General features: G+C 34.0%; 2 protein-coding genes, 2 long non-coding RNA genes and 1 pseudogene across 4 annotated transcripts; all 5 read right to left on the reverse strand.

The window, feature by feature from the left end:
• Nucleotides 1-11,928: 11,928 nt before the first annotated feature.
• Nucleotides 11,929-13,560, reverse strand: LOC124920806. The gene is made up of 3 exons (XR_007097643.1): nt 13,471-13,560; nt 13,171-13,318; nt 11,929-12,786 (listed from the first exon to the last, which is right to left on the reverse strand). It is a non-coding gene; the product is annotated as an uncharacterized LOC124920806 (long non-coding RNA).
• Nucleotides 13,561-14,014: 454 nt separating this feature from the next.
• LOC124920814 lies at nt 14,015-16,238 on the reverse strand. The gene is made up of 6 exons (XR_007097644.1): nt 16,104-16,238; nt 15,682-15,906; nt 15,542-15,586; nt 14,885-15,334; nt 14,347-14,478; nt 14,015-14,158 (listed from the first exon to the last, which is right to left on the reverse strand). It is a non-coding gene; the product is annotated as an uncharacterized LOC124920814 (long non-coding RNA).
• A 5,882-nt stretch (nt 16,239-22,120) lies between these two features.
• LOC124937855 (ABC transporter F family member 4-like) lies at nt 22,121-25,155 on the reverse strand. The gene is made up of 7 exons (XM_047478219.1): nt 24,713-25,155; nt 24,271-24,613; nt 23,848-24,126; nt 23,269-23,358; nt 23,001-23,222; nt 22,626-22,937; nt 22,121-22,369 (listed from the first exon to the last, which is right to left on the reverse strand). Exons 1-7 carry the CDS (start codon nt 25,153-25,155, stop codon nt 22,121-22,123), a joined length of 1,938 nt encoding a protein of 645 aa, XP_047334175.1.
• Nucleotides 25,156-40,752: 15,597 nt separating this feature from the next.
• Nucleotides 40,753-77,215, reverse strand: LOC124937949. Its single transcript, XM_047478324.1, has 10 exons — nt 77,030-77,215; nt 76,627-76,780; nt 67,509-67,637; nt 67,367-67,391; nt 67,089-67,284; nt 66,823-66,998; nt 66,381-66,723; nt 65,962-66,237; nt 64,961-65,533; nt 40,753-41,202 (listed from the first exon to the last, which is right to left on the reverse strand). The coding sequence occupies exons 1-10, from the start codon at nt 77,213-77,215 to the stop codon at nt 40,753-40,755; spliced, it is 2,508 nt and encodes an 835-aa protein (XP_047334280.1).
• A 28,766-nt stretch (nt 77,216-105,981) lies between these two features.
• Nucleotides 105,982-112,479, reverse strand: LOC124938037 (annotated as a pseudogene).
• Between the last annotated feature and the right edge of the window lie 31,700 nt (nt 112,480-144,179).

Below are 144,179 nucleotides of genomic sequence, written 5' to 3' on the forward strand. Positions count from 1 at the left end.
ATCGTCTTCAAAATGGATATGTTCATTTCTTTCATTCCCAATTTAGCTGAAGAACACTCTATATGTTTGGTACGTTTGAAATATTGTGTCATACGTTTTAAATGCTATCAAAATGGGTATATTTACTGAACGACCCACGACTCACGCACAACGACCCACGACCCACGACCCACGACCCACGCACCACGCACCACGCAAAATGGATATGTTTACTGATTTTTCAGGTTGATCTCAAAATAGAAAAAGATGCCAACATTCAGTCATCCTACTTAATTCAAAAAATTCAAGATACAACGGTTGCAAATAAATTTGACATGTTACATAAAAGATTTAAAATATCAACATCTAACCGAATTCAAAATTGTGTCACAAGATTGTAACACTGCAACAAGATATTGTGAAAAAGTTCGATTTCATACAATAAGATACAAGAGAACAACAACACTCAACTTGAAGACTAAAATCAATGCAGTCACAATTTTTTGGCAAATCTAGCAACAAAATTGAATCAAGAAACATACATGTCATCAAAATCAAGAAAAACTAAAATGAGCGTCATCATTGACTTCAGCCCGAAAAGAGAACGTAGATGGAGATGAAATATTTTGCCGACCAGATGTAAATCTAACAAACAGCAACCAACAATAACACAATAACAGAAGACATAATTTAAATTAGTAGGCACACAAACAACAATAATCTTATTTTAAAGAATCCTAGAATTGATCAAGACAGGTTTGATGGAACTAATTCGATAGGGGTTAGGAGGGCGTACCAGTTTTTCGGAAATTTCACAATCGAAGATAGTGACAAGTTGAATTATGCTATATATTTTTTACGGGCCGAGTTAGAATATGGGTGACTAATTGTTTGATGGACCACACAGTTTCGACATGGAGGGATGTATTCACAATGAAGTTCTATTAGCGTTCCAACCAATAACTCTATACAACAAATTTTGGGCAACTCAAAAAAAGTAAAGTTCTTATTTTGATTGATATCGTTTATAGACGAAGGAAACACACACCAATTGGGTTGGGTTTTGACCTACGAGAAAATAATCCGTTAGTAGTTACCATTGCAAATGAAGGTACTTTATATAGGATCGTGCAGAGGAAAATTAATTTACACTCAAGGTATGGACATTCAAATTAGGAGGCTGCAACATAGTTTAGGGGTTGATTGAATGACAAAGTTTAAACAAGTAAGGTAGAATTATCCAAAGCAATGAATGAATACAAAGATCAATGGTTTAAAAATACGTTTGTACGGGATTAAGGATAAGATAACTTTCAATTTGATGTGTGTCGAGTCAGTGAGCAAAAAGCCAATAAAAAGGATTGGGTTGTTTCGTGGGACAAACATACCACATAAAAATTAAGAAATCGTCTTCAAACAGAACAAACTGACCATAGAAGGACAACTAGACTTGTCCATTCAAAAGGTAATTGAAAAGTACCTCAATGTTTTCAAAGAACCAAGCCAGCTGCCTGCCTCCAATTCTAAAAACTAGTCATTCTATTAATCTCAAACGATTCCACCAAATCTGAGACTATACCTTTATCCCTTTATTTGTTTATCATGTTATCTTAGTTAAGAAAAATGATGGAATATGGATGTTTTGTGTAGACTACATGCAACTAAATGAAATCAGAATCAATGATAAGTACCATATACATGTAGTGGACGTGTTACTGTATCAACTTTATGAAACAACATTTTTCATCAACCTCGACTTATGTGTGAATTATCATCAAATAAGGGTCAGAGAAGAGGACATTCACAACACTGTTTTCAGAACTCATTCTAGATTATATGAATTCAGAGCGATGACATTCGAATTATCAAATGTATTTGCAACATTCTAAGTATTAATAATTGAAATATTTCGAGAATGGCTAAGAAAATATTTTATTAGTATTTTTTATGATATTATTTTATAAAGTTATATTATGGAATTACATCTAAGGTATTTTGATGAAATTATGAAAATTCTAAAAAAATTAGTCTATCGGTAAAATGATCAAAATGCTTATTTGGATTAATGAAGTAGGAATATCTAGGTTATTTCTTGGGTAGGTCATTATCGAAGATTCTTATGCAACTTTGGAACTATTAACAAACCATTACATGGATTTACACATGAATGATATGTTTAAATGGACTGAAAACGCAGAGAAGATATTTAAAACTTTGAAAGAGGCTCTAACTACCACTCCGATATTAGTATTACCTGATTTTTCGGTTATCTCAGAATTGAAACAGATGGCTACATTGGCGCGGTATTGATGTAGAAAGAAATACCCATCGCATATCTGAGAAAATCACTATCTAAGAGACATTTATGTTTTTATACATATGAGAATAAATTGTTGGCAGTATCTAAGTGAAGATATTACCTTTATGTTAGGCATTTTTATTATCAAGATAAAATGTTCTGATGAAGAAAAATATTACTACAGTCCTTCAACAAACATGGTTATCAAAATTATTGGAATTTAATTATATCATAATGTACAATAGGGGAAAGACAAATGTTGTGACCTAGGAAGGTACATAAAGTCAGCAAGGCATAAACACGAGAGATTCAACCTCATAAGAGATTATAAAAGTTGTTAGCAGTTGATAGATAGTTAGATAATCAACAGTCTATATATGAGTAGTATAAATAGATAGACAAATATAATGTAATAATTTATGTTTTCTTTTTTTGGAAAATGACTTATTGTCATTTACTAAATCCCAAAGAGATACAAGAGTTCAATCCAGACAAGACAACCCTTGTCCTAATAAAGAAGCTTTTATTAATAATTTTTATGATATTATTATATACAGTTCTAATATGGAACTACATAACAAGGTATATTGAGGATGTTTTGAACATTCTATAAAATAGTCAATTGGTAAAGCGATCAAAATGCTTATTTGAATTAAAGAAGCAAGAATATCTAGGTCATTTTTTGGGCATCAAAACATTAAGAGGCTTTCTTGGGCAGGGTATTATCGAATATTCGTATGCAACTTTGGAACTCTCAACAAACCATTACATAAATTTACTCAAAAATGGTATGTTTAAATGAACTGAAGACGCAAAGAAGACATTTAAACTTTAAAAGAGGCTCAAATTACCACTCCGATATTAGTATTACCTGATTCTCGATTGATCTCAAAATAGAAACAAATGCCAGCATTAGCGCGGTATTGATGTAGAAAGGAATACCCATAGCATATCTGAGCAACTCACTAGTTAAGAGACATTTATGTTTTTCTATATATGAGAAAAATAAAAAGCTCTGATGAAGAAAAATATCACAACAAACATGGTTATCAAAGTTAGGGATTCAATTATACCATAATGTACAATAGGGGAAAGACAAATTTTATGACCCAGGAAGGTACATGAAGTCAACAATGCATATACACAAAAGATTCAGCCTCATAGAAGATTATAAAAGTTGTTAGTAGTGTAAAGATTATAGAAATAGTTACTAATTGTTTATGAGTGTCAATACATGAATAGTATAAATAGATAAGGCAAATATGATGTAATAATTTCTGAATTTTTGTTTGTTTTGGGAAATGACTTATTGTTATTTAATAAACCCAAAAAGGAAAAGAGATACAAGGGTTCAATCAAGACAAGGCATCTTTTGCCTTGAGATAAAAGAGTCATCAACAAAACAAAGATATATCCAAATGACAACAAAAACAATAACAAACTGTAATAATTTTTGATTTCTTCCTAATGGAATGGGGCTCAGCACCTCCGTTCTTCTGCTCCCCATTTCTGATTCAATCTGTCTCGTCTCTATTCCTTATCTTCTATTATAATTCTCTCTCCTTGCATGTCAATAGAATTTGTTTACATTTAACATTTTTTAGAACGAAGAGTCAAGCAGAACAATTCGATACACATGGTAGACTGGTTCTAATAGTAGTGTCATCCAAACATCTTCCAGCTGTAAGTAGAAAGCTTAGACTAGCCATTATTATTTCATAATTGTCTTGAAGATTCTCATTTTTCAAGTTCTGCTCAGGTTGCTTTCGTTAGCGTGGTACCTTAACCATTACAGACGATCTGACTAGCACTTTCTTTAGCATTCACACTTGCATTTAGATAATTGCTACCCCAATGGGACAAACTCCAACAGCTATATTGAAGATATAATTTGTATGACAACAGTAACAACATTATTTTGTACAATCGTATCTATTTTAACATTTAGATAAAAGTTCTTCCACACTAGTTTTTTTCTTATCTACCTTAATGTCAGGGGATTCTCATTACCATAAGTATTGTCTATACCAAGATTATTGTTAGAATGCATAGAAATCATACCTTGATTGACATCATTTATCCTGGATCTCGAATCCTTTATAATTCTGTTATTACGAGAAACATTAATGATTTTCAGATCGCCCTCGCGACAAAATCGGCCACTAGAATCGTCCAGGGAAGAGAGAAACTTCATTGTCAGGAGCCGTTATTGAAAAGAGATTACGCATATATAAAATTTTGTCAAACATTTTTTTCAATAATTTTATATTCAACATTTTTCTATGTCCAAAATTTCAATTTATAAAGGCAACATAATGAGTGAAACCGCCTCATTTGTTTTTGTCACCGCAATGACAACAAAATAAGCTTATATGATTTTCTTATAAAAGAGTAGACCAAATAATTAAGAGAATATGCAGAAAAATGAAATATTTCTATAATTTCAAACTAAAACTATATTTCTATTTCTCAAATTTCCAACACCCCAAAAATATTTCTAATTCCCAAACCAATACAATTCACGAAAATATAAATCACTATAAAACTAACATTAATAAATGATATTAGTCTCATTATTTTTGTACTTTTGTGTTTCTATCCACGCCGAACAACAAAATATATTAATTATATTATTTTTATGACAAAAGAAACTAAACAAGAAAATATGCATAAATAAAGTATCCTCAACCTTAATAATTTAATCATTTAATACTTAATATTTTGTAAGTCCAAATTCACAATTTAAGTGATATTGCCTTATAATAAACAAAGATAATAAGTATAAATGAATTATTCTGAAATACAGTGAGTTAAATTATTTGATATTTAATATATTTCACAAAATTAAAGTCTCAATATTATAGAACCACTTAATTAAGTGATGTTGTCTCATAATTTTCAAAATATTTTTTTGTGTTTAATATCGGACAGCAAAATAGGGCTTAACAAATTAATTATGAAAAAAGTAGATAAATTATTTTGAGAATATGAATAAATGAAAATAAAGTATTCTCAAACATAATGTTTCTTAAATTGCAAGTTTAATTATATTTCTCAAGTCATAAATCGAAAGCAACGAAAATCTCATACAACTAACATTAGTAAAATGCCCCCAATTCCTTTTGAACTTTTCTTTGTGGTTTTATCCATAAGGGTCAACTAGTCTTAGAATATGCATAAATGAAATGAAGTATTCTCAAACATAATTTTATTTAATTTAAAACTTGATTATATTTCTAAAGTAAAAAATCGAAAGCCACGAAAATCTCATAACTAGACAATTAACATTAGTAAAATGCCCCAATTCCTTTTCAACTTTTCTTTGTGGTTTATCCATAAGGGTCAACTAGTTTGAGAATATGCATAAATGAAATGAAGTATTCTCAAACATAGTTTTTCTTAAATTGCAAGTTTAATTATATTTCTCGAGTCACAAATAGAAAGCCACGAAAATCTCATGACTAACATTAGTAGAATGCCCCCAATTTCTTTTGAACTTTTTCTTTGTGGTTTTATCTATAAGGGTCAACAAGTCTGGGAATATGCATAAATGAAATGAAGTTTCTCAAACATAGTATTCCTTTAATTGAAACTTGATTATATTTCTCAAGTCACCAATCGAAAGCCACGAAAATCTCATAACTAGACAATTAACAATAGTAAAATGTCCCAATTTTTTTTGAACTTTTCTTTGTGGTTTTATCCATAAGGGTCAACTAGTCTAAGAATATGCCTAAATGAAATGAAGTATTCTCAAACATAATTTTCTTTAATTTAAAACTTGATTATATTTCTCAAGTAAAAAATCGAAAGCCACGAAAATCTCATAACTAGACAATTAACATTAGTAAAATGCCCCAATTCCTTTTAACTTTTCTTTGTGGTTTTATCCATAAAGGTCAACTAGTTTGAGAATATGCATAAATGAAATGAAGTATTCTCAAACATAGTTTTTCTTAAATTACAAGTTTAATTATATTTCTCGAGTCACAAATAGAAAGCCACGAAAATCTCATAACTAGACAACTAACATTAGTAGAATGCCCCCAATTTCTTTTGAACTTTTTCTTTGTGGTTTTATCTATAAGGGTCAACTAGTCTGAGAATATGCATAAATGAAATGAAGTTTCTCAAACATAGTATTCCTTTAATTGAAAACTTGATTATATTTCTCAAGTCACCAATTGAAAGCCACGAAAATCTCATAACTAGACAATTAACATTAGTAAAATGTCCCAATTTCTTTTGAACTTTTCTTTATGGTTTTATCCATAAGGGTCAACTATTATGAGAATATGCATAAATGAAATGAAGTATTCTCAAACATGATGTTTCTTTAATTACAAAATTGATTATATTTCTCAAATCACAAGTAAAAAGCCATGAAAATATCATAACTAGACAACTAACATTAGTAAAATGCCCCAATTCCTTTTGAACTTTTCTTTGTAGTTTTATCTATAAAGGTCAACAAAATAGACTTGTCAAATTATTTTTAAAAGACTTAAACAACTAGGTAAAAGAATATAAAGAAATGAAGTATTCTCAAACACAATTTTCAATCATTTGATATTCATCAAAAAATCAAATACTATCGAGTCAACTTTTAAAGTTATATCACCCCATGTTTTTTGAAATGATGTTTTTGTGTCTGTACTCGCAAAGGACAACAAAATATATTTATAAAATTAATTTTCAAAAAGATAGACTAACTAGTCAAGAAAATAGGTAGAAATGAAGTATTCTCTAACATAATACACTTCTACCATTTGAAACTGAATACTTCTCTAAAGTTCAAAATCAAAAGGTATGAAAATACCAATCACCATAAACCAACATTATTAAGTTATATTGTTTTCATTCTTTTTGAAGTTTTTTTTTTATTCTATGAGGACAACAAAATATTTTTAACAAATTATTTTAAAGATTAAAACAACTAAGAACAAGAATATGCAGAAATGATGTATTCTCAACCATAGTATTATAATTCTATAAAACAAAATCAAAATACTATAGAGCCAACCTTAATTAAGTGATATCACCCCATTCCCCATATTATTCGAAATATTCTTTGTGTTTGTAATTGCAACAAAAAACAACCAATTAAGTATATAATATTACTTTTGAAAAGAATAGATCAACTATTCAAGAGAATATGCAGAAATTAAGTATTCTCTAACATAATACTTCTGTAATTTGAAACCTAATACCTCTAAGTCCAAAATTTCAAGCCATACAAATATCAATCACTATAAAACCAACATTCATAAGTGCGGTTTCATTCTATTTGAGATTTTGTGTTTCTATACATGCGGGGTAACAAAATAGGTTTATAAAATTATTTTTAAGACTAAACAACTAAGAGAATAGACAAAAATAAAGTATTCTCAATAGCAGTGTTTTAATAATTTGATACCAAATAATTATTATTTTATCATTATATACTAATACTTTATTAAGTCATTTACCAAAAAAAAATCTATACCTTCTCAAAATCACCACCAATCATATTTGTTAAATAACCTGAATCCAAACAAGGCCTAAGCAATTAATAAATTAAATATTTTCTAAAATGGCTAAGAAATGGTTTTATTAGTATTTTTTAAGATATTCTTATACATAGTTCTAATATGGAAGAACAACCAACGCATATTGAAGATGTTTTAAACATTCTAAAAAACAGTCTATTGGTAAGCGATCAAATGCTTATTAGGATTAAAGAAGTAGGAATATATAGGTCATTTCTTAGGCATCAAAGTTTTCATGGGCATGGTATTATCAAAGATTCGTATGCAACTCAAGAAGTGTATATCTAAATGGACTGAAAATGCAAAGAAGGCATTTAAAACTTTAAAAGAGGCTCTAACCACCACTCCAATTTTATTAAAACTTTAAAAGAGGCTCTAATCACCACTCCAATTTTATTATTACCTGATTTTTCAGGTTGATCTCAAAATAGAAACAAATGCCAATATTTAGTCAATGTGCATCAAGAAACAACAATTGAAAATTAAATTGACATGTTACATACAAAATTCAAGAACATCAACATCTAACCGAATCCAAAATTTTGTCACAAGACCGTAGCACTACAACAAGATAATGTGAAATTCAACTTGAAAACATCAATGTAGTCACCATTTTTGGCAAAATCTAACAAAAAAAATTGAATCAAGAAACATATATGTCAACAAAATCAAGGAAGAACTCAAAGGAGCGTCATCATCGACTTCAGCACGAAAAGAGAACGTAGATGGAGATGAAATATTTTGCCGATCAGATGTAAATATAACAAACAAACAACTATAACAAAAGATAGAAGTTTAAATTAGTAGGACTACAAACAACATGAAGCTTATTTTAAAAAATCCTATAATTGATCAAGACAAATTTGATAGAACTAATTCGATAGGGTTAGGAGGGCGAACCAATTTTTCGATAATTTCACAATCGAAGATAGTGACAAGGTGAATTATGCTATATATTTTTTACGGGCCGAGCTGGAACATGGGTTACTAATTATTTGATGGACCACATGGTTTCAACGTGGTGGGATGTATTCACGAATGAAGTTCTATTAACGTTTCAACCAATAACTCTATACTAAAAATTTTAGGGCAACTCAAAAAAAGGAAAGATCTTATTTTGATTGATAGTGGGAGTACTCATTCGTTTATAGACGAAGGAAATGCATGCCAATTGGGTTGGGTTTTAACCTACGAGAAAATAATCCGTTAGTATTTACCATTGCAGATGAAGGTTCTTTATATAGGATCGTGCAAAGGAAAATTAATTTACACTCGAGGTATGGACACTCAAATTGCTGCAACATAGTTTAGGGTTGATTGGATGAGAAAGATTAAACAAGTAAGTTGGAAGTATCCAAAATAATGAATGAAGACAAGGATCAATGATTTAAAAATATGTTTGTACGGGATTAAGGATAAGAGAACTTTCAATTTGATGAGTGTGAGTCAGTGAGCTAAAAACTATTAAGAAAGGATTGGGTTGTTTCGTAGGACAATTATACCACATAGAAATTAAGCAATCTTCATAAAATAGAACAACCCGATCATAAAAGGATAACCAGACTTGTCCATTCAAAAGTTAATTGAAAAGTACCTCATTGTTTTCATAGAACCAAACCAGTTGCCTGCCTGTCTCAAATTCAAAAAACTTTTCAATTCAAAAAACTGATCATTCTAATAATCTCAAACGATTCCACCAAATCTGAGACTATACATTTATCCCTATTCAAAAAAGGCTTCAGTAGCAGAGATGAAGAGAGTTGGGTTTATAAGAAACAACACAAGTTTATTTGTTTATCCGATTATCCTTGTTAAGAATAAGGATGGAACATGGATATTTTGTGTAGAGTACATACAACAAAATGAAATCACAATCAAGGATAAGTACCTTATATCTGTAGTGGACGAGTTAGTGGATGAGCTCTATGAAGCAACGATTTTCATCAACCTCGACATATGTGCGGATTATCATCAAATAAGGGTCAGAGAAGAGGACATCCACAAGATTATTTTCAGAACTCATTCTAAACTGTATGAAATCAAGAGTAATGACATTAGGATTATCAAATTTAACTGCAACATTCTAAGTATTAATAATTGAAATATTTTTGAGTATGGCCAAGGAAAGGTATTATTAGTATATTTTTTTATGATATTCTTATATACAATTCTAATATGGAACTACATCTAAGGTATTTTGAGAAAGTTATGAAAATTCTTAAAAAACAGTATAATGGTAAGCGATCAAAATGCTTATTTGGATTAAAGAAGTAGGAATATCTAGGTCATTTCTTGGGCATCAAAGCATTAAGAGGCTTTTATGGGCAGGGTATTATCAAAGATTCGTATGCAACTCAATAGCAGCAACTGCATGGGATGACATTCGGGTATGCAAGACACATATATGAGAATCAAAACCAACTTACAACTTCTGTAGTTTTATCGTAAAATTGAAATAGCACTACCTACTCCACAATAACAATAGTACATACTTTTGATTAAAATTCAAACAACAGAATTTAAACATATTTGAGTTTTTTATTTAATATGCAATTAAAATTGTGACATGGAAAATAAAAATCATTCAAACAACAGAAATTTAAACATATTTGAGTTTTTTATTTTTAAAATTAACAAGATCATCTCTGGATTGCTTGTTATTGTAATCCACAATCTCCCTAATGATAAATTGCCACTGCAACTCTCCCATTCAGGATTAATCCCAGAATAACCATTAAATACATAATTAATCTTTGTGTTTGTATCCGTAGAAAACAAAGTAGGCTTATCAAATTACTTTTGAAAAAGAGCAGAGAAAATAAAATGATTTTATTAATCTTAATATATTTCTCTAGTCCAAAATCACAAGCCATTAAAATTCATCCATTTAAAGTCAACATTAATAAAGTGATTTTTTTTTAAAACTTCTCATAGTGCTTGTATCTTCACCGAGCAAGAAAATAGGCTTATCAAGTTACTTTAGATAATAAGTTAAATAACCATGAAACTTGTAGAATTTAGAGTACCCTTAAATGTCTTTAGGATAGAATTTTAAGAAATTATTGTTTTGAATTTAATGCATCTTATTTAAATAACATGTGCGGCTAATTTCATATAACTTATTGTCCATAGTTTCTTGTGTCTTCTTATAATACAGATCTTGAACTTTATTAGATATTATATGTTTAACAAATTAGGTAAGATTGATTATTTGTTAGAAAAAATGGAGAAGTAAAAAATATTGATTAGATATTAAGTTTTTCCCTTTCCAAGAGATGAATATTGCAGTATGAACTTAGTGTAGTACTTAAAATTCAAACAAATTATAACTATGTAGAATGACCGCTATCCTGTAAAAGAATGAGGCTTCTATAATGTTATAACCTAGAAGAGACGTGATCTAATTCTACGGACGTGTTCTTACAAGAAAACTCTAAAAAAGCAACTAAAAAAAGGTTGGTCTCATCAACAATTCAAAATAATGGATTTCAAGTCATTCTTCCCGGTTCTTAGCAATAACTAAAGTGTACTTGATGAAATATTCATTTTCTCCAAAGTTATACCAGCATCTTGAGGAAACATTTATGGTAGGAATATGTATATCAGGATCAGCATCTGGCTATCTCCTCATAGAACGGGATATTATCTTCTTAAACTTATATAAACTCTATAAAAGAGGAAACAAACAAGAACAGAGAGTTGAAAGACGGGCGAAAAGAGTTGCCTCTATAAGTGATGACAGTCTCGAAATGAAGCCAAGCAAAACATTGGGCCTTGTGAACGAGAGTGATGTGATGATGTCTTCGTCGATGATCAGTATTTCGAGCTTGATTGTGAACGGTTTGAGATTCGAGGATTTGCTTTAGGCCAGGCAGAGCTGTTGGGGAGAGGAAACATGGAACCTTTTACACGATGACATGCGATGGCGGAATTGAGTTGGTGGTGAAGAGGGTGAAGGATTGGACAATCAAAGGTAACGACTTTAGACAAAGAATGAAGAGATTGTGAGAGGTTAGACATCCAAATGTGTTGTCAGGCATGGAGCAAGAGTCTGAGACTTGACAGCCTCTAGTGGAGATGTTCATTAGAAGAGAGCTTCATCGAGAAAGGAGCTTTAGTGGTAGAGATAAAGAGGGTTGTGTTTATAAGAAACAGTACAAGTTTATTTGCTTCTCCGGTTATCCTAGTTAAGAAAAAAAGATGGAACATGGATGTTTGTGTAGACTACATACAACTAAATGAAATCACAATCAAGGATAACTAGATAAGTACCCTATACCTGTACTAGTGGAAGAGTTACTAAATGAGCTTCATGAAACAATGATTTTCATCAATCGCGACTTATGTATGTATTATCATCAAATAATGGTAAGAGAAGATGACATTCACAAGACTTTTTTCAGAATGAGTGTATTAATTCAGAGTAATGACATTCGGATTATCAAATTCAATTGCAACATTCTAAGTATTAATAATTGAAATATTTTTGAGAATGGCCAAGGAAAGATATTATTAGTATTTTTTATGATATTCTTATATACAGTTCTAATATGAAACTACATCTAAGATATTTTGAGTAAGTTATGAAAATTCTAAAAAAAACAGTCTAGTGATAAATTGATCAAAATGCTTATTTGGATTAAAGAAACAGAATATCTAGGTCATTTCTTGGGCATCAAAGCATTAAGAGGCTATCTTGGGCAGGGTATTATCGAAGATTCGTATGCAGCTTGGAACTATTAACAAACCATTACATGGTTTAACTCAAGAATGGTATATTTAAATGGAATAAAGATGCAGAGAAGACATTTAAAACTTTGAAAAAGGCTCTAACCACCACTCCGGTAGTAGTATTACCCGATTTTTCAATTGATCTCAAAGTAGAAATAGATGCCAGCATTGGCGCAGTACTGATGTAAAAAATAATACTCATCGCGTATCTGAGCAAATCACTGGCTAAGACACATTATGATTCTCTACCTACGAGAAGAAACAATATTAATGGCATTATCTAAGTAAAACTTTCTCAAATGAAGCAGAACATTATACTACAATTTGGGGATATTGATGCAGAAACTAATTTTTATACCAAATGAAAAAAAAATCTCGATCATATCCAAAAAATAATATCAGTTTGCCCCAAAAAAAACCCTTAAACCAAATAATGTTTTGAGGTGCAATGGGGCGAACCTTCATCCATTTTCCGTCAAGAAAGAGTTTCATTGATCAACTAATTAAATAAACATGATTATTGATTGACTCGAATACATTGATTGATCAAACAGGGTAAGAAAGTTTGGGAAATTAGGTTTGTCTGAGCCATTAATTATTAGAAATGATATGAGATGAGAAGAACTGGCCGACCTGAGGATGATGTGGAAGGAACGGTCGTCGGTTGGTGGATTTCACTCTCCGATCACACTTCTCCTCTTAACTGGCGTAGAGCTCCGACCGACCGAGAAGAGAGATGCGGAGGATTCGGTGGTGGAGGAGTGTATTGATACTTTTAAATCTGAATGGTAACATAATAAAGAAAACAAAAAGTTGAACATAAAGACTGGTTTTAATAAAGAAACCACTTTCAGTAGTGAGAATACAAAAGCAAGACATAAATCTATCTGAAAATTGACTAGTAAAGGTATGAACCTGAATTGGAGTATGAACCTGAATTGGACTTTTTTCGTGTAATCTTCATACTGGGTGGCAGATGTATCTTTCTCCATTGTAGCCCTTTTGCTTAGCTGATAGTACATCAACCCATACTACAACTATGAATAGTGCACTCATAGGTTCTCATGGCGCAGCAGCAGAATATGAATATGAAAAAAAGATACATTTGTCATTTTGGTAAAAAATCATAAACAAAATATTCTCAAATGAAGCAGAACATTATACTACAATTTGGGGATATTGATGCAGAAACTAATTCTTATACCAAATGAAAAAAATCTCGATCATATCCAAAAAATAGAATCAGCTTGCCCCCAAAAAAACCCTTAAACCAAATAATGTTTTGAGGTGCAATGGGGCGAACCTTCATCCATTTTCCGTCAAGAAAGAGTTTCATTGATCAACTAATTAAATAAACATGATTATTGATTGACCCGAATACATTGATTGATCAAACAGGGTAAGAAAGTTTGGGAAATTAGGGTTTGTCTGAGCCATTAATTATTATAAATGAAATGAGAAGAACTGACCGATCTGAGGATGATGTGGAAGGAACGGTCGTTGGGTAGTGGATTTCACTCTCCGATCACACTTCTCCTCTTAAATGGCGTAGAGCTCCGACCGACCGAGAAGAGAGACGCGGAGAATTCGGTGGTGGAGGAGTGTATTGATACTTTTAATTCTAAATGGTAACATAATAAAGAAAACAAAAAGTTGAACATAAAGACTAGTTTTGATAAAGAAACCACTTTCAGTAGTGAGAATACAAAAGCAAGGCATAAATCTATCTGAAAATTGACTAGTAAAGGTATGAACCTGAATTGGGGTATGAACCTGAATTGGGGTATGAACCTGAATTGGGGTATGAACCTGAATTGGACTTTTTTTTGTGTAATCTTCATACTTGGGTGGCAGATGTATCTTTCTCCATTGTTTCCCTTTTGCTTGGCTGATTGTACATCAACCCAGACTGCAACTATGAACAGTGCACTCATAGGTTCTCTTAGCGCAGCAGCAGAATATGAATATGAAAAAGATACATTTGTCATTTTGGTAAAAAATCAGAAATAAAACATTCTCAAATGAAGCAAAACATTATACTACAATTTGGGGATATTGACGCAGAAACTAATTCTTATACCAAATGAAAAATCTCGATCATATCCAAAAAATAATATCAGCTTGCCCCAAAAAAAACCCTTAAACCAAATAATGTTTTGAGGTGCAATGGGACGAACCTTCATCCATTTTCCGTCAAGAAAGAGTTTCATTGATCAACTAATTAAAGAAACATGATTATTGATTGACTCGAATACATTGATTGATTAAACAGGGTAAGAAAGTTTGGGAAATTAGGGTTTGTCTGAGCCATTAATTATTAGAAATGATATGAGAAGAACTGACCGACCTGAGGATGATGTGGAAGGAATGGTCGTCGGGTGGTGGATTTCACTCTCCGATCACACTTCTCCTCTTAACTGGCGCAGAACTCCGACCGACCGAGAAGAGAGACGCGGAGTAAAGAGAGATGGGCTTGCTTTTCCGATCGATCTTAATGACTCGAATTTTAACGACCTGATCCGCGCCTGGAAACAAGTCTGTTGGAGGTTGGAATGTTGACATCGGAGGTAGGTGTCGGCACGCTGGAAATCCAGGCGGCTCCTGCACGGCGAAGACGGAGTTTGTCTCTGTGAAGACCTTCCAACTGTTTTTACCTTCACCGGTATTAGGATCGAGTCTAGAAGAGTGCGATTCAACATAGTTTTTGTCCGTGGTGGTGGTGGTGGAACGATCTTATGTTATAATTAACCTTGCCAATGAATTCGGATGATCATCGCCTCTCTCTAATTCCGTAAAACTATTGAAAATTAGGAAGATCAATTACAAGTTTCAGGCATCTAACAAACAAGAAAGGCACATTATCATAAACAGATAAATGTACGATTCTCTCAAGTCTCAATCCAATGCAGATGCAATCAAATATCTCTAGAAGGCATCGGGATGACAATGCACAATGAACAGCGAAAGTTATGAGGAAAAATAAACAGAGAAGAGGAATTGATACCTTATAGAAATCATCACCAACGTTGATCAAACCGGAAGATCAGATCTGCATTATTATCGCATGATTCAATGGAGATAACAATCATCACAAAAAGGAGATAACAATCATCACAAAAAGGAGATAACAAAAGATGCAAAAACCTAGAGAAAATGGAAGTACGAAAAGAGAATACAATTCTTTCTCCTTCTTCTTCCTCTCTCTGTGTTGACGCGGAGAAAAGAGAGACGCGGTGGTGGTGGATCCGATCGATCATCCCTTGCTTGCTTTTCCTCTAATTGGTTTGGCGTAAACCTGGCGCAGCAGAAAAGAGAGATGGGCAGAGGGGGTGTATTTATACTTTTAATTATCCGCCACCGCCGCGTCACCTGTCCGATTAATTAATTAATTCACTTTATTTAAAGTCCCATTACTTTATATTAAGTAAGATACAGCATGTCTCACAATTCAATGTACCAAAATACCATAAATAAACAGCATAACATCATAAAAGTCGATTATAGGGCTGTTGACTGCAAAACTTACGCCCAAAGCTGAAACAGATGAAGGAGAGATTTCTACATACATACACACACTTAGTCTGAAATAGAATCTGATGGTTGCAGAAGCTGATGAAAACGGCGATTGAGATTACCACGTCGGCGTCAAGCCGCAGTCATCGCTTGATCTTACAAAGGGATACAGTTCCGGCGGCCTGCTTCTCCTATGGAGATAGTTCGGAAAATATTTGTCTATTTCTTTTACAAAATATATAACAAAACTGGCCCTTAAACTACACACATTTGCCTGTTTTCCATCCTAAACTTTCTTCTCTGTTTTCCATCCATTTAAAATTTTTAACCCTAAACTAGTCCTAGTCCATGTACTTTCTTTTGAGTGATGTGTATTTTTCTTTTCTTTTTCTTAATAGGCCTTTTTCTTTTAGGTTGGTATGGGTTGGATTGTTAAAAAACTAACCTAAATAAAATTAAATATCATTTAACTTCACTCTAATCTATCATGTCACTTAAATTATTAACTAAAATAATAAAATATTTTATATTTTAAATTATTATTTTTTATTTTACTTATATATATCAATACTCTTTAAATCTTTTTATAAAAAATAATCATCACATTCTCATAATCATTCTTTTTTTTTCTACGTCTTTACTTTCAAATAAACCCATTTGAACAAACTCATAATTTTATTTTATCGCAATCTTAATATATTTAAAAAATATTTTATCGAATCAAGTAAAAGATATTGTGGATTATTTAAACCTTTACTAAATAAAGGTGGGCCTGTAAAACTTAAGGGGTGAGTTTATATAAAAGTGATCCAGGGCTTACAAGCCCGTATTTTATTCAATAGAATCCAATGGCCACGATCTATTCAGTTTATCCAACGGCCCAAAATTCACCACCATCGATTTATAAGGGCAAACCCTAGCCATCTTCATCTCTAGTGCTAATAATAAGATTATTGGATCGTACAGCCTCTAGATAGATAGATGAATCATACATATTGTCTGAAAATTGGTTGATTTCATATATATATATATATATATATGTAAGTGACAAATAACAGTTTCACATGATTTCATTCGCTAAATTATGCCCATATTTGTTAGATTCTTTCTTTCTCTGTTTTTTTTAATTCACATTATCAATCCTAAATTGTATACAAAAACAGTCAACTGGTAGAAGAATAAATAAATATTTAGACATTCCAATTTTAATTAATTATTTGTTTAATATTCAGCCATAAGTCCAACAATCATCCCCCCAATCAATTAGTTTTTTTTAACATTTAGACATAGTAAAATAATATAATATAAATAATTAAATTAAAGAAACTAAGAAAACCTATCTGTCAATGTGACTGAAAGAAAAAATAAAATATTTAATTATATCTCATAAGATTTTTTCGTAGTACAGAAATATTATTTGACATAAAATATTTAATGAAATAATGGGCAGAGGTGTATTTCCCCTAATGTTTAATGAACACCGATATTTTTCGTATTTATTCTATAATATGTTTATTAAAATAAAAATATTCTTTAATTATTTATTTAAATCACACAACAAATTTTTGAGAGTTTATACTAGTATGAAGAAATACATAATGTACATTCATCATTTAATTTAATTGACAAGTGATATTGTTTCTAATCGTTATGAAATTTTGTGTTTCTATCCATACGAACAACAGTATAATCTTATATGAAAAGAGAATATATATATAAATGAATTTTAATGGCATTATCTAAGTACAGAAATTACCTTTATAATAAGATAAAAAGTTTGAAGTTTCTGATGGAGAAAAATATCACTACAGTCCTACAACAAACATGGTTATCAGAGTTATTTGGATTCAACTATACCATAATGTACAATAGGGGAATGATAAATGTTGTGACCCGAGAATGTACATGAAGTAGTATAAATAGATAGGAAAATATGATGTAATAATTTCTAATTTCTTTCTAATGGAATGGAGCTCAGCCCCTCCGTTCTTATTCTCAATCTATCTCGTCTATATTTATTCTCTTCGATCATAATTCTCATGGCAGCCAAATGTGGGGGTAACGAATTTAGACAAAGAATGAAGAGATTGTGAGAGATTAGGCATCCAAATGTGTTTTCAGCCATGGAGCAAGAGTCTGGGACTTGAGCAGTAGGCTGAACATGGCAGCCTCCATTGGAGATGTTCATTAGAAGAGAGCTTCACCGAGAAAGGGGCCTTAGTAGTAGAGATAAAGAGTGTTGTGTTTATAAGAAACAATAAAGTTTATTTGCTTCTCCGGTTATCCTAGTTAAGAAAAAAAGGTGGAACATGGATGTTTTGTGTAGACTACATACAACTAAATGAAATCACAATCAAGGATAACTAGATAAGTACCCTATACATGTACTAGTGGACGATTTACTAAATGAGCTTCATGAAACAATGATTTTCATCAACCGCGACTTATGTGCGTATTATCATCAAATAATGGTAAGAGAAGATGACATTCACAAGACATTTTTCAGAATGAGTGTATGAATTCAGAATAATGACATTCAGATTATCAAATTCAACTACAACATTCTAAGTATTAATAATTGAAATATTTTTTAGAATGGCCAAGGAAAGGTATTATTAGTTTGTTTTTTATGATATTCTTATATACAGGTCTAATATGAAACTACATCTAAGGTATTTTGAGAAAATTATGAAAATTCTAAAAAAAACAGTCTATTGATAAATTGATCAAAATGCTTATTTGGATTAAAGAAGCATGAATATTTAGGTCATTTCTTGGGCATCAAAGCATTAAGAGGCTATCTTGGGTAGGGTATTATCGAAGATTCGTATGCATCTTGGAACTATTAACAAACCATTACATGGTTTTACTCAAGAATGGTATGTTTAAATGGACTGAAGATGCAGAGAAGACATTTAAAACTTTGAAAAAGGCTCTAACCACCACTCCGATAGTAGTATTACCTGATTTTTCGATTGATCTCAAAGTAGAAAAAGATGCCAGCATTGGCGCAGTATTGATGTAGAAAAGAATACCCATCGCATATCTGAGCAAATAACTGGCTAAGACACATTATGATTCTCTACCTACGAGAAGAAACAGTATTAATGGCATTATCTAAGTAAAGAAATTACCTTTATGGTAAGCATTTTCATTACCAGGATAAAAAGTTTGAAGTTTCTGATGGAGAAAAATATCACTACAGTCTTGCAACAAACATGGTTATCAGAGTTATTTGGATTCAACTATACCATAATGTACAATAGGGGAATGACAAACGTTGTGACCCAGGAAGGTACATGAAGTAGTATAAATAGATAGGCAAATATGATGTAATAATTTCTAATTTCTTCCTAATGGAATGGGGCTCAGCCCCTCCGTTCTTATTCTCAATCTATCTCGTCTATATTTATTCTCTTCTGTCATAATTCTCCCTCCTTGCTAATACTGGTTACTATTAAAGATTTTGTTTAGTTTGTGCCCTCTTTGTAGACCGGGACACAACAACAGACTTAGTAGAATATACAAGAACAATCACATCAATTTGGCCAAGTGAAGTACAAGGATCGTACAGAGAGATGAAGAAATACAAAAGTTTATTATACAAGTAATAAGACAATATCATCAAATATAAAAACAGGACCAAATAAGGGAAGCTGTGAGAATAAATTTTAACCATTCTTACTAACAGCGGCGGCTGCATAGGAAGACATTCGGATATGATTTAATATGCAATCAAGATTGTAACATGGAAAATAAAAATCATTCAAACAACAAAAAAATAAAACGTATCTGTGATTTTTTATTTTAAAATTAACAAAGATCATCTCTGTATTGCTTGTTATTGGGATCCACAATGATTGAATCAGATTCTATAAATGTTGCAGAAGAGGGAAACTTGTGAAGAAAAAATCGAAGGAGACACTAACGATTGAATCAGATTCTATAAATTGAAGGAGACACTAACGATAACGATAGAATCAGATTCTAAAAATTGAAGGAGACACTAACGATAATGATTGAATCAAATCCTATAAATTTAATTGAAAGAAGAAAAAGACGGATCGCCTTACTTGTCGAGAATCGCCGAAAAGTGCAATTGGTCATTCAAGGACGATAGAAGAAAAAATGGAATCAAACACCACATGCCTGTTGAATCAAGTCTTCTAACTCAAAATCGCCATCGGAGTCCAACTGCGAGAAAAGAAAAATTAATATGAAAGATACAAACAACGGCTTCCTTGTATTTATAGTTTTAAAATATAGAACACGTAGCGTAGGATTCACGTGCCGGTTATTCGAGGAGGAGGCGGTGAATCATTTTATTTATCCTAATATTTTTTATTTTAACCCCCTTAATAGTTAAAACTTAACTTTTACCGTTTAAAGGGAATATTTTATTCATAAATTTATATTAAACTTTTAACCTATATTTTCTTTTCTTGATAAAACTATTAAAATCATACATTAGTTTCACTTCATGACACATCTCCAAATGTTATATGTTATTTTATTTTTGTATTAAGGGTATGCGGTTCGGTTTTGTCGGTTTATTAACCAAAATACATATCTAAATCGTTATCGTCGGTTTATTAAATTTCAACCGTCGATTTGATCGGTTTTATTTGAACGGTTAGAAGATCGGTTCTGTCGGTTTAATCCATTGACGAATTTGTTAAAAAAAATTTAAAGAATATATAAATATTAAGAATAAGGTCCGGAAACATAATTTAATAATTTCTAACATAATTTCGAAAACACGAATGTATTCTAATAAGATATTTTTTTATTAAACATCACACTCTTAGTGTGAGTCAACAATTTTTAAAATTAAATTTCTTCACTACTAATAATAGTTAATATCATTCATAATCTAATAACAATTCTTTACGTTTATGGTATTATCTTATTATTATTAATTGTAGTAGTATGTCGGTTTAATGTTATTAACTATGAGCAGGTTCTTGAATTCCCAACTAATGAAATCCAAAGAGAAGAGGTTCCTGAATTCCCTATATTTGAGCAGGATGTCTTACAAAGTCAAAATGACATACACCATGCAGATGAAGAACAACAAGTCCCATGTTTGCATCCGGGTGAATTGGTTGCTAGTACCCCTCCTTTTGTACCCTAACCACCCATCACTTCCCCTATGAGGAAAACATCCAGTCATATTGAGTTGCTTGATTCATTTGAACTAGTCTAGGTTGAAAAACATGCTCAATTAACCCTTGAAAGCGGATTGGAAGTGGGTACGTTTTTTGAGGACAAAAAAGAACTTCAATTGAGGGTGCATAGATATGCGATGGCTAATCATTTTGAATTCAAAGTCGAAAAGTCAATAAAAGATCTTTGGTTTGTGAAATATGTGAATGAGAACTGCAAGTGGAGATTGCGTGCTTCGAAAGGAAAATTCCAGAAGATGTTTGAGATTCGAAAATTAGTAAATGAACACGCATGCTCAATTTTGACGAGGCAAGAGAATGTGAGGCAAGCACAATCATGGGCTTGGGCGTGGGCTTGGACGTGGGGCGTGGTGCTGGGCGTGGGCTTGGGCGTGGTGTTTTATTTTTGAACAATATTGATTGTATTGGAATGCTTCTTTACAATTTATATTTCATAACAAATATTTCATAACAAAATGTAATTTTATTCATAACAAAAATTTATATCTATTCAATTTAGATTAGGGGTCTACAATTTGGTGGAATAACCTTACTGCCCATTTCTTTCTCCTAAAAGTCATTTGTTTGGTGACCACATTTTATACATCCAATGAGGTAGTAAGATATTCCAAATGCATAATAGTAAAAACACCATAGTCCCCACTTTTAGTTGTCTTTGGGACTGTTGGGTGTGGTATTATGGAATATGGCATCTTCTCCAAGTTGAACCGCAGAATCCTGGCCTTTTCCACCAAGGTGAATCCAAATTCAAGCAAGTATGACATCATTTCACACATTGGTTTCATGAAGTCGTCATATACATCCTTTGGGAAGATTTTTTGTTCGCAGTCATATACGTATATACACCAATCTTGTAGATGAATCTAGCACAGGACCCAATGCTTCTACTTCAGGTTCATAGGTACATATATAATATCAACAAGATTCCAATGATACAAATGTCTTTCTTCATCACCAATTACATATTCCATGAAATCGTCGAACTTGAAGCCTGCAGGATTCGGGACAAACATATGATGGCGCTTCGCGAAATTTTGAGAGAGATGAGAGTCAGTAATTGAGAAATTCTTTGGATATGTCTTAGGGAACTCCGCAACCCTTCGTTTCATCAGGTAACAAATTGCATCTATCTCCTGCGAAAAAACTATTGATTAAGCAAGAGCAAGGGTGGTGCATTGTGCGTGGGGAGAGTGCGTGGGGTTGGGCGTGAGAGTGGTGCGTTGTGTGTGGGGTGCAAGGGTGGTGCGTGGGGTTGGGCGTGGGGTTAGGCGTGGACTTGTGTGTGGGGGTGGTGCGTTGTGCGTGGGGAGAGTGCGTGGGGCGCAAGGGTGGTGCGTGGGGCGCAAGTCCAAAGATACTTACACAAAAATAATGAATAAAAATACTTACCATATCGTGTAACCATTTTTGAGGCGTGAGAAATCTGTTAAATAAAGAACAATCTGTTTCGCAAGTACTCAAATTCTTGAAGTCTTTATCCTTACTCTTCAACCATTTCTTCAATTCCTTCATCTTTTCCTCGTCATATTGTAACATAGGATTAACCGTAACCGGATCATTAAGTTTAAACCCTTTCCCACTAGGGTCGGTGTAGTCCTCCAATTTTTTCGACTTCTTTCTCCGAAATGATTTTCCTCTAAATTGTGAAGGAGACATTTCTTTCACATTATCCTCCTTATTCTCCACAATCTCCTCCTTCTTCTTCTCCACAATCTCCTTATTCTTCTTCTCCACAATCATCTCCTTCTTCACAATCTCCTCCACCTCTGTAGTCTTCTCCTCCTCCACCTCTGCAGTCTTCTCCTCCACCCCTGCAATATTCTCCTCCTCCACCTCTGCAATCTTCTCCTCCTCCTTATTCTCTTCAGTCTTCTTCTCAGTCTTCTCATCCTCCTTCTCAATAATCTCTGTAGTCTTCTCCTCAATTTTCTCAATAATCTCCTCCTTCTTATTCTCCTCAGTCTTATCCTTAGTCTTCTCCTCCTCCTCCTCAATATTCTAATCAAATTGCAATTTGCGTGGGGCGTGGGGCTTGGGGTGTGGGCTCCTCATCCTCATCATCTTCCTCCTTTTTCTTCTCTTCCTCCTCTTCTTCCTCCTCCTCCTCCTCTTCCTCCTCTTCCTGCACAATAAAAAATCAGATTAATATACATTTAGGCTAGGTCGTGGGTGGTGTGTGGGGATAGTGTGTAGTGCGTGTGTGGTGCGTGGGTGGTGCATTGTGCGTAGGGATAGTGTGTGGGTGGTGCATTGTGCGTGGGGAGAGTGTCTGGGGTTGGGCGTGGAAGTGGTGCGTTGTGCGTGGGAATAGTGCGTGGGTGGTGTGTTGTGCGTTGGCGTTGTGCCTGGGTGGTGCGTTGTGCATGGGCGTTGTGTGTGGGTGGTGCGTTGTGCATGGGGATAGTGTGTGGGTGGTGCATTGTGCGTGGGGAGAGTGTCTGGGGTTGGGCGTGGAAGTGGTGCGTTGTGCGTGGGAATAGTGCGTGGGTGGTGTGTTGTGCGTTGGCGTTGTGCCTGGGTGGTGCGTTGTGCATGGGCGTTGTGTATGGGTGGTGCGTTGTGCGTGGGTGGTTTTTTGTGCGTGGGGGTGATGCGTGGTACGCAAATCTACCTTCCTCTTGGCCATTTCATCCTTCCTCTTCTTCATGGCCAACTCCTTCTTCTTGGCCAACTCGTCATCCTTCCTCTTCTTGGACAACTTCATCAGCCTCTCCTTCCTCTCATCCTTCTTTCTCTTAATCTCATAAACCTCATCATGCTTCCTCTTTTTCATCTCCTCATCCTGTTTCCTCTCCTCATCATTCTTCCTCTTGTTCATCACCTCATCATTCTTCCTCTTCGTCTCCTTCTCAGTATCAAGTGCAACCTCATTATTCTTTCTCTTCGTCCTCTTCTCAGTATCAAGTGCATCAGTACCTTCCTCTTCTTTTTATTCTCCTCCACCATTCTTTTGTTCATTTATTTCCCCCAATAATGTGATTATAAGTTGTTGATTCTCCTTAATGAGCTTGATTTCAGTTTTAATCTCATTTACATTCTTTGTCAGTTCATCAAGTTTAGCATCAGTATGGGCTTGAGACACTCGATTGGGTGCACAAGATGTAAAATTGTCTTTATCAGTTTGAGGAGTCGTCGCAGAAGGGACTTGCTGAGAGTTGTCTTGGCTAGTTTCATCGTTAACTTCAGGGAGCTGGGGACTAATAAGTCTCTTCTTCTTGGCTGACAGTTTGGGAGTCCTTTCATCTTTTTCATCTTCTTCACAACCTTCAATCTTTCTCCTTCTCCCATCCAATTCAAAGAATTCATTATAAACGTTGCCTCTCATATCTTCAAAGCTAGAGTACTTCCGCTTCTCCTCCTCAGACTCATCAATTTTGCTTAGAACATTGCACTTCTAGAGGGTTGTGAATACCTCCTGTAGAGGATAATTCTTGTAGGATGTATAGAGCACTATCCTTGGATTTGTAGGATCTTACTGTGTCCTTTTAGCAAATTTGGGGACGAATGTATTGATAAGCTCAAAGGTCCACACTTGGAAGGCTAGTGTGAACCCATGTAAAGTATAAGCGACATCACAAACGCTTTTCTTGTCCCAAGTTTTCTTCTTGGCGAGATATAACACACGGAGGTGTTTCATATCTTTGTCAATACCCTGCAGGGTTTCTCTGAATGACACATTTCCCCATGGAAATTGGAGGAACATCTCCATGTCCTCCACCATTCGAAAGATTCTGAAACTTACATTCCTCCTATTATCAGATGCGAACAGATACTGGTAAATGAGGAATATGAGCCCCATCTTCCATGAATCCTCCATATCAGAGCATTCAACGAAAATGGCTTCAAGCTCTTTCAATCTAACATTCATTTTACCCTTAAAATATTTGCGGATGAGGGGTGGACATTCTTCAACCTCCATGTTTTCCACCAAATGAAAACTACCAAAGTTAAGGTAAAACTGGTTGATATACTTCAAGTGATGATTTTGTTTCATTTAGGGATTCTGCTAGCTTTCTGTACTCAATGACCATGTCATTTAGTGCAGCTACCAGTTGTTCCCTTGAAAATCTTTCAGAAGAGGAATCAAATACCTCAGTTTCCTGAGTCTGTTCTTCATCTTCTCTTTCCATGAAGCAAGCCACTTCTTCGTCATTACTATCACTGGATGAGAAGTAAGAGTCATGGATGCTTCGTCTGTTCTTTCCATCTCCTGCTATAAGAGCCTTCAGCTCCTTTTCATCATCCTTCTTATCTACACGCTTAGGTTTCCTGCATTCCGATTGGTAATGACCTGCAATACCACAATTATAACATTTTACATTAGCCTTTGATTTCTTATTATCATTGGAATTTGAAGAGCTTGAGTTAGGGTTGCTCTTCTTCATGAAGTCGTCAAACTTCTTCACGAAGAGAGACATGACATCGCTGCTCAGTTGTTGTGCTTCCATCTTCACAACAGTAGCTACAAGTGGCTCTTCAGTAGTCACCAGAGCTTTGGCAATGATAATGGATGTGGATTGATCTTCCTCAATCCTACAGTTCAGCTCGAACTCATAGGCCTTGAGATCAGCAAACAGGTCGAAGAGAGAGATCTTTTTGAGATCTTTGGATTCCCTCATAACTATCGTCTTTATGTCTCATTCCCTCGGAAGAGCACGCATGACCTTAATTGCAAGCTCCCTGTTGCTATAGGTCTTGCCAAGGATAAATAAGGAGGAGGCAATCTTGCTGAATCTGGTGTCGAACTCGTTCATTGTTTCACTAGGGCGCATCTTGAAACTGTAACACTGTTGAGTGGCAACCATGATCTTGTTTTCCTTGATTTGCTCGTTGCCCTCACATAGTTGGGTGAGTCTGTCCCAGACCTCTTTAGCAGTATCACACTTGATAATGTAGTTGAACATGCTGTCATCGAGAGATCTGTACAGAACATCAAGAGCCATGTTGTTGAGGTTGTTCTACCTCTTTTCTTCACTGTCCATTTGGATTTCTCCTTATCAATCTTGATAGGACCCTCTATGATTACATTCCACATGTCGTCATGAAGAGAAGAAAGATAAGCACGAACTCTCTTCTTCCATACGATATAGTTTTCTCGAGAGAAGGTTGGAATGGCGGTTGCACTGGCATCTTTGGTTATGGTCGACATTCTTCAGGAAAAGCTTGAGAATAGAAACAAAGCTCTGATACCAATTGATAGGATCGACTTTATCAATAGAGACGGGGGTCTGGCGATTGATGAAGGCTTAGGAAAAACGGTTTGAAAGAAATCTTTTTAAGGATATAATTCACTTTCTATTTTACGCAAACCCTTGTAAACACTTGAAACTGAATCAAATGCGGAAATGTTTACTTAGGTTTGAAGCTTAGGATTAAGAATGAGAAGATGACAGAAAGAAACAACAACGGTTTGTTTATGGATGTTCGGAGCAAACTCTTCTACGTCACCCCTTCTTCTAACCACCGGAAGGATTCACTATAATATTCTTTGAATCAAATACAGTTTGCACAAATAACTCACTATTGAACAGAACAGACTCTGTTCAACTTACAATATGATGAATATCACTCAACTAAAACGATGCTTTGATTCTAACTCTCTCTTGACTAACACACAGTAAATCAGGAAAACAGCTAACAATTTGAATATTCAAAAGCTTGATTTCTCAGTAATTTCAGAGATTCTTCTTAGAATGTGAGCAAGAGAGATCGAGAGATTGTCCGTTGTCCTTTAGATTCTTTAAATAAGGAACAGGTACTAACGGTTGAATCTTCATGATGACACGTGGCGAGCTTCCATTGGAACGCCTCCATTATACACAACAGACTCTGAATACAAGGATCGTGGCCGTACACAATAGGTAGTGTGCCGGATATTCTTCAGAGATATACCTGCAAAACAAATAATCTGAAGAATATTCGTTTACGTGGCATTGGTTGATTGGTTGCAGTTGGCTGTTGTACTGATCTTCACTAGAAAGTGGAGCAGGAGTAGCGTACAGCTAGAGCACGTGGGTAGGCGGGTGCTAGCTTCAAGCAACTACTTAAGCATGGCATTAGACGTATTTCAATTAGACGACAACGTCTAATGAAATCAGACGTCCCCATCTAATAACAGGATCCATTAGACTACCTGGTCTAATGAGATTAGACTATACGTCTAATTACAATCACTTCAGACTAATCTGAAGGAGTTAGACTGCACGTCTAACTTTCACCAGTTAGATTGCACGTCTAACTTTCTCTTTCCATTAGACTGCACGTCTAATTATGAGTCCACTTCAGAATAGTCTGAAGGAGTTAGACTGCACGTCTAACTTTCACTAGTTAGACTGCACGTCTAACACCGCTCAGTTAGACTACACGTCTAACTTCGTTCTCCATTAGAATGCACGTCTAACTCCACGAGTTAGACTGCACGTCTAATTTCACTAGTTAGACTGCACGTCCAACACCGCTTAGTTAGACTACACGTCTAAATTCGCTAGTTAAACTGCACGTCTAATTTTCTTCAGTTAGACTGCACGTCTAACTTCGTGCATCTAAAGTCAAATCAGACTAATGAACCTCATTAGGACCAAGTCAAATGTAATCTGATTTCGATACACCTGCATAAAAAATAATTAGATGCATAGATATCCATTCATCATCAAAATTCCAATAGTCAAACTATTTCAACACTTAGTCAAAATAATTTGACCCAACAGAATTCACGTCTCGATAAAAAAAAATTAGAAATAAAGATGATCACATTACACTTCGAAATGCATTGATTGATCATTTGTGGGAGGAATACTCCAATTTCAACATTTGAAAAATTATCTCATTTTTATTTGTACGATTTTTTTTATTCAATATCAGATGTATTTTTTAGCTTGTGTATTGTAATTTTAGATTTTTAATGAATTTTTATTTATAAAATTTTTATGTATAATTTACTATTATATAATTAATTTACAATTAAATTTAAAATAATACTATGTTGTAATTTGTAACATTGTAAAATATATGAGTGATATTAAAAAGTTATAAAAGTTGATGTAAGGAAAAATATTATAAAAATATTCTTTTGGGTTTGTGAATGAGTTTTTCGGTTAGAAAATAATTAATGTTTGATGTGACATTTTGAACAAAATGGGTTTGAAAATGGAGTTTTCGGTTGGAGATGGTCTAAAAATTAAATAATCCGACCAAAAATATAACCAATTCCCCTATGATGACACACTCTTATTTTAAATAACGTTTTACTTAATTATTTTAATGTCTTCGTGGATGACTATATATATCATCTGACATATTCTCTTATTTTAGCAGGTTTTGGATATTTGTACTATTGTACGATTATGCTTTCTTACTTATTACGAATATGCCTTGAGTCTTTAATATTTCATTTTATCTTTATTGTTCATTTGTTTCTAATCTTAATCTTCTATTCTTCTTTATTCTCATCTACATTCTTCTATCTAGTTACATTTACTTATCTCTAATTATCAAAACACTACAATTGCTATCAAATTATCAAAATAATTCACTTGGTATGAGATCATCTCTTTCTTAATGACAAATACAAGATCAATGAATTCAAAAGAGGGTGGGGATAAAATTCTAGAGCGGCTGGAGGCAAACAAAGAAATGACCAAGAATTGAAGAAATGGATCAAGGCTATGGAAAATGAGCAGTTGAAAAACTCGTCGAATCTTAGTGAAATCTCTAAAAACATGGTGAATTTGAATGAAACAATGTAGCTCTTTCTAAAACAGCGGTCAAAGGAATGTTCTAATGTCCAATAACACAGATACCAAGTGAAGGTGTGCTCAAAAGTTCAAGAAATGAGATGCCAAGGGGATCGCAACCTACTTCTTCAGGGATTCTGTCAACGCCACTATTACATGATACATTTTCGGGATAGTCTAACCGAACTCAAGATGGTTCTATACCAAAATAACCCAAGATGGAGTTTCCTCATTTTGATGATATTAATATCAAGCAAGGTTACTAGATTTTTTTTATCCCCTCTTTTAGTCTAGTGGCAATAAGAGGTGTATACTAACTCTAAGTTCCTGGGTTCAAGCTCATTAGGCGGCATGTTCTGCGTTTATTTAAATGATTAAGTGTGTTTGCGGGCTATATACTTAATCCGTTGTCCCATTTTTCATTCCCAAAAAAAGGTTACTAGATTTTTTTAGAATTACAAGGTGAATGGAATATGTTGCTTACTATTTGAAAAGCACGGTGGAATTTAACCAAGTAAGTCAGAAAGGAGAACTCAAAAATTATATTCTGAATTGTCAGGAATGGAGAGACAACTCTTCGAGATATATAACGTCTCAAGATTAACAATATTATATTCAAAATTTCATTGGGGATTGAGAGAATAATTGAAAGTTGTGACGTCTTTACTTCAACAAACTACATTGGATCAAACAATGAAGCTAACTAGAATACATGAATAAAATATTGAAGAGGCCAACAAGTAGATGAAAGGAAATTATACATAGACAATGCAGTTAAGATCTATGACTACGAACCAAAAGAATATATTGGAAAACCTGCTTGGTAGAATGAAAAGAATGAATTAGTCCAGGTAAACACTCAATCGAATAAATGGACTGTGTATCAAGCACATAGGAAAATGCTTATGTTTCAAGTGTAGAGAAAAATTTACAAAAGAACATAGGTGTAAAGTGACGCAATTCTGTATTGTGGAAGGTATTGATGAAGAAATGAAAGAAATATTCGCAAAAATAGAGGAAATTGAACCCGAGGAAACTCATAAGGGAAGATATTTGTACAATCAAATGCCAAAAGATTCGTTCGTGACTTTAGTAGAATCAACAAACTATTGACAAAAATGTTACAAAATTGAGAGTTTTCATGGTCTGAAGAAGCTCTACAATCTTTTCAAAAATCTGAAAACAACGTTGATGACAACTCCGGTCCTTGCTCTTCCTGATTTTTCGTTACTATTGGTGGCCGAGACCGATGCTGGCTATGCTGGTATTGGAGCAATATTATCTCAATTGGGGGAGACCAATAACTTTTCTGATCATGACTCTTTTTAAGCCTCATCTAGACCGGTTAACGTATGAAAAAGAAATGCTAACAATTATCATGGCCGTGGGAAATAGAGACCTTACTTATATGACAATCACTATATCATCCAAACGGATTATCAAAATCTCAAGTTTTATTTGAATAAAGAATCACAACGGTCCTAAAAAAAATGATTAACGAAATTATTAGGCTTCAATTACACTATTGAATATCGAAGATGAAGTACCAACAATTTAGATTCACCAAAAATGGCAGCCAAATATTATAGACCTTTCAACATAATTCAGAAAATCAGTAAAGTTGCATAGAAGTTGGAACTTTCCACAACAAGTCAGCTTCACCCTGTTTTTCATATATCACTATTAAGGCCGAAAATTGGACCGACAATCATTGTTCAAACGGCTTCTCCTCTGACAACTCGATACTCTTAGGGCCAACAAAATTTTTAGAAAGACGAGTAATGTGATAAGAGGGAATATGATAGTCTAAGTTCTAGTTCATTGGTTACACTATTTCTTAATATACAATTCAAAATTAATATCAACAATGACAATTTGACCAAGCAGTAGGTGCCAGATTTAGGCTACAGTCTGAAAGGGCGTGAATTTAAAGGAAAATAAAGAAAATGTTTATTTGTATCTCCTGTTCCAATTTTTCTTAAAATTGACATTTTTTTTTCAAGATAACTAAAAATAACAGATTTTGCACCAATGAAGGTAGGTGGATGAATCAAGAAAATACAAAAACAAGATATAAAGACTTAAGAAGGAAAGGAATGTAAGTTGATCTTTGCAAAGATTTCAAACAATATTTCTTATTTTACAATTGAAATCTTATCATTAATGACAGTTTGGCTAAGCAGTCTAAGACGCCAGATTTAGGCTTTGGTCCGAAAGGGTGTGGGTTCAAATCCCACAGCAACTAAAAGGGTTTCATATTTTATTCATATATAAATTTTATTAATATCATTTCAAAACAAATCATGAAGAAAGAGAATGATATATCCATACTCCAAAAGAGGTGAAATTAATAATTCAACAAATTAATTCCTCGAAACCTAGTTATAATTAACAAGACTACGAAACATTGTAATTGTACCATATACTAGCTAGTTGCTACTACAATTTTATCAAAAAAGTATACTAAATTCCAAATAGATGATTTACAGTTTGAATGTATGAACTATGGAAATTAAATAATCCGACCAAAAATATAAGCAATTCCCATATGCAACAAACCCTCCTCCTCCCTTTCGTTTCTCTCCACTCTTGTCCGATCTTCTTTCCATGTTTGCATCATAGCGCGGTTATAAGTAACAAGACTACGACACATTGTAATTGTACCATATACTAGCTAGTTTCTACTACCATTTTATCAAAAAAGCATACTAAATTCCAAATAGATGATCTACAGTTTGAATGTATGAATTATGGAAATCAAATAATCCGACCAAAAATATAACCAATTCCCCTATGCAACAAACCCTCCTCCTCCCTTTCATTTCTCTCCACTCTTGTCCGATCTTCTTTCCATGTCTACATCATAGTGCGCAAATCCAAAGTCTAGACCAAAATGTTAAATTATAAGGCACTGTTTGATCTACGGTGCCAAATAATATTCTTTAATTAGGTTCTTTGGGTAAGGGTATAAATATAAAACGAATTTTTAGGTAGATAATTCATTTACAAGTCTGAATTTTTTCCATCGGTAACGTTCATAACACCCAGTCATTGGTTAAATTTTGGGGTTCAGAATTGGTTCTCTCCCATCAAAGAATATCGGCTTCCCTTTGGTGCCAAATTCAGTTGCAAGGATATTTGGAATACTATCATTGAGAAAATAAGAAATAGGTTGCCACTTTGGAGAACAAACTTCTTTCGAAAGGTGGTATGTTGGTCCGCATTAAGAACTCGCTCGCCACAATCCCAACATTCATTATGTCACTCTTCCCTATCCCCACATTGGTGACTAGCAAAATCAACACAATCATTAGGAATTTCTTCTAGCGCAACTCTAACTCATCTAAAATCACACATTTGGTGAGACGGGACACAACGAAGCTTGACGTATTGACGACAAACTCAGAATCAAGGACTTCTCCCTTTTCAACACTTTATTTATTTTTAAATGATGGTGGAGATTTTTCAATAAAAACACAAGTCTCTGGAAGAAAGCAATCATCGCCAAATATGGACTTTGAGATAACAAATGAATGTCTCTTTATGGGTAGAAGTCTATGGGGCCGTATTTGTAAAACATTGGAGAAGCTCTCCCTTCTCATTTTTACGGTTGGTAATGGTAAAAATATTGATTTTATGAATGATATGTGGCACCCCAATGGAAAATTGTTAGACTCTTATCAGAATCTTTTAAGACCTCTAGTAAAAAAGAGGCTAAAGTGACAAATTGTTTGAAGAATTCCTTTAAATAGACGACTTTTCACCAAAGAGGATGGGAGACGAGATCTCCTCATAAATGCTTTTACCAATATTTCGATTGACCTAAACACTATTGACAAGTTTTCTTTGTCCGACTCTCCCGATTTTAAAACTAGCTACATTTATCATGCGTCTCTCCAAAAAACTCCATCCAAATTTTTTTGGAAAGGGTGTGAAAATAAACAAATTCTATCAAAAATCTCGTTTTTTGGTTGGGAAACTATCAATGGAGCAGTCTTTACTAGGGATGGCAACATATATCATACCCACCGGATAATGAAGTACCCATCCCTGATATCGGATAGTAAACTATCAACTTTAATATATATATATATATATATATATATTAATATTTCGGATATCGGGTATTGAGTTTGGGTTTCACACACTCCCCACCCCCGACTCTGAACCCGATTGGGTAATCATTTTCATTCTTCATCCCGACCCGACCCTGATATTAAATACCTGAACCCGAACCCGACCATCGGGTACCCATGGGTATCGGATATATAGGTACCCCATGCCATCCCTAGTCTTGACATCCAACAAACTGGAAAACAAAATCATCTCGCTAGAAGATGCAATATTTTTTTGAAGAGTGAAGAATCCATTGATCACATTCTTCTTTATTGTAACCTTGACAAGAGCATGTGGGCTCTTTTGCAGAACCTCTTTCAATTTCAATGGGATACACTATTAAAAGTCGTTGACTTTTGGGTCAAATTGATTGAATTGTGTTAAACAAAATCGCAGACGACTGAAAATTAATTCCCCTAATCAAATGGTGGATAATATAGAAAGAAAGAAATAGAAGAGTTTTTGAAGAAAAAAATTATGGATATGAGCGTTTAAAAAGATTTATGTTACACGCGTTCGCCTCAATCCGAAAAAGAGGGGCTTGTACGGGATTATAATTTTTCGATCTTATTGGCATTTAAATTTTTTATGTTGTTTTCTTATTTATTGTTTTATTTTTTCATTCCCTTTAGTAGCGTTTGAACGCATATTGCGCTCTTTATAATAAAAGTTGACCTTTTAAAAAATAAATAAATATATTTTGTCTATCAATACTACCCCTTCAGTATTGGTTCTCCCCAAAATAACTAGTACAGTGAGGGCGACAACACACGATGTTAACATTTCTCAAAAGAGGACGGACGATAAATTTGAAGATATTATGAGTTTTATAAATACCGCCCAAGCATGACTTGAAATGGTGATTCCATAATCTCAATCAACCCAAATTTTTTTATATGAAATAAGATAATCTAATGGAATATGAAAGGTTTGAATAACCCTTGGAAAAAAAGTTTCTTTGTTTTCGCTTTCATTAACTCTTATAATGGACATTTAGACTAAATCTTTGTTGTTTGAAACACCGATCTCTTTCTAGTAGAAGAAACTAGTTTTGGAAAATTTTCAATATCTATTAAGTTCAAGTGCATTAGTAAAAGGAATATCTGAGCATTCGGTGTTGTTTATGTCCTGGTTGACTATAACAAAAAGCCTACTTTTATTCGGGAGCCATATGATTTACAAAATAAATGGCCCATACCTTTGTATTTTTTGGCGATTTCAACCTAGATAGGACGCCAAGAGAAAAAAACTCAAAGAGTTTCACAAGGGAGATTTATTTATTCAACATATTCATTGACGACTCGCTTCTTATTGACTTTCTTCTTGAGGGTGCCAAATTTACAAAATAAAAGTGAGAGAAAAAATGAAAATATGTCACGCATCGATAGATTTTTTACCACTCATAATGGGAGAACCTTTACACCAAACAAACCAATATGCTTGAACGAGACGTCTTTCCGACCACAAACCCCTTTTCCTAAACTCCGGACAAACCTCCCAGCCAAAACCACCTTTTAGATTTGGAAACGTTATTCTCTCGTGTTAATATTGAGTTGATGGGTCATGCCCAATTTAAATAAAGTGTCCAAGCCTTAAGATTTTTAGGGAATTTGGGACAAGTTACTCATATAAATAGATAAGTAATTCACACAAGTGAGAGATGATATAAGTGTGAGTGATATGAAAAGAACAAGTGCGTGTAATTGAAATATTTGATTGTGATAGTGGAATCGAGTTCCTAACAGAGCTCGACGGTGACGTAGACCAATTTTTGGGTCGAACTTCGATATCAAATATTGTGTTGTTATATTCTTTTTATGATTAATTATTGTTAAATAACCCAGTATTTTGATTGATCAAGGGAGAATTTTCCTGCAATGGTATCTGAGCTCGGTTTGAGCAAGATTCAGGTCAATCTTGAGGGATTTTAGAAAAGTCTTTAACGCTGGCTAATGATATGGAGGAGAAAGTTGACAAGGTTCAACAAATAACAAGCAAGACATCAACACAAAAATTTGCACATTGAGAATTCCAGTGGCAGTCAATCTCAAGCATGAAGACTGCGATTGACAAGTTTGATGGCAATGAAGATTTTTGCATTTGGCAGCGAAAAATTAGGGCTCTCTTGGCACAACAACATCTTTTGCACGCCCTAGAAGAACCAGTCTTATGGCCACCAGAGATTAATAAATATCAAAAGAGTGAAATGATATAGACATCAATTGACATGATCATTTTTCATCTCTCAAATTATGTGATCTGATTGATAGAAAATGAGAAGAGTCTGTCATCAATGTAGAGGCACTTAAATGAGTTGTTCCAATATAAGTCTTTGAACAATAAGATTTACTTGAAGGAGAGGTTGTTCAGTTATAAGATGATGTCAGAAAAAACTCTTACTCAAAATCTTGATGAGTTCTTGAAACTCAATATCGAGTTGGTAAACTCAAACGATAACGAAGCAATGAACAATGAAAACTAGACAATAATCATCCTCAACTCTCTTCCAGAATCTTACAAGGAAGTTTGTAATGCAATCAAGTATGGACGAACGAGTATCACTCTTGAAGATGTGATTTCAACATTGAAATCGAGAGAGTTGGAATTAAGGATAGACAAGAAAGCGAGCTCGAATGGCGAGAATTACATGGTCAAAGGGAAAAACTTTTACAAAAGGTAACATCGCACCAACAATAAATTGAAAGAGAATAAAAGTAAAATATCGCAATCAGAATCCACAGAAACAAGAAAGTTTATCATTGTGGTAAGGTTGGTCATCTTCGAAACCACTACTATATTTGGCTGAAAGATATTAAGAAAAAGCAAGTGAAGACTAAAGAATTTGCGAATTATGGTGATGGATATGATAGTAGAGAGGTCATATTGGCGTCAATGGAAGATGCTAGGAGGGACCGGGTTCTTGATTCTAGTTGTATTTTCTACATGACATACATAAAATATTGGATTTCTAATTTTCAGAATCTAAGTGGTTGCAATGTGCCAATGGAAAATAACAATGCATGTTAAATAGATGGTATTGGATATGTTAGCATAAAAATGTTCGATGATGTTGTGAGGGTCCTGAAACAAGTCAGGTTCGTGCCTCATTTGTCACAAAACCTTGTCTCTTTCGAGGTTCTTGGTGATTTAGGGTACACAAATCAAATAGTATCTGTGAAGATGAAGATCATAAAGGAAAACGGGTAGTGATTCAAGACATCAAGAAAGAAGCTTTGTATCAATTTATTGGTGAGACCGTGTTGAGGCAATCTGCACAGGTTATTTCAGATGAAGATAAGAAGGCCATGATGTGGCATTGAAAGCTCGGTCACATCATCGAAAAGGGTTTGCGGGTTCTTAGTGACAAAAAGATATTAGGCTCAGATAGAGTCAAAAGTCTAAACTTTTGCGAGCATTGCGTGTTAGGCAAGCATCATCGGCAAAAAATTAAGACCGAGGTTCACAAGTCCAAAGGCGTGTTGGAGTATGTCCATTCAAACCTATGGGGTACTGAGAAAACATCTACGCATGGAGGTAACTCGTACTTCTTGTCAATCGTAGATGATTATTCTCGTAAAATATGAATTTATCTTCTAAAACACAAAAGTGATGATTTTTGAGAAGTTCAAAGCATGACAAACTTTGGTTGAGAATCTGACAGATAAAAAGTTAAAGACTTTGAGAATAAATAATGGGTTAAAGTTTTGTCATGAAGTGTTCGATAGTCACTGTCGTCGTGAGATAAAGGTTCGGAGACATAGAACAATTCAAATCACACTACAACAAAATAGAGTTTTTGAGCGCATGAATCAAACTTTGATGGATAAGTCTCGGTGCATGTTTTTCGGGGTAGGTTTGTCCAAGTCCTCCTGGGGTGAAGCTGTAATGACAACAACACATTTGATGAATCGATGTCCATTGATAGTAATTGAGTTCAAAACTCTTAAAAAAATATGGATTGTTAAGCCTCCAGATCTGTCTCATCTTAGACCATTTGGATGCACAACATTTGCTCATAAAAAAGATCAAGTCAGAGACAAAAGTTTTAAGTGTACCCTTAAGGAGTGAAATGTGGTTGAGATAGTCTAATGGTTTTGATACCATAATTAGGAGAGACATACTATTCAATGAAGATGAGTTTGCGTGTCTCTCTTACAATTACTCTAGTATTAATCATGGTGACACGGGTATAAGCAAGTAATGGACAAATGCATATTCAATTTTATTAATATTTCAGCAAGTTAGTGGTACTGGTCAAATGGAGAGTAATACATGAGATCATTGTCAAGTGGAGCCATTGGTTTCAGATTAAGACATTGAAATAGTTGCTGATAATGTGGAGTTTACTTGTACAAATGTTGAACATGTTGTGGCACAAGACGAGAAGTTACAAATTAGTTGTAAGCTAGTTATCAATTCACAAGAGACATGGAAAATAGACAACCAAAACCCACCCAGAGATATGGATTCTCAATTTATACCAATATGTTGACATGTGCGTTTATGACAACAGTTGAATTAGAGAAAACTGAGTCGGAAGATTTCAAAAAGGCTTTGAGTTCTAGTGACAGATCCAAGTGGATAGAAGTTATGAAGGAAAAAATGAATTCTCTTTTATAAGAATTCAACTTGGGATATTGTTCCGAGACATGTCAAATAATCTGTGATCAAGTGAACATAGATATATAAGATAAAGGAAGGTATTTTGATTCAAAATAGGTTCAAGTACAAAACAAGATTAGTTGCTAAGGGCTTCTCTCAAAAAGGAGTAGACTATAATGAGATCTTCTCACTATTTGTGTCAAGTACAAAATCATTTGAATCATGCTCTCGCTAGTAACTCAGTTCGATTTTGAGCTAGAACATATGGATGTTAAAAGTGTGTTTCTTCATGGAAATCTAAAAGAAACCATCTTCATGGAGCAGTCATAAGGGTTCAAAGTTCAGCAAGATAAAAATATGGTGTGTTTGCTTAGGAAGTCATTGTATGAACTCAAATAATCACCAAGGCAGTGGTACTTATGGATGATGAGCAACTATAATACTTGTTTATACTTCAGAGGGAAATATACTTGAAGTTGATTATCTTCTACTGTATGCTACTAATCAACAAAGAAACTTCGAGTGTGAAAAAGTTGAAGATTGTTCTATGTTCCAAGTTACTTATATAAATAGATAAGTAATTCACACTAGTGAGAGATATGATATAAGTGTGAGTGATATGAAAAGAACAAGTGTGTGTAATTGAAACGTTTGATTGTGATAATGGAATCGAATTCCTAACAAAGGTCTACGGAGACGTAGACCAATTTTTGGGTCGAACTCCGATATCAAATCTTTTGTTGTTGTATTCTCTTTGTGATTGCTTGTTGTTAAATAACTCAGTTCTTTGATTGATCAAGGGAGAATTTCCCTACATCTAGGATCATAATTTCATGTCGGATGTATGAAAGTGGTGAGTGGATCACACGCCGGTTGTGGAAAGACTATCGTTTATCCTTTTTTTAAACTTAAAAATCTCAATTTTTTTATTAAAGAATGAAGGTGAGTAAACGTTCTAACATTACTAATGTTTCCCAATCAGTCTGTCTATTGAAAGTTAAACTTTGAACGCAATTTTACATTTGAACGCATCTTGCATTCTTTTTAATAAAAGTTACATTTTTTCAAAAAAAAACTAATGTTTCCCAATCAATTGATAAAATCGACAGGTTAGAGGAAGAACGAGATCAACCTTCAAACCTCTAATATATTCTCCCTAATGGAAAAACTCAATTTTCTTTATAAATGAGAATAAAATAACGCAAGACAAAAGTCATTGTGTAAGTGGTTTAAAGAGATGGATTTTCAATTAATATGATCATATTATTGTGTTAATATAAATTTGTATTTACATATAAACTCTATTAATAGCATTTCAAAACAAATCATGAAGAAAGAGAATAATATATCCAACTCTAATAGGTGAAATTAATAATTTAACAAATCAATTTCTCAAAACCCAGTGATAAGTAACAAGACTACACATTGTAATTGTACCCTATACTAGTTAGTTACTACTACCATTTCATCAAAATAATACTAAATTCCAAATAGATGATCTACAGTTTGAATGTATGAATTATGGAAATCAAATGTATGTATGAATTATGGAAATCAAATAATCCCACCAAAAGTATAACCAATTCCACTATGCAACAAACCCTCTTCCTCCTCCCTTTTGTTTATCTCCACTCTTGTCTGATCTCCTTTCCATGTCTGCATCATAGTGCGCAAATGCAGCATCCACAGTCTACACCAAAATGGTAAATAATAAGTTCATGTTTGATCTACGATGTCAAATAATCTTCTTTAATCAGGTTATTTGGGTATGGGTATAAATATATACCCAATTTTTTTTGGTAGATAATCCTTTGACGAGTAGTAACTGTAAATTGGATTATTTGAAATTAATTCAGGCTTCACGATTTGACAATATTACATATATTTTTTTCATCAAACAAGATTACTATCCAAATAATCTTAACTAATAACCCTATATATCAAATAAGGTCCAAGAAAAAATATGCTAATTCAATTCAAAAACAAAACATAACCCAAAAAGATATTTTGTTTAGAAAAAATGCTTATAATACACTAATCAAGTAAGTGTAATAAGCAAAAGCCAAACAGTCTTGTGATTGAAAAACACAAAGTATCAAATTTCAGAAAAACAAAGTTATAATAATTTCTCCTGTTAATAATAATAATCCATAAACCTCCACAATTGCTAAAATGCTAAACTACAACCATAGTTAGTAGCTTTAAATCTTTGCCTCCTCCTTAGTTCTATCAATTCATCCTAAAACACTATCAAATATTCCATTTTTCAAATAATCTTAGTAACCCTAATTAATACCTATAACAATTCTCAAACAAAGATTATACACTAATAAATAATCAAGGGTGGGTAGTAGTATGTATAATATAACACCTGTGCTTATCTGAATTTGGGTCTTTTCGCCATCCCGCCTCCATGATGATGATTATTAGTATTACTCCTCCGTGTCCTCTCCTCTTCTTCACTATCAAACTCCTCCTCCGCCCCTTTCTCTCTATCGGCTTTACTCGCTTCTTCCTCCGATCCCTCGTCGGAGTCCTCTTCCTCTTTGTCGTCAGACTCCACCAACAACAATTCCTCATCTTCGGATTCCGACTGCCCCTCATCCGATACAAATCCGTGGTGGGAGGACTCCTGGGAGTTGTCCGAATTCGAAACTAAATCCTCCATGTTAAGAAACTCCCACCGGCCGTCCTCTATAAACATGTTATGAAACTCCCACCAGCCGTCCTCTATAAACGTTCGTTCGGTTAACAAAGTTTTGGAAGTCGGTGTTGATTCTAATCTTACTGCTCCACAGGTTCTTCACGAGTTCAATCACTTGGACGAAGAACTGAAAGTCTTTGGTCTTCTTGTTTCCCACCATTATGTGGTTGTGCAGATGGAAGTGAAGTAGAGCAACCATCTTCTTTTCCATCGCAGGGTGATGAAAAGCGTGTTTCACATTCGCGTACATGATATCGACGACGCCTTTATCTGATCTCGATGACGATGATGTCGAGTAACGAAACCCGTTCGCATGCGCCTCGAGACTAACGTCACCCATAGACCCGATAGCATTATCGGTTTAAATTTTCCCTTCCCGATTCCACCCGTAAAAAGTGGGGCGAATCCATAGACCCGATAGCATTATCGGTTTAAATTTTCCTAGCTGAAGCTTCTCCTGAGTGACTAACGTCGCCCTCTCGGCCTTCTCCAATTCTCTACAAGTCACCTGCCTGCGTAAAGTTTCAATCTTCTGTACCAAGTCACTTAAATGCCTCGGATCCTTACATCTGAAATATGCATCCCTAACGTCAATATTACTACTCTCGGGTGAACTGAAAGGAGTTCCAGGGACGTTGAACATAATCCTGATGTAGCAGTTATGATTCAATATCTGCTGGCTGGAAACGCTCTTCACCAACCCGACATGAAACGGGACTATGCTGCCTAGAATCGGTAACAGGATCGCTTCGTTCTTCTGGTCGATCTGAATCGTGAAATCCCTCGGAGGAGGCGGAATATCGTTCACGTTCTTGTAAGAAACCAACTCACCCAAGCCAAACCTGACTCCTGGCAGTTTCCTCGTTCTTCTGACGCACAAGTTTGGCTTGATGATGCCTTCGTAATTTCTCTTTCGACATCTTCGTAATGCCTACCCGAGAGTCGCCTTCGAAGGTAACGATGATTGGGATACGAAACACACAATTACATTCATATGAGAAATGATCAAATCGATAAAAACTAAGGATAAGAAGATCGAGAAAACAAATAGATGAATCATTACCAGTTGAGTAGTTTCGAGGAGGCCTCGTGAAAGAGTTTCAAATTCGTCAGAGAAACGATCTTGCTGTAGATCCAATTTACTGATCACCCGCGAAAAGAAGAAGATGAAAAGGGAAATTTGATCAAATGACTCTAAAAAATAACCTTAATAATTTAAATTTTTATATTTAACCTTTTTTTAAATTTGGACAATTTTACCCTTTTCATTATTTTTTTTTAAAATCTTTTCCCTCCCTAATTTTACATTTCCCAATCCCACCAACCCACTTTCTCTCTACTCCTTTCCCCTTCTCCCCCGCGACCCAATGCCACTTCCATCGGCATCACCTGCCACCACCCGCACTCATTCTCATCTCATCGACTCACCAAGCAACGCCGGTCACCTGCAACGCCGGAGGACGACGAGATCGAGCAGCATCGCCGTGTAGACCTGACCAGCAGCATCGTCTTCAAAATGGGTATGTTAATTTCTTTCATTTCCATTTAGCTGAAGAACACTCTATATGTTTGGTACGTTTGAAATATTGTGTCATACGTTTGAAATGCTATCAAAATGGGTATGTTTACTGAACGACCCACGACCCACGACTCACGCACAACGACGAAGGAAACACACACCAATTGGGTTGGGTTTTGACCTATGAGAAAATAATCCGTTAGTAGATACCATTGCAAATGAAGGTACTTTATATAGGATCGTGCAGAGGAAAATTAATTTACACTCAGGTATGGACATTCAAATTAGAAGGCTGCAACATAGTTTAGGGTTGATTGAATGACAAAATTTAAACAAATAAGCTAGAATTATCCAAAGCAATGAATGAAGACAAAGATCAATGGTTTAAAAATACGTTTGTACGGGATTAAGGATAAGATAACTTTCAATTTGATGTGTGTCGAGTCAGTGAGCAAAAAGCCAATAAAAAGGATTGGGTTGTTTCGTGGGACAAATATACCACATAAAAATTAAGAAATCGTCTTCAAACAGAACAAACTGATCATAGAAGGACAACTAGACTTGTCCATTCAAAAGGTAATTGAAAAGTACCTCAATGTTTTCAAAGAACCAAGCCAGCTACCTGCCTCCAATTCTAAAAACTGGTCATTCTATTAATCTCAAACGATTCCACCAAATCTGAAACTATACCTTTATCCCTTTATTTGTTTATCCTGTTATCTTAGTTAAGAAAAATGATGGAATATGGATGTTTTGTGTAGACTACATGCAACTAAATGAAATCAGAATCAAGGATAAGTACCATATACATGTAGTGGACGTGTTACTGTATCAGCTTTATGAAACAACATTTTTCATCAACCTCGACTTATGTGTGAATTATCATCAAATAAGGGTCAGAGAAGAGGACATTCACAACAGTGTTTTCAGAACTCATTCTAGATTATATGAATTCAGAGCGATGACATTCGAATTATCAAATGTACCTGCAACATTCTAAGTATTAATAATTGAAATATTTTCGAGAATAGCTAAGAAATATATTTTATTAGTATTTTTTTATGATATTATTTTATACAGTTATATTATGGAATTACATCTAAGGTATTTTGATGAAGTTATGAAAATTCTAAAAAATTTAGTCTATTGGTAAAATGATCAAAATGCTTATTTGGATTAATGAAGTAGGAATATCTAGGTTATTTCTTAGGCAGGTCATTATCGAAGATTCTAATGCAACTTTGGAACTATTAACAAACCATTACATGGATTTACACAAAAATGATATGTTTAAATGGACTGGAGACGCAGAGAAGATATTTAAAACTTTGAAAGAGGCTCTAACTACCACTTCGATATTAGTATTACCTGATTTTTCGGTTGATCTCAAAATAGAAACAGATGTCTGCATTGGCGCGATATTGATGTAGAAAGAAATACTCATCGCATATCTGAGAAAATCACTATCTAAGAGAAATTTATGTTTTTATACATATGAGAATAAACTGTTGGCAGTATCTAAGTGAAGATATTACCTTTATGTTAGGCATTTTCATTATCAAGATAAAATGTTCTGATGAAGAAAAATATTGATACAGTCCTTCAACAAACATGGTTATCAAAGTTATTGGAATTTAATTATATCATAATGTACAATAGGGGAAAGACAAATGTTGTGACCTAGGAAGGTACATAAAGTTAGCAATGCATAAACACGAGAGATTCAACCTCATAAGAGATTATAAAAGTTGTTAGTACTGTAAAAGATTATAGAAGTAGTACTAGTTAAAGTTGTTAGCAGTTGATAGATAGTTAGATAATCAACAATCTATATATGAGTAGTATAAATAGATAGACAAATATAATGTAATAATTTATGTTTTCTTTTTTTGGAAAATGACTTATTTTCATTTACTAAAACCACAAAGAGATACAAGAGTTCAATCCAGACAAGACAACCCTTGCCCTAATAAAGAAGCTTTTATTGGTAATTTTAATGATATTCTTATATACAGTTCTAATATGGAACTACATAACAAGGTATATTGAGGATGTTTTGAGCATTCTATAAAATAGTCAATTGGTAAAGCGATCAAAATGCTTATTTGAATTAAAGAAGCATGAATATCTAGGTCATTTTTTGGGCATCAAAGCATTAAGAGGCTTTCTTGGGCAGGGTATTATCGAAGATTCGTATGCAACTTTGGAACTCTTAACAAACCATTACGTAAATTTACTCAAAAATGGTATGTTTAAATGAACTGAAGACGCAGAGAAGACATTTAAACTTTAAAAGAGGCTCAAATTACCACTCCGATATTAATATTACCTGATTTTTGATTGATCTCAAAATAGAAACAAATGCCAACATTAGCGCGGTATTGATGTAGAAAGGAATACCCATAGCATATCTGAGCAACTCACTAGCTAAGAGACATTTATGTTTTTCTATATATGAGAAAAATAAAAAGTTCTGATGAAGAAAAATATCACAACAAACATGGTTATCAAAGTTAGGGATTCAATTATACCATAATGTACAATAGGGGAAAGACAAATTTTGTGACCCGGAAAGGTACATGAAGTCAACAATGCATATACACAAAAGATTCAGTCTCATAGAAGATTATAAAAGTTGTTAGTAGTGTAAAAAATTATAGAAGTAGTTACTAATTGTTTATGAGTGTCCATACATGAATAGTATAAATAGATGCACAATGAATAGCGAAAGTTATAAATATCTCTAGAAGGCATCGGGATGACAATGCACAATAAATAGCGAAAGTTATGAGGAAAAATATACAGAGAAGAGGAATTGATACCTTATAGAAATCATCACCGACGTTGACCGGAAGATCAGATCTGCATTATTATCGCACGATTCATTGGAGATAACAAAAGATGCAAAACCTAGAGAAAATGGAAGTACGAAAACAGAGTTAAAACGCTTTTCAAAGTTTTCTGCTGCCTAGAACGCGAATACAATTCTTTCTCCTTCTTCTTCCTCTCTCTCTTTGTGTTTCTCTCTCCTCAGCGTTAGTTTGTTAGTAAGATACAACATATAGGATGAAGTTCAGCATGTCTCACAATTCAATGTACCAAAATAACATAAATAAACAGCATAACATCATAAAAGTCGATTATAGGGCTGTTGACTGCAAAACTTACGCCCAAAGCTGAAACAGATGAAGGAGAGATTTCTACATACTACATACACACACTTAGTCTGAAATAGAATCTGATGGTTGCAGAAGCTGATGAAAATGACGATTGAGATTACCACGTCGGCGTCAAGCCGCAGTGATCGCTTGATCTTACAAAGGGATACAGTTCCGGCGGCCTGATTCTCCTATGGAGATAGTTCGGAAAAAATTCGTCTATTTCTTTTACAAAATATATAACAAAACTGGCCCTTAAACTATACACATTTGCCTGTTTTCCATCCTAAACTTTCTTCTCTGTTTTCCATCAATTTTAAATTTTTAACCCTAAACTAGTCCATGTACTTTCTTTTGAGTTATATTTTTTTTATAGGCCTTTTTCTTTTAGGTTGGTATGGTTTGAATTATTAAAAAAATAACTTAAATAAAATTAAATATCATTTAACTTCACTTTAATCTATCACATTACTCAAATCATTAACTAAAATAATAAAATATTTTATATTTTAAATTATTATTTTTTATTATATTTATATATATTAATACTCTTTAAATCTTTTTATAAAAAATAATCATCACCCTCTCATAATCATTTTTTTTCTACCTCTTTATTTTCAAATAAACCCATTTGAACAAACTCATAATTTTATTTTATCGCAATCTTAATATATTTTAAAAATATTTTATCGATTTAATGAAAATTTTAAATCAAGTAAAAGATATTGCGGATTATTTAACAATCCAGATCTTCTGCTACCGGTTGCTGTGTTCCCCTGTGGCGGACCAATCAGATTGCAGCATTAATATTTTAATAATAAATCAATCTGGGGAGGAGACGGAGGGAGGAAGAATCCGGAATCCGGGTTTCGTCCCGGGTTCACACAAGACGCCGTTAACGGCAGGGCCTGTTAACGCCAGGAAATAATATAATATTCATATAGCACCCAGATAAGATATCTTTGCTCAGGGCACCGTGTTAGAGGGAAGGGTGAGATGCGATGGGAGCGAAGATTTACACGCCCGTTGCCCTGACCCTCATGTAAACCCCCCATACCCACCCATGAGAAGACCGCTTGCCGTTCATGAAAATACACTTACACGTCTATGTAAAGACCAAAATGACAGGGATTTTATATTTACGTTTATTAAATATTAATTTAATTTATTAAAAAACACATGCAGCGATATAATATTCTCTTCAATTAATTCATTCATTTTTTTTCATTCAATTTTTTGGCCTTCAGACACTCGGGAGCGAAGATATATTTGCTTCAATTAATTTTAATAATAACCTCATGTAAACCCCCAATACCCACCCATGAAAAGACCGCTTGTCTTCCAAGAAAATACAATTACACGTCTATGTAAAGACCAAATTGACATGGATTTTATATTTACGTTTATTAAATATTAATTTAATTTATTAAAAAACAAATGCAGCGATATAATATTCGCTTCAAGTAATTCATTCATTTTTTTCATTCAATTTTTTTGGCCTTCAGACCCTCGGGAGCGAAGATATATTTGCTTCAATTAATTTTAATACTTATATTTCAGTTTATTAAATATTAATTCATAATTTTTTTTATTAACTTTATTTAATTTTGTTATTTAATTTTTTTTGCCTGGAGACCCTTAGGAGCGAAGATATATTTGCTTCAATTAATTTTAATGAAAACATCATGTAAACCCCCCAACCCACACATGAGAAGACCGCCTGCCTGACATGGAAAAACACTTACCCGTCTATGTCAAGACCAAAATGACATGGATTTTATATTTCCGTTTATGAAATATGAAATTAATTTATTAAAAATCACATGCATCAACCGAACAAATCTTCGCCTCAATTACTTGGCTATTTTTTTTTTAATTTTATATTTCATTATTTTCGCCTGGAGACCCTCATGAGTGAAGATATATTTGCTTAAATTAATTTTAATGAAAACATCATGTAAAACCCCCATACCCACCCATGAGAAGACCGTTTGCATACCATGGAAAGACACATACTCGTCTATGTAAAGACCAAAATGACATGGATTTTATATTTACGTTTATTAAATATTAATTCAATTAATTGAAGATGACATGCAGCAACCGAACAAATCTTCGCCTCAATTCATTGGCTATTTCTTTTCTTATTTTTTTAATTTCCGTTTATTAATAAATGTTAATTCAATTAATTTAAAATGACATGAAGCGATATAATATTCGCTTCAATTAATTCATTCCTATTTTTTTTTAATTTTAATTTTTTCGCTGGTAGAGAATATTTGTTCGCCTAGAACATGTTCCATGCAAAATGGATTGAATAGTCGCTTCTCGAGAGAACACTTCTTCGCCCCTGGTCCCTGTGTCATGTGACATGGAATGAATAGTCGCTTTTCGAAAGAAGACATGTTCGCGCCGGTTACATTAATATATATACCCCCTAATATGATTATTTTATAATCATTTCCGCCTGATTCATCTCTCTCTCTTCCTGCCTCCTTTCACGGCGATTCGTAACCGGCTCCCCGTCGACCAAACCTGAATCCACATCTTCACGACTCCACAATGGTACGTATTCCTGAATAGTAACTTTTCATATTTAGGATTATGGAACTACTAAACTAGATTCTGTTATGTGATGTTGTTGTCTCTTTAATTTTTAGGAAACCCTACTCTCAAAATGTCACCTTCAATGTAAATCAATGTTATTTAGGAAAAATTACATAGTGTTAGGTTTTGGGATATTATTTCCATGAAACCCTAGTACATACTAACAAAGACCGTTTTTTTTTTCATGCACGTGCAGGCAACCGCCTCAGCATCCGTCCAAAACTTTGGCAAAGACTGGATTTTATGCCCAAATCAATTAACAAGTGAAGAGATAGTACTCTTCGTGACATTTCTCCCTTTTTTTTTCCATATTGTTTAAGTTTTCATCCTGTTTAACTGAAATATTTATGATTGTTCTTAAACAGCACTTGATGCAACAATATGCTAACACATGTGGTGCCACGGTGACAATGAGGTGGTGAGACGATGTGACCCACGTCACAGCATCCACCGATTCTAATGGTGGATGCGGTCGCACTATCAAAGTATTGAAGGGCATATTGAACGGGAGTTGGGTCCTTACCATTGATTGTGAGACTCTGTTATTCTTAACCCTTTACTGTTAACTCAATATTCATTTTCACATATATGAAACTAAAAACACCTATTGCTTTTATACAGGGATAAAATCATCAATCAGATTTAACTGTTACGTGGACGAGGAACCATACGAGGTGCAGCGAGATAATCATGGGACTGTGGGCGGTCCAAGAGCTGGCAGAATGCGGTATTTGAACAATGTAAGTTTTGTCTTATACCTACTCCTCCATATGATATTCAATTCTCCATGATTACTAAAAATGTTTTGTATTTTCTTTCAGCTGCCGAAACTCTTCGACAGTTACACCTTCATATTTGTAGGGGAATTCATCCCGGCTTACAAACTGGATCTTATGGGGTTTGTAATTGCTGGAGGAGGTACAACTAAAGAAATGGAGAATCCATTTGTCGAGCCCGAGGACGACAAAACTATAGTTGTATACGACAAGTCTCGGCACGATGTTAATGAACTTGTTTGGGTATTTGAGGCAGAGAATCCTTTGAAGACATATTTGGATGTGTTTGGTGTTCCTCACACAAGCTTGCTAGAATCCATTACTGCTTGTGATTTGCAGCCTTTGTTTTTGTAATAGACATGTGTTGGTTGAATTTGTTACTGAATATTTGAATATTTTGCATTCTTGAAAATTCAATGTCATATTTGATTTCAGATTTATCTTTTTTGTTCTTCGAATTGTTTTTTTAAAACACCAGCCTTATATTTAACTAAATCTTGAAACATTAAGAAATAATGTATAACTTGAAGTATAAATTTGATAAATAATTAATATTTTTTAAAACAACTGTCAAAATAATATTTCTAAAACAATTGTCAAAATAATAATGTGAAGAAATCTTCGCTTACTGATTGATTGATTGATTTATTAATTTTAATTCATAATAATTTTTGTCATTTAATTATTAAAATGAAATAATTTTTTTAACAAGTCACCTCACCGCCACCTAACACCTGCCACCTTTTCATTAAATGCTGCATGCAACAAGCCATGCTTCTAAGCTAGACAAAGTTTGTACTCTTCTCTCTCTCACCTGTACGACCATTTCTTCGCCGGAGTTATACTACATTGTCTACCATCGACCTCTCCTTCGCCGGAGACTTCATTATAATATCAATCCATCTTCCTAAATTATAAAATGGTATGTTTTTGAATGTCATCTATACCTTCTTTACTTTTCGTCCCAACCTTTTCTATGTTTTTTGAATACTCGACATGAAATGTTCTGTTCTGTTTGATTATCGGGAAGGAACACATATCAGCGAGAATGATATGGACGAGAATGATATTAATGATTTAAGGTAACATTGTTTAACTTCTCCAATTTTTTTAGTGCACATGTAAGCGAAGATCTCTTCACTAATATATTTTTAGATAATATCTTATAAAGCGAAACTATATTCGCCTAATATTACAATCTTCATAATGTTGAAGTGAAGCTCTCTTCGCTTATATTGTCTTCATTTTAAAATAATCTACAAGTTCTTGTTAGTTGAACCTCTTTTTTCCACGTGTTCCAATTGAACAGCGAATCTGCTACTTGTCGACGTCAATTGAATTTCGATGGCAACGGCCAACCTTTGGAGGACATCGAAGCCAACTCAATTCCACATTTAGGTAGGGAATTTGAGAGTGAAGAAGAAGGTTACGTATTCTACTTAGCATACGCTAAACTAATAGAATTTGGTATAAGGCGCAGTTCAAAACATGTAGACAACGATGGTAAAATACTGGATAGAGTTTTTTGTTGTAGTGCACAGGGTGAACGGGGAAAAGACAAACGTGATGTCTATGTGAGACGTAGCCGTTCTGTGACGAGGTTCGGTTGTGAAGCGAAATTGAGGATAAAGAGGTCAGACAATGGAAAGTTCCAAGTGGTAAATTTTATTAGTGATCATAGTCATCCTCTTGCAAGTCCAAAGAAAACTCACCTGTATAGATGCCATAGGAATATTTCTGCAGTTGCAGGCTTACATATCGAGATGGCCACTAACGTGGGAATTCCTCCTAAGTCATCACATGCTCTAATGTCTAAACAAATCGGTGGAAGGGAGAATCTAGGTTTTCTTCCTGAGGATTACAAAAACTACCTGCGCACGAAAAGAACCAGAGAGTGTAATTTTGGGGAAACAAGGGGTGTATTAGAGTATTTGCAGAAAAAACAATCCAATGATCCTGGTTTTTATAATGCTTTTCAACTTGATGCAGACGATTTGATAACGAATATTTTTTGGTGTGATTCCAACATGCGGTCCGATTATTCATACTTCGGAGACGTTGTCAGTTTTGACACCACATACAAGAAGAATAATGAAGGTCGTCCAGTTGCGCTTTTTGTAGGTGTCAATCATCACAAACAATCCATTATTTTTGGAGCAGCTCTATTATACGATGAAACTGCGATGACTTTTGATTGGTTGTTTGAGACTTTCACCAAAGCTATGCGTGGGAAAAAACCAAAAACCATTCTTATAGATCAAGACGCAGCCATGGCTAAGGCCTTGGCGTCTACATGGCCCGAAACAAATCATCGTCTCTGTATTTGGCACATATTTCAAAATGCAGCCATACATCTTAGCTCCGTGTTCCATAATTACAGAGAATTTTCTAAGGATTTTTCTTCTTATATATATGATTTTGAAGAAGAGATAGAGTTTGTTGAAGCTTGGAATCAAATGTTGACAAACTACGGGCTTGAAAACAACGACTGGTTGAAACGCATGTTTAGCATTAGGCGAAAGTGGGCATTAGTCTATGGACGACAAATGTTTTGTGCTGATATGACGACAACACAGAGAAGTGAGAGTATGAACAATTTGTTGAAACATTGTAATGTAAAATGTTTTGGCGCTTCTTCAATCATTCAACCATCTCTTGGATTTAATATACAAGCGAATACATTTTCGTTCAATGTGGTCGACCTCAAATATGAATATCAAGCGAATAGTATTTCGTTTCGTAACAATGTTGTGTTTAATATAGAAACTTACAGGCGAATGATTCTTCGTTTTCAAATTCATTAGAGTATGACATGAAAGTGTCACAAATACAATAATATGTAACTTCAAAGATTGGATGCGACTTCATCTTCGTTTTCAAGGGGTTTACAGGCGAAGAAATGTCCGTTCGATTTACTGATTAGATACTGTGTAAGGAAGCGAACAACCAATCGATGGATCAATGTAAGGGGTTTACATGAACACATCAGTTGTTTTACATTATACTTTGAATTGATCATGACATCCAAATTGCAATCAAAGAATCAAACATAACGACAATGATTCGATTTATATCACTCCAGAATAAACTAACTACATAATGTAAAATATAACTTCAGACTATAATCAAACATAACTTCATAATATTGTTGAATACACAAAAACATTCCATAATCCGTTTACATAAGTACTGCACAGATTAACCAACAATATAGCTGTTCAACAATACAAATGAAGCTCTAGTCTGATTCATGAGAGGATGACTCGTCTATCGGTCCTATCAGCGACACGACCTCATGTTCGATGACGGGTGGAATGTATAGCTGAATGGCTTCGTTCACAGCATTGATCCATCGGTTGGGGATTAAAACCGTCAAAGAATTTTCAATTATTGATGCGTACTCTAAGTAAAGATGGTGAGGAGTAAGCATGAAGTCCTCCGGAGGATTGTGTCCATTTGAAGGTAGGGGATTCCGTAGGCCAAATTGTCTGTATATGACAGTTGTGCAGTAGGAGGTAGTTCCCTCAAGGCCCAACAAAATGATGAATGGAGAACCTCTCATCTCGTACATCATTTCAATAAAGAGATACCACGGAACAATAAACCTAATTGGGTGAATATCCGAAATAAAATTCGGAGGCACGAGTCCATTGACCCTTTGCACTTGTAGATTGGCAAAGGAAGTGTAGGGAATTGAAGGACGGGGCAACCATTGCAACTTGTCTAACAACCAGAGGTAGAGAACCAAAGGTGATCCACGGCGAGAATAGTTGTTTTCCTCGGGAACAAATTCGTTAAGACCAAGTAATGTCTCAGCAAGTACCAGGCTAGCCAGGTTTGGGGCGTTTCCCATCAGTGCAGGAACTACCTGCAGGATCCTTTCCGAAGGCCGTCGTCCTGCAGCCGGACATAAAAAAATGAGCCAGAACCACAAGCATGATCAGTTTGCTTTGTGTGTGGTTGATGGTCCTCTCAGCTCCCTGGACACGCCAAATGTACTCGTCTATGTTTGTCATATTGAGAAATCCATGTTGGAGGGTAAACAAAAGAGCATCAAACATTGTACATCCATAGAAGCTGTCGCAAATGTGGACGGCCATATGAGGATCTTGATTGACAGGCAAAATCATGAGTGCAAGACTACCACACCTAAGGATTGAAGCAAAGTCCTCTATCGTCGGGCATATGTGCATTTCCCCAATAACAAAAGAACGAGAGTCCGTATTCCATCTGCTTTGCATGTGGGCCATCAGTCCGTCGTTAACGTTTATTCGTAATAGAGGTAGAATCTCATCTACATGATAGACACTAAAAGGGACAGGGTCATCGTTGATCAGACTTAAGTATCGCTCCAGTTGTTGCTGCGATAAAACCACCATGTCTGGGTCCATCTCTACATCCATCTTATGAGTTTTACACTAAATGACTGAAGGAAAGACACCGGTAGATAGAGATTTGGGAAGGAAAGAGTCAAAACAGAGAGAGAGGTGAGAGTGAGAGTGTAGTGTGAGAGTGAGAGTGAGAGTGAGGGTATGAGAGTGATGATCTTGATACAGCAGTAGTTGAAGTAATAAATGAGTTTTCATTCTTGAATTGACATCAATACATACCACCGGTAGGGGCATTACATGTTGCGAGGATATCTTCGTTTATGAATTGGCAAACATATAGTGAAGAAGATATATTCGTCTCGGATTTTCAAAATATGGATTGCACCAAAAAAGAACATAAGAAGATATCTTCGTTTAGGATTTTGAAAATTTATAGTTAAGAGGATATCTTCGTTTATGAATTTGAAAACATATAGTGAAGAAGATATCTTCGTCTCGGATTTTCAAAATATGGTTTGCACCAAAAAAGAACATAAGAAGATATCTTCGTTTAGGAATTTCAAATTTTATAGTTAAGAACAGGGCCACACGAAGACATAAGAATATAATTTCGTTTCAAATAAGGTCAGAATGTCAATATTACGGTTGCAAGTTTATCAGTTTCATGATGTTGACAATATATCTTCATTTAAGAATATTAAAACACACAGTTAAGAAAATAACCTCGTTTATGATTTTAAAAAAATGGGTACAAGAAGACACATCAAACATCAATACATTATAACTCCATACATTAACATCTGAATTGCAGTCCATACATTAAGATCTGAATTGCATTATAAGTTATAATTCACTATCAAACATCCATACATTAAAAATATGTGAATTGACCTGTGTAAACATAAGAATTACTGTACAAGTATAATTCCGTATAAGACATACAAATCCCTAATATCTTGATCTAATTGCCGTCTTTAACTTGAACCTATTGACATTGTGCTCAGACATAAGAATTCTGTATAAATATTTTATCCTCAACGTACTCAAAGCTTCTCCGGCCTTCAAAAGAACAAGAGAAAGTATAAGAACATCTAAAATTGTTCAATTTCATTTACTAACATATGGTATAACACTTACATTATTTTCGTTGATGTCAATAGACCAATCCTTCGCCGTTCCTCTATATGTTTCCATATGTCTCATTAAATATACACCACAGTCTGTCTTGTTTGTTTGGTCTTGCCAGTCCAGCTTTGGGGCCGTTATCCTGTATTTTTTAACCTTTGCAGCCATTCTTTCCATGCCTTGACTTAACAAGAATTTCACAAAACAATCGAGTTGTTTACTCAAAGTGACATACTTGTCCATAATTTTCATTCTATGAGGACGGTCGGAGTTTTCTAGTACAATGATTTTGGAGTCCTTAATATTCACACAAACAAGGAAGAAATGTCGGGAAAAGACAACGGGTAGGAATATCTGCAAAAAGAACACAAACATTTATTAATTTATTGCATACTCGTTACTTGGAATTGAGGGATATGTACAGACCACGTCAGCGAAGATGAGGTCTTCTTTTGTGACTTGGTAGTTTCTCATGTCTTCTTCAATGGATTGGGAAAATAAGGTGGCATCATGCTGCATATTAATCTGCAAAATAAGGGCAGAGCATCAAAGTCATGAACATTGAAGGATACATAGCACAAAAAAGAGATGCACTTACATGTGAAATTGATGAGAAACAAATTATTCTTGGTTCATGGACCAAGCGTCAATCACTTCGCTCGCAATTTCTTCACCCATTTTCATTGTACGAAGTAAATGACGGGTGATATTACCAGGTGCACCTTCGTACAGAACGTCACTGCAAAATACATTCATTTAGAAGACCATAACTAACTAATTTCATTTTTCAAATTTCTAAAACAATGCGAACTAACTTACAATGGAGGCAGGTCTTCATCAAACACAAAATCGGCTAATCTCTGTTCCTTGTTGGTTATTTTGTGGTCCAACATATCCGCAACCTGTTGCATGTAAGGGGATCGAAGGTGCACAGGAATTTTTGAGATCTTCCTCTTAGGATATTCTTTAATGTTGATGCGTCCCCCCCATCACCTTCATCTTCAAAAGATTCAACGGCCTTAGAAGCCTCAACCTGTTGCTTGCCTTCACCCTGATCACTTGGTGCAACAGACTGAGCTTGGGGTTCCTCAACATTTTCCTTCCCTGCACCATGATCATTTGGTTCAAAATGCTGAGATTTGGGTTCCTCAACTTGTTGCTTGCCTTCACCCTGATCACTTGGTGCAACAGACTGAGCTTGGGGTTCCTCAACATTTTCCTTCCCTGCACCCTGATCATTTGGTTCAACATGCTGAGATTTTGGTTCATCAACCTGTTCCTTCCCTTCACCCTGATCATCGTCTTCAACAGTGGTTGTCTGCACTTTGTGTGCCCCATCCGGTTCCTTCCCTTCACCCTCATGATCAGTTGGTTCAACACTGGGTGAGTCATCTTTGTTGGGCAGAAATGAATCCTCATGTTCGTCCTGCTGAGCAGGGGGTGACTTGGCTTGAATGTGTTGAAATACAGCCTCTACATCTTCCTGTTCAAGAAGGAGTGATTCATCTTCAATGTCCTGACCTACATCCTCAACATATTTCGGTTGCACAGGGGGTGACGGAGCTTCATTGGGCAGAACGGCATCATCGAGATCATTCTGTTCAACGTGATCTGATAGATTTTCTTGATTTGACATCACTGCATCCTCAAAATCATTCAGTTCAACCAGTGCTGGTGGATTGTCTGCATGGTCCTCCACTGCAGTCTCACATGTGAAATCAACCCGGGGACTATTGATTTTCAAGCCCGCACACTGTAAAGTGTCCCCAAGTGCCTCCCTTGTAGGATCTTCCACACCTACATGAACCGCACCATCGTTCACCACCTTCAAGTGTTTCATGAACCCTTCAGACTCTCTGAGGTTCAGGAAACCGGCCTCAAAAAAGGGCTTCGGATCGATGTTGCGTTTCTCCAACTCCCATGATAGGTAATTCAGCTGTTGGGCTGTATCTTTAAAAGTTTGCAGGATTTTGGATGTCAACATCTGTACATTATGAAAAACAGATTTCATTAATCTTGAAAACAGGATAATAAAGAACAATGGGAGTCAATTTATTGTTTCCACATACCTCATTATCGTCTTCTTTTACTTCAACCGAGTCAACTGGATTCTCGGGTTGTTTAACTGCTAGGCGCGCCCTTGCCCTGCCCAGCCCAAAACCACCGACACGAACTTCTAAGTTGATAAACTCTAACACGGTGATGTCATCCCAACAAGAGATTATTGGAAATTTTCTTTCGTAGGGGATACGTTCACCTTCCACAAAAACACCATCTAGGTAGCAAATCTGGAGTAAAGGAATGGGAAACATGTTAGAAAATATTACATATCTATAAATCATATATAAGAGATGCAACAATACTTACTAATAAAAGGGTTATAGGTCCATCGAAATATGGATTTTTATCTTTACTTGCTTTTTCTTTCCAACTTCTTACACTGTCAACCAATCGTTGTAGTGTAAAGTGGCACCAGTTCAGTTCCTTTATGTTATCAACCTCCATTAAGGATTTGAGAATTTTGAACCTGAAATGAAAAAAATACATTTGTCAGTATTCACAAATACAATTAGATATATAATAGGTTTGAATACATGTTTACCTGGCTCGTGAATTTTGAACTGGACATAAAAAACTTGACACAACAAAGACAACGAAGTCTATTTTGAAATCGTTGTCTGCACTTGTGTTACTTAATATCTTGGGGATCATAGAAAGTGTTTCGGGAGCTTTTGAGTCTTCCCCGGTCCATCTGGTCTTCCAATCCCTCAAGAAATTAAAATAATCAGGGTCCTTAGTCTTGTCCAACCCAACGGACTCGACTACGTTCATTTCCCCTCTAGGGAGGTTCATCACGAGTTGTACGAGATCTTCATCGATACGGATCTCATCACCGTTGGACAATACCAGAGAACTCTTTTCCGGGTCAAAACATTGGATTACGTGTCTGGAAAAATGAGCCAGGCACTTGGAGACGCCCATTGTAAGAAGAGAACCAAACCCGATTTCCTTCACGGCTTCCCTCTGTTCTACGCTCAATTTAGGAATAAGTTGAGCGAGGCCATGAGGTGATGATCTTGTTAGAAATGTCAGTTTACGTTTCTTGATGGTTTTGGTTTTTTGGGGAGATGGTGGTAACTCTTCATCGAATGGGGTAGTAGACGGAGAAATATTAGTGGTTTCTGGGGGTGGTTCTGGTAACTCTTCATCGACTGTTGGAGTGGAGGTATGAATAACATTGGGTTTTTTTTAGGGGGAAAAGGTGGTGGTAAAATCTCATCAGTACCTGCAGCAACATCAGTAGCTTCGACAGCAACTGTGGAAACTGATTCAGCAGTCGATGACGACTTAGTATTCGTCTTCGGATTTCTCTTCCTCTTCCTTTCATATGTAAAGGTATTAAACCTCGAAGTCATTATTTTTGGTGGGATAGCATAAATCAGTATTAATCGAAATAAATGAAATAAACATGTGTAAAATTAGTATAAACACAATAAGATTAACATACCTCTCTGGTTTATTGCTGGGATTGACGTTGGATGCAGGAGTGGGGGCAGTTTCGTTTTCGTTTATGCTCCTACAAACTTGCAAGACGACCTCTCGGGAGTCGATGGGATCCACTTCCATGTTGTTGCCTTGGTTCCCCGACATGTTCAGAAGAAATCCTTGTAGTATAAACGAAATATCTAGGGTTTCGACGTTCAGTGTTTAGATTATCGCCGGGAGATAGAGAGAGAAGAATATGAACAGTTGCTTATGGAATTGAGGGAGAGTCGGCTTGTAGCGGGAAATTGAAATTATATCAACTAGTTATGGAAGCGAATAAATATTCGTTTGATATCGTAACTTCTTAAAAAAATTATAAAATTAAATTGAAAATAAAAACTATTCATCGAAGCGAAGATTTATTCGCGGGATGTAAATGCACGGGTAAGTGAATTTACATGACAGACAAATTGTTTTCTCATGGGAGGGGAGGGGGTTTTACATGAACATCAGGCTAAAAATATTTAAAAAGAAGAAATCTTCGCTTTCAATCGTCTACTCGAAAAACAAAATTAAAGCGAATATTTGGTCGTTTACTGAATGTCATTTAAAATTAATTGAATTAACATTTATTAACAAACGGAAATATAAAATTAATAAAAATAAAATAGCCAAGTAATTGAGGCGAAGATTTGTTCGGTTGCGGAATGAGATTTTTAATAAATGAAATTAATAATTAATAATCGGAAATATAAAATCCATGTCATTTTGGTCTTCACATAGACGGGTAATTGTCTTTCCATGGCAGGCAGACGGTCTTCTCATGGGTGGGTTGGGGGGGTTTACATGAGGTTTTAATTAAAATTAATTGAAGCAAATATATCTTCGCTCCTGAGTGTCTGAAGGCCAAAAAAATTAAATGAAAAAAAAAGATTGAATTAATTGAAGCGAATATTATATCGCTGCATTCGATTTTCAATAATTAAATTAATATTTAATAAACTGAAATATAAAATCCCTGTCATTTTGGTCTTTACATAGACGTGTAAGTGTATTTTCATGAACGGCAAGCGGTCTTCTCATGGGTGGATATGGGGGGTTTACATGAGGGTCATGGCAACGGGCGTGTAGATCTTCGCTCCCATCGCATCTCACCCTTCCCTCTAACACGGTGCCCTGAGCGAAGATATCTTATTTGGGTATCATATGATTATTATATTAATTTCCTGGCGTTAACAGGCGCTGCCGTTAACGGCGTCTTGTGTGAACCTGGGCCGAAACCCGGATTCCGGATTCTCCCTCCCTCTGTCTCCTCCCCAGATTGATTTATTATTAAAATAATAATACTGCAATCTGATTGGTCCGCCACAGGGGAACACAGCAATCGGTAGCAGAAGATCTGAATCGATTATTTAAACCTTTACTAAATAAAGGTGGGCCTGTAAAACTTAAGGGGTGAGTTTATATAAAAGTGATCCAGGGCTTACAAAAGCCCGTATTTTATTCAATAGAATCCAATGGCCACGATCTATTCAGTTTATCCAACGGCCCAAAATTCACCACCATCGATTTATAAGGGCAAACCCTAGCCATCTTCATCTCTAGTGCTAATAATAAGATTAATGGATCGTACAGCCTCTAGATAGATAGATGAATCATACATATTGTCTGAAAATTGGTTGATTTCATATATATGTAAGTGACAAATAACAGTTTCACATGATTTCATTCGCTAAATTATGCCCATATTTGTTAGATTCTTTCTTTCTCTGTTTTTTGAATTCACATTATCAATCCTAAATTGTATACAAAAACAGTCAACTAGTAGAAGAATAAATAAATATTTAGACATTCCAATTTTAATTAATTATTTGTTTAATATTCAGCCATAAGTCCAACAATCATCCCCCAATCAATTAGTTTTTTTTAACATTTAGACATAGTAAAATAATATAATATAAATAATTAAATTAAAAAAACTAAGAAAACTTATCTGTCAATCTGAAAGAAAAAATAAAATATTTAATTATATCTCATAAGATTTTTTCGTAGTACAGAAATATTATTTGACAGAAAAGCTTTTGTTGTGTTAATATAAATTAAGCTAAAATCATTATCAACTCTAGCTTATTACTTTTTTTTTTATTATTGTTATACAGTTTAAATAATATTTATTTGAAACAATTATTATTATTTTTATATTCTAATAACTATCTATTTAAAATTTCTCATAATTAGTATTTTTTTTTACCCCTTTAAAACAACCCTTGCGTTTGAAATTTAATTTAAGAAGTTTACAAAAATGGGTAAAAAGACAAAAAAAAAAAAAAAAAAAAAAAATGTGATTATAAATTATGAATAAAAGCAAATATCAACAACAAAAATGACTATATGAGCAACAGATGAAGTCCTTTAATGTTTAATGTTTAATGTTTAATGTTTAATGAACAGTTATACTTTTCGCATTCATTCTATAATATGTTTATTAAAATAAAAATATTCTTTAATTATTTATTTAAATCACACAACAAATTTTTGAGAGTTTATACTAGTATGAAGAGATACATAATGCACATTCCTCGAGACATTCATCATTTAATTTAATTGACAAGTGATATTGTTTCTAATCTTTCTGGAATTTTGTGTTTTTATCCATACGAGCAACAGTATAATCTTATATGAAAAGAGTATATATATAAATGAATTTTAATGGCATTATCTAAGTAAAGAAATTACATTTATGGTAAGCATTTTCATTATCACGATAAAAAGTTTGAAGTTTCTGATGGAGAAAAATATCACTACAGTCCTGCAACAAACATGGTTATCTGAGTTATTTGGATTCAACTATACCATAATGTACAATAGGGGAATGATAAATGTTGTGACCCAAGAAGGTACATGAAGTAGTATAAATAGATAGGCAAATATGATGTAATAATTTCTAATTTCTTTCTAATGGAATGGGGCTCAGCCCCTCCGTTCTTATTCTCAATCGATCTCGTCTATATTTATTCTCTTCTATCATAATTCTCATGGCAGCCAAATGTGGGGTAACGAATTTAGACAAAGAATGAAGAGATTGTGAGAGGTTAGGCATCTAAATGTGTTTTCAGCCATGGAGCAAGAGTCTGGGACTTGAGCAGTAGGCTGAACATGGCAGCCTCCATTGGAGATGTTCATTAGAAGAGAGCTTCACCGAGAAAGGGGCTTTGTAGTAGAGATAAAGAGTGTTGTGTTTATAAGAAACAATATTAAGTTTATTTGCTTCTCCGGTTATTCTAGTTAAGAAAAAAAGATGGAACATGGATGTTTTGTGTAGACTACATACAACTAAATGAAATCACAATCAAGGATAACTAGATAAGTACCCTATACATGTACTAGTGGACGATTTACTAAATGAGCTTCATGAAACAAGTATTTTCATCAACCGCGACTTATGTGCGTATTATCATCAAATAATGGTGAGAGAAGATGACATTCACAAGACTTTTTTCAGAATGAGTGTATGAATTCAGAATAATGACATTCGGATTATCAAATTCAACTACAACATTCTAAGTATTAATAATTGAAATATTTTTGAGAATGGCCAAGGAAAGGTATTATTAGTATGTTTTTTATGATATTCTTATATACAGTTCTAATATGAAATTACATCTAAGGTATTTTGAGAAAATTATGAAAATTCTAAAAAAAACAGTCTATTGATAAATTGATCAAAATGCTTATTTGGATTAAAGAAGCATGAATATCTAGGTCATTTCTTGGGCATCAAAGCATTAAGAGGCTATTTTGGGTAGGGTATTATCGAAGATTCGTATGCAGCTTGGAACTATTAACAAACCATTACATGGTTTTACTCAAGAATGGTATGTTTAAATGGACTGAAGATGCAGAGAAGACATTTAAAACTTTGAAAAAAGGCTCTAACCACCACTCCGATAGTAGTATTACCTGATTTTTCGATTGATCTCAAAGTAGAAAAAGATGCCAGCATTGGCGCAGTATTGATGTAGAAAAGAATACCCATCGCATATCTGAGCAAATCACTGGCTAAGACACATTATGATTCTCTACCTACGAGAAGAAATAGTATTAATGGCATTATCTAAGTAAAGAAATTACCTTTATGGTAAGTATTTTCATTACCAAGATAAAAAGTTTGAAGTTTCTGATGGAGAAAAATATCACTACAGTCTTGCAACAATCATGGTTATCAGAGTTATTTGGATTCAACTATACCATAATGTACAATAGGGGAATGACAAACGTTGTGACCTGGGAAGGTACATGAAGTAGTATAAATAGATAGGCAAATATGATGTAATAATTTCTAATTTCTTCCTAATGGAATGGGGCTCAGCCCCTCCGTTCTTATTCTCAATCTATCTCGTCTATATTTATTCTCTTCTATCATAATTCTCCCTCCTTGCTAATACTGGTTACTATTAAAGATTTTGTTTGGTTTGTGCCCTCTTTGTAGACCGGGACACAACAACAGACTTAGTAGAATATACAAGAACAATCACATCAATTTGGCCAAGTGAAGTACAAGGATCGTACAGAGAGATGAAGAAATACAAAAGTTTATTATACATGTAATAAGACAATATCATCAAATATAAAAACAGGACCAAATAAGGGAAGCTGTGAGAATAAATTTTAACCATTCTTACTAACAGCGGCGGCTGCATAGGAAGACATTCGGATATGATTTAATATGCAATCAAGTATGTAACATGGAAAATAAAAATCATTCAAACAACAAAAAAAATAAAACGTATCTGTGATTTTTTATTTTAAAATTAACAAAGATCATCTCTGTATTGCTTGTTATTGGGATCCACAATGATTGAATCTTATTCTATAAATGTTGCAGAAGAGGGAAACTTGTGAAGAAAAAATCGAAGGAGACACTAACGATTGAATCGGATTCTATAAATTGAAGGAGACACTAACGATAACGATGGAATCAGATTCTAAAAATTGAAGGACACACTAACGATAACGATTGAATCAAATCCTATAAATTTAATTGAAAGAAGAAAAAGACGGATCGCCTTACTTGTCGAGAATCGCCGAAAAGTGCAATTGGTCATTCAAGGACGATAGAAGAAAAAATGGAATCAAACACCACATGCCTGTTGAATAAAGTCTTCTAACTCAAAATCGTCATCGGAGTCCAACTCCGAGAAAAGAAAAATTAATATGAAAGATACAAACAACGGCTTCCTTGTATTTATAGTTTTAAAATATAGAACACGTAGTGTAGGATTCACGTGCCGGTTATTCGAGGAGGAGGCGGTGAATCATTTTATTTATCCTAATATTTTTTATTTTAACCCCCTTAATAGTTAAAACTTAACTTTTACCGTTTAAAGGGAATATTTTATTCATAAATTTATATTAAACTTTTAACCTATATTTTCTTTTCTTGATAAAACTATTAAAATCATACATTAGTTTCACTTCATGACACATCTCCAAATGTTATATGTTATTTTATTTTTGTATTAAGGGTATGCGGTTCGGTTTTGTCGGTTTATTAACCAAAATACATATCTAAATCGTTATTGTCGGTTTATTAAATTTCAACCGTCGATTTGATCGGTTCTATTTGAACGGTTAAAAGATCGGTTCTGTCGGTTTAATCCATTGACGAATTTGTTAAAAAAAATTTAAAGAATATATAAATATTAAGAATAAGGTCCGGAAACATAATTTAATAATTTCTAACATAATTTCGAAAACACGAATGTATTCTAATAAGATATTTTTTATTAAACATCACACTCTTAGTGTGAGTCAACAATTTTTAAAATTAAATTTCTTCACTACTAATAATAGTTAATATCATTGATAATCTAATAACAATTCTTTACGTTTATGGTATTATCTTATTATTATTAATTGTAGTAGTATGTCGGTTTAATGTTATTAACTATGAGTAGGTTCTTGAATTCCCAACTAATGAAATCCAAAGAGAAGAGGTTCCTGAATTCCCTATATTTGAGCAGGATGTCTTACAAAGTCAAAATGACATACACCATGCAGATGAAGAACAACAAGTCCCATGTTTGCGTCCGGGTGAATTGGTTGCTAGTACCCCTCCTTTTGTACCCTGACATCACTTCCCCTATGAGGAAAACATCCAGTCATATTGAGTTGCTTGATTCATTTGAACTAGTCTAGGTTGAAACACATGCTCAATTAACCCTTGAAAGCGGATTGGAAGTGGGTACGTTTTTTGAGGACAAAAAAGAACTTCAATTGAGGGTGCATAGATATGCGATGGCTAATCATTTTGAATTCAAAGTCGAAAAGTCAACAAAAGATCTTTGGTTTGTGAAATATGTGAATGAGAACTGCAAGTGGAGATTGCGTGCTGTGAAAGAAAAATTCCAGAAGATGTTTGAGATTCGAAAATTAGTAAATGAACACGCATGCTCAATTTTGACGAGGCAAGAGAATGTGAGGCAAGCACAATCATGGGCTTGGGCGTGGGCTTGGACGTGGGGCGTGGTGCTGGGCGTGGGCTTGGGCGTGGTGTTTTATTTTTGAACAATATTGATTGTATTGGAATGCTTCTTTACAATTTATATTTCATAACAAATATTTCATAACAAAATGTAATTTTATTCATAACAAAAATTTATATCTATTCAATTTAGATTAGGGGTCTACAATTTGGTGGAATAACCTTACTGCCCATTTCTTTCTCCTAAAAGTCATTTGTTTGGTGACCACATTTGATACATCCAATGAGGTAGTAAGATATTCCAAATGCATAATAGTAAAAACACCATAGTCCCCACTTTTAGTTGTCTTTGGGACTGTTGGGTGTGGTATTATGGAATATGACATCTTCTCCAAGTTGAACCACAGAATCCTGGCCTTTTCCACCAAGGTGAATCCAAATTCAAGCAAGTATGGCATCATTTCACACATTGATTTCATGAAGTCGTCATATACATCCTTTGGGAAGATTTTTTGTTCGCATTCATATACGTATATGCATCAATCTTGTAGATGAATCTAGCACAGGACCCAATGCTTCTGCTTCAGGTTCATAGGTACATATATCATATCAACAAGATTCCAATGATACAAATATCTTTCTTCATCACCAATTACATATTCCATGAAATCGTCGAACTTGAAGCCTGCAGGATTCAGGACAAACATATGATGGTGCTTCGCGAACTTTTGAGAGAGATGAGAGTCAGTAATTGAGAAATTCTTTGGATATGTCTTAGGAAACTCCGCAACCCTTCGTTTCATCAGGTAACATATTGCATCTATCTCATGCGAAAAAACTATTGATTAAGCAAGAGCAAGGGTGGTGCATTGTGCGTGGGGAGAGTGCGTGGGGTTGGGCGTGGGAGTGGTGCGTTGTGTGTTGGGTGCAAGGGTGGTGCGTGGGGTTGGGCGTGGGGTTAGACGTGGACTTGTGTGTGGGGGTGGTGCGTTGTGCGTGGGGAGAGTGCGTGGGGCGCAAGGGTGGTGCGTGGGGCGCAAGTCCAAAGATACTTACACAAAAATAATGAACAAAAATACTTACCATATCGTGTAACCATTTTTGAGGCGTGAGAAATCTGTTAAATAAAGAACAATTTGTTTCGTAAGTACTCAAATTCTTGAAGTCTTTATCCTTACTCTTCAACCATTTCTTCAATTCCTTCATCTTTTCCTCGTCATATTGTAACATAGGATTAACCGTAACCGAATTATTAAGTTTAAACCCTTTCCCACTAGGGTCGGTGTAGTACTCCAATTTTTTCGACTTCTTTCTCCGAAATGATTTTCCTCTAAATTGTGAAGGAGACATTTTTTTCACATTATCCTCCTTATTCTCCATAATCTCCTCCTTCTTCTTCTCCACAATCACCTCCTTCTCCACAATCTCCTCCACCTCTACAGTCTTCTCCTCCACCTCTGCAATATTCTCCTCCTCCACCTCTGCAATCTTCTCCTCCTCCTTATTCTCTTCACTCTTCTTCTCAGTCTTCTCATCCTCCTTCTCAATAATCTCTGTAGTCTTCTCCTCAATTTTCTCAACAATCTCCTCCTTCTTATTCTCCTCAGTCTTCTCCTCAGTCTTATCCTTAGTATTCTCCTCCTCCTCCTCAATATTCTAATCAAATTGTAATTTGCGTGGGGTTTGGGGTGTGGGCTCCTCATCCTCCTCATCTTCCTCATCTTCATCCTCTTCCTCCTCTTCCACCTGCACAATAAAAAATCAGATTAATATACATTTAGGCTAGGTCGTGGGTGGTGTGTGGGGATAGTGTGTAGTGCGTGTGTGGTGCGTGGGTGGTGCATTGTGCGTGGGGATAGTGTGTGGGTGGTGCATTGTGCGTGGGGAGAGTGTGTGGGGTTGGGCGTGGAAGTGGTGCGTTGTGCGTGGGAATAGTGCGTGGGTGGTGTGTTGTGTGTTGGCGTTGTGCCTGGATGGTGCGTTGTGCATGGGCGTTGTGTGTGGGTGGTGCGTTGTGCGTGGGTGGTGTGTGGTGTGTAGGTGGTGTTTTGTGCGTGGGGGTGGTGCGTGGTACGCAAATCTACCTTCCTCTTGGCCATTTCATCCTTCCTCTTCTTCATGGCCAACTCCTTCTTGGCCAACTCGTCATCCTTCCTCTTCTTGGACAACTTTATCAGCCTCTCCTTCCTCTCATCCTTCTTTCTCTTAATCTCATCAACCTCATCATGCTTCCTCTTCTTCATCTCCTCATCCTGCTTCCTCTCCTCATCATTCTTCCTCTTGTTCATCACCTCATCATTCTTCCTCTTCGTCCCCTTCTCAGTATCAAGTGCAACCTCATCATTCTTTCTCTTCGTCCTCTTCTCAGTATCAAGTGCATCAGTACCTGCCTCTTCTTTTTATTCTCCTCCACCATTCTTTTGTTCATTTATTTCCCCCAATAATGTGATTATAAGTTGTTGATTGTCCTTAATGAGCTTGATTTCAGTTTAATCTCATTTACATTCATTGTCAGTTCATCAAGTTTAGCATCAGTATGGGCTTGAGACACTCGATTGGGTGCACAAGATGTAAAATTGTCTTTATCAGTTTGAGGAGTCGTCGCAGAAGGGACTTGCTGAGAGTTGTCTTGGCTAGTTTCATCGTTAACTTCAGGGAGCTTGGGACTAATAAGTCTATTCTTCTTGGCTGACAGTTTGGGAGTCCTTTCATCTTTTTCATCTTCTTCACAACCTTCAATCTTTCTCCTTCTCCCATCCAATTCAAAGAATTCATTATAAACGTTGCCTCTCATATCTTCAAAGCTAGAGTACTTCCGCTTCTCCTCCTCAGACTCATCAATTTTGCTTAGAACATTGCACTTCTAAAGGGCTGTGAATACCTCCTGTAGAGGATAATTCTTGTAGGATGTATAGAGCACTATCCTTGGATTTGTAGGATCTTACTGTGTCCTTTTAGCAAATTTGGGGACGAATGTATTGATAAGCTCAAAGGTCCACACTTGGAAGGCTAGTGCGAACCCATGTAAAGTATAAGCGACATCATAGACGCTTTTCTTGTCCCAAGTTTTCTTCTTGGCGAGATATAACACACGGAGGTGTTTCATATCTTTGTCAATACCCTGCAGGGTTTCTCTGAATGACACATTTCCCCATGGAAATTGGAGGAACATCTCCATGTCCTCCACCATTCAAAAGATTCTTAAACTTACATTCCTCCTATTATCAGATGCGAACAGATACTGGTAAATGAGGAATATGAGCCCCATCTTCCATGAATCCTCCTTATCAGAGCATTCAACGAAAATGGCTTCAAGCTCTTTCAATCTAACATTCATTTTACCCTTAAAATATTTGCGGATAAGGGGTGGACATTCTTCAACCTCCATGTTTTCCACCAAATGAAATCTATCAAAGTTAAGATAAAACTGGTTAATATACTTCAGGTGATGATTTTGTTTCATTTAGGGATTCTGCTAGCTTTCTGTACTCAATGACCATGTCATTTAGTGTAGCTACCAGTTATTCCCTTGAAAATCTTTCAGAAGAGGAATCAAATACCTCAGTTTCCTGAGTCTGTTCTTCATCTTCTCTTGCCATGAAGCAAGCCACTTCTTCGTCATTACTATCACTGGATGAGAAGTAAGAGTCATGGATGCTTCGTCTGTTCTTTCCATCTCTTGCTATAAAAGCCTTCAGCTCCTTTTCATCATCCTTCTTATCTACACGCTTAGGTTTCCTGCATTCCGATTGGTAATGACCTGCAATACCACAATTATAACATTTTACATTAGTCTTTGATTTCTTATTATCATTGGAATTTGAAGAGAGCTTGAGTTAGGGTTGCTCTTCTTCATGAAGTCGTCAAACTTTTTCACGAAAAGAGACATGACATCGCTGCTCAGTTGTTGTGCTTCCATCTTCACATCAGTAGCTACAAGTGGCTCTTCAGTAGTCACCAGAGCTTTGGCAATGATAATGGATGTGGATTGATCTTCCTCAATCCTACAGTTCAGCTCGAACTCATAGGCCTTGAGATCAGCAAACAGGTCGAAGAGAGAGATCTTTTTGAGATCTTTGGATTCCCTCATAACCATCGTCTTTATGTCTCATTCCCTCGGAAGAGCACGCATGACCTTAATAGCAAGCTCCTTTTTGCTATAGGTCTTGCCAAGGATAAATAAGGAGGAGGCAATCTTGCTGAATCTGGTGTCGAACTCGTTCATTGTTTCACTAGGGCGCATCTTGAAACTGTAACACTGTTGAGTGGAAACCATGATCTTGTTTTCCTTGATTTGCTCGTTGCCCTCACACAGTTGGGTGAGTCTGTCCCAGACCTCTTTAGCAATATCACACTTGATAATGTAGTTGAACATGCTGTCATCGAGAGATCTGTACAGAACATCAAGAGCCATGTTGTTGAGGTTGTTCTACCTCTTTTCTTCACTGTCCATTTGGATTTCTCCTTATCGATCCTTATAGGACCCTCTATGATTACATTCCACATGTCGTCATGAAGAGAAGAAAGATGAGCACGAACTCTCTTCTTCCATACGATATAGTTTTCTCGAGAGAATATTGGAATGGCGGTTGCACTGACATCTTTGGTTATGGTCGACATTCTTCAGGAAAAGCTTGAGAATAGAAACAAAACTCTGATACCAATTGATAGGATCGACTTTATCAATAGAGACGGGGGTCTGACGATTGATGAAGGCTTAGGAAAAACGGTTTGAAAGAAATCTTATTAAGGATTTAATTCACTTTCTATTCTACGCAAACCCTTGTAAACACTTGAAACTGAATCAAGTGCGGAAATGTTTACTTAGGTTTGAAGCTTAGGATTAAGAATGAGAAGATGACAGAAAGAAACAACAACGTTTTGTTTATGGATGTTCAGAGCAAACTCTTCTACGTCACCCCTTCTTCTAACCACCGGAAGGATTCACTATAATATTCTTTGAATCAAATACTGTTTGCACAAATAGCTCACTATTGAACAGAACAGACTCTGTTCAACTTACAATATGATGAATATCACTCAACTAAAATGATGCTTTGATTCTAACTCACTCTTGACTAACACACAGTAAATCAGGAAAACAACTAACATTTTGAATATTCAAAAGCTTGATTTCTCAGTAATTTCAGAGATTCTTCTTAGAATGTGAGCAAGAGAGATCGAGAGATTGTCCGTTGTCCTTTAGATTCATTAAATAAGGAACAGGTACTAACGGTTGAATCTTCATGATGGCACGTGGAGAGCTTCCATTGAAACGCCTCCATAGTACACAACAGACTCTGAATACAAGGATCTTGGCCGTACACAATAGGTAGTGTGCCGAATATTCTTCAGAGATATACCTGCAAAACAAATAATCTGAAGAATATTCGCTTACGTGGCATTGGTTGATTGGTTGCAGTTGGCTGTTGTACTGATCTTCACTAGAAAATGGAGCAGGAGTAGCATACAGCTAGAGCACGTGGGTAGGCGGGTGCTAGCTTCAATCAACTACTTAAGCATGGCATTAGACGTATTTCAATTAGACGACATCGTCTAATGAAATCAGACGTCCCCATCTAATAACAGGATTCATTAGACCACCTGGTCTAATGAGATTAGACTATACGTCTAATTACAATCACTTCAGACTAATCTGAAGGAGTTAGACTGCACGTCTAACTTTCTCTTTCCATTAGACTGCACGTCTAATTACGAGTCCACTTCAGAATAGTCTGAAGGAGTTAGACTGCACGTATAACTTTCACTAGTTAGACTGCACGTCTAACACCGCTCAGTTAGACTACACGTCTAACTTCTCTCTCCATTAGATTGCACGTCTAACTCCACGAGTTAGACTGCACGTCTAACTCCACGAGTTAGACTGCACGTCTAACTCCACGAGTTAGACTGCACGTCTAATTTCACTAGTTAGACTGCACGTCCAACACCGCTTAGTTAGACTACACGTCTAAATTCGCTAGTTAAACTGCACGTCTAACTTTCTTCAGTTAGACTACACGTCTAACTTCGTGTATCTAAAGTCAAATCAGACTAATGAACCTCATTAGGACCAAATCAAATGTAATATGATTTCGATACACCTGCATAAAAAATAATTAGATGCATAGATATCCATTCATCATCCAAATGTCAATAGTCAAACTATTTCAACACTTAGTCAAAATAATTTGACCCAACAGAATTCACGTCTCGATAAAAAAAAATTAGAAATAAAGATGATCACATTACACTTCGAAATGCATTGATTGATCATTTGTGGGAGGAATACACCAATTTCAACATTTGAAAAATTATCTCATTTTTATTTGTACGATTTTTTTTATTCAATATCAGATGTATTTTTTAGCTTTTGTATTGTAATTTTAGATTTTTAATGAATTTTTATTTATAAAATTTTTATGTATAATTTACTATTATATAATTAATTTACAATTAAATTTAAAATAATACTATGTTGTAATTTGTAACATTGTAAAATATATGAGTGATATTAAAAAGTTATAAAAGTTGATGTAAGGAAAAATATTATAAAAATATTCTTTTGGGTTTGAGAATGAATTTTTCGGTTAAAAATAATTAATGTTTGATGTGACATTTTGAACAAAATGGGTTTGAAAATGGAGTTTTCAGTTGGAGATGGTCTAAAAATTAAATAATCCGACCAAAAATATAACCAATTCCCCTATGATAATTCCCCTATGATGACACACTCTTATTTTAAATAACGTTTTACTTAATTATTTTAATGTCTTCGTGGATGACTATATATATCATTTGACATATTCTCTTATTTTAGCAGGTTTTGGATATTTGTACTATTGTACGATTATGCTTTCTTACTTATTACGAATATGCCTTGAGTCTTTAATATTTCATTTTATCTTTATTGTTCATTTTTTTCTAATCTTAATCTTCTATTCTTCTTTATTCTCATCTACATTCTTCTATCTAGTTACATTTACTTATCTCTAATTATCAAAACACTACAATTGCTATCAAATTGTCAAAATACTTCACTTGGTATGAGATCATCTCTTTCTTAATGACAAATACAAGATCAATGAATTCAAAAGAGGGTGGGGATAAAATTCTAGAGCGGCTGGAGGCAAACAAAGAAATGACCAAGAATTGAAGAAATGGATCAAGGCTATGGAAAATGAGCAGTTGAAAAACTCGTCGAATCTTAGTGAAATCTCTAAGAACATGGTGAATTTGAATGAAACAATGTAGTTCATTCTAAAACAGCGGTCAACCGAATGTTCTAATGATAATGTTAGTGAAGGTCCAATAACACAGATACCAAGTGAAGGTGTGCTCAAAAGTTCAAGAAATGAGATGCCAAGGGGATCGAAACCTACTTCTTCGGGGATTCTGTCAACGCCACTATTACATGATACATTTTCGAGATAGTCTAACCGAACTCAAGATGGTTCTATACCAAAATAACCCAAGATGGAGTTTCCTCATTTTGATAATATTAATCTCAAGGACTGTATAACCAAGGTTACTAGATTTTTTTTATCCCCTCTTTTAGTCTAGCGGTAATAAGAGGTGGATACTAACTCTAAGTTTCTGAGTTCAAGCTCATTAGGCGGCAAGTTCTGCGTTTATTTAAATGGTTAAGTGTGTTTGCGGGCTATATATTTAATCCATTGTCTAATTTTTTCCCAAAAAAAAGGTTACTAGATTTTTTGAGAATTACAAGGTGGAATATGTTGCTTACTATTTGAAAAGCACTGTGGAATTTAACCAATTAAGTGAAGGGAGAACTCAAAGATTATATACTGAATTGTCAGGAATGGAGAGACAACTCTTCGAGATATATACCGTCTCAAGATTAACAATATTATATTCAAAATTTCATTGGGGATTGAGAGAATAATTGAAAGTTGTGGCGTCTTTACTTCAACAAACTACATTGGATCAAACAATGAAGCTAACTAGAATACATGAATAAAATATTGAAGAGGCCAACAAGTAGATGAAAGGAAATTACACATAGACAATGCAGTTAAGATCTCTGACTACGAGCCAAAAGAATATATTGGAAAATCTGCTTGGTAGAACGAAAAGAATAAATTAGTCCAGGTAAACACTCAATCGAATAAATGGACTGTGTATCAAGCACATAGGGAAAATTGCTTATGTTTCAAGTATAGAGAAAAATTTACAAAAAAACATAGGTGTAAAGTGACGCAATTCTGTATTGTGGAAGGTATTGAAGAAATGAAAGAAATATTCGCAAAAATAGAGGAAATTGAACCCGAGGAAACTCAGAAGGAAGATATTTGTACAATCAAATGCCAAAAGATTCGTTCGTGACTTTAGTAGAATCAAGAAGCTATTGACAAAAATGTTACAAAATTGAGAGTTTCTGAAGAAGCTCTACAATCGTTTCAAAAATCTGAAAACAACGTTGATGACAACTCCGGTCCTTGCTCCTCCTGATTTTTCGTTACTATTGGTGGCCGAGACCTATGCTAGCTATGCTGGTATTGGAGCAATATTATCTCAATTGGGGAGACCAATAAATTTTCTGATCATGACTCTTTTTAAGCCTCATCTAGGTCGGTTAACGTATGAAAAAGAAATGCTAACAATTATCATGGCTGTGGGGAAATGCTTACTTATATGACAATCACTATATCATCCAAACGGATTATCAAAATCTCAAGTTTTATTAGAATAAACAATCACAACGGTCCTACAACAAAATGATTAACGAAATTACGAGGCTTCAATTACACTATCGAATATCGAAAATGAAGTACCAACAATTTAGATTCACCAAAAATGGCAGCCAAATATTACAGACCTTTCAACATAATTCAGAAAATCAGTAAAGTTACATATAAGTTGGAACTTTCCGCAACAAGTCAGCTTCACCCTATTTTTCATATATCACTATTAAGGCCAAAAATTGGACCGACAATCATTGTTCAAACGGCATCTCCTCCGGTGGCGAATGACAACTCGATACTCTTAGGGCCAAATAAGATTTTAGAAAGACGAGTAATGTAATAGTCTAAGTTCTAGTTCATTGGTTACACTATTTCTTAATATACAATTCAAAATTAATATCAACAAGGACAGTTTGACCAAGCAGTAGGTGTTAGATATAGGCTATAGTCTGAAAGGGCGTGAATTTAAAGGAAAATAAAGAAAATATTTATTTGTATCTCCTGCCCCAATTTTTCTTAAAATTGACATTTTTTTTCAAGATAACTAAAAATAACAGATTTTGCACCAATGAAGGTAGGTGGATGAATCAAGAAGTTACAAAAACAAGATATAAAGACTTAAGAAGGAAAGGAATGTAAGTTGATCTTTGCAAAGTTTTCAAACAATATTTCTTATTTCACAATTGAAATTTTATCATTAATGACAGTTTGCCTGAGCGGTCTTAGGCGCCAGATTTAGGCTTTGGTCCGAAAGGGCGTGGTTCAAATCCCACAGCTATCATATTGTTATTTTTTTTTTCATCTTCTTGCTAATTGATAGTCTTAATGTGTAATAATATTTAGATAAGAACATATTTTATTCATATATACTTTAAAAGGGTTCTATATAGCAACTAATTAATGTATATTTCACTTTGCCTTTGAGTTTCAATTAATATAAATATAATGTTGTGTTATTATATATTTGTATTTATATATAAACTCTATTAATAAAGAAAGAGAATGATATATCCATACTCCAATAGAGGTGAAATTAATAATTCAACAAATTAATTCCTCGAAACCTAATTATAAATAACAAGACTACAACACATTGTAATTGTACCATATACTAAGCTAGTTGTTACTACCATTTTATCAAAAAGCATACTAAATTCCAAATAGATGATTTACAGTTTTTTTTTTTCATTTTCTTGCTAATTGATAGTCTAATAATATTTAGATAAGAACATATTTTATTCATATATACTTTAAAAGGCTTCTAGATAGCAAATAATTAATATTAATAATTCAACAAATTAATTCCTCGAAACCTAATTATAAATAACAAGACTACAACACATTGTAATTGTACCATATACTAGCTAGTTGTTACTACCATTTTATCAAAAAAGCATACTAAATTCTAAATAGATGATTTACAGTTATTTTTTTTTTCATTTTCTTGCTAATTGATAGTCTAATAATATTTAGATAAGAACATATTTTATTCATATATACTTTAAAAGGCTTCTATATAGCAAATAATTAATGTATATTTCACTTTGCCTTTGAGTTTCAATTAATATGAACATAATGTTGTGTTATTATATATTTGTATATAAACTATATTAATAAAGAAAGAGAATGATATATACATACTCCAATAGAGGTGAAATTAATAATTCAACAAATTAATTTCTCAAAATCTAATTATAAGTAGCAAGACTACGACACATTGTAATTGTACCATATACTAGCTCGTTGCTACTACCATTTTATCAAAAAAAAAGCATACTAAATTCCAAATAGATGATTTACAGTTATTTTTTTTCATTTTCTTACTAATTGATAGTCTTAATATGTAATAATATTTAGATAAGAACATATTTTATTCATATATACTTTAAAAGGCTTCTATATAGCAACTAATTAATGTATATTTTACTTTGCTTTTGAGTTTTAATTAATATGAACATAATGTTGTGTTATTATATATTTGTATTTGTATATAAACTCTATTAATATCATTTCAAAACAAATCAAGAAGAAAGAGAATGATATATCCATACTCCAAAAGAGGTGAAATTAATAATTCAACAAATTAATTCCTCGAAACCTAGTTATAAGTAACAAGACTACGACACATTGTAATTGTACCATATACTAGGTAGTTGCTACTACAGTTTTATCAAAAAAGCATACTAAATTCCAAATAGATGATTTACAGTTTGAATGTATGAACTATGGAAATCAAATAATCCGACAAAAAATATAAGCAATTCCCATATGCAACAAACTCTCTTCCTCCCTTTCGTTTCTCTCCACTCTTGTTCGATCTTCTTTCCATGTCTGCATCATAGCGCGGTTATAATTAACAAGACTACGACACATTGTAATTGTACCATATACTAGCTAGTTTCTACTACCATTTTATCAAAAAAGCATACTAAATTCCAAATAGATGATCTACAGTTTGAATGTATGAATTATGGAAATCAAATAATCCGACCAAAAATATAACCAATTCCCCTATGCAACAAACCCTCCTCCTCCATTTCATTTCTCTCCACTCTTGTCCGATCTTCTTTCCATGTCTACATCATAGTGCACAGAATCCAAAGTCTACACTGAAATGTTAAATTATAAGGCACTGTTTGATCTACGGTGCCAAATAATCTTCTTTAATTAGGTTATTTAGGTAAGGGTATAAATATAAAACGAATTTTTAGGTAGATAATTCATTGACAAGTCTGAATTTTTTTTCCATAGGTAACGTTCATAACACTCAGTCATTGGTTAAAATTTTGGGGTTCAGAATTGGTTCTCTCCCATCAAAGTATATCGGCTTCCCTTCGGTGCAAAATCCAGTTGCAAGGATATTTGGAATACTATCATCGAGAAAATGAGAAATAGGTGTCCACTTTGGAAGAACAAACTTCTTTCTAAAGGTGGTATGTTGGTCCTCATTAAGAATTCCCTCGCCACAATCCCAACATTCATTATGTCACTCTTCCTTATCACTTGTCACGGGCTCAGTCTTTTCACTAATGATCTGTGCGGCACTAGTTACGATCTTCGCAAGAACGAGTAAATAGTCAGCCTTACTCGACGCAACACTCGGCGTTTAATAGAATTGACACAAGAATTCTAGAGAGAGTAACTTTTACAAAGAATGATATTATATTACTCGAATACTTGGTGATTTATAATGTAATACCTCACAGGTATTTATAGGACTAATTCTAGCTATTACATTAATGACACACTAATTTAGGGCATTCCTTATAAATGTCAATCAGTGATGCACTAATTTAGGGATTTCTTCTAATTGTCAATCAATGATGGACTAATCAAGGACATTCCTTTTAAGTATCAATCAGTGATGCGCTAATCAAGAACATGCCTTTCAACTCTCAATTAGTGATGCGTTAATCAAGCACCTGCGTTCCAGCTAGAATATTCCTTGCGTTGGGCTTAAGCGGGCTTAAGCCTCCTCCTCTTCTTGGGCTTGGAATATTGGGTCGTGACATTCTCCTTAAGCCTCCTCTTCTTGGGCCAAGAAGATTGGGCCGTGACATTCTCCCCACTCAATCTGGCGACGTCCTCGTCGCTTCCTCCTTGTAGGCCTGGATGGTGTCTCCACATAAGATAAAAGTTTTGAGCGACATGCTGGATTTCCAACACATTTCTTCTCTAAGAAAGGGCCTTCGTATTGCCTCACAAGCCCCTTGTGAACTTTGGAAAATTGTCTCTCTTGATGGAGGAGAAGTTTTACTATAACTCGGTTTCCTCCGAACTCCAAGTGTTTTCTCTTCTTGTCCACCCATTTCTTCATTCTTTTGGCGGTCTTGGTTATTTCACACTTCTCTTCCTTGAAGAGAAACTCCTCCGGTTGCCTCTTTAATTCCTCCAATTTGGGAGGTTTAGTGCGATAAAGAACCATCGCCGATGGTTTAGTACATTTGACTACCTCTTCTCTATGATCCACCTCTCTCTTATGGTGGGATTTTTCTCATAATCCAATGGGTATTACATCATGACATTTCTCTAGGACAATTGTACCTTCTGGAGGTATTTTCTCTTTGGACGCTTCTTTTACGGGGACAAAAGATGATGGGTAGGCATTCTCCGCACCTTTTGAGAGTTGCATGGCAGATAGGTGTCTAGCTTCTCTCTTGCTCTCTCTTGTTAAAGGTATTGTGCGAGTATTACCTTGCTATAGAATGTACATCATAATTGCAGAAGGGAGTAGGATGGAATTTACCTTGTCAATGAACTCTATGCCTAGAACCATTTTGTAGTCGTCCATGTCAATAATGGAGAAATCCAGAAGGCCGGTCAACTCCCCTAAGTTGATCTTTACATTACGAGCAACTCCATAAGTTGCACTTGGTGCTGAGTTGACTGCTTTAAGCCACCCTTTCTCCTTAGTGTACTTGATCCCCAGTCTTCCCGCCTCCTTTACCTCCAGAAAATTGTTGTTGGCTCCCGTATCCAACAAAGCTTTAACCATGCAGTTTCTTACTTTTGTCTCCGCAAATAGTCGTCCTTTCTTCGCGGACTTTGTCTCATCAAAATTTGCGGTAACATCACTAAGTAAGTTTAACGACCCCAATCGAGCTTCATCGTGAACGCGTTCTTGCTCCTCCATCAATGCTGATAGTTTATTCTTCATAGGGCACTCTCTTACTTTGTGCGGCCCTTCACAAAAGAAACACTTTATCTGGGGTCTCTCTACATGTTTCTCCTCCCGATCTTCTCCACCATTGAGTTTGATAGACTTAATTGGGTCTTCATTGTTGTAGATATAGTTTCCACCATTTTCTCCCTTGTTATTCCTCTCATAGGTCGACTTTGGTTTCTCTTACCTTCTCATTTCGAAAAGTGATTCAGTCACGGTAATACCGGTGTTTAGATCTTGGACACCACGTCGTTCCAACTCCAGCTTCGCCCACATTTGTAGACCATCAGTGAAGGCGAACAAGGCTTCGTCGTCTGAGTAGTTAGGGATGTCAAGGAGAGTAGCGATGAACTCCTTGACCTACTCCTTAATACTCCCTCTATGTGAGAGCCGCCGCAACTTTGCCATTGCTTCTCGAATGGCGTTTTCAGGATAGAACTATCTCTTGAGTTCCTCCTTGAATTCGCCCCAGGTATTGATAGAACACGTACCTCTTTCAATGTTGATACTCCTTCGCCTCCACCACAGCATCACAGTGTCTTCCAGGTAGGTCGTGGCAGTATCTATCTTCCTCGCCTCTTCTACTAGGCCGAGTGCTTTGAAATACTGGTCTAGACTCCATAGGAAGTTGCCGATCTCTTTCGCATTCCTCTCGCCTAAATACTCTTTAGGCCTTGGAACGTCTATCCTTATCGGATTGGGGACTCCTACAGGCGCACATCCGCACTCTTGCGCAACCGCCTTCTTGAGTAACGCCACATCCTCTTCGATGGCTTGTAATTTAGATGACATTACCTCAAGTTTCTCGGTCAAGGTATTGATTTCACCAAGGAGGGTCAACTCCACGATCCGAGTTTTCTCTTGACATTTGAACAAGCCTTCGTTCAGGGCACCTTGCATTCCTCTCGGAGCTCGTCTCTCTCCTTCTCAAGCTCGGCAATGCGTTCCTCTAGGTCCCCAGCATTATCTTGTCCGTACGCCACGGTGAGTTCTACCTTCTCCAACCTTGCGATAATGTCAATGATAGCGTCTCTTGATCTTTCTCTTTCTTTGGTAGCTTTGGTTCCTCCCGTCTGAACTTTGCGAGAGTTCTTACCATCTTCTCCGGTCCCGTGGGGAAGATTCTCTACTTCATCCACGACCTTCGAATTATCTTCCGATCTCTTCGTCATTTCAGCTCTGATACCAATTGTCACGGGCTCAGTCTTTTCACTAACGATCCGTGCGACACTAGTTACGATCTTCGCAAGAACGATTAACTAGTCAGCCTTACTCGACGCAACACTCGGCGTTTAATAGAATTGACACAAGAAATCTAGAGAGAGTAACTCTTACAAAGAATAATATTATATTACTCGAATACTTGGTGATTTACAATGTAATACCTCACAGGTATTTATAGGACTAATTCTAGCTATTACATTAATGACACACTAATTTAGGGCATTCCTTATAAGTGTCAATCAATGATGCACTAATTTAGGGATTTCTTCTAATTGTCAATCAATGATGGACTAATCAAGGACATTCCTTTTAAGTATCAATCAGTGATGCGCTAATCAAGGACATGCCTTTTAACTCTCAATTAGTGATGTATTAATCAAGCACCTGCCTTCCAGCTAGAATATTCCTTGTGTTAGGCTTAAACGGGCTTAAGCCTCCTCCTCTTCTTGGGCCAGGAATATTGGGTCGTGACATTCTCCTTAAGCCTCCTCTTCTTGGGCTAAGAAGATTGGGCTGTGACACACTATATTGGTGGTCAACAGAATGGACACAATCATTAGGATTTTCCTCTAGCGCAACTCTAACTCATCTAAAATCACACATTTGGTGAGACGGGACACAACGAAGCTTGACGTATTGACGACGAACCTAGAATCAAGGACTTCTCCCTTTTCAACACTTTACTTCTTTGTAAATGGTGGTGGAGATTTTTCAATGAAAACACAAGTCTCTGGAAGAAAGAAATCATCGCCAAGTACGGACTTCGAGATAAAAAATGAATGTCTCTTTATGGGTAGAAGCCTATGGGGCGGTATCTGTAAAACATTGGAGAAGTTATCCCCCTTCTCATTTTTACGGTTGGTAATGGTAAAAAAATCGATTTTATGAATGATTCGTGGCACCCTAACGGAAAATTGTTAGACTCTTATCGGGATCTTTTAAGACCTTTAGTAAAAAATAGGCTAAAGTGACAAATTCTTTGGAGAATTCTTTTAAATAGACGACTTTTCACCAAAGAGGATGGGAGACGAGATCTCCTCATAAATGCTCTTACCAATATTTCGATTGACCTAAACACTATTGACAAGATTTTTTTGTCTAGCTCTCCCGATTTTAAAACTAGCTACATTTATCAGGCGTCTCTCCAAAAAACTCCATCTCGATTTTTTTGGAAAGGGTGTAGAAATAAAAAAATTCCATAAAAAATCTCGTTTTTTGCTGGGAAACTATCAATGGAGCAGTCTTGACTAGGGATGACAATAGGTATCATACCCGCCGGATAGTGAAGTACCCATCCCAGAACTTAATTTTTATTTTATTACCCGACCCCAACCTCGAACCCAACGTGTATCTCTATTTGTATCCCCATCCCCGATTCGTCGGGTACCTGATCTCCGTCGGGTACCCCATTACCCGATGAAAATGTGAATTTATATTTATTGTTTTCGAAATAATAAAAACACAAATGAAAATATTATTTACTTGCATCATTATATTGTAGGAGTTCAAAAAAATATAACAACTTTGTTGTTATTATTACTTGAAGTTCAACAAAAACTAGAGAGAAGTTGGTTGAATGAATGTTAAGCTTGAAAACAAAAATTAGAGAGAAGTGAAAGAAAATTGAATGAATATTAAACTTGAAAATAAGAAGTGTAAAAGTGAGTAGAGAGATAAAATATTTTGTTATTAATTAAATGAAAGATTAAAAGCCATGGGAAAGAGAAATTGAAATGATGATGTGGTAGAGTGTGGGTATGTGTAAATAAATAATATATTTATTGTAAATTTATAATGATTGTAATGATGTGTAATTTGAAAAGATATTTTAAACTTTAACAAAAAAAAATATATATATATATATATTAATATTTCGAATATTGAGTATTGAGTTTAGGTTTCACACACTCCCCATTCCCGACTTTGAACCTGATCGGGTAATCGTTTTCATTCCTCATCCCAACCCGACCCCGATTTTAAATACCCGAACCCGACCATCGGGTACCCATAGGTATCGGATATATAAGTACCTCATGCCATCCCTAGTCTTGACATCTAACAAACTGGAAAAAAAATCATCTCGCTAGAAGATGCAATATTTGTTTAAAGAGTGAAGAATCCATTGATCACATTCTTCTTTATTGTAACCTTGCCAAGAGCTTGTGGGCTATTTTACAAAACCTCTTTCAATTTCAATGGGATACACCATTAAAAGTCGCTGACTTTTGGGTTAAATTGATTGAATTGTGTTATAGCAACAAAATCGTGGACGACTGAAAACTAATTCCCCTCGTCATATGGTGGATAGTATGGGGAAAGAAAGAAATAGAAGAGTTTTTGAAGAAAAAAATTATGGATATAAGCGTCTAAAAGGATTTATGTTACACGCGTTCGCCTCAATCCGAAAAAGAGGGGCTTATACGGGATTCTAATTTTTCGATCTTATTGGCATTTAAAATTCTTATGTTGTTTTCTTATTTATTGTTTTATTTTTTCATTCCCCTTTGTAACGTTTGAACGCATATTGCGCTCTTTTTAATAAAAGTTGACCTTTTAAAAAATAAATAAATATATTTTGTCTATCAACACTACCCCTTTAGTATTGGTTCTCCCCAAAGTAACTAGTATAATGAGGGAGACAACACGCGATGTTAACATTTCTCAAAAGAGGACCGACAATAAATTTGAAGGGAATTTGAAGATATTATGAGTTTCACAAATACTGCCCAAGCATGACTTAAAATGGTGATTCTAGAATCTCAATCAACCCAAAAATTTTTTATATGAAACAAGATAATCTAATGGAATATGAAAGGTTTGAATAACCCTTGGAAAAAAAGTTTCGTTGTTTTCGCTTTCATTAACTCTTATAATGGAAATTTAGACTAAATCTTTGTTGTTTGAAACACTGATCTCTTTCTAGTGGAAGAAACTATTTTTGGAAAATTTTCAATATCTATTAAGTTCAAGTGCATCAGTAAAAGAAACATCTGAACATTCGGTATTGTTTATGTCCCGGTTGACTATAACAAAAAGTCTACTTTTATTCAGGAGCTATATGATTTACAAAATAAATGGCCCATACCTTTGTATTTTTTGGCGATTTCAACCTGGATAGGGCGCCAAGAGAAAAAAACTCAAAGAGTTTCACAAGGGAGATTTATTTATTCAACATATTCATTGACGACTCGCTTCATATTGACTCTCTTCTTGAGAGTTCCAAATTTACAAAAGAAAAGTGAGATAAAAAAATGAAAATATGTCACGCATCGAAAGATTTTTTACAACTCATAATGGGAGAACCTTTACACCAAACAAACTAATATGCTTGAATGATACATCTTTCTGACCACAAACCCCTTTTCCTAAACTCCGGCCAAACATCCCAGCCAAAACCACCTTTCAGATTTGAAAACGTTATTCTCTCGTGTTGATATTGAGTTGATGGGTCATGCCCAATTTAAATAAAGTGTCCAAGCCTTAAGATTTTTCGGGAAGTTGGGACAAGTTACTCATATAAATAGATAAGTAATTCACACAAGTGAGAGATATGATATAAGTGTGAGTGATATGAAAAGAACAAGTGTGTGTAATTGAAATGTTTGATTTAGTGGAATCGAGTTCCTAACAGAGCTCGACGGAGACGTAGACCAATTTTTGGGTCGAACTTCGATATCAAATATTGTGTTGTTGTATTCTCTTTATGATTGATTGTTGTTAAATAACTTAGTTTTTTTTATTGATCAAGGGAGAATTTCCCTGCAATGGTATCAGAGCTCGGTTTGAGCACGATTCAGATCAATCTTGAGGGATTTTAGAAAAGGTCTTTAACGCTGGCTAATGATATGGAGGAGAAAGTTGACAAGGTTCAACAAATAACAAGCAAGAGATCAACACAGAAATTTGTACATTGGGAATTCCAGTGGCAGCCAATCTCAAGCATGAAGACTGCGATTGACAAGTTCGATGGCAATGAAGATTTTGCATCTGGAAGCCAAAAATTAGGGTTCTCTTGGAACAACAACATCTTTTGAAAACCTTAGAAGAACCAGTCTTATGGCCACCAGAGATTAGTAAATATCAAAAGAGTGAAATGATAGAGACATTAATTGACATGATCATTTTTCATCTCTCAGATTCTGTGATCTGATTGATAGAAAATGAGAAGAGTCTGTCATCAATGTAGAGGCGCTTAAATGAGTTGTTTCAATATAAGTCTTTGAACAATAAGATTTTACTTGAAGGAAAGGTTGTTCTGTTATAAGATGGTGTCAGAAAAAACTTTTACTAAAAATCTTGATGAGTTCTTGAAACTCAATATGGAGTTGGAAAACTCAAGCGATAACGAAGCAATGAACAATGAAAACTAGACAATAATCATCCTCAACTCTCTTCCAGAATCCTACAAGGAAGTCCGTAATGCAATCAAGTATTGACGAACAAGTATCACTCTTGAAGATGTGATTTCAGCATTGAAATCGAGAGATTTGTAATTAAGGATAGACAAGAAAGCGAGCCCGAATGGCGAGAATTACATGGTCAAAGGGAAAAAACTTTTACAAAAGGTAACCCCACACCAACAACAAATCGAAAGAGAATAAAAGTAAAATATAGCAATCAGAATCCACAGAAACAAGAAAGTTCTATCATTGTGATAAGGTTGGTTATCTTCGAAACCACTACTATATTTGGCTGAAAGATATTAAGAAAAAGCAAGTGAAGATTAAAGAATTTGCGAATTATGGCGATGGATATGATAGTAGAGAGGTCCTAATGACGTCAATGGAAGATGCTAGAGGGACCGGGTTCTTGATTCTAGTTGTATTTTCTTACATAAAATATTGTATTTCTAATTTTCAGAATTTGAGTGGTTGCAATGTGCCAATGGAAAATAACAATGCATGTTAAGTAGAAGGTATTGGAGATAATATCGTAAAAATGTTTGATGATGTTGTGAGGGTCCTGAAACAAGTCAAGTTCGGGCCTCATTTGTCACAAATCAAATAGTATCTGTGAAGATGAAGATCATAAAGGAAAAGGGGTAGTGATTCAAGACATCAAGAAAGAAGGGTGAAGCTGCAATGACAACAACATATTTGGTGAATCGATGTCCATCGACAGTAATTGAGTTCAAAACTCCTGAAAAAATGTGGACTGTTAAGCCTCCGGATCTGTCTCATCTTAGACCATTTAGATGCACAACATTTGCTCATCTAAAAGAAGGCAAGTTAGAGCCAAAATTTTTAAGTGTACCCTTAAGGAGTGAAAGGTTATATATTGTGGTTGAGATAGTCTGGTGGTTTTGATACCATAATCAGCAGAGACATACTATTCAATGAAGATGAGTTTGCATGTCTCTCTCACAATCACTTTAGTATTAATCATGGTGACTCGGGTATAAGCGAGCAATGGACAAAAGCATATTCAATTTTATTAATATTTCAGCAAGTTAGTGGTATTGGCCAAATGGAGAGTAATACATGAGATCATTGTCAAGTGCAGCCATTGGTTTCAGATCTAGACATTGAAATAGTTGTTGATAATAATGTGGAGTTTACTTGTACAAATGTTGAACATGTTGTGGCACAAGACGAGGAAGTTACAAATCAATTGGAAGCTAGTTATCAATTCACAAGAGACATGGAAAATAGACAATCAAAACCCACCAAGAGGTATGGGTTCTCAATTTATACCGATATGTTGACATGTGCGTTTATGACAACAGTTGAGTTAGAGAAAACTGAGTCGGAAGATTTCAAAAAGGCTTTCAGTTCTAGTGACAGATCCAACTGGATAGAAGTTATGAAGGAAGAAATGAATTCTCTTTTATAAGAATTCAACTTGGGATATTGTTCCGAGACATGTCAAATAATCTGTGATCAAGTGAAAATAGATATATAAGATAAAGAAGGTATTTCGATTCAAAATAGGTTCAAGTACAAAACAAGATTAGTTGCTAAGGGGTTCTCTCAAAAAGGAGTAGACTATAATGAGATCTTCTCACTAGTTGTGTCAAGTACAAAACCATTTGGATTATGCGCTCTCTAGTAACTCAGTTCGATTTTGAGGTAGAACATATGGATGTTAAAAGTTTGTTTCTTCATGGAAATATAAAGGAAACCATCTTCATGGAGCAGTCAGAAGGGTTCAAAGTTCAGCAAAAGAAAAATATGATGTGTTTGTTTAGGAAGTCATTGTATGAACTCAAATAATCACCGAGGTAGTGGTACTTATGGTTTGATGCGTTTATTATTCAACAAGGCTTCATGATGAGCAACTATGATACTTGTTTATATGGAAGTATACTTGAAGTTGATTATCTTCTGATGTATGTAGATAATATGCTACTAATCAACAAAGAAACTTCGAGTGTGAAAAAGTTGAAGACTGTTCTATGTTCCAATTTACTTATATAAATAGATAAGTAATTCACACTAGTGAGAGATATGATATAAGTGTGAGTGATATGAAAAGAACAAGTGTTTAATTGAAACATTTGATTGTGATAGTGGAATCGAGTTCCTAACAAAGGTCGACGGAGACGTAGACCAATTTTTGGGTTGAACTCCGATATCAAATCTTGTGTTGTTGTATTCTCTTTGTGATTGCTTGTTGTTAAATAACTCAGTTCTTTGATTGATCAAGGGAAAATTTCCCTACATCTCGGATCATAATTTCATGTCGGATGTATGAAAGTGGTGAGTGGATCACACGTCGGTTGTGGGAAGACTATCGATTATCCTTCTTTTAAACTTAAAAATCTCAATTTTTTTATTAAAGAATGAAGGTGAGTAAACGTTCTAACATTACTATTCTCAATCAATCTGTCTATTTAAAGTTAAACTTTGAACACAATTTTACATTTGAATGCATCTTGCATTCTTTTTAAAAAAAGTTAACATTTTTTTTTAAAAAAAGCTAATGTTTCTTAATCAATTGATAAAATCGACAGGTTAGAGGAAGAACAGATCAACCTTCAAATCTCTAACAACATATTTCAAACCTCTAACATATTCTCCCTAATGGAAAAACTCAATTTTCTTTATAAATGAGAATAAGACGCAAGACAAAAGTCATTATGTAAGTGGTTTAAAGAGATGGATTTTCAATTAATATGAACATATTGTTGTGTTAATATAAATTTTTATTTGCATATAAAGAAAGAGAATGATATATCCATACTCCAAAAGAGGTGAAATTAATAATTCCACAAATTAATTCCTCGAAACCTAATTATAAGTAACAAGACTACGGCACATTGTAATTGTACCATATACAAGCTAGTTGCTACTACCATTTTATCAAAAAAAGCATACTAAATTTCAAATACATGATTTACAGTTTGAATGTATGAACTATGGAAATCAAATAATCCAACCAAAATTATAACCAATTCCCCTATGCAACAAATCATTCTTCTCCCTTTCGTTTATCTCCACTCTTGTCTGATCTCCTTTCCATGTCTGCATCATAGTGTACAGCATCCAGAGTCTACACCAATATGGTAAATAATAAGGCCCTGTTTGATCTACGGTGTGAAATAATCTTCTTTAATCAGGTTATTTGGGTATGGGTATAAATATATACCCAATTTTTTTTGGTAGATAATCTTTTGACGAGTAGATTGTTTACTGTAAATTGGATTATTTGAAATTAATTCAGGCTTCACGATTTGGCAATATTACATATATTTTTTTCATCAAACAAGATTACTATCCAAATAATCTTAACTAATAACCCTATATATCAAACAAGGCTCAAGAAAAAACATGCTAATTCAATTCAAGAACAAAACATAACCCAAAAAGATATTTTGTTTAGAAAAAATGCTCATAATACACTAATCAAGTAAGTGTTATAAGCAAAAGCCAAACAGTCTTGTGATTTAAAAATACAAAATATCAAATTTCAGAAAAACAAAGTTATAATAATTTCTCCTATTAATAATAATAATCCATAAACCTCCTCAATATCTAAAATGCTAAACTACAACCATAGTTAGTAGCTTTAAATCTTTGCCTCTTCCTCCTCCTTAGTTCTATCAATTCATCCTAAAACACTATCAAATATTCCATTTTTCAAATAATCTTAGTAACCCTAATACCTATAACAATTCTCAAACAAAGATTATACACTAATAAATAATCAAGGGTGGGTAGTAGTATGTATAATATAATACCTGTGCTTATCTGAATTTGGGTCTTTTCGCCATCCCGCCTTGATGATGATGATTATTAGTATTACTCCTCCGTTTACTCTCCTCTTCTTCACTATCAGACTCCTCCTCCGCCCCTTTCTCTATATCGGCTTTACTCGCTTCTTCCTCCGATCCCTCGTTGGAGTCCTCTCTTCCTCTTTGTCGTCAGACACCACCAACAACAATTCCTCACTATCATCCTCATCTTCGGATTCCGACTGCCCATCATCCGATTCATATCCGTGGTGGGAGGACTCCTGGGAGTTGTCCGAATTCGAAACTAAATCCTCCATGTTAAGAAACTCCCACCGGCCGTCCTCTATAAACATGTTATGAAACTCCCACCAGCCGTCCTCTATAAACGTTCGTTCGGTTAACAAAGTTTTGGAAGTCGGTGTTGATTCTAATCTTACTGCTCCACAGGTTCTTCACGAGTTCAATCACTTGGACGAAGAACTGAAAGTCTTTCGTCTTCTTGTTTCCCACCATTATGTGGTTGTGCAGATGGAAGTGAAGTAGAGCAACCATCTTCTTTTCCATCGAAGGGTGATGAAAAGCGTGTTTCACATTCGCGTACATGATATCGACGACGCCTTCATCTGATCTCGATGAAGATGATGTCGAGTAACGAAATCCGTTCGCATTCGCCTCGAGAGTCCCTTCCCGACTCCACCCGTAAAAGGTGGGGCGAATCCATAGACCCAATAGCATTATCGGTTTAAATTTTCATAGCTGAAGCTTCTCCTGAGTGACTAACGTCGCCCTCTCGGCCTTCTCCAATTCTCTACAAGTCACCTGCATGCGTAAAGTTTCAATCTTCTGTACCAAGTCACTTAAATGCCTCGGATCCTTACATCTGAAATATGCATCCCTAACGTCAATATTACTACTCTCGGGTGAATCTTCTGCCACCACCCCCGCACTCATTCTCATCTCATCGACTCACTAAACAGCGCCGGTCACCTGCAACGCCGAAGGACGACGAGACCGAGCAACATCGCCGTGTAGACCCGACCAGCATTATCGCCTTCAAAATGAGTATATTCATTTCTTTCATTCCCATTTAGCTGAAGAACACTCTATATGTTTGGTACGTTTGAAATGTTGTGTCATACGTTTTAAATGCTATCAAAATGGGTATGTTTACTGAACGACCCACGACCCACGCACCACGACCCACGACTCACGCACCACGCAAAAGATGCCAACATTCAGTCATCTTACTTAATTCAAAAAATTCAAGATACAATGGTTGCAAATAAATTTGACATGTTACATAAAAGATTCAAAATATCAACATCTAACCGAATTCAAAATTGTGTCACAAGATTGTAACACTGCAACAAGATATTGTGAAACAGTTCGATTTCATACAATAAGATACAACGAGAGAACAACAACACTCAACTTGAAGACTAAAATCAATGTAGTCACAATTTTTGGCAAATCTAGCAACAAAATTGAATCAAGAAACATACATGTCATCAAAATCAAGAAAGAACTAAAATGAGCGTCATCATCGACTTCAGCCCGAAAAGAGAACGTAGATGGAGATGAAATATTTTGCCGACCAACAACCAACAATAACACAATAACAGAAGACATAGTTTAAATTAGTAGGCACACAAACAACAATAAGCTTATTTTAAAAAATCCTAGAATTGATCAAGACAGGTTTGATGGAACTAATTCGACGGGGGTTAGGAGGGCGTACCAGTTTTTCGGAAATTTCACAATCGAAGATAGTGACAAGTTGAATTATGCTATATATTTTTTACGGGCCGAGTTAGAATATGGGTGACTAATTGTTTGATGGACCACACAGTTTTGACATGGAGGGATGTATTCACAATGAAGTTCTATTAGCGTTCCAACTAATAACTCTATACAACAAATTTTGGGGCAACTCAAAAAAAGTAAAGTTCTTATTTTGATTGATAGCGTTTATAGACGAAGGAAACACACACCAATTGGGTTGGGTTTTGACCTACGAGAAAATAATCCGTTAGTAGTTACCATTGCAAATGAAGGTACTTTATATAGGATCGTGTAGAGGAAAATTAATTTACACTCAAGGTATGGACATTCAAATTAGGAGGCTGCAACATAGTTTAGGGGTTGATTGAATGACAAAGTTTAAACAAGTAAGCTAGAATTATCCAAAGCAATGAATGAATACAAAGATCAATGGTTTAATAATACGTTTGTACGGGATTAAGGATAAGATAACTTTCAATTTGATGTGTGTCGAGTCAGTGAGCAAAAAGCCAATAAAAAGGATTGGGTTGTTTCGTGGGACAAATATAGCACATAAAAATTAAGAAATCGTCTTCAAACAGAACAAATTGATCATAGAAGGACAACTAGACTTGTCCATTCAAAAGGTAATTGAAAAGTACCTCAATGTTTTCAAAAAACCAAGCCAGCTGCCTGCCTCCAATTCTAAAAACTGGTCATTCTATTAATCTCAAACGATTCCACCAAATCTGAGACTATACCTTTATCCCTTTATTTGTTTATCATGTTATCTTAGTTAAGAAAAATGATAGAATATGGATGTTTTGTGTAGACTACATGCAACTAAATGAAATCAGAATCAAGGATAAGTACCATATACATGTAGTGGACGTGTTACTGTATCAACTTTATGAAGCAACATTTTTCATCAACCTCGACTTATGTGTGAATTATCATCAAATAAGGGTCAGAGAAGAGGACATTCACAACACTGTTTTCAGAACTCATTCTAGATTATATGAATTCAGAGCGATGACATTCGAATTATCAAATGTACCTACAACATTCTAAGTATTAATAATTGAAATATTTTCGAGAATGGCTAAGAAAATATTTTATTAGTATTTTTTATGATATTATTTTATAAAGTTATATTATGGAATTACATCTAAGGTATTTTGATAAAGTTATGAAAATTCTAAAAAAATTAGTCTATTGGTAAAATGATCAAAATGCTTATTCGGATTAATGAAGTAAAAAAATTAGTCTATAGGATTTACACAAGAATGATATGTTTAAATGGACTGAAAACGCAGAGAAGATATTTAAAACTTTGAAAGAGGCTCTAACTACCACTCCGATATTAATATTACCTGATTTTTCGATTGATCTCAAAATAGAAACAGATGTCTGCATTGGCGCGGTATTGATGTAGAAAGAAATACTCATCGCATATCTGTGAAAATCACTATCTAAGAGATATTTATGTTTTTATACATATGAGAATAAACTGTTGGCAGTATCTAAGTGAAGATATTACCTTTATGTTAGGCATTTTCATTATCAAGATAAAATGTTCTGATGAAAAAAAATATTACTACAGTCCTTCAACAAACATGGTTATCAAAGTTATTGGAATTTAATTATATCATAATGTACAATAGGGGAAAGACAAATGTTGTGACCTAGGAAGGTACATAAAGTCAACAATGCATAAACACGAGAGATTCAACCTCATAAGAAATTATAAAAGTTGTTAGTATTGTAAAAGATTATAGAAGTAGTACTAGTTAAAGTTGTTAGCAGTTGATAGATAGTTAGATAATCAACAGTCTATATATGAGTAGTATAAATAGATAGACAAATATAATGTAATAATTTATGTTTTCTTTTTTTGGAAAATGACTTATTGTCATTTACTAAAACCCCAAAGAGATACAAGAGTTCAATCCAAACAAGACAACCCTTGCCCTAATAAAGAAGCTTTTATTAGTAATTTTTATGATATTCTTATATACAGTTCTAATATGGAACTACATAACAAGGTATATTGAGGATGTTTTGAACATTCTATAAAATAGTCAATTGGTAAATCGATCAAAATGCTTATTTGAATTAAAGAAGCGGGAATATCTAGGTCATTTTTTGGGCATCAAAGCATTAAGAGGCTTTCTTGGGCAGGGTATTATCGAAGATTCGTATGCAACTTTGGAACTCTTAACAAACCATTACATAAATTTACTCAAAAATGGTATGTTTAAATGAACTGAAGACGCAAAGAAGACATTTAAACTTTAAAAGAGGCTCAAATTACCACTCCGATATTAGTATTACCTGATTTTCGATTGATCTCAAAATAGAAACAAATGCCAGCATTAACGCGGTATTGATGTAGAAAGGAATACCCATAGCATATCTGAGCAACTCACTAGCTAAGAGACATTTATGTTTTTCTATATATGAGAAAAATAAAAAGTTCTGATGAAGAAAAATATCACAACAAACATGGTTATCAAAGTTAGGGATTTAATTATACCATAATGTACAATAGGGGAAAGACAAATTTTGTGACCCGGGAAGGTACATGAAGTCAACAATGCATATACACGAAAGATTCAGCCTCATAGAAGATTATAAAAGTTGTTAGTAGTGTAAAAGATTATAGAAGTAGTTACTAATTGTTTATGAGTGTTCATACATGAATAGTATAAATAGATAAGGCAAATATGATGTAATAATTTCTGAATTTTTGTTTGTTTTGGGAAATGACTACTAAACAAAATATATTATTCTCATTAATAAATAATATTATTCTCATTATTTTTGTACTTTTGTGTTTCTATCCACGCCGAACAATAAAATATATTAATTATATTATTTTTATGACAAAAGAAACTAAACAAGAAAATATGCATAAATAAAGTATCCTCAACCTTAATAATTTAATCATTTAATACTTAATATATTTAAGTCCAAATTCACAATTTAAGTGATATTGCCTTATAATAAACAAAGATAATAAGTATAAATGAATTATTCTAAAATACAGTGAGTTAAATTATTTGATATTTAATATATTTCACAAATTTAAAATCTCAATATTATAGAACCACTTAATTAAGTGATGTTGTCTCATAATTTTCAAAATATTTTTTTGTGTTTAATATCGGACAGCAAAATAGGCTTAACAAATTAATTATGAAAAAAATAGATAAATTATTTTGAGAATATGAATAAATGAAAATGAAGTATTCTCAAACATAATGTTTCTTAAATTGCAAGTTTAATTATATTTCTCAAGTCATAAATCGAAAGCAACGAAAATCTCATACAACTAACATTAGTAAAATGACCCAAATTCCTTTTGAACTTTTTCTTTGTGGTTTTATCCATAAGGGTCAACTAGTCTGAGAATATGCATAAATGAAATGAAGCATTCTTAAACATAATTTTATTAAATTTAAAACTTGATTATATTTCTCAAGTAAAAAATCGAAAGCCACGAAAATCTCATAACTAGACAATTAACATTAGTAAAATGCCCCAATTCCTTTTCAACTTTTCTTTGTAGTTTTATCCATAAGGGTCAACTAGTTTGAGAATATGCATAAATGAAATGAAGTATTCTCAAACATAGTTTTTCTTAAATTACAAGTTTAATTATATTTCTCGAGTCACAAATAGAAAGCCACGAAAATCTCATAACTAGACAACTAACATTAGTAGAATGCCCCCAATTTCTTTTGAACTTTTTCTTTGTGGTTTTATCCATAAGGGTCAACTAGTCTGAGAATATGCATAAATTAAATGAAGTTTCTCAAACATAGTATTCCTTTAATTGCAAACTTGATTATATTTCTCAAGTCACCAATCGAAAGCCACGAAAATCTCATAACTAGACAATTAAAATTAGTAAAATGTCCCAATTTCTTTTGAACTTTTCTTTGTGGTTTATCAATAAGGGTCAACTAGTCTGAGAATATGCATAAATGAAATGAAGTATTCTCAAACATAATTTTATTTAATTTAAAACTTGATTATATTTCTCAAGTAAAAAATCGAAAGCCACGAAAATCTCATAACTAGACAATTAACATTAGTAAAATGCCCCAATTCCTTTTCAACTTTTCTTTGTGGTTTTATCCATAAGGGTCAACTAGTTTGAAAATATGCATAAATGAAATGAAGTATTCTCAAACATAGTTTTTCTTAAATTGCAAGTTTAATTATATTTCTCGAGTCACAAATAGAAAGCCACGAAAATCTCATAACTAGACAACTAACATTAGTAGAATGCCCCCAATTTCTTTTGAACTTTTTCTTTGTGGTTTTATCTATAAGGGTCAACTAGTCTAAGATTATGCATAAATGAAATGAAGTTTCTCAAACATAGTATTCCTTTAATTGCAAACTTGATTATATTTCTTAAGTCACCAATTAAAAGCCACGAAAATCTCATAACTAGACAATTAACATTAGTAAAATGTCCCAATTTCTTTTGAACTTTTCTTTATGGTTTTATCCATAAGGGTCAACTATTATGAGAATATGCATAAATGAAATGAAGTATTCTCAAACATGATATTTCTTTAATTACAAAATTGATTATATTTCTCAAATCACAAGTAAAAAGCCATGAAAATATCATAACTAGACAACTAACATTAGTAAAATGCCCCAATTTCTTTTGAACTTTTCTTTGTAGTTTTATCTATAAAGGTCAACAAAATTGACTTGTCAAATTATTTTTAAAAGACTTAAACAACTAGGTAAAAGAATATAAAGAAATGAAGTATTCTCAAACACAATTTTCAATCATTTGATACTTCATCACAAAATCAAATATTATCGAGTCAACTTTTAAAGTTATATCGCCCCATGTTTTTTGAAATGATGTTTTTGTGTCTGTACTCGCAAAGGACAACAAAATATATTTATAAAATTAATTTTTAAAAAGATAGACTAACTAGTCAATAAAATATGTAGAAATGAAGTATTCTCTAACATAATACACTTCTATCATTTGAAACTGAATACTTCTCTAAAGTTCAAAATCAGAAGGTATGAAAATACCAATCACTATAAACCAACATTAGTAAGTTATATTGTTTTCATTCTTTTTGAAGTTTTTTTGTGATTCTATGAGGACAACAAAATATTTTTAACAAATTATTTTAAAGATTAAAACAACTAAGAACAAGAATATGCAGAAATGATGTATTCTCAACCATAGTATTATAATTCTATAAAACAAAATCAAAATACTATAGAGCCAACCTTAATTAAGTGATATCACCTTCATTCCCCATATTATTTGAAATATTCTTTGTGTTTGTAATTGCAACAAAAAACAACCAATTAAGTATATAATATTACTTTTGAAAAGAATAGATCAACTATTCAAGAGAATATGCAGAAATTAAGTATTCTCTAACATAATACTTTTGTAATTTGAAATATAATACCTCTAAGTCCAAAATTTCAAGCCATACAAATATCAATCACTATAAACCAACATTTATAAGTGCGGTTTCATTATATTTGAGATTTTGTGTTTCTATACATGCGGGGTAACAAAATAGGTTTATCAAATTATTTTTAAGACTAAACAACTAAGAGAATAGACAGAAATAAAGTATTCTCAATAGCAGTGTTTTAATAATTTGATACCAAATAATTATTATTTTATCATTATATACTAATACTTTATTAAGTCATTTACCAAAAAAAATTTATACCTTCTTAAAATCACCACCAATCATATTTGTTAAATAACCTGAATCTAAACAAGGCCTAAGCAATTAATAAATTAAATATTTTCTAAAATGGCTAAGAAATGGTTTTATTAGTATTTTTTAAGATATTCTTATACATAGTTCTAATATGGAAGAACAACCAAGACATATTGAGGATGTTTTAAACATTCTAAAAAACAGTCTATTGGTAAGCGTTCAAATGCTTATTAGGATTAAAGAAGTAGGAATATATAGGTCATTTCTTAGGCATCAAAGTTTTCATGGGCAAGGTATTATCAAAGATTCGTATGCAACTCAAGAAGGGTATATCTAAGTTTTTAAGATATTCTTATACATAGTTCTAATATGGAAGAACAATCAAGGCATATTGAGGATGTTTTAAACATTCTAAAAAATAGTCTATTGGTAAGCGTTCAAATGTTTATTAGGATTAAAGAAGTAGGAATATATAGGTCATTTATTAGGCATCAAAGTTTTCATGGGCAAGTTATTATCAAAGATTCGTATGCAACTCAAGAAGGGTATATCTAAATGGACTGAAAATGCAAAGAAGGCATTTAAAACTTTAAAAGAGGCTCTAACCACCACTCCAATTTTATTATTACCTGATTTTTCAGGATCTCAAAATAGAAACAAATGTCAACATTTAGTCAATCTACATCAAGAAACAACAGTTGAAAATCAAATTGACATGTTACATAAAAAATTCAAGAACATCAACATCTAATCGAATCCAAAATTTTGTCACAAGACCGTAGCACTACAACAAGATAATGTGAAATTCAACTTGAAGACATCAATGTAGTCACCATTTTTGGCAAAATCTAACCGAAAAAATTGAATCAAGAAACATACATGTCAACAAAATCAAGGAAGAACTCAAAGGAGCGTCATCATCGACTTCAGCATGAAAAGAGAACGTAGATGGAGATGAAATATTTTGCCGATCTGATGTAAAAATATAACAAACAAACAACTATAACAACAGATAGAAGTTTAAATTAGTAGGACTACAAAAAACATGAAGCTTATTTTAAAGAATCCTATAATTGATCAAGACAAATTTGATAGAACTAATTCGATAGGGTTAGGAGGGCGAACCAATTTTTCGAAAATTTCACAATCGAAGATAGTGACAAGGTGAATTATGCTATATATTTTTTACGGGCCGAGCTGGAACATGGGTTACTAATTATTTGATGGACCACATGGTTTCGACGTGGAGGGATGTATTCACGAATGAAGTTCTATTAACGTTTCAACCAATAACTCTATACTAAAAATTTTAGGGCAACTCAAAAAAAGGAAAGATCTTATTTTGATTGATAATGGGAGTACTCATTCGTTTATAGACGAAGGAAATGCACGCCAATTGGGTTGGGTTTTAACCTACGAGAAAATAATCCGTTAGTATTTACCATTGCAGATGAAGGTTCTTTATATAGGATCGTGCAAAGGAAAATTAATTTACACTCGAGGTATGGACACTCAAATTGCTGCAACATAGTTTAGGGTTGATTGGATGAGAAAGATTAAACAAGTAAGCTGGAAGTATCCAAAACAATGAATGAAGACAAGGATCAATGATTTAAAAATACGTTTGTACGGGATTAAGGATAAAAGAACTTTCAATTTGATGAGTGTGAGTCAATGAGCTAAAAACTATTAAGAAAGGATTGGGTTGTTTCGTAGGACAATTATACCACATAGAAATTAAGTAATCTTCATAAAATAGAACAAACCGATCATAAAAGGATAACCAGACTTGTCCATTCAAAAGTTAATTGAAAAGTACCTCACTGTTTTCATAAAACCAAACCAGCTGCCTGCTTGTCTCCAATTCAAAAAAAATTTCAATTCAAAAAACTGATCATTCTAATAATCTCAAACGATTCCACCAAATCTAGACTATATACCTTTATCCCTATTCAAAAAAGGTTTCAGTAGCAGAGATGAAGAGGGTTGGGTTTATAAGAAACAACACAAGTTTATTTGTTTATCCGATTATCCTTGTTAAGAATAAGGATGAAACATGGATATTTTGTGTAGAGTACATACAACAAAATGAAATCACAATCAAGGATAAGTACCTTATATCTGTAGTGGACGAGTTACTGAATGAGCTCTATGAAGCAACGATTTTCATCAACCTCGACATATGTGCGGATTATCATCAAATAAGGGTCAGAGAAGAGGACATCCACAAGATTATTTTCAGAACTCATTCTAAACTTTATGAATTCAAGAGTAATGACATTCGGATTATCAAATTCAACTGCAACATTCTAAGTATTAATAATTGAAATATTTTCGAGTATGGCCAAAGAAAGGTATTATTAGTATATTTTTTTTATGATATTCTTATATACAATTCTAATATGGAACTAAATCTAAGGTATTTTGAGAAAGTTATGAAAATTCTTAAAAAACAGTATAATGGTAAGCAATCAAAATGCTTATTTGGATTAAAAAAGCAGAAATATCTAGGTCATTTATTGGGCATCAAAGCATTAAGAGGCTTTCATGGGCAGGGTATTATCAAAGATTCGTATGCAACTCAATAGCAGCAACTGCATGGGATGACATTCGGGTATGCAAGACACATATATGAGAATCAAAACCAACTTACAACTTCTAGAGTTTTATCGTAAAATTGAAATAGCACTACCTACTCCACAATAACAATAGTACATGCTTTTGATTTAATATGCAATTAAAATTATGACATAGAAAATAAAAATCATTCAAACAACAGAAATTTAAACATATCTGAGTTTTTTATTTTTAAAATTAACAAAGATCATCTCTGGATTGCTTGTTATTGTAATCCACAATCTCCCTGATGATAAATTGTCATTGCAACTCTTCATTAAGGATTAATCCCAGAATAACCATTAAATACATAATTAATCTTTGTGTTTGTATTCGCAGAAAACAAAGTAGGCTTATCAAATTACTTTTGAAAAAGAGCAGAGAAAATAAAATGATTTTATTAATCTTAATATATTTCTCTAGTCCAAAATCACAAGCCATTAAAATTCATCCATTTAAAGTCAACATTAATAAAGTGATTTTTTTTTAACTTCTCATAGTGCTTGTATCTTCATCGAGCAAGAAAGTAGGCTTATCAAGTTACTTTAGATAATTAGTTAAATAACCATTAAACTTGTAGAATTTAGAGTACCCTTAAATGTCTTTAGGATAGAATTTCAAGAAATTATTGTCTTGAATTTAATGCATCTTATTTAAATAACATGTGCGGCTAATTTCATATAACTTATTGTCCATAGTTTCTTGTGTCTTCTTATAATACAGATCTTGAACTTTATTAGATATTATATGTTTAACAAATTAGGTAAGATTGATTATTTGTTAGAAAAAATGGAGAAGTAAAAAAATATTGATTAGATATTAAGTTTTTCCCTATCCAAGAGATGAATATTGCAGTATGAACTTAGTGTAGTACTTAAAATTCAAACAAATTATAACTATGTAGAATGACAGTTATCCTGTAAAAGAGTGAGGCTTCTATAATGTTATAACCTAGAAGAGACGTGATCTAATTCTACGGACGTGTTCTTACAAGAAAACTCTAAAAAAGCAACTAAAAAAAGGTTGGTCTCATCAACAATTCAAAATAATGGATTTCAAGTCATTCTTCCCGATTTTTAGCAATAACTAAAGTGTACTTGATGAAATATTCATTTTCTCCAAAGTTATACCAGCATCTTGAGGAAGCATTTATGGCAGGAATATGTATATCAGGATCAGCATCTGGCTATCTCCTCATAGGACTGGATATTATCTTCTTAAACTTACATAAACTCTGTAAAAGAGGAATCAAACAAGAACAGAGAGATGAAAGACGGGCGAAAAGAGTTGCCTTTATAAGTGACGACAGTCTCGAAATGAAGCCAAGCAAAACATTGGGCCTTGTGAACGAGAGTGGTGTGATGACGTCTTCGTCGATGATCAGTATTTCGAGCTTGATTGTGAACGGTTTGAGATTCGAGGATTTGCTTTAGGCCAGGCAGAGCTGTTGGGAAGAGGAAACATGGAACCTTTTACACGATGACATGCGATGGCGGAATTGAGTTGGTGGTGAAAAGGGTGAAGGATTGGACAATCAAAGGTAACGACTTTAGACAAAGACATCCAAATGTGTTGTCAGCCATGGAGCAAGAGTCTGAGACTTGAGCAGTAGGCTGAACATGGCAGCCTCCATTGGAGATGTTCATTAGAAGAGAGCTTCATCGAGAAAGGGGCTTTAGTGGTAGAGATAAAGAGGGTTGTGTTTATAAGAAACAGTACAAGTTTATTTGCTTCTCCGGTTATCCTAGTTAAGAAAAAAAGATGGAACATGGATGTTTTGTGTAGACTACATACAACTAAATGAAATCACAATCAAGGATAACTAGATAAGTACCCTATACATGTACTAGTGGAAGAGTTACTAAATGAGATTCATGAAACAATGATTTTCATCAACCGCGACTTATGTATGTATTATCATCAAATAATGGTAAGAGAAGATGACATTCACAAGACTTTTTTCATAATGAGTGTATGAATTCAGAGTAATGACATTCGGATTATCAAATTCAAATGCAACATTCTAAGTATTAATAATTGAAATATTTCGAGAATGGCCAAGGAAAGATATTATTAGTATTTTTTATGATATTCTTATATACAGTTCTAATATGAAACTACATCTAAGATATTTTGAGTAATTTATGAAAATTCTAAAAAAAAACAGTCTAGTGATAAATTGATCAAAATGCTTATTTGGATTAAAGAAACAGAATATCTAGGTCATTTCTTGGGCATCAAAGCATTAAGAGGCTATCTTGGGCAGGGTATTATCGAAGATTCGTATGCAGCTTGGACTATTAACAAACCATTACATGGTTTAACTCAAGAATGGTATGTTTAAATGGAATAAAGATGCAGAGAAGACATTTAAAACTTTGAAAAAGGCTCTAACCACCACTCCGGTAGCAGTATTACCCGATTTTTCAATTGATCTCAAAGTAGAAATAGATGCCAGCATTGGCGCAGTATTGATGTAGAAAAGAATACCCATCGCGTATCTGAGCAAATCACTAGCTAAGACACATTATGATTCACTACCTACGAGAAGAAACAATATTAATGGCATTATCTAAGTAAAACTTTCTCAAATGAAGCAGAACATTATACTACAATTTGGGGATATTGATGCAGAAACTAATTCTTATACCAAATAAAAAAATCTCGATCATATCCAAAAAATAATATCAGCTTGCCCCAAAAAAATCCCTTAAACCAAATAATGTTTTGAGGTGCAATGGGGCGAACCTTCATCCATTTTCCGTCAAGAAAGAGTTTCATTGATCAACTAATTAAATAAACATGATTATTGATTGACTCGAATACATTGATTGATCAAACAGGGTAAGAAAGTTTGGGAAATTAGGGTTTGTCTGAGCCATTAATTATTAGAAATGATATGAGATGAGAAGAACTGACCGACCTGAGGATGATGTGGAAGGAACGGTCGTCGGTTGGTGGATTTCACTCTCCGATCACACTTCTCCTCTTAACTGGCGTAGAGCTCCGACCGACCGAGAAGAGATATGCGGAGGATTCGGTGGTGGAGGAGTGTATTTATATTTTTAATTCTAAATGGTAACATAATAAAGAAAACAAAAAGTTGAACATAAAGAATAGTTTTGATAAAGAAACCACTTTCAGTAGTGAGAATACAAAAGCAAGGCATAAATCTATCTGAAAATTGACTAGTAAAGGTATGAACCTGAATTGGGCTATGAACCTGAATTGGACTTTTTTCGTGTAATTTTCATACTGGGTGGCAAATGTATCTTTCTCCATTGTTGCCCTTTTGCTTAGCTGATAGTACATCAACCTAGACTGCAACTATGAACAGTGCACTCATAGGTTCTCTAAGCGCAGCAACCGGATATGAATATGAAAAAGATACATTTGTCATTTTGTTAAAAAATCAGAAACAAAACTTTCTCAAATTAAGCAGAACATTATACTACAATTTGGGAATATTGATGTAGAAACTAATTTTATACCAAATGAAAAATCTCGATCATATCCAAAAAATAATATCAGATTGCCCCAAAAAAAACCCTTAAACCAAATAATGTTTTGAGGTGCAATGGGGCGAACCTTCATCCATTTTCCGTCAAGAAAGAGTTTCATTGATCAACTAATTAAAGAAACATGATTATTGATTGACTCGAATACATTATCAAACAGGGTAAAAAAGTTTGGGAAATTAGGGTTTGTCTAAGCCATTAATTATTAGAAATGAAATGAGATGAGAAGAACTGACCGAACTGAGGATGATGTGGAAGGAACGGTCGTCGGGTGGTGGATTTTATTCTCCGATCACACTTCTCCTCTTAACTGGCGCAGAGCTCCGACCGACCGAGAAGAGAGACGCGGAGAATTCAGTTGTGGATGAATGTATTGATACTTTTAATTCTGAATGGTAACATAATAAAGAAAACAAAAATTGAACATAAAGACTAGTTTTGATAAAGAAACCACTTTCAGTAGTGAGAATACAAAAGCAAGACATAAATCTATCTGAAAATTGACTAGTAAAGGTATGAACCTGAATTGGACTTTTTTCGTGTAATCTTCATACTGGGTGACAGATGTATCTTCCTCCATTGTTGCCCTTTTGCTTGGCTGATAGTACATCAACCTAGACTACAACTATGAACAGTCCACTCATAGGTTCTCTTAGCGCAGCAGCAGGATATGAATATAAAGAATATACATTTGTCATTTTGGTAAAAAATCAGAAACAAAACATTCTCAAATGAAGCAGAACATTATACTACAATTTGGGGATATTGATGTAGAAACTAATTTTATACCAAATGAAAAATCTCGATCATATCTAAAAAATAATATCAGATTGCCCCAAAAAAAAACCCTTAAACCAAATAATGTTTTGAGGTGCAATGGGGCGAACCTTCATCCATTTTCCGTCAAGAAAGAGTTTCATTGATCAACTAATTAAAGAAACATTATTATTGATTGACTCGAATACATTGATTGATCAAACAGGGTAAGAAAGTTTGGGAAATTAGGGTTTGTCTGAGCCATTAATAATTAGAAATGAAATGAGAAGAACTGACCGACCTGAGGATGATGTGGAATCAATGGTCGTCGGGTGGTGGATTTCACTCTCCGATCACACTTCTCCTCTTAACTGGCACTGAGCTCCGACGACCAATCGAGAAGAGAGACGCGGAGGATTCAGTGGTGGAGGAGTGTATTGATACTTTTAATTATGAATGGTAACATAATAAAGTAAACAAAAAGTTGAACATAAAGACTAGTTTTGTTAAAGAAACCACTTTCAGTAGTGAGAATACAAAAGCAAGGCATAAATCTATCTGAAAATTGACTAGTAAAGGTATGAACCTGAATTGGGGTATGAACCTGAATTGAACTTTTTTCGTGTAATCTTCAAACTGGGTGGCAGATGTATCTTCCTCCATTGTTGCCCTTTTGCTCGGCTGATAGTACATCAACCCAGACTACAACTTTGAACAGTGCACTCATAGGTTCTCTTAGCGCAGCAGCAGGATATATGAATATGAAAAAGATACATTTGTCATTTTGGTAAAAAATCAGAAACAAAACATTCTTAAATGAAGCAGAACATTATACTACAATTTGGAGATATTGATGAAGAAACTAATATTCAAAAAATAATATCAGTTTGCCCCAAAAAAAACCCTTAAACCAAATAATGTTTTGAGGTGCAATGGGGCGAACCTTCATCCATTTTCGGCAAGAAAGAGTTTCATTGATCAACTAATTAAAGAAACATGATTATTGATTGACTCGAATACATTATCAAACAGGGTAAAAAAGTTTGGGAAATTAGGGTTTGTCTAAGCCATTAATTATTAGAAATGAAATGAGATGAGAAGAACTGACCGAACTGAGGATGATGTGGAAGGAACGGTCGTCGGGTGGTGGATTTTACTCTCCGATCACACTTCTCCTCTTAACTGGCGCAGAGCTCCGACCGACCGAGAAGAGAGACGCGGAGAATTCAGTTGTGGATAAGTGTATTGATACTTTTAATTCTGAATGGTAACATAATAAAGAAAACAAAAATTGAACATAAAGACTAGTTTTGATAAAGAAACCACTTTCAGTAGTGAGAATACAAAAGCAAGACATAAATCTATCTGAAAATTGACTAGTAAAGGTATGAACCTGAATTGGACTTTTTTCGTGTAATCTTCATACTGGGTGACAGATGTATCTTCCTCCATTGTTGCCCTTTTGCTTGGCTGATAGTACATCAACCTAGACTACAACTATGAACAGTCCACTCATAGGTTCTCTTAGCGCAGCAGCAGGATATGAATATGAAGAATATACATTTGTCATTTTGGTAAAAAATCAGAAACAAAACATTCTCAAATGAAGCAGAACATTATACTACAATTTGGGGATATTGATGCAGAAACTAATTTTATACCAAATGAAAAATCTCGATCATATCTAAAAAATAATATCAGATTGCCCCAAAAAAAACCCTTAAACCAAATAATGTTTTGAGGTGCAATGGGGCAAACCTTCATCCATTTTCCGTCAAGAAAGAGTTTCATTGATCAACTAATTAAAGAAACATTATTATTGATTGACTCGAATACATTGATTGATCAAACAGGGTAAGAAAGTTTGGGAAATTAGGGTTTGTCTGAGCCATTAATAATTAGAAATGAAATGAGAAGAACTGACCGACCTGAGGATGATGTGGAATCAATGGTCGTCGGGTGGTGGATTTCACTCTCCGATCACACTTCTCCTCTTAACTGGCACAGAGCTCCGACGACCAACCGAGAAGAGAGACGCGGAGGATTCAGTGGTGGAGGAGTGTATTGATACTTTTAATTATGAATGGTAACATAATAAAGTAAACAAAAAGTTGAACATAAAGACTTGTTTTGTTAAAGAAACCACTTTCAGTAGTGAGAATACAAAAGCAAGGCATAAATCTATCTGAAAATTGACTAGTAAAGGTATGAACCTGAATTGGGGTATGAACCTGAATTGAACTTTTTTCGTGTAATCTTCAAACTGGGTGGCAGATGTATCATTCTCCATTGTTGCCCTTTTGCTCGGCTGATAGTACATCAACCCAGACTACAACTTTGAACAGTGCACTCATAGGTTCTCTTAGCGCAGCAGCAGGATATATGAATATGAAAAAGATACATTTGTCATTTTGGTAAAAAATCAGAAACAAAACATTCTTAAATGAAGCAGAACATTATACTACAATTTGGAGATATTGATGAAGAAACTAATATCCAAAAAATAATATCAGTTTGCCCCAAAAAAAACCCTTAAACCAAATAATGTTTTGAGGTGCAATGGGGCGAACCTTCATCCATTTTCCGTCAAGAAAGAGTTTCATTGATCAACTAATTAAAGAAACATTATTATTGATTGACTCGAATACATTGATTGATCAAACAGGGTAAGAAAGTTTGGGAAATTAGGGTTTGTCTGAGCCATTAATAATTAGAAATGAAATGAGAAGAACTGACCGACCTGAGGATGATGTGGAATCAATGGTCGTCGGGTGGTGGATTTCACTCTCCGATCACACTTCTCCTCTTAACTGGCACAGAGCTCCGACGACCAACCGAGAAGAGAGACGCGGAGGATTCAGTGGTGGAGGAGTGTATTGATACTTTTAATTATGAATGGTAACATAATAAAGTAAACAAAAAGTTGAACATAAAGACTAGTTTTGTTAAAAAAATCACTTTCAGTAGTGAGAATACAAAAGCAAGGCATAAATCTATCTGAAAATTGACTAGTAAAGGTATGAACCTGAATTGGGGTATGAACCTGAATTGAACTTTTTTCGTGTAATCTTCAAACTGGGTGGCAGATGTATCTTCCTCCATTGTTGCCCTTTTGCTCGGCTGATAGTACATCAACCCAGACTACAACTTTGAACAGTGCACTCATAGGTTCTCTTAGCGCAGCAGCAGGATATATGAATATGAAAAAGATACATTTGTCATATTGTTAAAAAATCAGAAACAAAACATTCTTAAATGAAGCAGAACATTATACTACAATTTGGAGATATTGATGAAGAAACTAATATCCAAAAAATAATATCAGTTTGCCCCAAAAAAAACCCTTAAACCAAATAATGTTTTGAGGTGCAATGGGGCGAACCTTCATCCATTTTCCGTCAAGAAAGAGTTTCATTGATCAACTAATTAAATAAACATGATTATTGATTGACTCGAATACATTATCAAACAGGGTAAGAAAGTTTGGGAAATTAGGGTTTGTCTAAGCCATTAATTATTAGAAATGAAATGAGAAGATCACACTTCTCCTCTTAACTGGCGCAGAGCTCCGACCAACCGAGAAGAGAGACGCGGAGAAAAGAGAGATGGGCTTGCTTTTCCGATCGATTTTAATGACTCAATTTTAATGACTCGAATTTTAACGACCTGATCCGCGCCTGGAAACAAGTCTGTTGGAGGTTGGAATGTTGACATCGGAGGTAGGTGTCGGCACGCTGGAAATCCAGGCGGCTCCTGCACGGCGAAGACGGAGTTTGTCTCTGTGAAGACCTTCCAACTGTTTTTACCTTCACCGGTATTAGGATCGAGTCTAGAAGAGTGCGATTCAACATAGTTTTTGTCCGTGGTGGTGGTGGTGGAACGATCTTATGTTATAATTAACCTTGCCAATGAATTCGGATGATCATCGCCTCTCTCTAATTCCGTAAAACTATTGAAAATTAGGAAGATCAATTACAAGTTTCAGGCATCTAACAAACAAGAAAGGCACATTATCATAAACAGATAAATGTACGATTCTCTCAAGTCTCAATCCAATGCAGATGCAATCAAATATCTCTAGAAGGCATCGGGATGACAATGCACAATGAACAGCGAAAGTTATGAGGAAAAATATACAGAGAAGAGGATTTGATACCTTATAGAAATCATCACCAACGTTGATCAAACCGGAAGATCAGATCTGCATTATTATCGCATGATTCAATGGAGATAACAATCATCACAAAAAAGGAGATAACAAAAGATGCAAAAACCTAGAGAAAATGGAAGTACGAAAACAGAGATAAAACGCTTTTCAAAGTTTTCTGCTGCCTAGAACGCGAATACAATTCTTTCTCCTTCTTCTTCCTCTCTCTGTGTTGACGCGGAGAAAAGAGAGACGCGGAGACGCGGTGGTGGTGGATCCAATCGATCGGCGTAAACCTGGCGCAACAGAAAAAAAAGATGGGCAGAGGGATGTATTTATACTTTTAATTATCCGCCGCCGCGTCACTGTCCGCCGCCGCATCACTGTCCGCCGCCGCGTCACTGTCCGATTAATTAATTAATTCAGTTTATTTAAAGTCCATTAATTCATTAAATTTATTTTAAGTTCGATTATATTTTAAAACAAATTATAAACATTATATTATCAAAATTTTAATTAATTTCTAAAAGATAAAATTTATCTAATATAAAATTATAATAATTAAATAATTAAAATTATTATAAGATTGACTTGATTTTAAAATAATATATAAACTGAATAAATAAAAAAGAGCAAGTGTTTACTTGAGATTCTATTGTAGAAGGGTCATCATCTAATGTCATGGAATGTTTCTTTAATGTCATCGACCATTTATTTCTTTTCCAAATATAAATGTAATGTTTAATGAACACTATACTTTCGCATTCATTCTATAATATGTTTATTAAAATAAAAATATTCTTTAATTATTAAACAAAGACTGATTGTTTACAAGTTTCATGTACCAAGACTGATTGTTTACAAGTTTCATGTTGCCAATTCTTAAACAAATAATTAGGTACTTGTAGCCTTAAATAAGTAGTTGACATGGCATCCTTAAGTCTGTTAACCTATAAAAAAAATACATTATCAATTGAGCTTATAAAAAAATATACTACAATAATCTGATGAGAGCTCCTTGTATATTCACATCATATACAAAATTCTCAATTTTACAACAGTCTTAGAAACTGTCATGAATTGGATCAATGCATGTACCTTTGTATAGAGATAGGAAGTAGTAATTGGATATGATGACCAAAAATGCTTGAGCAATTCTTGGATAGATGTCCAATTCTGTAAAAAATAAATGAAATTGTCGTGTTGATCGTAATCCTGAAAACCCCACATTGGGAATGCTTGCCAAAAATTGCAATAATCTAGAAAATATTCTGGATCACGATACAAAAATAATCTGCCCAGAAATGAAAAATAAAATTACATTAGAATTTGATCATGATCTAGAAAATAATTTTCATAAAAATTGAACCTCAAAAATAACACTAATGGCTCATGATCAAGAAAAATATCTTATACCAAATAAAAAGAATTCACTTAAATTTGGTGATTTTTCAATGGAATTTGATGGTCAAAGAATACAAGTTTTTAGTATGAAATTTATGGGACACAAAATTGAAAAATAGAAGTCTGTCTCTATAGCACCATGCAGAGTAATGCCAACTCACGTGTAATATGTCGTGTTTCGTGGAGCTAGGCAACATATCCAAATTGCTAGCCTGCGGATTCTTCCCGAGATGAAACTTGGGGCTAGAAATAGTCTGGGTTAACCCATTGTATACCTATAATACCACGATGTTCAACCCAACATTTTCTTCAGTTAAGTTTTTCAATGGCAGATGTCAGATAGAAGCAAAATAGCCATCATTACCTTCAAAGAAACTTCAGGTTTAACGATGGGATCACTTAACCCTACATGCTTAATCTGGGCTATGCACTCTCTCATGGAGCCATACGCTTCGACTGTTCTCACTCTACATTTCGTTTCTCTTGACCCTGCAAATGTATGTCCCAAAGTTCTTATAGCATTGACTTGCTGTGAATCAAAGTAGTCTCTAGGATCCTGTCCAAACAACAGATCTTGAACTAGCTGTGTAAAATAAAACTATATCATGTCATGTCAAGAATATCATACCTTGATAAAAAGAGGTGCAATGGGAGGATCTTGAGGTGCCTGGAGATCCTCAATCTCAGCCATCCGAGAAATCCTATCAGCTTGTTCTTGATAAGCTTCTTTATCAGACATTTCATTAGCAAATTCCACTGCAACAACAGCCAAAAAACAAAAAGTTTATATGTGATACAAAATAAACAAGAAAAGGTCAAAACATAACTGTGATACAAAATAAACAAGAAAAGAAAACGATACTAACCCTGCTTCGACTTGGCAAGTGCTTCAGCAACAGATCTAGTGTCACCCAAATCTCCGTCTGTGTGAAGTCAAAGGGACAAATGATTCACATACCTGATCAAGTTAAATAACCCAAACTGATCGTTCTTGAAAGCACAAATAATTCCAAACAAAATCAAGCAAAAATAACTAGTAAAGGATGAATTATTCATCTGATTTCCTAGTAGCTAAAAACTTAGTATCCAATAGAGACTACACAGACCAACTAACTTCTTTTCTGAACATAGGTCATTGCATAAAAAAATGTCATTTAAACAACGACAAAAAAGAAAAGAAAAGAAAAGAAGTTGACAAAAAAAGCGGCAACAAAACAAAAAAACAAACAAAAGCATCAGCTAAAGCAAAGAAAAAGCAGAGAAAAGGCCAAGGCCAAGGCAAAGACCAGACCAACTAACTTCTTACGTCAGAGATATATTTAACTTAAAAGGAGCATTTAATAAACTGCAAGTCTAGTGGATTCCATAACAAACTTGGGGTGATTTGCTGCATGTGGAGTCACTAATCATATCAAATTCAAATAAAGGGCAGAAGTTAGAATAAACAGAAGGGCATGGTTGCAGGAGCACTTGAAGGTATCAATGGAATTTTTTTTTTTTTTTTTAACTTTGGCTGCATTTAGCATGCCCCTAGACCCTTATGAGTACCATTTGGCATTCTAACAATGACAAAACATCATAGATAATAGATATTGTCCACAAGTGTGGCCAACAGACAACTTACAAGCATTACCCAGAGTTTCAAAACAAGTCCCTTTAAGTGTATTTTAAAAGTTAGTACCTGTAAACAGAACTAGAGCTGAAAACTGGTATGAAGTCATTTTTATCTCGTTTATGAGATAATAAACTTGTTCAGGACTGAGTTTTCGAAGGGAAAAGTTATGGGTACGATCGTCTCAAAGGATTAATGTTACACGCGTTCGCTTTAATCCAAAAAAAGGGGGCTTGTTCGATCTTATTGACATTTAAAATTTTTACGTTGTTTTCTTATTTATTTATTGTTTTGTTTTTTCTCTTCCCTTTGTAACGTTTGAACGCACCTTGCCACATAAGATCTAATGTTGGATCAACCCGTCTAATCTGGAAATAAAGCATGCCACATAAGATCTTTAATATTTTCCATAAACATGGGAATGTGGAGCCTTAAGTTTAGAACATTTTGATAACAAAGAAAAAAACATCAACCATGTATTGAGTATATAATGAAAATTCCAGTTTTTAGAGTAAGCACCTTGTGGCGAGCTTCACGTGCCCAGACATCATCCTGCTTCAAGAAAACAGCAAGTTCCTCATCCTCAACTACAGCCGCAGCAGATTCAGCCGTACTTTTTGTCCGGTGGAAGTACTCTGCTTTGCAATATTTGTCCCAGAAAATCTTCTCAGGCATCTAGAAGCACAGGAAGAAGGAAATGTTTTCCTCAAATAATATCCTTTAAATAGTATTGAGTATATAATGACAATTCCTTTCTTAGTGAAACTTGAGGCTGAAAGTTGATAAATAATGTGAATCTCCTTCAACGATTACAATGAGTTGTTTTTTGAAGATCAAATTTCATTAAAGGGGCGAATGAAAATAAAAATATTCAATCTCAAACCAGTTAGAGACATTTTGATGATATAACTGAAACTCCTAAGCATGTCTGATCTAGAATATCTGAACAAAAATGAACAGGAACACCTACCAGGGAATCAACTACCAATTCTAAAGTTGTGTTAGCGAATCATTTAATGAATGAGCTTTAAAAATAAGAATTTTAATTTTTTTCTGTTGAGATGCAACTGTAAATGGCTTATTTGTATTTGAAATGTCTTGTTCTTTCCAACTCCTAATGTGGATTTCACTGCCTCTGTATTGCATTGAAAACAAGGGAGTGGTGGAAGGTTAAAAACAAGAGGAATGGACCTCTTCATTGACCCCTTTCTCATGTGTATCACAGCCATAAGAAACAACATGTTCTCTTTTGACTCTGTAATGAGCTTCAGTTTTCAACTTTTCCATCAATTATCTTATCCTGTACACATGAGAAAGGGGAGAGAGTTAAAACACCATTACCTTACTTGGTACAAGCTTAAGAAATGCCTGGTGGACAGCTGGTTTCTCGGCGAAAATCTGGAAATTGACACAAAAACAAACAATTAATGAGAAATCAATGCCAACAAAGAATGCGACTCATGACCAATTGGATAACAACTGAAGAAGGTAGATAATATAATTTGACTCCTTTTAAAAAAAGTTGTAAAGTTTGAGAAGATACAATCCTTATTGACCATCATGTTGAGTATAGGCTGTATAGCTAAGAGAATAAACATGTCTGAAACTGAAGCACGAAGAAATATTCAAGACCAGGAACTTATGCTACTTCATGTTATTTGTTAATCAAAACCAGCCAGTATTATTCTACACAATAGGATGTAATGCATAACTAGTTAAATCCATCAATTAATCGCCAAGGGAAACCTAGATAGGAGTAGTACTCAATAGAACTTAGACAAATGGAAGCAAGTGAAAATGGAAAGGTCATACCTGATGAATGATCTCTGGTGTCAAATTAAATGTTACTCTATTCGTCTGAAATTAACACAATTGAAGGAAATCAGTCTTACTTGTGGAGAAGAAGATGCAAAATGAAAGTATAAACTTCATCTATATGAATACTGAGTTGTAACTTGTAAGTATGAAACATGAAGAAAAAAAAGGTAAGAAAAATGTCATTTGGATATAGGGAAAGATGTAGAATAGGATCAACCAAAAAAATTGGAAACGAAGTTCTAAAATAGGACCTACCAAAAACATTCAAAAGAAAAAGGTCTGAAGTATAGACAAGTACAATTAAATGCATAGGCCAGACCATACATGATATAAGAAAATACAGAAAAAGAGAGGATGAGAATTATGTTTTACCCGACCATCAGTTGATGGTTTGACATCGGCAAGCATCGCACTCTTGAACCCCACCCGTTGTTTCAATATTACTTTTGCATCCCGCTCTAGCAATTTCTGTATTAAATAACAAAATCAAATTCCACTTATCACATATATATACTACAATGACTGTTTAGAGCTGCAAATCTGAAATCAACTAGATAAAATTCATGTTATAAGCAACAAAAAAATAACTAAACTTCTTAAAAAAATGTGCACGACATATCAATTCTGAGTAAAAAAGACATAGCAGTCCTTTTCTGGAGAAGTAACTCTAAAAACCTACATATCTCTCCAAGAGGATACTACATTTGGATTCCTGCATAATACAGATTAAAATCATATTTGCATTAAGAACATGAATTTTCTAGTCAAATGAATTTCCATGTTGAGGAGGGAAATTCTGTAGCTGTAAGTCCAAAGTTTCACATCTCGTCCATATGTAACTTTTGAAATCAATTCAGAATAAAGCCAATGCTAACCAAGAGCTTTGCATACTCTGTTTGGCCACTATCCTTCTTCTAGAAAGTTTGTGAATCGAACGATGAAGCTGTGTCTAAAAAAATGTATCGTGAGAACAAACATACATATCGAACCGAGCAAACTAACCTTTCGTGTAGCCCAAAATTCAGCTTCTGTTAGAACACCCCCTAGAACAAACTGCTTATGGAGCTTCTGCAATTCACTGTGCAAAATGTAGGTAGACCTTTTAATATATAAAGATACATGTGATTCAAAATCAAGATGATATAAACCTACCATAATTCTGAATACTAACATATCTTTTAATAAATCACTAACCAAGAAAATATAGTAAGTGTTATGTAATAACCTCCTCAATGAAACAGCCAATAGTTGCCCATTTCTGGGGCTTCTCAGGCACAAATGTTTCACATGGCTTCTAATCAATCTAATTTTAACTCCTTGTTGTTTTATTATGGTATACAAGATATTTCTTCAATTATTGATTTTAGTTTTAACATAAAAAAATTCTATCAAAAAGATATTTCTCCTAGATGGATTAAGTATATCGATCCATTTATACTGTTTATTAAATCTAAAGCAATAAATTCATCTGGTTAGTTAGATTAACCTAACAGAATGATTGTTTTACCAGGTGTTACCAAGGAAACTGGAAAATGCAGTAGCTATTAGTAAAATCTGCATATCAATCTAGTTATAGTTAAACGATCTAACCAAATGATTATTTTATCAGGTGTTACCAAGGAAACTGCCGTAGCTATTAGTAAATTTTGCATATCTCGGTGCACATGTGATTTGTTGATATAATATAACCAGTGCCATAGCATAAAAAATAAATGGTTCATCGTATTGAAGCAAACTTTTTGTAAGGGTTAAGGATAAGAAGTCAAACCTGTCTTCTTGAAGAAGCTATATTCGGCGCTCCATCTCTTTAGTGCTTAGTTTCTCACCTGCGTGAGTTACAGAAGCCTTCTCAACCTCAGTCTTCCCACCTCCTCCAGTCTTCAAAATTGCTTGACCTGTCATACAATTGCAGTTAGTACAAACAATGCTAAAGTAAATGGTTAAATATGAAATTACTAATTAGTAATGCTATCTTCTGAACTAATATTAGTAATATTTGCAGATATGTTCTTTAGTTTTTAGATACACACCTACAAAATCTCTGCATGCATCACGATCAGGAAAGTTTGCAAACTCAAAAATGTAGCTTCCACCCTGTGTAATACATTAGAAAACATCAAGCATCTGCTTTAGTCGAAAAGAATGCTAACTCGTATGTTCTGAGACAAAAACTAGATGTGCGGATTCTAAATTTAAGAACCTGATCTTGAGTAAGATTAAGAAGGGCTTGCTTTTGGGTGAACTTGTGCCCTGAGATCATGAAAGCTCGCATAAAGACATATTTTAAACTGTACTTCATCATTGCAGCATAAGTCAATACTAAAACCATTTGTGAACCAATTACTACCTGTTATAAGTCGAAACTCTATATTAAGCCTTTGTGAAGACTTTGGATCATTAGGCTTGAAGACAATCATATCCTGCGTCTGCATGAAACTGAAACTGTTAAAAGATACTCCAAAACAATGTAAACAATCTATATACCGCAGTCAAGATCCTTAAGTTGAAGAGAATAAAGTCGGGTCCAGTACAGAAAATGAAGTAAATAACATTGTAAAACCAAAGAAAATGAAACAATAACTCTTTATCACATAAACTGAAATACTATTTTCAATCTAAAATTGAGTATGCCCATTAATAATGCTCTGATGTTATAAATTCAAATAACAATCAAGTGTCAATGCAAAGAGATCGAACTAACTTACAAACTAGCTAAATTCAACTAAATGCATTTTCTAGTTGAATGTAGACAACACAATTAACTCCAATAACATTCGTTGTTATGTAGACTTACCATCGTCAAAACATCAGCAACACCTGGATCTTTAACTTTTGACTTATATTTTACAAATTTAGTGAGTGGTCCATTGACCATGGTCATAATCCAAGATTCAATAACCAATTTGAGAGAAATCAAAATTGAACTTAGCACACCAAATCAGAATTCACGAATCCAAAAGGCCGCGATCTTCCAAGTCATTTCCATAGGTTCTAGAGAAAAAAGCAATCACGGTCTCAATAATGCTAACCGGATTTGGGTATTGAAGGAAAATAAAGAAAATGTTTAGTTGTATCTCTTACCCCAAGTTTCCTTGAAGTTGACATTTTTTTTCAAGATTACTTAGTTCGAATTGTCGGTTGACCCGCCCATAAAATTTTTATCGTAATATTTTTTTTACGGTTTATATATTATTACTCGTGCAAATGCACGGGATAAATGCTAGTTATGATTAAAGAAGTAGGAATATATTGGTCAATTCTTTGACATCAAAGCATTAAGAGGCTTCATAGGCAGGGTATTATCAAAGATTCGTATGCAACTCAAGAAGGTATGTCGTAATGGACTAAAAATGCAGAAAAGGCGTTTAAAACATTGAAAGAAGCTCGAACCACCACTCCAATTTTATTATTACCGGATTTTTCAGGTTTATCTCAAAATAGAAAAAGATGCCAACATTCAGTCATCCTACTTAATTCAAAAAATACTGAATGTCTCGATCGTTGTTCCTTCGGATTGGCGACGTAATCAGAGATCATGATCACTACTTTCAACAACAAGCGGATCGTACTAGTAGACTTGGATTATCTCCAATACAAAAATTGACTACTGTCTTTCGTATGTTGGCATATGGTATCCCATAAGATGCTACGAACGAGTATATTAAAATTGGGAATCTAATACTATTGAAAGCATGAAATTTTTTTGTCGAGCTATAGTTGAGGTATTTAGTGGACGATATTTGAGGAGACCCACCTCTAAATTTATTTATGGACTTCTTTATATTGGTCAAAAACATGGTTTCCTTGAATGTTAGGGAGTTTAGATTGCATGCATTGGATATAGAAAAATTGTCCAACAGTGTGGTCGAGGCAATATGTAGGCCGTAGTGGAAAGCCTACCATTATTCTTGAAGCCGTAGTAGATTATAATGATCTTTGGATATGACATGCTTATTTCGGCTTGCCCGACTCCAACAATGATATCAATGTATTAGAGTCATCTCATCTTTTCCCAGATCTAACTCAAGGTATCGCTTTTCCAACTCATTATATAATTCAAGAAAAAGAGTATTACATGGGTAATTATTTAACTGATAATATATATCTAAAATGGTCTACCATTGTGCAAACAATTCATGAACCACGTGATCAAAAAAAAATATTTTGCAATGAAACAAGAAGTTTATAGAAAATATGTTGAACGTGCATTCGGAGTTCTTCAGGCACATGTTGGCATTATAGCAGAACCAATGCGTTATTGGAAAAAAGAAGTGTTCCATGATATAATAACTACGTGCATAATTTTGCATAACATGATTGTGGAGGATGAACGTGATCTAAGCATACCAATTGAGATTGAGTTGGAAACACTACCACTAAAGGTTGAAATGATAGTAGATGAAAATACTCAATTTGAAGAATTCACATCTCGATAAAAAAAAATATAAATAAAGATGATCACATTACACTTCGAAATGCATGATCATTTGTGGGAGGAATACACTAATTTCAACATTTGAAAAATTATCTCATTTTTATTTATACTAATTTTTTTTATTCAATATCAGATGTATTTTTTAGCTTGTGTATTATAATTTTAGATTTTTAATGAATTTTTATTTATAAAATTTTTATGTATAATTTACTATTATATAATTGATTTACAATTAAATTTAAAATAATACTATGGTGTAATTTGTAACATTGTAAAATAATCTGTTTCTAATCTTAATCTTCTATTCTTCTTTATTCTCATCTACATTCTTCTATCTAGTTATATTTACTTATCTCTAATTATCAAAACACTACAATTGCTATCAAATTATCAAAATACTTCACTTGGTATGAAATCATCTCTTTCCTAATGACAAATACAAGATCAATGAATTCAAAAGAGGGTGGGGATAAAATTCTAGAGTGGTTGGAGGCAAACAAAGAAATGACCAAGAATTGAAGAAATTGATAAAGGCTATAGAAAATGAGCAGTTGAAAAACTCGTTGAATCTTAGTGAAATCTCAAAGAACATGGTGAATTTGAATGAAACAATGTAGCTCTCTCTAAAACAGCGGTCAACAGAATGTTCTAATGATAATGTTAGTGAAGGTCCAATAACACAAATACCAAGTGAAGGTGTGCTCAAAAGTTCAAGAAATGAGATGCCAAGGGGATTGCAACCTACTTCTTCGGGGATTCTGTCAACGCCACTATTATATTATACATTTTCGGGATAGTCTAACCGAACTCAAGATGGTTCTATACCAAAATAACCCAAGATGGAGTTTCCTCATTTTGATGATATTAATCTCAAGGACGGTATAACCAAGGTTATTAGATTTTTTTTATCCCCTCTTTAGTCTAGTGGCAATAAGAGGTGGATACTAACTCTAAGTTCCTGGGTTCAAGCTCATTAGGCGACAAATTCTGCATTTATTTAAATGGTTAAGTGTGTTTGCGGGTTATATACTTAATCTGTTGTCCCATTTTTTATTCCAAAAAAAAAGGTTACTAGATTTTTTTAGAATTACAAGGTGAATGGAATATGTTGTTTACTACTTGAAAAGCACTGTGGAATTTAACCAAGTAAGTCAGAAGGGAGAACTTAAAGATTATATTCTGAATTGTCAGGAATGGAAAGACAACTCTTTGAGATATATAATGTCTCAAGATTAACAATATTATATTCAAAATTTCATTGGGGATTGAGAGAATAATTGAAATTTGTGGCGTCTTTACTTCAACAAACTACATTGGATCAAACAATGAAGCTAACTAGAATACATGAATAAAATATTGAAGAGGCCAACAAGTAGATGAAAGGAAATTACACATAGACAATGCAGTTAAGATCTCTGACTACGTGCCAAAAGAATATATTGGAAAACATGTTTGGTAGAACGAAAAGAATGAATTAGTCCAGGCAAACACTCAATCGAATAAATGGACTGTGTATCAAGCACATAGGGAAAATTGCTTATGTTTCAAGTGTAGAGAAAAATTTACAAAAGAACATAGGTGTAAAGTGACGCAATTCTGTATTGTGGAAGGTATTGATGAAGAAATGAAAGAAATATTCGCAAAAATAGAGGAAATTGAACCCGAGGAAACTCAGAAGGAAGATATTTGTACAATCAAATGCCAAAAGATTCGTTCGTGACTTTAGTAGAATCAACAAGCTATTGACAAAAATGTTACAAAATTGAGAGTTTTCATGGTCTGAAGAAGCTCTACAATCTTTTCAAAAATCTGAAAACAACGTTGATGACAACTCCGGTCCTTGCTCTTCCTGATTTTTCTTTACTATTGGTGGCCGAGACCGATGCTAGCTATGCTGGTATTGGAGCAATATTATCTCAATTGGGGAGACCAATAGCTTTTCTGATCATGACTCTTTTTAAGCCTCATCTAGGCCGATTAACGTATAAAAAAGAAATGCTAACAATTATCATGGCCGCGGGGAAATGGAGACCTTACTTATATGACAATACCTATATCATCCAAACGGATTATCAAAATCTCAAGTTTTATTTGAATAAAGAATCACAACGGTCCTACAACAAAATGATTAACGAAATTATTAGGCTTCAATTACACTATTGAATATCGAAAATGAAGGACCAACAATTTAGATTCACCAAAAATGGCAGCCAAATATTACAGACCTTTCAACATAATTCAGAAAATCAGTAAAGTTGCATATAAGTTGGAACTTTCCTCAACAAGTCAGCTTCACCCTGTTTTTCATATATCACTATTAAAGCCGAAAATTGGACCGACAATCATTGTTCAAACGGCTTCTCCTCCGGTGGCGAATGACAACTCGATACTCTTAGGGCCAACAAAGATTTTAGAAAGACGAGTAATGTGATAAGAGGGAATATGATTGTCTAAGTTCTAGTTCATTGGTTACACTATTTGTTAATATACAATTCAAAATTAATATCAACAATGACAGTTTGACCAAGCAGTAGGTGTCAGATTTAGGCTATAGTCGGAAAGGGCGTGAATTTAAAGGAAAATAAAGAAAATGTTTATTTGTATCTCCTGCCCCAATTTTTCTTAAAATTGACATTTTTTTTCAAGATAACTAAAAATAACAGATTTTGCACCAATGAAGGTAGGTGGGTGAATAGAGAAGTTACAAAAACAAGATATAAAGACTTAAGAAGGAAAGGAATGTAAGTTAATCTTTTCAAAGTTTTCAAACAATATTTCTTATTTCACAATTAAAATTTTATCAATAATGACAGTTTGGCCGAGCAGTCTAAGGCGCCAGATTTAGGCTCATCATATTGTTATTTTTTTTTCTTGAGAACATATTTTATTCATATATACTTTAAAAGGGTTTTATATAGCAACTAATTTATATTTCATTTTGCCTTTGAGTTTCAATTAATATGAACATAATGTTGTGTTATTATATATTTGTATTTGTATATAAACTCTATTAATAAAGAAAGAGAATATATATCCATACTCCAATAGAGGTGAAATTAATAATTCAACAAATTAATTCCTCGAAACCTAGTTATAAGTAACAAGACTACGACACATTGTAATGGTACCATATACTAGCTAGTTGCTACTACCATTTTATCAAAAAAGCATACTAAATTCCAAATAGATGATTTACAGTTATTTTTTTTTCATTTTCTTACTAATTGATAGTCTTAATGTGTAATAATATTTAGATAAGAACATATTTTATTCATATATACTTTAAAAGGCTTCTATATAGCAACTAATTAATGTATATTTCACTTTGCCTTTGAGTTTCAATTAATATGAACATAATGTTGTGTTATTATATATTTGTATATAAACTCTATTAATAAAGAAAGAGAATGATATATCCATACTCCAATAGAGGTGAAATTAATAATTCAACAAATTAATTTCTCAAAATCTAGTTATAAGTAGCAAGACTACGACACATTGTAATTGTACCATATACTAGCTCGTTGCTAGGGATGGCAACGGGTACCCTACCCGCCGGGTAGTGAAGTACCCATCCCCGAACCTGATTTTTAAATTACTACCAGACCCCGAACCCGACGGGTATCTCTATTTATATCCCCATCCTCGATTCGTCGGGTACCCGATCCCCGACGGGTACCCCATTACCCGATATTAAATATTAAAAAATATATATTTTAATTAATTAAACCTATATAAATTAAATATAATATGTTACTACAAAATATAATTAACCTAAAACTATTAATAAATATTATATTATTAAACAATAAATAGAAAATTATTTACACTATATAATATAAATTCATCCATACTACATAATATAAATTCATCCATACTATAAAAATACAAATAAACTTAAAAGGGATAGAACGCAATTTTTAATTAAACATAAAAACTTCAAAAATCATCAAATTAATTTTCTCATAAAAAGCATTCTTCTTGAATACACTTCTTCAACAGGTCAATTACAACCTACAAATCAATAAATAAAAAATCAACATTAACAAATAAAAAAAATAGAATTAAGATTAAAGTATTTAACTATTGAACTATTATTCCCTAAATATAGTTAAACATAATATTTAAAAAATTCTTTTATTTTTGAACTAATATATTGAACTAAATATAAGGAACTTTTAATATTCCTTAAAAAACACTTTGACCCTTTATTTTTGTCTTATAAAAAATAAATTTATTTATTGTATTACTTTATTAAATTATATATTATTTCATAAAAAAATTTAATAATATTAATATTCTATTATAATTTAAAATACTAGTTTGTGAGTTGTAAAAATCCATCACTGATTTATACAATGTTTAATGTGATTTATTTAATCTTAATCAAATAACTGATAAACATATTATATATATAATGAAAGTATGTCGCATATAAATTATATATATATATATATATATATATATATATATATATAATAGGAAAATGTCAAGTAATCCAGAAATTTCACATATTAAACAAAAAAAAAAGTTTAGAAATAATGAAAGTATTACTTATATGAAAAAATCAATTTTGTTGTTTTTAAAATGGAAGAAGAAGTTACAAAAATAAAGATTGAAGATTAAGTTAATAAATAAATATAAGATTGTAAAAGATGAAGAACATGCATAACTTTATTAAATGAAAACATTACTTACTTGCATAGTCATGTAACTTATATGGTAGAGGTTGAAAAATATAACATTTTTTTGTTATTGAAGATTTTGAACAAAAACTAGAAGAATGTTGAAGAGATAGAAGTTGAAGACTCTTAAGTAAGTTAAATGGAGATACATGAGAGAGAAACGGTTATTACAAATAAATGTAATAATGTTAAGCATGATGTGTGCCTAGGAAATGATGTTAAGTATGATGTTAAAAGTAATGATAAAATAATTAATATATTTATTTAATGATATTTAATAGTTACAACTTATGATGTGGAATTTGATAAGTCACTTAAATTTTATTAATATATATTAATATTAATATATTCGGGTATCGGGTATCGGGTTTGGGTTTCTAACACTCCCCATCCCCGACCCCGAACCCGATCGGGTACTATTTTTCACTCCCCATCCCCGACCCCGGCTCCAAACCCGATTTAAAATACCCGAACCCGATCATCGGGTACTCACGGGTATCAGGTATACGGGTACCCATTGCTATCCCTACTCGTTGCTACTACCATTTTATCAAAAAAAAGCATACTAAATTCTAAATAGATGATTTACAGTTATTTTTTTTTTCATTTTCTTGCTAATTGATAGTCTTAATGTGTAATAATATTTATATAAGAACATATTTTATTCATATATACTTTAAAAGGCTTCTATATAGCAACTAATTAATGTATATTTTACTTTTCTTTTGAGTTTCAATTAATATGAACATAATGTTGTGTTATTATATATTTGTATTTGTATATAAAATCTATTAATATCATTTCAAAACAAATCATGAAGAAAGAGAATGACATATCCATACTCCCAAAGAGGTAAAATTAATAATTCAACAAATTAATTCCTCGAAACCTAGTTATAAGTAACAAGACTACGACACATTGTAATTGTACCATATACTAGCTAGTTGCTACTACAATTTTATCAAAAAAGCATACTAATTTCCAAATAGATGATTTACAGTTTGAATGTATGAACTATGGAAATCAAATAATCCGACCAAAAATATAAGCAATTCCCATATGCAACAACCCTCCTCCTCCCTTTCGTTTCTCTCCACTCTTGTCCCATCTTCTTTCCATGTCTGCATCATAGCGCGGTTATAAGTAACAAGACTACGACACATTATAATTGTACCATATACTAGCTAGTTTCTACTACCATTTTATCAAAAAAGCATACTAAATTCTAAATAGATGATCTACAGTTTGAATGTATGAATTATGGAAATCAAATAATCCGACCAAAAATATAACCAATTCCCCTATGCAACAAACCCTCCTCCTCCCTTTCATTTCTCTCCACTCTTGTCCGATCTTCTTTCCATGTCTACATCATAGTGCGCAAATGCAGAATCCAAAGTCTACACCAAAATGTTAAATTATAAGGCACTGTTTGATCTACGGTGCCAAATAATCTTCTTTAATTAGGTTCTTTGGGTAAGGGTACAAATTTAAAACGAATTTTTAGGTAGATAATTCATTGACAAGTCTGAATTTTTTTCCATCGGTAACGTTCATAACACTTAGTCATTGGTTAAAATTTTGGGGTTCAGAATTGGTTCTCTCCCATCAAAGTATATCGGCTTCCCTTCGGTGCCAAATTCAGTTGCAAGGATATTTGGAATACTATCATCGAGAAAATGAGAAATAGGTTGCCAATTTGGAAGAACAAACTTCTTTCTAAAGGTGGTATGTTGGTCCTCATTAAGAACTCTCTCGCTACAATCCCAATATTCATTATGTCACTCTTCCCTATCACTGCATTGGTGACCAGCAGAATGGACACAATCATTTGAAATTTCCTCTAGCGCAACTCTAACTCATCTAAAATCACACATTTGGTGAGACGGGACACAACGAAGCTTGACGTATTGACGACGAACTCAGAATCAAAGACTTCTCCCTTTTCAACACTTTACTTCTTTGTAAATGGTGGTGGAGATTTTTCAATGAAAACACAAGTCTCTGGAAAAAGCAATCATCGTCAAGTACGGACTTCGAGATAACAAATGAATGTCTCTTTATGGGTAGAAGCCTATGGGGCCGTATCTGTAAAACATGGGAGAAGCTACCCCCTTCTCATTTTTACGGTTGGTAATGGTAAAAAAATCGATTTTATGAATGATCCGTGGCACCCCAGCGGAAAATTGTTAGACTCTTATCGGGATCTTTTAAGACCTCTAGTAAAAAAGAGGCTAAAGTGACAAATTGTTTGAAGAATTCTTTTAAATAGACGACTTTTCACCAAAGAGGATGGGAGACGAGATCTCCTCATAAATGCTCTTACCAATATTTCGATTGACCTAAACACTATTGACAAGTTTTCTTTGTCTGGCTCTCTCGATTTTAAAACTAACTACATTTATCAGGCGTCTCTCCAAAAAACTCTATCCCGATTTTTTTGGAAAGGGTGTGGAAATAAAAAATTCCATCAAAAATTTCGTTTTTTGGCTGGGAAACTATCAATGGAGCAGTCTTGACTAGGGATGGCAATAGGTATCATACCCGCCGGATAGTGAAGTACCCATTCCAGAACTTAATTTTTTTTTATTACCCGACCCCAACCTCGAACCCAACGTGTATCTATATTTGTATCCCCATCCCCGATTCGTCGGGTACCTGATCTCCGACGAGTACCCCATTACCTGATGAAAATATGAATTTATATTTATTGTTTTCGAAATAATAAAAACACAAATGAAAATATTATTTACTTGCATCATTATATTGTAGGAGTTCAACAAAATATAACAACTTTGTTGTTATTATTACTTGAAGTTCAACAAAAACTAGAGAGAAGTTGGTTGAATGAATGTTAAGCTTGAAAACAAAAATTAGAGAGAAGTGAAAGAAAATTGAATGAATATTAAACTTGAAAATAAGAAGTGTAAAGTGAGTAGAGAGATAAAATATTTTGTTATTAATTAAATGAAATATTAAAAGTCATGGGAAAGAGAAATTGAAATGATGATGTGGTGGAGTGTGGGTATGTGTAAATAAATAATATATTTATTGTAAATTTATAATGATTGTAAAGATGTGTAATTTGAAAAGATATTTTAAACTTTAACAAATATATATATATATATATTAATATTTCGAATATCGGGTATTGAGTTTGAGTTTCACACACTCCTCATCCCCGACTCTGAACCTGATCGGGCAATCGTTTTCATTCCTCATCCCGACCCGACCCCGATTTTAAATACCCGAACTCGACCATCGGGTACCCATGGGTATCGGATATATAGGTACCCCATGCCATCCCTAGTCTTGACATCTAACAAACTGGAAAAAAAATCATCTCGCTAGAAGATGCAATATTTGTTTAAAGATTGAAGAATCCATTGATCACATTCTTCTTTATTGTAACCTTGCCAAGAGCATGTGGGCTCTTCTGCAGAACCTCTTTCAATTTCAATGAGATACACCATTAAAAGTCGCTGACTTTTGGGTTAAATTGATTGAATTGTGTTATAGAAACAAAATCGTGGACGACTGAAAACTAATTCCCCTCATCATATGGTGGATAATATGGAAAGAAATAAATAGAAGAGTTTTTGAAGAAAAAAAATTATGGATACAAGCGTCTAAAAGGATTTATGTTACACGCGTTCGCCTCAATCCGAAAAAGAGGGACTTATACGGGATTATAATTTTTCGATCTTATTGGCATTTAAAATTCTTATGTTGTTTTCTTATTTATTGTTTTATTTTTTCATTCCCTTTTGTAACGTTTGAACGCATATTGCGCTCTTTTTAATAAAAGTTGACCTTTTAAAAAATAAATAAATATATTTTGTCTATCAACACTACCCCTTTAGTATTGGTTCTCCCTAAAGTAACTAGTATATTGAGGGCGACAACACACGATGTTAACATTTTTCAAAAGAGGACCGACAATAAATTTGAAGGAAAATTTGAAGATATTATGAGTTTCACAAATACCTCCCAAGCATGACTTGAAATGGTAATTCTAGAATCTCAATCAACCCAAAATTCTTTAGATGAAACAAGATAATCTAATGTAATCTAGGAAGCATGGGTGCTTCGTTTCTGTAGCGCACTACGCACCGGGTGCTTCGGGGGTGCGGTTGGGAGTGCGTACGGGGTGCGCCACGTGGCGTATCCTAGAATCGAAGGTGAGGGGGTGCGGGAATGGGGGTACGGGAATGGCATATTCAGTAAATATGAGTTCCAAAATATTAAAAAAAACTCAAATTAAAAAACCCCCCAAATATTAAATATGACTATGAGCCCCCAGCCCCCAAATTAAAAAACATAATCTCTACGGTGCTTCTCTCTCGGCTGCTTGTCTTCCACTACCATTCTTCCACTATCAGGTTAGTCTTCTTCTTATTCTGTGTGTGAGAGAGAGAGATTATAGCAGATGGAATTAATGGCTTCCTCTAACTCATCTTCAAGTACGACAGCCACTCCAAGAACAGCGGTAAATATTGAATTTGCTCGCTTTTCGGGGCAAATGGATATTTTTGGTTGTCCCGATTCCGTGGAAGAAAGAAGCATTATGGAACCACGAATGTGGTGGATTGTTCGTGGAGCTTCAGCACCAAATCTCCAAAAAATAGCTTTGAAACTATTATGCCAACCTTGTTCTTCTTCTTGTTGTGAGCGAAATTGGAGCACATATTCCTTTATTCACTCAATTCGAAGGAATAAGATACTACCAAAACGAACGGAAGATTTAGTTTTTGTACACAACAATCTTAGGCTTCTTTCAAGAACGAATGAACATTACAAGCAAGGGAAATCAAGGTTGTGGGATGTAGGAGGTGACCGATTTGATCCGCTTGATGGTGCCGAAGAACTTGAAATATCTAGCCTTTCACTAGATGAGCCGGAGTTTGAAGCAATGTTTTTACAAGATGATTAAGACTGTTGGCAATATGGAAGTCAGATTGTAACTTTGTGTACTTATAATTTATATAATTATATAATTATATTTTATATGACGTATCCCCGCACCCGAATCCCTGTTTTTTAAATTTTGCCGAATCGACGTATCCCCGCACTACGCACCCGCACTCACGCACCGTTATCCGTGCTTCCTAGAATGGAATATAAAAGGTTTGAATAACCCTTGAAAAAAATGTTTCGTTGTTTTCGCTTTCATTAACTCTTATAATGGAAATTTAGACTAAATCTTTGTTGTTTGAAACACTGATCTCTTTCTAGTGAAAGGAACTGTTTTTGGAAAATTTTCAATATCTATTAAGTTCAAGTGCATCAGTAAAAGAAACATCTGAACATTCGGTGTTGTTTATGTCCCGGTTGACTATAACAAAAAATCTACTTTTATTCGGGAGCTATATGATTTACAAAATAAATGGCCCATACCTTTGTATTTTTTGGCGATTTCAACCTAGATAAGGCGCCAAGAGAAAAAAACTCAAAGAGTTTCACAAGGAGATTTATTTATTCAACATATTCATTGACGACTCGCTTCATATTGACTCTCTTTTGAGGGTGCCAAATTTACAAAAGAAAAGTGAGAGAAAAAAATGAAAATATGTCACGCATCGATAGATTTTTTACAACTCATAATGGGAGAACCTTTACACCAAACAAACCAATATGCTTGAATGAGACATCTTTCTGACCACAAACCCCTTTTCCTAAACTCCGGCCAAACTCCCAGCCAAAACCACATTTCAGATTTGAAAACGTTATTCTCTCGTGTTGATATTGAGTTGATGGGTCATGCCCAATTTAAATAAAGTGTCAAAGCCTTAAGATTTTTAAGGAGGCTGGGACAAGTTACTCATATAAATAGATAAGTAATTCACACAAGTGAGAGATGTGATATAAGTGTGAGTGAAATGAAAAGAACAAGTGTGCGTAATTGAAATATTTAATTGTGATAGTAGAATCGAGTTCCTAATAGAGCTCGAGGGAGACATAGACCAATTTTTGGGTCGAACTTCGATATCAAATATTGTGTTGTTGTATTCTCTTTATGATTGATTGTTGTTAAATGACTTAGTTTTTTATTTGTTAGTATATATAATATAATAATATATTATATTATATAATATAATATTATTATTATATTATATATACTAACACCCTCCCTCAAGCTCAAGGTGGAAGAGTATTGAACATCTTGAGATTGGAGACTAAATCTTGAAAACGTTGAGGAGGATGAGATTTGGTAAAGATGTCAGCAATCTGAGTTTGTGAAGAAATAGAAATCAATTGTATGGTACCATTAACGACATGATGGCGTGTCAGATGACAATCTATTTCTATATGTTTGGTACGTTCGTGAAATACATCATTATGAGCAATCTGTATTGCACTATTATTATCATAGAAAAGTGGAATAGCAGCGGATGAAGGAACACTCATATCTTGAAGTAACCATTGTAGCCAGAGAAGCTCAGAGGTAGTATCTGCAAGAGCACGATATTCAGATTCTGTACTAGAACGAGAAACAACAGTTGTTTCTTACTTCTCCATGAAATGAGAGATGTGCCAAGAAAGAAACAATAACTAGTAGTGGATCGACGATCAGTTGGATCACCTGGCCAATCAGCATCAGAGTATGCTCGTAACTCTAGAGGAGAAGAGTGAACAAAATGTAGTCCATGAAATAAAGTTCCTCTAATGTATCGTAATATACGAAAAACGGCAGAGAAATGAGTTGTACGAGGAGATGACATAAATTGACTCACGATATGGACAGCATATGCAATATCTGGCCGAGTGACAGTAAGATATATAAGACTACCAACTAGTTGTCGATAAAGTGTTTCATCACTTAGTGGAGTACCATCAGTAGCAACCAAATGTTCTGTGGAGTCAAAGAGTGTGCTAACAACTTTTGTGTCAGTAATACCAGCCCGAGATATGAGATCAGTTGCGTACTTAGCTTGTGATAAATAGTAACCGGATTTGTCGGAAGCTATTTCAAGTCCCAAGAAATAACTTAATTGTCCAAGATCATTCATTTCAAATCGTTGATGTAGAAAATTCTTGAGATCACGGATTCCATTTGTGTCATCACCAGTAATTATCATGTCATCAACATAAAGTAAAAGTAAGGTACAACCTTGATCCGTTTTGCGCAAAAACAATGCATGATCATAAGAGCTAGATTTGAAACCAAAATTACCAATGGTGTAGCTAAATTTGGCGAACCACTCCCTAGGAGCTTGTTTGAGACCATAAAGAGCTTTGCGAAGTCTACAAACTTTATTTGGAGGATGATCATACCCAGGTGGAGGTTGCATATACACTTCTTCTGTTAATTCACCATTAAGAAATGCATTTTTTACATCCATTTGAAATAGTTGCCATCTTTTGCTAGAAGCTACTGCAATGAGGCTACGAACCGAGGTCAATCGAGCGACAGGAGCAAACGTTTCATCATAATCAATACCATATTCTTGAGTATATCCCTTAGCAACAAGGCGAGCTTTATATCGTTCAACTGAACCATCTGCTCGTGTCTTAATTTTAAAAACCCATTTACAACCAACGACTGACTTATGTGAAGGTAAATCAACCAAGTCCCAAGTTTTTGTCTTGGTAAGTGCTTGCAATTCTTCTACCATTGCTTGCTGCCATAAAGGGTTAGAGTTGGCCTCGCGAAAAGTACGAGGTTCATAGAGAGAGACAATAGCTGAGTACACATGAAAGTTGCGAAGACGAACAGAAGGTTGACTTACACGATTGGTACGACGAGGAGGTGGTGGTGGTAGTGGTGATGGTGATGGTGGTGGTGGTGGAAAACAAGAAGATTCTTGAATGATATGATCAGATGAGGTATGTGCCGGATTTTGAGATGGAGAAGATGTCGATGTAGGAAATGCAGATGGAGTTGAGTCGCATGAGTTGTTAAATGGTCCTACACAAGAAATGTCAGGAAACAGAGGTATGGTAGGATCACGAAAAAATTGAGTAGGAGGTTCATGGACTCTAAATTTAGATATAGTTGAAAACATCTTATGTTCCCAAAATGATACATGACGAGAGATACGAAGACGTTGAGACAATGGATCCCAACACCTGTATCCTTTGTGTTCGATTCCATAACCTAAGAAACAACATAATCGAATTCGAGGTTCTAATTTATTGTATTCATGAGGTTGTAATAAAACAAAACAAATACATCCAAAAACTTTGAGAGTTTGATAATTCAGAGCTCGATTAAAAAGACGTTCAAAAGGAGAGATGTTACCTATGACAGGAGAAGGAATGCAATTGATAGTATAAACAGCTGTGAAAGCTGCTTCTCCCCAAAAGTTATCGGGACAAGAAGACGAGATGAGAAGGGCTCGAACAACATTAAGAATGTGTCTATGTTTTCGCTCTGCCCGACCATTTTGTTGAGAAGTTCCATGACAAGATCTTTGAATAATTGTGCCCTCTTGTGCTAGAAACTCTATGAATTTTGTTTCTTTGTATTCCATGGAATTATCAGTGCGCAAGATTTTAATTTTGGAGGAAAATTGAGTCTTGATCATATTAGCAAACCGAATATAAATTGAGGACAATTCGCATCAAATAGATCCATGTATAACAAGAAAAATCGTCAATAAATATCACATAATATTTTAAACCACCCATAGTATTATGTGGTGCAGGACCCCAAATATCAGAGTGAATCATATCAAAAGGTGCTAAGGAATTAGAATCATTAGGAAAAAAAGGTAAAGCGTGTCCTTTAGAGAGCTCACAAGAAACACAATCAAAAGTTCCAGTCTTAATAGGGCCTAAAGAACCACTAGAAATTAAAGAACTCAAGCGATCTTTAAAAGGGTGACCTAATCGAGAGTGCCAAATTTGAGAAGTGATAGCTCCAACAAAATATTGTGATGGAAGAGATAGAGAAGTAAGTTCAAACAATCGTCCAACCTTACGTCCCGTTCCAATGATTTTATTTGTTTGAGGATCTTGGACAACACAACCATTACTCGAAAAAGTTATGTTAAAACCGAGATCACATAGTTGTCCAACAGAAATAAGATTTAACAAAAGTTTTGGAACAAAAAATGTTTCAGGTAAGGACAATATAGAAGTTTGAGCGGTACCAATATTTTGAACATTCAAAATAGTATTATCAGCAGTATGAACAACATATGGAATAATAGGCTTTCTAGTGGATGTGAGAAAAGATGATTCATAAGTCATATGATTACAACATCCTGAATCAAAAAACCATGAGGTAGAAGTACCTGGTGTGATAGATAACACTGAAGAAGATGACAATGGAGAAGATGTAGTACCATGATTTGATTGAAGTTTTTGCAAGAGTGATTGAATGTCTGTAAAAGAAAATTTGGGAAAAGTGTTCTCTAATGAAGTACCTGTGACAACAGCAACGGTAGAGAATGCATACTTGGAAGACTTCTCCATTAAAATTAAATTAATGTGAACATCAATGTTCAAAAATAAATACACAAACCTTAAATGACCATAAACCTTAGAGTCTAGGCTCTGATACCATGTAAGAATAGATAGAAAGAGAATAATTTTGTGTGCATCTTTATTCAATATAGTAAAAGTATTTATACTTGAGTTACATTAATAATATAAGGAAACTATAATAGAATATAATATATTATATAATATAATATATTATATAATATAATATAATAATATTATTATATTATATATACTAACATTATTGATCAAGGCAGAATTTCCCTACAATGGTATTAAAGCTCGGTTTGAGCAAGATTCAGATCAATCTTAAGGGATTTTAGAAAGGTCTTTAACGCTGGCTAATGATATGGAGGAGAAAGTTGACAAGGTTCAACAAATAACAAGCAAGAGATCAACACAGAAATTTGCACATTGGGAATTCCAGTGGCAGCCAATCTCAAGCATGAAGACTGCGATTGACAAGTTCGATGGCAATGAAGATTTTGCATATGGAAGCGAAAAATTAGGGCTTTCTTGGCACAACAACATCTTTTGAAAACCCTAAAAGAACCAGTCTTATGGCCACCAGAGATTAGTAAATATCAAAAGAGTGAAATGATAGAGACATCAATTGACATGATCATTTTTCATCTCTCAAATTCTGTGATCTGATTGATAGAAAATGAGAAGAGTCTGTCATCAATGTAGAGGCGCTTAAATGAGTTGTTCCAATATAAGTCTTTGAACCATAAGATTTACTTGAAGGAGAGGTTGTTCAGTTATAAGATGATGTCAGAAAAAACTTTTACTCAAAATCTTGATGAGTTCTTGAAACTCAATATCGAGTTGGAAAACTCAAGCGATAACGAAGCAATGAACAATGAAAACTAGACAATAATAATCCTCAACTCTATTCTAGAATCCTACAAGGAAGTCCGTAATGCAATCAAGTATTGACGAACAAGTATCACTCTTGAAGATGTGATTTCAACATTGAAATCGAGAGAGTTGGAATTAAGGATAGACAAGAAAGAGAGCTCGAATGGCGAGAATTACATGGTCAAAGGGAAAAAACTTTTACAAAAGGTAACCTCGCACCAACAACAAATCGAAAAAGAATAAAAGTAAAATATAGCAATCAGAATCCACAGAAACAAGAAAGTTCTATCATTGTGGTAAGGTTGGTCATCTTCGAAACCACTACTATATTTGACTGAAAGATATTAAGAAAAAGCAAGTGAAGACTAAAGAATTTGCGAATTATGGTGATGGATATGATAGTAGAGAGGTCCTAATGGCGTCAATGGAAGATGCTAGGAGGGACCGGGTTCTTGATTCTAGTTGTATTTTCTTACATAAAATATTGGATTTCTAATTTTCAGAATCTGAGCGGTTGCAATGTGCCAATGGAAAATAGCAATGCATGTTAAGTAGAAGGTATTAGAGATGTTAGCATAAAAATGTTCGATGATGTTGTGAGGGTCCTGAAACAAGTCAAGTTCGTGCCTCATTTATCACAAAATCTCATCTCTTTCGAAGTTCTTGGTGATTTGGGGTACACAAATCAAATAGTATATGTGAAGATGAAGATCATAAAGGAAAAGGGTACTGATTCAAGACATCAAACAAGAAGGGTGAAGCTGCAATGACAATAACATATTTGGTGAATTGATGTCCATCGACAGTAATTAAGGTCAAAACTCCTGAAAAAATGTGGACTGTTAAGCCTCCGGATCTGTCTCATCTTAGACCATTTGGATGCACAACATTTGCTCATCTAAAAGAAGGCAAATCAGAGCCAAAAATTTTAAGTGTACCCTTAAGGAGTGAAAGGTTATATGTTGTGGTTGAGATAGTCTGGTGGTTTTGATACCATAATCAGCAAAGACATACTATTCAATGAAGATGAGTTTGTGTGTCTCTCTCACAATCACTTTAGTATTAATCATGGTGACTCGGGTATAAGCGAGCAATGGACAAATGCATATTCAATTCTATTAATATTTCAGAAAGTTAGTGGTACTGGTCAAATGGAGAGTAATACATGGGATCATTGTCAAGTGGAGCCATTGGTTTTAGATCAAGACATTGAAATAGTTGCTGATAATAATGTGGAGTTTACTTATACAAATATTGAACATGTTGTGGCACAATACGAGGAAGTTACAATTCATTTGGAAGCTAGTTATCAATTCACAAGAGACATGGAAAATATACAACCAAAACCCACCCAGAGGTATGGGTTCTCAATTTATACCGATATGTTGACATGTGCGTTTATGACAACATTTGAGTTAGAGAAAACTGAGTCGGAAGATTTCAAAAAGGCTTTGAGTTCTAGTGACAGATCCAAGTGGATAGAAGTTATGAAGGAAGAAATGAATTCTCTTTATAAAATTCAACTTGGGATATTGTTCCGAGACATGTCAAATAATTTGTGATCAAGTGAAAATAGATATATAAGATAAAGGAAGGTATTTCGATTCAAAATAGGTTCAAGTACAAAACAAGATTAGTTGCTAAGGGGTTCTCTCAAAAAAAAGGAGTAGACTATAATGAGATATTCTCACTAGTTGTGTCAAGTACAAAACCATTTGGATCATGCTCTCGCTAGTAACTCAGTTCAATTTTGAGCTAGAACATATGGATGTTAAAAGTGTGTTTCTTCATGGAAATCTAAAGGAAACCATCTTCATGGAGCATTCAGAAGGGTTCAAAGTTCAGCAAGAGAAAAATATGGTGTGTTTGTTTAGGAAGTCATTTTATGAACTCAAATAATCACCGAGGCAGTGGTACTTATGGTTTGATGTGTTTATTACTCAACAAGGCTTCATGATGAGCAACTATGATACTTGTTTATACTTCAGAGGGAAGTATACTTCAAGTTGATTATCTTCTGCTGTATGTAGATGATATGCTACTAATCAACAATGAAACTTCGAGTGTGAAAAAGTTGAAGACTGTTCTACGTTCCAAGTTACTTATATAAATAGACAAGTAATTCACACTAGTGAGAGATATGATATAAGTGTGAGTGATATGAAAAGAACAAGTGTGTAATTGAAACGTTTGATTGTGATAGTGGAATCGAGTTCCTAACAAAGGTCGACGGAGACGTAGACCAATTTTTGGGTTAAACTCCGATATCAAATCTTGTGTTGTTGTATTCTCTTTGTGATTGCTTGTTGTTAAATAACTCAGTTCTTTGATTGATCAAGGGAGAATTTCCCTACATCTCGGATCATAATTTCATGCCGGATGTATGAAAGTGGTGAGTGGATCACACGTCGGTTGTGGGAAGACTAACATTAAAGAATGAAGGTGAGTAAACTTTCTAACATTACAAATGTTTCTCAATCAGTCTGTCTATTTAAAGTTAAACTTTGAACACAATTTTACATTTGAACGCATCTTGCATTCTTTCTAATAAAAGTTAACCTTTTTTTAAAAAAAACTAATGTTTCCCAATCAATTGATAAAATGGACAGGTTAGAGGAAGAACGAGATCAACCTTCAAACCTCTAACAACATATTTCAAGCCTCTAACATATTCTCCCTAATGGAAAAACTCAATTTTCTTTATAAATGAGAATAAGATAACGCAAGACAAAAGTCATTATGTAAGTGGTTTAAAGAGATGGATTTTCAATTAATATGAACATATTGTTGTGTTAATATAAATTTGTATTTGCATATAAATAAAGAGAATGATATATCCATACTCCAAAAGAGGTGAAATTAATAATTCAACAAATTAATTCCTCTAAACCTAGTTATAAGTAACAAGACTACGGCACATTGTAATTGTACCATATACAAGCTAGTTGCTATTACCATTTTATAAAAAAGCATACTAAATTCCAAATAGATGATTTACAGTTTGAATGTATGAACTATGGAAATCAAATAATCTGACCAAAAATATAACCAATTCCCCTGTGCAACAAACCCTTCTTCTCCCTTTCGTTTATCTCCACTCTTGTCTGATCTCCTTTCCATGTCTGCATCATAGTGTGCAGCATCCAGAGTCTACACCAATATGGTAAATAATAAGGCCATTTTGATCTACGGTGTCAAATAATCTTCTTTAATCAGGTTATTTGGGTATGGGTATAAATATATACCGAATTTTTATGGTAAATAATCCTTTGACGAGTAGATTGTTAACTGTAAATTGGATTATTTGAAATTAATTCAGGCTTTACGATTTGACAATATTACATATATTTTTTTCATCAAACAAGATTACTATCAAAATAATCTTAACTAATAACCCTATATATCAAATAAGGTCCAAGAAAAAACATGCTAATTCAATTCAAGAACAAAACATAACCCAAAAAGATATTTTATTTAGAAAAAATGCTCATAATACACTAATCAAGTAAGTGTAATAAGCAAAAGCCAAACAGTCTTGTGATTGAAAAACACAAAGTATCAAATTTCAGAAAAACAAAGTTATAATAATTTCTCCGGTTAATAATAATAATCCATAAACCTCCTCAATTGCTAAAATGCTAAACTACAACCATAGTTAGTAGCTTTAAATCTTTACCTCCTCCTCAGTTCTATCAATTCATCCTAAAACACTATCAAATATTCCATTTTTCAAATAATCTTAGTAACCCTAATACCTATAACAATTCTCAAACAAAGATTATACACTAATAAATAATCAAGGGTGGGTAGTAGTATGTATAATATAATACATGTGCTGATCTGAATTTGGGTCTTTTCGCCATCCCGCCTTGATGATGATGATTATTAGTATTACTCCTCCGTTTACTCTCCTCTTCTTCACTATCAGACTCCTCCTCCGCCCCTTTCTCTCTATCGGCTTTACTCGCTTCTTCCTCCGATCCCTCGTCGGAGTCCTCTTCCTCTTTGTCGACAGACTCCACCAACAACAATTCCTCACTATCATCCTCATCTTCGGATTCCGACTGCCCATCATCCGATTCATATCCGTGGTGGGAGGACTCCTGGGAGTTGTCCGAATCCGAAACTAAATCCTCCATGTTAAGAAACTCCCACCGGCCGTCCTCTATAAACATGTTATAAAACTCCCACTAGCCGTCCTCTATAAACTGGAGACCTTGAAACTGCGGTTGTCCCCACAGCACGTTCGTTCGGTTAACAAAGTTTTGGAAGTCGGTGTTGATTCTAATCTTACTGCTCCACAGGTTCTTCACGAGTTCAATCACTTGGACAAAGAACTGAAAGTCTTTCGTCTTCTTGTTTCCCACCATTATGTGGTTGTGCAGATGGAAGTGCAGATGAACATAATCCTGATGTAGCAGTTATGATTCAATATCTGCTGGCTGGAAACGCTCTTCACCAACCCCATATGAAACGGGACCATGCTGCCTAGAATCGGTAACAGGATCGCTTCGTTCTTCTGGTCGATCTGAATCGTGAAATCCCTCAGAGGAGGCGGAATATCGTTCACGTTCTTGTAAGAAACCAACTCACCCAAGCAAAACCTGACTCCCGCGGCCAGCCTCCTGGCAGTTTCCTCGTTCTTCTGACGCACAAGTTTGGCTTGATGATGCCTTCGTAATTCCTCTTTCGACATCTTCGTAATGCCTACCTGAGAGTCGCCTCCGAAGGTAACGATGATTGGGATACGAAACACACAATTACATTCATATGAGAAATGATCAAATCGATAAAAACTAAGGATAAGAAGATCGAGAAAACAAATAGATGAATCATTACCAGTTGAGTAGTTTCGAGGAGGCTCCGTGAAAGAGTTTAAAATTCGTCAGAGAAGCGATCTTGCTACTGATCACCCGCGAAAAGAAGAAGATGAAAGGGAGATAAATAGATTTATCCTGGAAATTTGATCAAATGACCCTCAAAAATAACCTTAATAATTTAAATTTTTATAATTACCCTTTTTTTTTTTAATTTGGACAATTTTACCCTTTTCATTATTTATTTTTTTAATCTTTTTCCTTACTCATTTTACATTTCCCAATCCCACCAACCCATTTTCTCTCTTCTCCTTTCCCATGCGACCCAATGCCACTTCCATCGGCATCACCTGCCACCACCCCGCAACGCCGGTCACCTGCAACGCCGGAGGACGACGAGATCAAGCAGCATTGCCGTGTAGACCTGACCAGCAGCATCGTCTTCAAAATGGATATGTTCATTTCTTTCATTCCCAATTTAGCTGGAGAACACTCTATATGTTTGGTACGTTTGAAATATTGTGTCATACGTTCGAAATGCTATCAAAATGGGTATGTTTACTGAACGACCCACGCACCACGACTCACGCACAACGACCCATGCAAAATGGATATGTTTACTGATTTTTCAGGTTGATCTCAAAATAGAAAAAGATGCCAACATTCAGTCATCCTACTTAATTCAAAAAATTCAAAATACAACGGTTGCAAATAAATTTGACATTTACATAAAAGATTCAAAATATCAACATCTAACCGAATTCAAAATTGTGTCACAAGATTGTAACACTGCAACAAGATATTGTGAAACAGTTCGATTTCATACAATAAGATACAACGAGAGAACAACAACACTCAATTTGAAGACTAAAATCAATGCAGTCACAATTTTTGAAAAATCTAGCAACAAAATTGAATCAAAAACATACATGTCATCAAAATCAAGAAAGAACTAAAATGAGCGTCATCATCGACTTCAGCCCGAAAAGAGAACAAAGATGGAGATGAAATATTTTGCCGACCAGATGTAAATCTAACAAACAGCAACCAACAATAACACAATAAAAGTTCACACTTGCATTTAGATAATTGCTACCCCAATGGGACAAACTCCAACAGCTATATTGAAGATATAATTTGTATGACAACAGTAACAACATTATTTTGTACAATCGTATCTATTTTAACATTTAGATAAAAGTTCTTCCACACTAGTTTTTGTCTTATCTACCTTAATGTCAGGGGATTCTCATTACCATAAGTATGGTCTATACCAAGATTATTGCTAGAATGCATAGAAATCATACCTTGATTGACATCATTTATCCTGGATCTCGGATCCTTTATAATTCTATTATTACGAGAAACATTAATGATTTTCAGATCGCCCTCGCGACAAAATCGGCAACTAGAATCGTCTAGGGAAGAGAGAAACTTCATTGTCAGGAGCCGTTATTGAAAAGAGATTACGCATATATAAAATTTTGTCAAACATTTTTTTCAATAATTTTATATTCAACATTTTTCTATGTCCAAAATTTCAATTTATAAAGGCAACATAATGAGTGAAACCGCCTCATTTGTTTTTGTCACCGCAATGGCAACAAAATAAGCTATATGATTTTCTTATAAAAGAGTAGACCAAATAATTAAGAGAATATGCAGAAAAATGAAATATTTCTATAATTTCAAACTAAAACTATATTTTTATTTCTCAAATTTCAAACAACCCAAAAATATTTCTAATTCCCAAACCAATACAATTCACGAAAATATAAATCACTATAAAACTAACATTAATAAATGATATTATTCTCATTATTTTTGTACTTTTGTGTTTCTATCCACGCCGAACAACAAAATATATTAATTATATTATTTTTATGACAAAAGAAACTAAACAAGAAAATATGTATAAATAAAGTATCCTCAACCTTAATAATTTAATCATTTAATAAATAATATTTTTTAAGTCCAAATTCACAATTTAAGTGATATTGCCTTATAATAAACAAAGATAATAAGTATAAATGAATTATTCTGAAATACAGTGAGTTAAATTATTTGATATTTAATATATTTCACAAATTTAAAATCTCAAAATTATAAAACCACTTAATTAAGTGATGTTGTCTCATAATTTTCAAAATATTTTTTTTGTGTTTAATATCGGACATCAAAATAGGCTTAACAAATTAATTATGAAAAAAGTAGATAAATTATTTTGAGAATATGAATAAATGAAAATGAAGTATTCTCAAACATAATGTTTCTTAAATTGCAAGTTTAATTATATTTCTCAAGTCATAAATCGAAAACAACGAAAATCTCATACAACTAACATTAGTAAAATGCCCCCAATTCCTTTTGAACTTTTCTTTGTGGTTTTATCCATAAGGGTCAACTAGTCTGAGAATATGCATAAATGAAATGAAGTATTCTCAAACATAATTTTTTTTAATTTAAAACTTGATTATATTTCTCAAGTAAAAAATCGAAAACCATGAAAATCTCATAACTAGACAATTAACATTAGTAAAATGCCCCAATTCCTTTTCAACTTTTCTTTGTGGTTTTATCCATAAGGGTCAACTAGTTTGAGAATATGCATAAATGAAATAAAGTATTCTCAAACATAGTTTTTCTTAAATTGCAAGTTTAATTATATTTCTCGACTCACAAATAGAAAGCCACGAAAATCTCATAACTGGACAACTAACATTAGTAGAATGCCCCCAATTTCTTTTGAACTTTTTTTCTTTGTGGTTTTATCTATAAGGGTCAACTAGTCTGAGAATATGCATAAATGAAATGAAGTTTCTCAAACATAGTATTACTTTAATTGCAAACTTGATTATATTTCTCAAGTCACCAATCGAAAGCCACGAAAATCTCATAACTAGACAATTAACATTAGTAAAATGTCCCAATTTCTTTTGAACTTTTCTTTGTGGTTTTAGCCATAAGGGTCAACTAGTCTGAGAATATGCATAAATGAAATGAAGTATTCTCAAACATAATTTTCTTTAATTTAAAACTTGATTATATTTCTCAAGTATAAAATCGAAAACCATGAAAATCTCATAACTAGACAATTAACATTAGTAAAATGCCCTAATTCCTTTTCAACTTTTCTTTATGGTTTTATCCATAAGGGTCAACTAGTTTGAGAATATGCATAAATGAAATGAAGAATTCTCAAACATAGTTTTTCTTAAATTGCAAGTTTAATTATATTTCTCGAGTCACAAATAGATTCCACGAAAATCTCATAACTGGACAACTAACATTAGTAGAATGCCCCCAATTTCTTTTGAAATTTTTTTCTTTGTGGTTTTATCTATAAGGGTCAAATAGTCTGAGAATATGCATAAATGAAATGAAGTTTCTCAAACATAGTATTCCTTTAATTGCAAACTTGATTATATTTCTCAAGTCACCAATCGAAAGCCACGAAAATCTCATAACTAGACAATTAACATTAGTAAAATGTCCCAATTTCTTTTGAACTTTTCTTTGTGGTTTTAGCCATAAGGGTCAACTAGTCTGAGAATATGCATAAATGAAATGAAGTATTCTCAAACATAATTTTCTTTAATTTAAAACTTGATTATATTTCTCAAGTAAAAAATCGAAAACCATGAAAATCTCATAACTAGACAATTAACATTAGTAAAATGCCCCAATTCCTTTTCAACTTTTCTTTGTGGTTTTATCCATAAGGGTCAACTAGTTTGAGAATATGCATAAATGAAATGAAGTATTCTCAAACATAGTTTTTCTTAAATTGTAAGTTTAATTATATTTCTCGAGTCACAAATAGAAAGCCATGAAAATCTCATAACTGGACAACTAACATTAGTAGAATGCCCCCAATTTCTTTTGAACTTTTTTTCTTTGTGGTTTTATCTATAAGGGTCAACTAGTCTGAGAATATGCATAAATGAAATGAAGTATTCTCAAACATAATGTTTCTTAAATTGCAAGTTTAATTATATTTCTCAAGTCACCAATCGAAAGCCACGAAAATCTCATAACTAGACAATTAACATTAGTAAAATGTCCCAATTTCTTTTGAACTTTTCTTTGTGGTTTTATCCATAAGGGTCAACTAGTCTGAGAATATGCATAAATGAAATGAAGTATTCTCAAACATAATTTTCTTTATCTACAAAATTGATTATATTTCTAAATCACAAGTAAAAAGCCATGAAAATATCATAACTAGACAACTAACATTAGTAAAATGCCCCAATTCCTTTTGAACTTTTCTTTGTAATTTTATCTATAAAGGTCAACAAAATATACTTGTCAAATTATTTTTAAAAGACTTAAACATCTAGGTAAAAGAATATAAAGAAATGAAGTATTCCCAAACACAATTTTCAATCATTTGATACTTCATCACAAAATCAAATACTATCGAGTCAACTTTTAAAGTTATATCGCCCCATGTTTTTTGAAATGATATTTTTGTGTTTGTACTCGCAAAGAACAACAAAATATATTTATAAAATTAATTTTCAAAAAAATAGACTAACTAGTCAAGAAAATAGGTAGAAATGAAGTATTCTCTAACATAATACACTTCTATCATTTGAAACTGAATACTTCTCTAAAGTTCAAAATCAGAAGGTATGAAAATACCAATCACTATAAACCAACATTAGTAAGTTATATTGTTTCCATTCTTTTTGAAGTTTTTTTGTGATTCTATGAGGACAACAAAATATTTTTAACAAATTATTTTAAAGATTAAAACAACTAAGAACAAGAATATGCAGAAATGATGTATTCTCAACCATAGTGTTATAATTCTATAAAACAAAATCAAAATACTATAGAGCCAACCTTAATTAAGTGATATCACCCCATTCCCCATATTATTCGAAATATTCTTTGTGTTTGTAATTGCAACAAAAAACAACCAATTAAGTATATAATATTACTTTTGAAAAGAATAGATCAACTATTCAAGAGAATATGCAGAAATTAAGTATTCTCTAACATAATACTTCTGTAATTTGAAACCTAATACCTCTAAGTCCAAAATTTCAAGCCATACAAATATCAATCACTATAAAACCAATATTTATAAGTGCGGTTTCATTCTATTTGAGATTTTGTGTTTCTATACATGCGGGGTAACAAAATAGGTTTATCAAATTATTTTTAAGACTAAACAACTAAGAGAATAGACAGAAATAAAGTATTCTCAATAGCAGTGTTTTAATAATTTGATACCAAATAATTATTATTTTATCATTATATACTAATACTTTATTAAGTCATTTACAAAAAAAAAATTATACCTTCTCAAAATCACCACCAATCATATTTGTTAAATAACCTGAATCCAAACAAGGCCTAAGCAATTAATAAATTAAATATTTTCTAAAATGGCTAAGAAATGGTTTTATTAGTATTTTTTTAAGATATTCTTATACATAGTTCTAATATGGAAGAACAACCAAGGCATATTGAGGATGTTTTAAACATTCTAAAAAACAGTCTATTGGTAAGCGATCAAATGCTTATTAGGATTAAAGAAGTAGGAATATATATGTCATTTCTTAGGCATCAAAGTTTTCATGGGCAGGGTATTATCAAAGATTCTAAATGGGTATATCTAAATGGACTGAAAATGCAGAGAAGACATTTAAAACTTTAAAAGAGGCTCTAACCACCACTCCAATTTTATTATTACCTGATTTTTCAGGTTGATCTCAAAATAGAAACAAATGCCAACATTTAGTCAATCTGCATCAAGAAACAACAGTTGAAAATCAAATTGACATGTTACATAAAAAATTCAAGAACATCAACATCTAACCGAATCCAAAATTTTATCACAAGACCGTAGCACTACAACAAGATAATGTGAAATTCAACTTGAAGACATCAATGTAGTCACCATTTTTGGCAAAATCTAACAGAAAAATTGAATCAAGAAACATACATGTCAACAAAATCAAGGAAGAACTCAAAGGAGCGTCATCATCGACTTCAGCACGAAAAGAGAACGTAGATGGAGATGAAATATTTTGCCGATCAGATGTAAATATAAAAAACAAACAACTATAACAAAAGATAGAAGTTTAAATTAGTAGGACTACAAACAACATGAAGCTTATTTTAAAGAATCCTATAATTGATCAAGACAAATTTGATAGAACTAATTCGATAGGGTTAGGAGGGCGAACCAATTTTTCGAAAATTTCACAATCGAAGATAGTGACAAGGTGAATTATGCTATATATTTTTTACGGGCCGAGCTGGAACATGGGTTACTAATTATTTGATGGACCACATGGTTTCGACGTGGAGGGATGTATTCACGAATGAAGTTTTATTAACGTTTCAACCAATAACTCTATACTAAAAATTTTAGGGCAACTCAAAAAAAGGAAAGATCTTATTTTGATTGATAGTAGGAGTACTCATTCGTTTATAGACGAGGGAAATGCACGCCAATTGGGTTGGGTTTTAACCTACGAGAAAATAATCCGTTAGTATTTACCATTGCAGATGAAGGTTCTTTATATAGGATCGTGTAAAGGAAAATTAATTTACACTCGAGGTATGGACACTCAAATTGCTGCAACATAGTTTAGGGTTGATTGAATGAGAAAGATTAAACAAGTAAGCTGGAAGTATCCAAAACAATGAATGAAGACAAGGATCAATGATTTAAAAATACGTTTGTACGGGATTAAGGATAAGAGAACTTTCAATTTGATGAGTGTGAGTCAGTGAGCTAAAAACTATTAAGAAAGAATTGGGTTGTTTCCTAGGACAATTATACAACATAGAAATTAAGCAATCTTCATAAAATAGAACAAACCGATCATAAAAGGATAACCAGACTTGTCCATTCAAAAGTTAATTGAAAAGTACCTCACTGTTTTCATAGAACCAAACCAGCTGCCTGCCTGTCTCCAATTCAAAAAACTGATCATTCTAATAATCTCAAACGATTCCACCAAATTTGAGACTATACCTTCATCCCTATTCAAAAAAGGCTTCAGTAGCAGAGATGAAGAGGGTTGGGTTTATAAGAAACAACACAAGTTTATTTGTTTATCCGATTATCTTTGTTAAGAATAAGGATGGAACATGGATATTTTGTGTAAAGTACATACAAAAAAATTAAATCACAATCAAGGATAAGTACCTTATATCTGTAGTGGACGAGTTACTGGATGAGCTCTATGAAGCAACGATTTTCATCAACCTCGACATATGTGCGGATTATCATCAAATAAAGGTCAGAGAAGAGGACATCCACAAAATTATTTTCAGAACTCATTCTAAACTGTATGAATTCAAGAGTAATGACATTCAGATTATCAAATTCAACTGTAACATTCTAAGTATTAATAATTGAAATATTTTCGAGTATGGCCAACGAAAGGTATTATTAGTATTTTTTTTATGATATTCTTATATACAGTTCTAATATGGAACTACATCTAAGGTATTTTGAGAAAGTTATGAAAATTCTTAAAAAACAGTATAATGGTAACATGTGACATGGAAAATAAAAATCATTCAAACAACAGAAATTTAAACATATCTAAGTTTTTTATTTTTAAAATTAACAAAGATCATCTCTGTATTGCTTGTTATTGTAATCCACAATCTCCCTGATGATAAATTGCCACTGCAACTCTCCCATTAAGGATTAATCCCAGAATAACCATTAAATACATAATTAATCTTTGTGTTTGTATCCGCAGAAAACAAAGTAGTCTTATCAAATTATTTTTGAAAAAGAGCAGAGAAAATAAAATGATTTTATTAATCTTAATATATTTCTCTAGTCCAAAATCGCAAGCCATTAAAATTCATCCATTTAAAGTCAACATTAATAAAGTGATTTTTTTTTTTAAACTTCTCATAGTGCTTGTATCTTCATCGAGCAAGAAAAAAGGATTATCAAGTTACTTTAGATAATAAGTTAAATAACCATGAAACTTGTAGAATTTAGAGTACCCTTAAATGTCTTTAGGATAGAATTTCAAGAAATTATTGTCTTGAATTTAATGCATCTTATTTAAATAACATGTGCGGCTAATTTCATATAACTTATTGTCCATAGTTTCTTGTGTCTTCTTATAATACAGATCTTGAACTTTATTAGATATTATATGTTTAACAAATTAGGTAAGATTGATTATTTCTTAGAAAGAATGGAGAAGTAAAAAAATATTGATTAGATATTAAGTTTTTCCCTTTCCAAGAGATGAATATTGCAGTATGAACTTAGTGTAGTACTTAAAATTCAAACAAATTATAACTATGTAGAATGACGGCTATCCTGTAAAAGAGTGAGGCTTCTATAATGTTATAACCTAGAAGAGACGTGATCTAATTCTACGGACGTGTTCTTACAAGAAAACTCTAAAAAAGCAACTAAAAAAAGGTTGGTCCCATCAACAATTCAAAATAATGGATTTCAAGTCATTCTTCCCAGTTTTTAGCAATAACTAAAGTGTACTTGATGAAATATTCATTTTCTCCAAAGTTATACCAGCATCTTGAGGAAGCATTTATGGCAGGAATATGTATATCAGGATCAACATCTGGCTATCTCCTCATAGGACTGGATATTATCTTCTTAAACTTACATAAACTCTGTAAAAGAGGAAACAAAAAAGAACAGGGAGATGAAAGACGGGCGAAAAGAGTTGCCTCTATAAGTGACGACAGTCTCGAAATGAAGCCAAGCAAAACATTGGGCCTTTTGAACGAGAGTGGTGTGATGATGTCTTCGTCGATGATCAGTATTTCGAGCTTGATTGTTAACGGTTTGAGATTCGAGGATTTGCTTTAGGCCAGGCAGAGCTGTTGGGGAGAGGAAACATGGAACCTTTTACACGATGACATGCGATGGCGGAATTGAGTTGATGGTGAAGAGGGTGAAGGATTGGACAATCAAAGGTAACGACTTTAGACAAAGAATGAAGAGATTGTGAGAGGTTAGACATCCAAATGTGTTGTCAGCCATGGAGCAAGAGTCTGAGACTTGAGCAGTAGGCTGAACATGGCAGCCTCCATTGGAGATGTTCATTAGAAGAGAGCTTCATCGAGAAAGGGGCTTTAGTGGTAGAGATAAAGAGGGTTGTGTTTATAAGAAACAGTACAAGTTTATTTGCTTCTCCGGTTATCCTAGTTAAGAAAAAAAGATGGAACATGGATGTTTTGTGTAGACTACATACAACTAAATGAAATCACAATCAAGGATAACTAGATAAGTATCCTATACCTGTACTAGTGGAAGAGTTACTAAATTAGCTTCATGAAACAATGATTTTCATCAACCGCGACTTATGTATGTATTATCATCAAATAATGGTAAGAGAATATGACATTCACAAGACTTTTTTCAGAATGAGTGTATGAATTCAGAGTAATGACATTCGGATTATCAAATTCAATTGCAACATTCTAAGTATTAATAATTGAAATATTTTCGAGAATGGCCAAGAAAAGATATTATTAGTATTTTTTATGATATTCTTATATACAATTCTAATATGAAACTACATCTAAGATATTTTGAGTAAGTTATGAAAATTCTAAAAAAAATAGTCTAGTGATAAATTGATCAAAATGCTTATTTAGATTAAAGATGCAGAATATCTAGGTCATTTCTTGGGCATCAAAGCATTAAAAGGCTATCTTGGACAGGGTATTATCGAAGATTCGTATGCAGTTTGGAACTATTAACAAACCATTACATGGTTTAACTCAAGAATGGTATGTTTAAATGGAATAAAGATGGAGAGAAGACATTTAAAACTTTGAAAAAGGCTCTAACCACCACTCCGGTAGTAGTATTACCCGATTTTTCAATTGATCTCAAAGTAGAAATAGATGTCAGCATTGGCGCAGTATTGATGTAGAAAAGAATACCCATCGCGTA

This window comes from Impatiens glandulifera, chromosome 1 (assembly GCF_907164915.1).
Source record: "Impatiens glandulifera chromosome 1, dImpGla2.1, whole genome shotgun sequence".
NCBI lineage: Eukaryota > Viridiplantae > Streptophyta > Magnoliopsida > Ericales > Balsaminaceae > Impatiens > Impatiens glandulifera.

Excerpts from the sequence above, each read along its gene's own strand:
- LOC124937855 (XM_047478219.1), bottom strand. The coding sequence starts at position 25,155 with ATGGAGGTTGAAGAATGTCCACCCCTCATCCGCAAATATTTTAAGGGT. Across the intron at positions 24,614-24,712 it reads AAATTTGCTAAAAGGACACA|CAAAATTGATGAGTCTGAGG; the intron begins GTAAGATCCTAC and ends CAATGTTCTAAG. Across the intron at positions 23,223-23,268 it reads ATGAGGAGCCCACACCCCAA|GAGGAGGAGAAGACTAAGGA; the intron begins GCCCCACGCCCC and ends AATATTGAGGAG.
- LOC124937949 (XM_047478324.1), bottom strand. The coding sequence starts at position 77,215 with ATGGAGGAGCAAGAACGCGTTCACGATGAAGCTCGATTGGGGTCGTTA. Across the intron at positions 67,638-76,626 it reads AGAGAAAATACCTCCAGAAG|GTCATTACCAATCGGAATGC; the intron begins GTACAATTGTCC and ends GTGGTATTGCAG. Across the intron at positions 65,534-65,961 it reads ATGAAATGGCCAAGAGGAAG|AATATTGAGGAGGAGGAGGA; the intron begins GTAGATTTGCGT and ends CAATTTGATTAG.